Source organism: Castor canadensis, chromosome 16 (assembly GCF_047511655.1).
Source record: "Castor canadensis chromosome 16, mCasCan1.hap1v2, whole genome shotgun sequence".
Classification (NCBI taxonomy): domain Eukaryota; kingdom Metazoa; phylum Chordata; class Mammalia; order Rodentia; family Castoridae; genus Castor; species Castor canadensis.
This window is the reverse complement of record NC_133401.1, coordinates 28,965,154-29,109,332: the sequence shown is the minus strand read 5'-3', so window position 1 is coordinate 29,109,332 and position 144,179 is coordinate 28,965,154. Positions and strand designations below refer to the sequence as shown.

Here is a 144,179-nt window from a genome sequence, read left to right as displayed (position 1 = left end):
TGGAACATGTGACATTTCACCTGTTAGGACCCAGTTTCCTTAGCTATGTGATATAAATAATAAAATAATGACTTCATTGTGTTATTGTATGGGCAGAGGTGGAATAGTATCTGCAGAGATGGACAAACTTTCTAAATAGGTTCTAAGCTGACATCTAATGCAAAGTAAATGAGTATTAAGATGTTTCACCATGAACCTTGTCAGGTACAAACTGAAAATATGTTGTGAACTCCTTTATGAAGAGCATGTAAAGCTACCCCTACTTGATTTCTTCATATCTGACAGTGTAGACTTCATGCCCAAATTGTACAAGGGGGCACTGTGGGTCACATATATTACTAAAGGGAAAATTTCATAAAGAATATGTAACAATTGTAAGTAAATCTGTACCAAAAGTTGATGCATCCAACTTCCTAAAATAAATGCTACTGGGCATAAAGGAACAGATAATAGCAGGTAGAATAATAATGTCTGACTTCAGTATCATGCTTTTCATTACATTGATCATAAAAAGAAACAAATCAAATTGGAAATTTCAGATTTAGAGTTCTCCATTGATCAAAAGAATTTAACAGACACCCACAAGATAGTCAATTAGGCAGCTGCAGATTACCCATTCTTCCCAGCAGCCTCCTCCAAAGCAGATCATATGTTAGACCCTAAAGCAATATTTAACAAAAACAAAATTAAAATAAATTCTGATTCTTATCAGCCTATAATGGAATGAACTTAAAAACCAATAACAAGAGAACCTATGCAAATATATTGAATTCTTCCTTTGAGGAGACTGAGAATCTTCTGGCCCCCAGACTGGTAGTTTGAATGGAATAATAGACAGAAGCACTTACTTTTGGAAACCCACGTGTGATCCAGATGGCACCTCTAAGAGGACAGTGAGGAAGGGAAAAGTCAGAGCCGTGAAGGATCAGGGAGGTTAGCAGTATTAGATTCCCTTGGAAAGAGTGTGGCATCTTGGAGCAGATGGCAGGGAACTGTGAGACTGTATACATACAGAGACTGAGCATTGATTCCCTAAAGCTGTCTCCATCTTCTGTGCCAAGGCCAAGTGCCTATCTCAGGAGTTAAACGCAGGCTTCCTGCAGGGTGGTCTGTCCTGCCTTGGGCTTCAGAGATGAGGAGGACCCAGCTCGCTGAGAGTCAGTCCCTTCTGCAGACCCAGGCCTGCTTGAGACCTCCAGGAGCTGCAGCTCTGGGCACCAACCCTCTGGCCTCCCGCAGAGGCATCCCTGGCAGACCTCTGTGTACACAGTGGGATGCAAGGTGTAAAACCTTGCAGTCTTAAAGAAATCACATAAGCAGGGATTTAGAAATGAAGAGGTGTCAGCTAACACGTGACGCCATGGGTGAAAGGTAAGGGTGCCATTTTCCTGTGTCCCACCACAGGTAGGTTCAAGGTGATGCTGGTCTAAAGTACATCTAGTATCTGCCATTGAACTGTTTGAACTACCTTTCCCAGAATGCATGGTCTTCAACTGAAAGAGGCTGAACCGATGAGCTATCAGAACAGCCATTTCTGGGTTAGCATCATCTGACTGGGGTGGGACTTCCGGCCTCATTCTTGCAGTGCTCATTGTGTCTTGAACTGGACTCTGTGCTGCTATGGTTACTGGAAAACCATGCAATCAGGATCAAGGACATGCAGTGTGAGGGCAAAGCTGTGGCAGGGTTGGGTTGTCCCCAGCACTCAGTGGCTTCTTGGAGGAACATCTGTTGTGATGACCTTGCCCAGGTGCTAATCAACAAGCAGCAACTTGGATCAGGTAAGTGCCTCGTTTTTCTGCGAAACCTCCCTCAGCCCATCTGAGTGGTAGAACCTGATTTGCAGCTTCTGATTGAGCCACAATATTCTTTGTGTCCAGGTGTCTGGGGGACATAAGTACATCTTTCTGCACTCAGTGCTTGACTACTGACCTAAGCACCCTCTCCCCCCCACCCACCCAGGTATTGGGACATTGAACTGTGGGCTTCATGCTGCAAGGCAGGCTTTCTTGAGATAGGTCTCCAGCCCATGGAGTCCTGATTTCTTAAGCTGCTAATGAAGTTGGGGGAGGTTCCTCCACCCCTAATGCCACTCCCAACTGATGGTTGCACTGATCACTGTGTTGTTCTGCACTGGAACATGGACAGACAGATATCATCTAAACTCAGAGCCCTGCATCCAAACTCAGTGTTATCTCATACTCATGAGAAGGAGATAACTGGGTGTTAAGCTCCTACCCCTGGGTGTAGGTGATGGGCACCATAAGCAAGATGGGCATGCAGGGCTGTGGAAGCATGGGGACAGGACAATCTGGTAGGGTTGTGGTTATGGTGCCATTGGTGATGCAAATGTGTTGATGCTGATGTCTGGGTGTAACTGAGCAGTGTGATGCTGAGCCAAGACCTTTGGTTTTTCGCTGTACCTCAGTCTCACCAATTTTGTGGTGAACATTGGTATAACTTGGGCCTTTTAGTAAGGCAGTTAGGCATGTTTATGTCAAGTTGTCATTAGAAATGGTGAATTGGACTAACAGAGGAGGGCCACTCAAGCTAGTCTCAGCCTGAGAATTACTGGAGAAAGTCTGTTACTAGGGAGGGGACATGGGTAGCACTATAGATGAATTAGGGCCAAGGATGTTTGAGATCCATATGTGGTTCTTGAAGGCTAAGGTTGAAGCAAAGACAGAGTCAGACTATGGCAGGAAGTCAGGGAAGGAGAAGAGAGATTAATGAGTGCTACAGTAAAACAAAGAAAAACCAGAGCTGGGGAATGTTTCCTGAAGACCAGAGAAAGGTAACCTCACCTCAGAGGTTAAAGCAGCCAATGAAATAACATGTGATTATGTTTGGGACAAGATTTTACCCCCATCCCATTTCTGTAACCTGTTCTAAATGGTATATAAGGAAAACCCCCTTTGTTCTCAGCGCTCAGCCTTTGGACTCAAGTGTGCTGAATTGCTGCTGGCTTGCTTGATAAACTTGCTTCCCTTTGCAACTTTGGTGCCCTCTCTGTCTGAGCCCTCCTGCAACATTTCTGGGGATCATCCATGATTTGGAGGGTTATGTTTTCACATCCTTCTCACTGGCTCAGTATCCCAGGCCCGCTGGAATGGCCACCCCTGCCAGGCACCACCAAACCCTGTTGATCCAAGGGAGGGAGCCTCTCTCCTGGCAAGCTGAGGAGGTGAGTTCTGGTTGCACAAAGGAACTTGGAAAGGCTTGGGAAGCAATGTGGGAGCCCTGTTCATCAGGTTGGTAAGAACCCAGATTCAAATTCAGGCCTGCCTCAGGAGGCAGAAGGGGAGTCTGATCAACTCCCGAAGACACCCTAGTAACTGCCTTTGTGGGGTAAAACCGTGTCTTTGAGGTTCAGGAAGCGGGGTGGAAGTACTGTGCTGTGTGAGGGTGTGTGAAAGTGCTAGCTTGAGTTGTAGCCTGTTTACAAAGCGACTGGAGTCCCTGATCCATGGGTCCATGGCAAATTCATATGGTCTAGGGTGAGCCCTCACAGGGCCTCCATCAGGGCCTTATATGGACTCACTACAGCCAAGAGATGCCTAAATCCCCACAAAGGGAGTGGCCTGAGATGGATGAAGCAAGTAGTGTTATTTGTTTTCCCCTGTGTGTCAGAGAGGAGGACCCCTTACCTCCTCTCCACAGTCCTCATTCCTTCTGTTTTTGTCTTTGTCTTGAAGTTTGGCAAATGGGAGGAATGGGAGGAGGTCAGAGTTAGAACACCCTCCTAGAACTTTAAGAGGGGATTTAATGGAGATTACAGGGTTAAGCTGATGTTCTGCAAAATAGACTGGCCTGCTTTTGGTGTAGGATGGCCCTTATAGGGGTCATTAGATAAGATCATAGTAGTAGAATTTTTAAAGAGGTTGTTGGGGAATTGATTGCTGGCAGGATACAGTCCTCAGGTGGCCCACGTGGCTAAAGCCCCACCTAGTGAAAGCATGTAGGGTTATGGTAGTCAGGGCAGCAGCAGCTTCCAAGTACAGGGAAAAATGTAAAAATCCAGAGAAACCCATATTAGTGGGGTCCCCCAAGGAGTCCCCATCCTCTTATGTGCCACTGTGCAGATTAGAGAATTTCTAGGAGCTTCATGTTTCTGCTGGATCTGGATCCCCAATTACTCTCTCTTGGCAAAACCCACTTATGAAGCCACAAAAGTGGGAGAACAGAAGCTGATGATCTGGGGAGAGAAACAAAAAAAGGCCTTTAAAGAAATTAAGAGAGCACTCACAAATGCCCCTGCTCTGGGCTTGCCAGATATGATAAAGCCCTTCTTCTTATATGTACATAAAAGACTAGGGACAGATGTAGGAGTTTTAACCCAACTGCTAGATTCCTGGCACAGCCCGGTGACCTATTTATCAAGGCACCTTGATACAGTTTCCCAAAGCTGCCTGCCCTGCCTGTGCACCCAGGCTGCCACTTCTCTCTTGGTGACTGAAGCAAACAAACTTACTTTGGGACAAGAATTCACAATTCAAGTTTCCACTCTGCTTTGACTCTCATGGAATATAAAGAAAATTATTGATTGACAAACTCCTGAATGGTCAAGTATTAAAGCATGTTATGTAAAAACCTGTGTGTACAGTTAGAAGTTGTTAAGATGAGGTTTTCTCTAGCCAGCCAGACTTGACCAACCAGCACTGGGAAGCTCATTAACCATACCCAGTTTAATGACCCCAACAAACCTGTGTCTGAAATAGCTAAAAACATCAGGCCTTAGGGCAACTGTGGAGGGGCTAACGTGAAAAAGGACCTATAGGTTAAATGACAAGTATATATGCTCAAAAGGTGACAGTGGCACATCAGGTTGTGCATACTATGAACAACTCTACTACCCTTATTGGGGTTGTGAAAGGTGGACAACTTGGCAAAAAGGGGAGGTCCCTTCCTCACGTAAAATTTTCAACCTTAAAGAAACAGGCTAAAAATTTTTTAAAAAGAAAGTTTGACATTTTAATATACAAAAAAGAAACAGTCCCAGGTACTTTGCTGCATTTTCAACTCATCATGATCACTCACGAGAGCTTCTCATAGCATGCCTTTTACTCCTTTTATGAGGAGATACAAAATGAGTCTCCCATTTTAGTTACAACCAAAAACCTGTTCCTCTCACTAGGTGATTGATTCCATACACAAACTCTAAATGTAACTTCATGTTATGTTTGTGAGGAAATGAATATGGGAGTCCACTGGCCATGGGAGGTGAAAGAACTAAACTCACAAGAGCCCTTTAATGAAACCACTCTCCCTAGCCTCAGGAGAGCGTTTGGCTCTTAGAAACCTCTATTATTGGGAATTACTATAGCTCCCATCCAAAAGGCCAATTCTCCACCCCAGTAGGGGACTTGATCTACTTGGGACAAAAGTTTTAAATGACTCTACTCAGGAGACTGAATGGTGGAGGGTGGAAGCCCAGTCACACAGAGCCCCAACCTCATATGCTGGCTAACTTCCCTACAATGGCCTGGAATAATCTCAGTCTGAGTAGCTACTGTTTACAGATCAAGATGAGAAAAAAGGTAATTAAAAAGATTACTGAAAAGATGTAAAAAAGCTTCTCCATGTCCCTGTGCATATCTGGAAGGGATGGAGCCCCAATGATCTATTAGGGGGCTAGTTCTCAACCATAGGTGGGTTCCAGAACTTAATAGAGACAACATTCCTTATCTTAAGAGCATGCCTGATATTACCCTGCCTAATCCACCTACTGCAGTCTTTCAAGAACATGAAAGCCACTATAAAAAAGAAAGACAGCTACTCATGTAATGGTGCTAGGAAAATATAAACCCCTAGATCAAGTTGATGCTCTTTGACCCAGAAGTGGGTCGGTCTGAGCATCAAAGAGGGGAATATGGGAGGAAGTCAGGGAGGGGGAATGGAGATTAATGAGTGCTACAGTAAAACAAAGGAAAACCAGAGTTGGGGAATGTCACCTGGAGACCAGAGAAGGGTCACCTCACCCAGAGGTTAAAGTAGCCAATGAAATAGCATGTGATTATGTACGGGATAAGCTGTACTGCCCCTCCATTTCTGTAATCTGCTCAAAATGGCACACACAGAAAGCCCCCTTTGTTCTCAGGGCTCAGCCTTTGCACTTGGGTCTGCTGAATCGCTGCCAACTTGTTTAATAAACTTGCTTCCCGAAGCTTTGGTGCCCTCTCTGTCTGAGCTCTCCTGCAACTAGACAAAGAGACTTCTAGGGCACTATGAGCAGCTGCTTGTGGCAGTGAGGATTGGCAGTGGACTGGGATAATTTTGGATCATATTTCCATTTTGTATGTACTGTGGTATCGTGGTGCTGCATAATTACATGTTGGAATGATGGAGAGGAGGGGATGAATAAGTGAGGCAGTGAACTTGTATCCTCGGAGAGAAGGTGATTGCAGATTAAACATCCCAGCAGGGGCAGCTGTGTCTTTCCACAGCATGTCGGTCGGCTAACTCTCCTCTGATGTATAATCACTAGATTGCAGTCCCTTATGAGCAGGCTTGAAGTGTTCTAACTCTCCACACAGCTTTCATGGCAGCATTCTCTGCTGGTGGAGCCTCAGGGGGAGGGTGGTGCTGCCTGCATGAAAAAAAGAAAACATTGAAATAATTTCACGATTCTTACCTGGTTATAGTGTATGAAATTAAAGCCAATAGCAAGAGAAACTATATGCTTACAGAATGAACACATAATTGTAGAAATGATAATTGAAGAAATGAGGAAATTAAAAACTGGCAGAATGAAATGAAAAGAAAACATGAAATTGAACAAAACCAAAATTAAAGAACAATCAATATGAGTTTCAACCTGGAAAAAAAGCAGTAGAAACACAAGAATCATTAAACACCTCTCAATCATAACCCTAAATGGAAATGGATTTAACTCACCAGTCAAAAGACACAAGTTGTCAGATTGGATTAAAAAGCAAGATCCAACAATCTGTTATCTGTAAGAACCATACCTCACAACCAAAGACAAACTAAGAGTAAATGGTTGAGAACATTTACCAGTTCTGCATTTCCACTAGCAGAATATTGATCTGTTAACTCCACATTGATCCATAACTATGACATAGTAGTAATTCATGAGCAAGCCTCAAGTTTTTAACTCACCCCAAGGCCTACATGATGGCCTTGCCTGCTGGTGGAGGAGCCTCAGTGGGAAGGTGGAGCTGCGTTTCTGAATCCGTACCTGTAAACCTTTGGAAGCCCTGAAACTGAGCCAAAGGTGACAATCTCAGGAGTAGCCTGGATGGCAAGACCTCCACCTGGCCTGATTCATGTCCAACTCTGCTCCAGAAAGGACAGTGCACACCAGAGGTATGGTACCCAGCATGATGTTGTCCCTTTGTGATTGTACCAATTAGCTTCCTGAAAAGGGTCTTTCTCATGATTGTATGGCTTGTTCTAGGTTGGCCTTCTGATGTCCCAGTACTTTAAGAAATTTTAGCAGATTTGGGGTCAGATTGATAAGCAGATTTTTTGGAACTATGTCTACCAAGATGTGGCATGAGGGTAAGTTCCCACAGGGGAGGATATCTGCACCACACAGCAGTAGTAGAGTGTCCTGGTCCTCCTGTAGTGTCTCCTTAGAGCTGCCATGCTGAGGGACTTGGCAGTCCCCAATGCCACAATCAGCCTTACAACCTAGTCTAAAAGCCTTCCTTCCTGACTCTCTTCTTGCTTCATCCTCAGGCTCCAAGAGCCACCAATGGATCTGAAAACATCCTTGGTCCTATACCACCCATTGTGCCATTCGTGTCCGCTCTCTAGTTACAGACTTTGTCCCACCAATAATTCTCATTCTGTGTCTAGCCTGAGTGGTCTTCCTCTTCAGACTCATTCACAGTATGAAGGATATGCTGGTCCCTCCCTCACCCTGATCTTACACACTGTCTCGGGATTATGTCATATTCCTCTGCTACTATTTCAGCATTTGGGTCTAGGAACCATGAAAAACCCTCAGTCCAAGGTTCTAGTTCCAGTCACACTGTGTAAGGCACAGTGGCTTGAATTGCTTGCAATTAATAGAATGAGGGGTAAAAGGTTATCCCAGGCACAGATGTCAGAATGTAAATGCAGGGAGGTGAGGCTGAACTATTTCTGGGGACCACAAGATATTTTTCTCATTGGAACTGAGAATGTGGGTGTGGCAGATGGGCCTGGAATGATTGTAGACAGTGAAGATTTTATTGTGGAGATGATGGGAGAAAGGTAAGGTTGTCACAGAGGAGGAAGGGGATCTGTCCCAGGTCTTAGCAGGTCAACAGACTGTGGGGTATGAATGTGGTTACAGGAAGTTTAAGTCAGAGTCTGCTGCAAAGGTCCAGGTAATGTTTGATGGTGAATTGAGTAGTGTGGTTGGTGAAGATTTGGGAAATGTGTATGAATCCTGGATCTCTTGATGAATTAGGCTTTTCTGGTGTCAGAGGACAAAGATTTTAATGGATTTATTTTAGGTTCTAGTGTCCAAAAACACTTCATTCTCTCAAATAGATTAAGTGTACCACCTGACTGGCTAAAGTTACTGGTTTTATATACAGACAGAAGCTAAAGAAAACAGAGCCAGATGTTGGTTGGTCACACCTGTAATCTTAGCTCCTCAAGAAGGAGATATATGGAAGATTGCCTTTCGAATCCAGCCCAGATAAATAGTTCAAGAGACATTATCTCAAAAAATACCCTATCAAAAAAGGGATGGTGGAATGGCTCAAGTGATAGAGCACTTGCCTAGCAAGCATGAGGCCCTGAGTTCAAACACCAGTACCTTGAAGAAAAGAGCTGAGACAAAAATGCAGGTTGGCTATTCCTAAATTGCTTTCCTTGTAAGATGAATAGAGAGAACAGTGCCTGATTAGTTAACATAAGGTTATTTCAGGTTACTTTTTTTTCCTTGGTGTTACTGGGGTCCTCTATCATTTGAACCACAAGTCTAGCTTAGGTTATTTCTTTATGTAAGGATTTAGTTCATTATCATGTCACCAGAAAATGGTGTTTTGGGAAATTGGACTAACACCTGATTTTCTAATTTTGAGGGTGAAGAAACAGGTGGACATCAGGGGTGACTCTAAGTTTTCTGGGTTTTAGCAGTTGAGAAGAGAAAGTCGGTTGTAAGAACAGTTTTAGTGTAGCTATGTAGCCATTGGATTTTCACCATCCTAATAGTATGAATCAATAATATAATTTTTAAAAAGAGTGTGAATGTTTCAAAGAAACATTTAAAAAAACATGAACAGGGCAGATGTCTGTGCAGGTGTAGAACTCTGGAGAAAATTCCTGATGGAGACATGCAAAGATAGTAGCTTGTGTCTGCCTTGGGGTCTATCTGTGCTGTGTGGATTGCAATAAGAAGAGGATTCCTAATCATACAATGATTGTGCTCTTAACAGCCTTGAAAGGTTATGTAGGTCTGGATTTCAAGTGCAGCACTGTGATGGGGGCTGGTGCCCATCACAAAAGCAGCTATATGCATGAAGAGGCCATGGGTATGTCCTAATAGTCAAGATGCTCTTAAAGGTTACCAGTACTTTCAAAGGAAGAGATCCATGAGCTGGAATCAGAGGCCTACAATAACTGCTTGGAGTTGGCACTTCAACCACAGATAGTCCCTTTATTCACTCAGCTTTTGGCTTGGTAGAATTATCTTATAACCTTTGAGATGTCTGAGAAGTTACAGATTACATAATTATATGGGTACAAATTGTCACCTAGGGTAGCCACTGGCCTATGGTGGAAGGCAAGTGGCACAGGGTTTAGAATGGAGGATAGCAGGTGAGGATGTTATGACTGGTGAGACACATCAAGTACACCATTAGTGATGAGGGCCATGGGAGTCTGAGAATCAAATACAGTTCTCAGTGGCAAAGCTTGATGCAAGGAGCACAGGCATTGTAGCCTTCAGAGTAGTGTGTGGTTGTCTCTGACAGTGGGCACAAGTGTGTGTCCTATTTGTGACACCCACACTGTGGATACTATATGCCTACGTGAATAGGGAGGGCAGAGAAGTACCTCTGTTTATGGTGTTAGAGGGAGGAAATTGCTGGGGGAATGTGTTTGAGAGAGCTGTGGTCCAAAACGTGATGTGTACCTGGAGGGACCATGTGGGATGCTGGTACTATGAACTTGCTCTTAGTTTCACAAAGCTGAAAGGTGAGTCCTCATTAGGTTATCACTGAGCAGTAATATCTGGAGATACTTTTGCAGTTGACCGATTTGAGTGGATACTGCCTGATGTGCCAGTTTCAGAAGTTAGATTGTATCTCCCTCCTCAACTATATTAGTGCTGTTGGAGGACACATTGATCAAAATGCATGGAGGAGAGTGTGCCTCAGGAGCACTGCCATCTGGTGTCATCTCTGAGATGGTGAGGGTGGTACATGGGCTAACAGAGGATGGATGTAGGGAATGGGTTGGGCCACTTCCAGGAGAGAAGCTGATCATAGATGTTCTGTTCTAACCATGGCAGAGGTGTATGACCTTCGAGATGTAGTCATTTCCGTCTCCCAGGAAGAATGGGAATTTCTTAGTACAGCTCAGAGGTGCCTTTACCTCCATGTGATGCTGGAGAAGTTGCACTTACAACCTCCATAGATCAAGTAATTACATTCATCCTCACTCTGGTCTTTGCTCCACCTTCTTTTCCCCAGAAGCAACTCTGCCTCTTCACTATTGGTGGTTGAGCTCTGCTAACTCACCCACTTTTTTCTGTGTGTGTTGTGGTTGCTACAGCTGAGCTCTGTGCTCTTTCCTGAGTAGACCTAACAGCTGGTACTATAATGAGTTCAACTTATAGATTTGGGAGGAACATCTGCGGCAGTCATCTTAATCAGGTCACCTGCCTCACGCTTGTGTGACTGCTTAGTTCTATATGACTACTTCTGCCTCCTTTTCCTAACATTTCATACAGCTGTCTAAGGATCACCAGGGATTGTCATCCTCAATGTCCACTTGGCCCATGAGCTATTCTGTAGACCTCCTTTTTGTCTTCTTTGTAATATTGTTGATCTTTCCTCTGGTCCCTTGTGTACTGAGTATCCCCTGACCTCTGCTCACCTGTCCATCTCTCTGTATTAGTTGGTTTGTGTTCCTGTCTTAAACTGTGCAAATGGGGTGCTAGAAATGTCCTGGTTGCTACACCAGACAAACATGGAAAGATGATCTCAGAAATGCTGAGTCCAGTTGAGCAGCTGGTGGAGGTCATGACCCCTGGTCTGGTTTCCTTTCAGATGAAGAAATTGGCTATGTCTTTAGTGTCCTAGCTGCAATCCACTGCTCCCTCTGGAACATTCTGAAACATTGACCCACATCTAATAATATTTGAGTTGTGAATATATACTTAAATATTGCCCAAAAGCAGCTTGAGTTGTTTTCCTGGACCTGGACTCAGGCAGTCTTTTTATTTTATTTTGTAACATATTATAAAGTTGTACCATGGATACATTATGAGACTTAGTTAGATTTACCTGCTCCATTGTTCTCCTTTTTCTTAGAGCAGCTTTCAGTAAGTCTCATTGTTCCATTTTCATGCATGATCAGTCTTTTTTAAAAAAATTATTATTATATTGCTGTACTGGGGGCATTTTGTGATATTTACAAAACTGCTTTCTCTGGCAATCTGTTATACAGCATCTTTTTCTCACCAGCTTGCAAGTTCTTTTTTCTTATTTTTTTAGTAGTGGGGCTTGAACTCAGGACCTACATCTTATCCCACTCTGCCATCCCTTTTCTGTGATGGATTTTTTCAAGATAGGGTCTTTTAAACTATTTGCCTGGGCAGGCTTTGAACTGTGATCCTCCTGATCTCTTCCTCCTGATTAGCTAGGATTATAGTCATGAGCCACAGGTACCCATCACCTGGCAAGTTTGTACTGAGTAAGATAGTGTGGTGAATTTGGGAGATTTCATGGATAATAGTAGTACGAAGTTTGCAGTGCTTGAAGGCTGTTCATCACTTTTCCATGTCCTCCAGCTCATCCTTGTGTCCTGTGTATTTTTATGTTTGCAAGATTTTCCTCTATAGCCCAGTTCTATGAAGTAACCCCCCTTCTGTAAATTGAGCCCTGTTTTGACATCATGGCAACATTCTTATGGTGCGGGGGGTGTCTAGATCAGCAATACAGTGTGTGCCTAACATGTGCAAGTGTTAGGTTGATCAGAAGCACCTAGAAAATAAAAATAATATGAACCTTTTAGTATTTAAGGAAGTACATGCCCTCATGGTATACTAGAGAGTACACGCTAGATCAAGGTCTTGAGTGTAAGCAAGGTGGCAGGTCATTTAGGCAAAGAGTTGACATTGCTGTACACCAGAATGTCCACTCTGGAAAATGGCCTTATGGGAACGAAAAAAGTGGGAAAGCCTTTGTACCCAAACTAAGTATTCATCCCCAGATACTTCACAGTGAGGAAAAGCCTATGATTCTGATTGGTATGACAAGTATTTAGTCAAAGATCTTTTCCTTTGTACACACAAAAGTGTTCGCACATGCAAATGGCCTTATGAATGCAGCAACTGTGGGAAATATTTCACACCACATGCATCACGTTCATCACTAAAAGTATCACACCACACACAACCCCGATAATGGTAGCAAATAAGGTCCAACCTTATTTAGCAGGAGAAAGTCCCTGCTTGTGAACAGCTTTGGACCTGAAGGGAATGTGGTTTTTGTTCAGCATATCCATACTAGAGAGTGTTAGGGATCCATGTCTCTGAACTACCTCACATTGCTCTGGTTTGTGCATCAGTAAAGGCCTTTTTTTGCTTCCCTTCTTAATCTTCTTTGTTCTTTATACTGTGTTGGGTCACATTATATAGAATTACCCTGTTATGTGCATGAGGTGATGGACATTTTTTGGCACCCTCACTCATATATGCCTCAGTGGGCATGGTACAATGATAATTTCAGTTACAGTTTTTGCCTAATGTGGATGGCTGCCAAGGACCTCACTTGAAAGTACATGATACTTTCTGGTACTAAATGCAAATTTTCATAAGGGAGGTATAACAATTGTAAATATATAATGCACCAAAAGTTGATATACTCAATTTTCTAAAATAAAAACTATTGCACATAAAATAACAGATAGTAACAGATAAAATAATGACTAACATCAATACCACATTCACATGCAAAGATCAATCAAACAAACAAATCTAAAAGGAAACTTCAGATTTAGACTGCTGCATAGATCAACTGGACTTAACAGACATCTACAAGATATTCCACTTGACGGCTGCAGATTACCCATTCTTCCCAGCAGCCTCCTCCGAAACAGAGCACATTTTGTACCATAAAGCAAGATTTAACAAATACAAAGTATAGAAATAATTTTTTGATTCTTAAGAGTATAATGGAATGAAATTAAAAACCAATAGCAAGAGAAATATATAACATAGATTGGACAATGCATATTTGATTGATCAGTGTATAATTGAAGAATCCAGGGATAATAAAAAATTGCCACAATCAAATGAAATGAAAACACTACATACCAATACTTTTGGATATAGCAAACAATTCTAAAAAAGAAATTTAAAGCCATTAATCCCAACAGTAAAAATTCAGCAAGGTCTCAAGTAACCTAATGATGCAGCTTAAGGTCTTTGAAAAAGAAGAATAAAAGAAATGGCAAATAAGTAAATGGAAAAAATACGAAAGATCAGGACAGAAATTAAAGAAAGTGAGTCTAAAGGAACCACAAAAAGGAAAACAGATAATTGTTTATAAAGACAAAACAAGATTGAAATGCCTAGCCAAAGTAACCTTCTTCCAAAAAAGAGGAGACCAAAATTAATAAAATTTAATGTGAAATGGGTTATTATATCAGATACTAATGAAATACAGAGAATTATTACAGATATATTGAAAACATATTCCAATAAATCAGAGAATCAGGAAAGCATGTTTTCTTTCACACGTGGAAGATAGATCCAAACATAAACATATACAAAAAAATAAGCATGATCATATAAAAACTCAGATGTAGAACATAATTGTAACAGTGGAACTACTCTATGGAACTTGGCAAAAGAGGAAAAGGAAAAAAGGATGACAGAACATCAGTAATATTATGAGACATAAGAAGGGAAGGTAGAGGATGTAAGGATATGTATTGAAAACCTGTTGAAAAATGGGTGGTGGGAGGTAAAGAGGTAAAGCAGAGTATCCAAAAGGATTAAACAGAACAAAGTAAAGCATACCCACACTAGGCATACATCAAGATACTCCTTTGAACGTCAACTTAAACATTCATAATGAAAACCAGGATGTGTGTGTGTGTGTGTGTGTGTGTGTGTGTGTGTGTGTGTGTGTGTGTGGTGGGGGGAAGGTTACTAGTGTTAGGGGAGAGGGTGAAGGAAGGAGATTAAGGTGATGATATATGGTTGATGGACTTCATATACATATAAAAACAGAAATAAAAAAACATGTTGCAATTGCTTTAAGTGGGCTGGGGAGGGAAATGAGGGAGAGAGATGATGGGGGCAACGTAAATAATGTACTATATGAGCCTAATTGGAATTGTCACTATGAATCCCCACCTGTATAGTGAATATAACCTAGTGAAAATTTTATAATAAAAAGAAAGCAAATAGATAAATTTCTAGATACACTACCAGCCAAAATTGAACAAAGAGGATATAAACAACCTAAATATATCTGTAATTTCTAATGAGATGAGGCAGTAATAGTCTCCTCATGAACAAGAGCCTAAGACTAGGCAGATTCCCTGCTGATTTCTACCAGGCTTTTAAAGAACAAGAATGCTCCCTAAACTATTCCATAAAAAAGGAAGGAATGCTGCCAAGCTAATCATAAGAAGCCAGGATTTCCCTGATATGAAAACTGCATAAGGACTAAAGAAACAAGGACAAAAAACTATAGACCAATTTGTTTGATGCTTACAGATGCAAATATCCTTAAGAAATACTTGGAAACCAAATACAACAATACATTAAAAACATGATATGATACATCACAGAATGTAAACTAGTACAACCACTATGAAAATCATGGGGTTTCCTCAAAATACTAAAAATAGACTTACCTTAAGACTCCACCACCCACTCAGGGCACATATCCAAGGTGAATCAATATACAAGGCAGACACCTGAATGCCCATGTTTATTGCAGCACTCTTCAGAATAGCTAAACTGTTAAAACAGCCAATGTGCCCTCCAACTGATGATGGATAAAGAAAATATATACCTAAAAGGGTGACCTGGTAATAATGAGCATGATTGTAAATGGGGGACTGTGCAAGGGAGTAAGCAGGAGGAAGGTAGGAGAAAGGAAAGGAAATGGAGGTCTGAAGAGGATTGAAGTACACTACACATATACATATGAAGACATAATGAAAAACACCATAAACTTTGAAAAATGGGGGAAGAGGGATTGGGAAATATAATGATGGGGGTGACTTGTTCAAAGTACACTATATGCTGATATGGAACTATCACAGTTATATTACGCTAATACAAAATAAAAAATTTAACAAAGTAGAAATACAGTATCTTTGAAAGTTGAAAGAATCCATTTGTTACAGGAGCTTCATTAAATGAAATAGAAAGAGAAAAAGAAAACATTGTACCATTAAACAAGTTGGATTGAATCAAGGTATGCAAGCATGAGTCAATATATATAAACCAACAAATGTTATGTTGCATATGAATAAAATCAAGGATAAAAAAATCACATGATCATCTCATTATATGCAGAAAAATCTTTTGATAAATTGAACAACTCATCATAATAAAAGCCCTGACAGAACTAATTAAAAAGCACTGTAACTCAACATAATCTCACAAACCTAAATCCAACATTAACTGGAAAAACTGAAATCATGTTCTCTAAAGTGAGAATAAGACTAGGGTGTCCAGTCTGTCTTACTAAATATAGTGCTTGAATTCTTAGCCAGAGCAGTAAAGCATGACAAGAAATGAAAGAAATACAAACAAGAAAGGATACACTCAACTTGTCCCTATGTGTACATGATATGATTCTATATTTAAAAGACACTGAAGTATCCACTTGAAAACTTATGTGTGATATACACGTATGCAAAGTAGTAGGATACAAATCGACATTCAAAAATCTGAAGCTTTCTATAATGGCAGTAACAAACATGAAGAAAGAAGTGAAGAAAAGATTTCCATTCACAAGAGCTTCAAACAAATTCATCAGTGCTTTGCAAGTGCCTGTTTGGCAAGCACAAAGCCCTGAGTTCAAACCGCAGTCCTACCCCCTAAGAAAAATTTCCTTGAAATAGCTAACAAAGGATGTAAAATTCTTCTATAATGAAAACTATAATGCACTAAAATAAAGAAATTGTAGAAGATGAGAAGACTTCAATATTCCTGGATTGACAGTATTAATATAAGAAATGGTTTTATTAGCAAAAGTGATCTACAGATTACTCATAGAAATATTTAAAATAAACCAACACAAGACACACCCTGATATCCAAAGCTATCCTGAGCAAAAAGAACAATGCTGGAGGCGGTTTCAGAATACCTCATTTCAAATTCTTCTATAGGGCATAGTAACATCAAAACCCAAGGGAGGGGTGAGGATAGGTAAGACACCTAAAAAACTAGCTAGCATTTGTTGCCCTTAATGCAGAGAAACTAAAGCAGATACCTTAAAGCAACTGAGGCCAATAGGAAAAGGGGACCAGGTACTAGAGAAAAGGTTAGATCAAAAAGAATTAACCTAGAAGGTAACACCCACGCACAGGAAATCAATGTGAGTCAATGCCCTGTATAGCTATCTTTATCTCAACCAGCAAAACCCCTTGTTCCTTCCTATTATTGCTTATACTCTCTCTACAACAAAATTAGAAATAAGGGCAAAATAGTTTCTGCTGGGTATTGAGGGGGGGAGCGGGAGGGGGTGGAGTGGGTGGTAAGGGAGGGGGTGGGGGCAGGGGGGAGAAATAAACCAAGCCTTGTATGCACATATGAATAATAAAAGAAAAATGAAAAAAAAAAAAAAGAAGTTCACATGAGAAGGGGCTCAGGAACCAGTGTAAAGATCAGTTAGAGATGAATCAACTTGGGTTGTAACACATTTCTGCATGGAAGCAATGCTAGGAATCTCTTTGTATAGCTATCCTTAACTCAACTAGCAAAAATGCTGTGTCTTCCTTATTATGCTTATATCTTCTCTTCAACAAAATTAGAGATAAAGGCAGAACAGGTTCTGCCTGGAAGTGAGGAGGGGAGGAGGGAAAAGGTGTGGGAGGTGGGTAGGGGGAGAAATAACCCAAACAATGTATGCACGTGTGAATAAATGAATAATAAAAAAAATTTTTAAAGAATAAATATAAAAAAAAAAAAAACCCAGTATGGTACTGGCACAAAAACAGACACACAGACTAATGGAGTAGAACACAGGGCCCAGAAAAAACCCAGGCTGACACAGGCACGTTATAACTAACAATTTGTACAAAAACACAATAACAGATGGTGTTGAGAAAACTGGCTTTCCTCATGGAGATGACTGAAACCAGATCACTGACTCTCACTATGCTCAATAAATCAATAAAAATAATATCTAAAACCTTAATATAAGCCCTAAAACTTTAAAACTACTAGTGGAAAGTCCAAGGAGTTTCCTGACTACATGAGAAAGGAACACCCTTTTCAGTAGGAATCCAGTACCTCAGGAAATAAAGCGAGTATTGATATGTGGGATTAGATAAAATTAAAAGGCTTCTACACAACAAAGAAAAAAATTCTTCAGTGAAGTGACGGCCTATAGAATGAGAGAAAACCCAAAACTACACTGAGATTGCATTCACCCTAGACACAGTGGCTATCATCAAGGAAACAAACAACAAATGCTGCTGAGGATGTGTGGGGAAAGATACATTTATACCCCTATTGGAAAGAATGTAAAGTACTCCAGTCACTGTGGAAACCATTATGAAGGTTCTTCATAAAACTTGAAATGAATCTGTCATATGATCCAGTATTTCACTTCCCAGTGTGTACCAGAAGGAATCAAAGTCAGTATACAAGAGATGCCTGCACATGGATGTTTATCTCCGTCATATATACAATAGCCCAGTTGCGGAATATATATATATATAATATATATAATATATGTGGATGCACTCATATACGCATATAGTGTATGCAAACAATAGACTATTTTCTCAGCTGGGAAGAACAAAATTATGTCATTTGTAGGAAAATGGATGGAACTGGATATAATGTTAAGTGAAATATGCAAGACCCAGCAAGATTAATACCACATGCTTTCCGTAATATGTGGAAGCTACTTTTAAAAAGAAAAGACTTGGAAGAGAGAGGGGACCATTTGGGAGGAGTGAGGAGACTGGAAAGAGTAAGGAAGGGGAAAGAAAAGGTAATGGGTGGGTAAATATGACCAGAGAACATTACATATATGAAGATGTCAAAATGGAAACCATCATTTTATTAGTTAACATGTGAGAATTGAAAGGTGGTTAACATCATGAATATTCCTGTGGGTGAATGTGAACTCAAAAAATAAGTTATACACCATGACAGGCAGGATTAATCTTCAGGAATTCAGTCTTGGTTTGACATCAAAAAACCAGTCCATACAATAAACATATCAGTAGAATGAGACACAGAAACCACACGATCACCTCAATAGTTTCATAAGATGCTTTTCAAAAAATTCCATACTCTGTCATTATGAAACAACTTGACACACTAAGTAAATCCAATAAAAGTCATCTATTAGAAACCATGGCTAACATCATACTTACTGGACAAATACTGGATGCTTTCCCACTGTGATCAGGAACAGGATAGATATGATTGCCGTGTCTACTTGTTTTTTTTTAAAGTTTATTAGGAGAGGAACAGGGGGGAGAAAAGTGAGATAAAAGCATTTCCTGTTCCCCAAGCAGGAAATGGGAGCAAAGACTCTGCTCTCTCTACTTGTATTCAACATTTTAATGTCAGTTCTAACCAGGACAATTGGACAAGAAAAGGAAAAAAATGAAATCTTTCATATTGGAAGGAGATAGTAGAATAGTACCTGAAGGATAACATGATGTGACATATACAAAGTCTAAAGGAATCCAATGAATGTAAAATTAATGAGTTCAGCATAAGTCCAGTATGAAAGATCAGTGCTATATCTGTACCATGGTGAATAATCAAAAATTATATTGTTGATATGATTCCACTAAAAGTATACCTCTATTTACAATAAAACAAAAATAAAATGCACAGTGATAAATTTAACAGAGTAGTGGAAATTTTGATTATAAAAATTTTAAATAGTGTTGGGAGAATTAAAGTTCTAAGTAAATGGGACCATTGTAAGTTCTGGATGGAAGACGAAATATTGTTCAGATTGCAATACTTCCTAATTTAATGTCCACGCTCCAGACAAACTCCATGAGAATCCCACCTCAATTCCTCATGAAACTGCAAAGAGAAATGGATTCTAAGATACACATGGGAATGCATGAGAATCAGAATACCACAAGAATTCTTTAAAAAACAATTTGAAGGACTCAAAATGTCAGTTCAAAACTTGCTATAGTTAACTTTTTAATCAATTTTGAGTTTATTTTTGTGTTGTGTGAAGTTGGGTGTAATTCTATTCTTGTGCATGTGAATAACATTCCTACAACAACCTGACCAGAGCATCCTCTCCTCAGTGTCTGCCTATCAACAGACTGTAAATGCAGGGATTTATTTCTCAGCTTGTTATTCGCTTCCATTGCTCTCTGTATCTGTTTTTATATTATTCCCACCATGTACTGATTAGCATTACTTTGTAGTTTATTTAGAAATAAGAAAGGCCCACTGAACAGCCAGTGGTTACCCCTTTTGTTACTAGTAATAGATACATCCAGAATGTTACCAGGTCCATATGTGTCCACTATGACACTAGGCATACCAGTCTTGTAAGGTCTTCAGGAAGCCCTCAGGTACTGCAGGGCCCATCAGTCTCATCTGTACATCCACTCCACCACTTGTTTTCCTCTGCCTGGAAAGGACATGGTTCATGTTCTATTCTCCTGTATTTGAGTTTTCTTTGCCATCCTAGAAAAAGCACACAGAACCTCCAGAACAGCAGACTACCTGCAAGAGACTACCTGGTTCCACATAGTTGAACAAGAGTGACAGCACCAATCAGGCCTGAGTCACATACTTTGGTGCAGTCACACCATGGCTAGTAGCCACCATGCCAGCCAGGTGACTTTTCCTGGTGCCATTCATATCCTGCACAACCCCTCTCCTGCTGATCCAGGACTGGTCTGTGCGAACAACAGAACAAGGTGGAAATGAGGAGAGTGTGCTTTCATGGTCAAGTCTGCCTCTGTGACTCTATCTCTGTGTTGCTGTCTGTTCTTTTTGTATATTTGTTTCTGTGAATGTCTCTTCTCTGTCTCTCTTCTGTATACATGAGTGTCTTTATCTGCCCCTGCGTTTGTGTATCTCTGTGTACGTCTCCCTGTCTATTTATGTGTGTTTCTCTCTACATCTGTGTTCCCCTAACTCTCTGTTATCTCTGTCTCTTGTTCTTTTTGTCTTTTTTCTGTGTCTCCACCTGTGTGTCTCTGTCCCTTTGTATCTGTATCTCCTCCTCTATCTCTGTGTCTTTCTTTCTCTCTGTGTGCACATGACTTTGTTTATCTCTCTCTTTTTCTCCCTTTATGTCTGCATGCCTTTCTCTGTGTTATGGAGTGTGTGTGTGTGTGTGTGTGTGTGTGTGTGTGTGTGTGTGTCTGTCTGTCTGTCTTTCTTTCAGTCTCCCTGTCTTATGTGTCTCTGTGTACATGTATCTTTCTGCTTCCCTTCCTCTCTGTGTGTGTCTCATCACTTTTGCTGCACTGTCATAAGCAGCAATGTGCAGAGCACCTCAGGCCTCTGCCTGCAGTCTCTTGAGTGACTTGGCAACTGATTCCAGGCCACCATCACACCCTGCAGGCAACTTAAGTGAGGCTTGGTGAGAGACCTGGGGCTGGAACTATTAGTTTAAACAGCACTTGCAGTTCTGACCAAGAAATCTGGTGTTTGCTGATTTAGTTACTCACACTGAGGTGATTTACTACATAGCATGAAATAACAAATAATCAGGTATGGTGATGCCTTCACCCAGAGTCCAAGCTGGCTGAGTCTGTATGTGTGTGGGTCCCTTGAGTGAATTTCCCCACAGTCCTGAAATTGCCTGGAGGAAGAGCCCATCCCCATGTCCCAGACAGGGAAACTGAAGCACAAAGGTAGGCCAGCTTATTCACAATCATAAAGCTGATGAGTGGCAATAGTAAGCTCAGTTTTTGAGGCCAATAGGAAAAGGGGAACAGGTACAAGAGAAAAGGTTAGAGCAAAAAGAATTAACCTAGAAGGTAACACCCACGCACAGGAAATCAATGTGAGTCAATGCCCTGTATAGCTATCCTTATCTCAACCAGCAAAAACCCTTGTTCCTTCCTATTATTGCTTATACTCTCTCTACAACAAAATTAGAAATAAGGGCAAAATAGTTTCTGCTGGGTATTGAGGGGGGGAGAGGGAGGGGGCGGAGTGGGTGGTAAGGGAGGGGGTGGGGGCAGGGGGGAGAAATGAACCAAGCCTTGTATGCACATATGAATAATAAAAGAAAAATGAAAATAAATAAATTAATTAATTAATTAAATAAAATATTATTTTTACCAAAAAAAAAAAGTAAGTTCAGTTTTTCAAGAAAAGAAAGGAAGGAAGAAGGTGGGTGTGGCATGGTGGTACATGCCTATAATCCCAGTGCTCAGAGGCTGAGGCAAGAGAATCCTGAGTTTGAGGCCAGCAAGACTGTCTCAAAACAAAAGAAAAAACATAAAAATCCAACAATCCATAAACAAGAAAACAAAAAAACATGAAGAGATAGGAAAACAGAGAAGATATCAGATAGGAAATGTGGATCATTTTCCCTGAAGTTAAAAGCTTGAGCTTGAATCCAGATGACTCTAAACCCCCAGGAATGTGAGCTGACACCAGCCACCCCTGCTGTAGCACGTGGGGTTGGTAATGCTCTCCACAGGGAGCTTTTCTTGGGCAATGTGTGTCCACAGGATACCTGTGGAGATTTACAGAATGGACTCTTCTGTCTAACTTTGGTTTGGGAAGTCTCTGCCCGAGGTCAGCATGCCCACAACTCCAATGTCATTCTGACTCAAGTCCAGGTGTCTCAGCCTCTTGTTGCCATGGAGCATGGAAGCCAGCACCTGGCAGTCAGTGGACATGAACAGGCACCGTTCAAACCTTGTGGCAGAAACAGATGGCACAAAATCACTTCATTTCACATCCATAGTCTCATTCTGCACATGATACACAGCCCTATTCACACTCCAGGAAGGTGAGGGTGTAGTTCCGTGGTAGAAACTGCCTCCCATGTGCAAGGCACTGCTAAACTCTACAAAGTCACCTGGCATCAGTTTCAAATACGTTTTTCACTCAACTGGATTGAGTAAAAGAAAGTGTCTGACAAACAAAGGCTTATAAAACATGACACACTTTCAAATATGGAATTTTTTTCATATTTCCCTTAGACTGAGAAATAAATCAACCAAGAGTAAATTTGTGGTGTAAAAGAATTATTAGTGGCACTGAATACAGACTTCAGTTAGGGGACTTGGACACACCATCCTGGTCTTGGAAGAGAAGCAGGGTAACTTATGCCAGAATCTGTGGGTCACATTTAGACTTCCCCAATGCCTCACAGAGTGGCATCACCCCTTCATCCCGCAGGTTGTTAAGACTAAGGTTGAGATTTCTCAGGGTTTCATTGTTCTAGAAAGCAGAGGTCATTTCATGACATCAATCTGACATCAGAACACATTTTCCCAGCCTGCAAAGAAACACCCATTAAAACAGCCTTGGATTTTCACCTCTTTATGGGATGAAAATGGCTTTATCAAGGTATAATTAGTATACTCTATAATTCCACCATTTAAAGATTATACTCTATTAATAAAAGTTGTGCAATCAATAACAAATCACTTTTACAATATTATTATCACCTGAAAGGAAAACACAATTCTTTGAGAAGTCATTCTCCATTCCCACCTACCCCACCCAGGTCTTATGAAACCACTAATGTGCATTCTCTTTCTGTGGACTTGCTGATTCTGTGCACATCCTGTAAAGGGAATTGTATACGAGGTGGCCTTTTGTGCTTCACTGCTTTCATTTAGCACAATATATTCCAGATTCATATATGTGTCACTGCAGTCCTTTTATGGTTAAATAATCTTCCACTATATGTAGAGGGAATTTACAAATGAATTCAGGACAGAAACACTAACATTGACCCTAGAACTAGACAACATCATCTTAAGTTAACCAGGTTAGAAAGACAAAGGTTGCAGGTTTTCTCTCATATGTGGAAGATACAATATAAATAAATATATATGATATATATGTATATAAATAAATATATATGTATGATAGATATATACATATGTATCACATAGTCATATAACTATATACATAGCATGTTTCCAAAAGTGGAACTGTTAGAGGAAACAGTGGCGCAAAAAAATAAAACAATGATAGAGAGTGAATAATAATGAAACACATCACAGTTGTGTAGGAACAAGACACAGTGAAATGCACTGAAAACTTAATACAGGGTAGGGGGAAAGGTTGAAGAAGAGTTGTGGAGGGGGTTATACTGATCTAAGTGCAGTATATTTGGAGGTAAAATGCCCACTGAAAAGTAAACACAACTAAACAATGAAGGACAGGAATGTACAACAGGTCATGTTTAGGGGAGGGAGATGGTAAACAAAAAAGGTTAAAGAGGATGGGTATGGACGATGAACTTCCTTTACAAGCATGAACATGGAAGGCACCTTAAGAAGGGGAATGGGATGGGAGGGAGAATAATGGAGGGGATGAACCAAATCAGGGCATAATATACATGTATTGATAGAAATGTCATCGTGAAAGACCCAGTATAACCATCATATACTAAAAAATATTTAAAAAATAAAGATTGGAAAAAATACATGTCTTGTGTTGTAAAAATAATAAGTCAGAAGGACAGACTAACTGATAAAATTATATGTGAGGCTCTTTCTGGGCAACATAGAACTCAGACCCGAGTTTCCATCTCACTCCAACCTCCTTGGTTGAAGGACCTTGTGAAACTCACCCGACCTCTGCAAGCTTTATTTTTAGGATTATGAGGGGGTATATGGCATTTCCTCATCAGGATGGATATGGGAATTCATCTACACAGTCCTGTGAAACATCTAGCCCATGCTTGTCACATAGTGGCACCACATACCTTGGAGAGGATGGAATCATTACAGTAACAGAGAAAATAGCTACTGGTCAGGAGCCAGCAAGGCATGGTCAACTATTTCTTCTCTTGTCCTTTGCCTCATTCTTCTTCCTCTCCTTCTCTCCCTCCCTCTCTTCTTTTCCTTTTCTCTGATTTTACTATAACTCTATTCTTTAATGTCTCCTGGCTTCCCTAAACTCACCAATGACAACATGTCTCCATAGTGTCCAACCTGCCTCCCTGACATGTCATGTGCTTTTTCTCTCTCCTCTTCTCCTTTCTGCTCTCTCCCCATTCTTATTTCCCCATGCAGAACAGATTAGCTATCTCAGAAAATTTTTTGGTGGTACTGGAGTTGGAACTCAGGGCCTCCTGTTTGGTAGGTACGCACTCTACCACATGAATCGCTCCTGTCTAATGATTTTGTCATCCTATCTTTTCAGACAATACCCATGTAGTATGCTTTTGTGTCCCCCTCCCCACTCCCTCTGGTCCCCTTCCTGTTCCAAATAGTCCACCTTCTACTTTCATGTCTTTTTACAAACATTATACATTTCACATATGAGAGAAATCATGCAATACTTGTCTTGTTCAGCTGAACATCAGGATTTCCAGTTCAGAGTCTGGCTTGTTCAGCTGAACATCAGGATTTCCAGCTCCATCCATTTACCTGCAAATGATAATCTCATTCATCTTTTTATGTTTATACTACTTGTGATATTATATATACCTAATGTCAAATTTTCTTTATCCATCAGTTGATAGATATCTAGGCTGATTCTATAGCTTTACTATTGTGAATAGGGCTGAAGTAATAGTGTGCAGGTGTCTCTCTTGTATGTTGACTTAAATATCTTTGAATATGTGCTCAGAAGTGCTGTAGCAGGACTATTTTCAGTGTTTTGAGGAAGCTCCACACTAATTTCCACAGTGACTGCAATAATTTACATTCCTTGGTGTTCTATTTCAAGGAAGAGCCCAGTACGTCCCATGATGAATTATTAGGTTTATGGAGCTTAAGCACCATAGATATTGGATGTATGAGGCAATGCCCAAGAACTGATTCCAGGGCTCCATTGTCCAGCTTAAATCCAGACTCTGCTTCCTCTTAGCTATGTGACTTTGTGCCCCAGTTTCTTCATCCATGAAATTGGGAGATCTAATGGTTGCGAGTTTTAAGAGCATCATCAGGCAAAGTACTGAAGGTGGCCTGAATGCAGAGGGTGAACAAGCATAAATGTTTGCTGATGCAGGTTTATTATGCAAAACAATGTTGCACTGAAGTTCTTGTCCATCTTTCTGGGTATCTCTGCATGGCTTTACCTAGGGTAGAGCTTTTTATTATTATTATTCATTTATTCACATGTGCATACATTGTTTGGGTCATTCTTCCTCCCAACCTCCCTGCCCCCACCCTCTTTCCACCACCACCCCTCATTTTCAGGGAGAACCTGTTCTGCCCTTATCTCTAATTTTGTTGAAGAGAAGACATAAGTATAATAAGAAAGACAAAGCATTTTTGCTAGTTGAGTTAAGGGTAGCCATATAGAGGGATTCCTAACATTGCTTCCATGTACAAATGTGTTACAACCCAAGTTGGTTCATCTCTAACTGATCCTTACACCAGTTCCTGATCCCCTTCTCATGTTGATCTCTGTCGTTTTAAGGTTTCTGTATTAGTTCCTCTGGAGTGGAGACATCAAACACTTTCATGTTTTGGGTTTTCTACTTATCCCCATACCTCCTGTATATGCTCTCCCCTTGTCATATGATCCAAGTCCAACAACATTGCTGTGTTTGCCCTAGATCTAAAGTCTGCATATGAGGGAGAACATATGATTTTTGGTCTTCTGAGCCTGGCTAATCTCGCTCAGAATGATGTTCTCTAGTTCCATCCATTTACTTGCAAATGATAACATTTCATTCTTCTTCATGGCTGAGTAAAATTCCATTGTGTATAAATACCACATTTTCTTAATCCATTTGTCAGTAGTAGGGCATCTTGGTTGTTTCCATAACTTGGCTATTGTCAATAGTGCTGCAATAAACATGGGCGTGCAGGTGCCTCTGGAGTAGCCTGTGCTGCATTCCTTTGGGTATATCCCCAGGAGTGTTATTGCTGGATCATATGGCAGATCTATGTTTAGATTTTTAAGTAGCCTCCAAATTTTTTTCCAGATTGGTTGCACTGGCTTGCATTCCCACCAGCATGTATGAGGGTTCCTTTTTCCCCACATCCTTACCAACATCTGTTGTTGGTGGTGTTTTTGAGGATGTCTATTCTAACAGGGGTGAGGTGGAATTTTACTGTGGTTTGGATTTGCATTTCCTTTATGGCTAGAGATGTGAGAATTTTTTTGTGTATTTTTTGGCCATTTGAATTTCTTCTTTTGACAAAGTTCTATTTAGTTCATTTGCCCATTTCTTTATTGGTTCATTGATTTTGGGAGAGCTTAGTTTCTTAAATTCCCTGTATATTCTGGTTATCAGTCCTTTGTCTGATGTATAGCTAGCAAATATTTTCTCCCACTGTGTGGGTGGTCTCTTAGAGAGCATTTCTTTTATTGTGAAGAAGCTTTTTAATTTTATGGAGTCCCATTTGTTCATTCTTTCTCTTAGTTGCTGCACTGCTGGGGTTCTATTGAGGAAGTCCTTGCCTATACCTATTAGTTCCAGAGTGTTTCCTGCTCCTTCCTGTACTAACTTTAGAGTTTTGGGTCTGATATTAAGGTCTTTAATCCATTTTGAGTTGATACTAATACAGGGAGATAAACATGGATCTAGTTTCAGTTTCTTGCAGGCTGATAACCACTTTTCCCAACAACATTTGTTAAAGAGGCTATCTTTTCTCCATTGTATATTTTTGGCATCTTTGTCAAAAATAAGTTAAGTATAGTTGTTTGGATTCATATCCAGGTCCTCTATTCTGTTCTGCTGGTCTTCATGTCTGTTTTTGTGCCAGTACCATGCTGTTTTTATTGCTATTGCTTTGTAATATTTTTTGAAGTCGGGTATTGTGATACCTCTAGCATTGCTCTTTTTGCTGAGTATTGCCTTGGCTATTTGTGGTCTCTTGTGTTTCCAAATGAACTTTAGGGTAGATTTTTTAATTTCTGTGATGAAAATCATTGGGATTTTGATGGGAATTGCATTAAACATGTAGATTGCTTTTGGTAGTATAGACATTTTTACTAGGTTGATTATACCAATCCATGAGCACAGGAGATCTTTCCATCTTCTGTAGTCTTCCTCGATCTTTCTTCAGGTGTTTGTAGTTCTCTGTGTAGAGGTCATTCACATCCTTTATAAAGTTTACTCCTAGGTATTTGATTTTTTTGAGGCTATTGTAAGTAGAATTGTTTCCATATATTCCTTCTCAGTTTGTTCATTGTTGGTGTATAGAAATGATTTTTGTAAGTTGATTTTGTATCCTGCCACCTTGCTATAGCTGTTTATGGTGTCTAGGAGTTTTTGGGTAGAGTTTTTTGGGTCTTTAAGATATAGGATCATATCGTCTGCAAGTAGGGATATTTTGACAGTTTCTTTATTTGTATTTCTTTTATTTCTTCTTCTTGCCTAATTGCTCTGGTTAGAAATTCCAGTACAATTTTGAATAGGAGTGGGGATAGTGGTCGAAAGTATCTAGAAATCTATCCATTTCTTCAAGATTTCCAAATTTATTAGAATATGGGTTCTCAAAGCAGTCGCTGATGATTTCCTGGATTTCTGTGGTGTTTGTTGTTATCTCCCCTTTTGTATATCTGATTTTACTGATTTGGGTTTTTTCTCTCCTCATTTTAGTCAGGTTTGCCAGGACTCTGTCAACCTTATTTATTTTTTCAAAGAATCAGATTTTTGTTTCATTGATTCTTTGTATTTTTTTCTGTTTCTATTTCAGTGATTTCAGCCTTTGTTTTTATTATATCTCTCCTTCTGCTTGTTTTGGGATTTGCTTGTTCTTGTTTTTCTAGGAGTTTGAGATGTAACATTAGGTCATTAATTTCAGATCTTTCTGACCTTTTAATATATGCACTCATGGCTATAAACTTTCTTCTTAAGACTGCCTTTGCTGTGTCCCATAAGTTCTGATAGGTTGTGTCTTCATTTTCATTAACTTCCAGGAGCCTTTTAATTTCCTCATTTATTTCATCAATGACCCATTGATCATTGAGCAACGTGTTGTTCAGCTTCCAATTGTTTACATGTTTTTTACTGATGTTTTTGTTGTTTATTTCTAGTTTTAATGCATTGTGATGAGATTAAATGCATGTGATTTTTTTCTATTTTCTTATATTTGCTGAGGCTTGCTTTGTGCCCTAAGATATGATCAATTTTGGAGAAAGTTCCATGAGCTGCTGAGAAGAATGTATATCATGCAGAAGTTGGAAGAAATATTCTGTAGACATCAACTAGGTCCATGTCATCTATGGTGTGATTTAGTTCTAGAATTTCTTTATTGACTTTTTGTTTGGATGACCTATCTACTGGTGATGGGGTGTATTAAAGTCTCCCACTACCACTGTGTTGGAGTCTATATATGTTTTTAGATTCTTCAGAGTATGTTTGATGAAATTGGGTGCATTGATGTTGGGTGCATATAGGTTGATAATTGTTATTTCCTTTTGGTGTATTTCCCCTTTTATTAGTATGGAGTGTCCTTCTTTTTCTTGTTTGATCAATGTAAGTTTGAAGTCTACTTTGTCTGAGATAAGTATTGCTACCCCTGCCTGTTTTGGGGGACCGTTGGCTTGGTAATCTTCTTCCAGCCTTTCACCCTTAGCCAGTGCTAGTTTCTGTTGATGAGATAGGTCTCCTGTAGGCAGCAGATTGTTGGATCTTCCTTTTTAATCCAGCTTGCCAAACAGTGTCTTTTGATGGGACAGTTAAGTCCATTAACATTCACTGTTAGTATTGATAGGTATGTGGTGATTCCTGTCATTTAGTTGTCTTTGTTGTTTAAGCGTTTGATTGTGTGCAGCTGAATGAGTGTTACTCTCTACTTTCTGGCCTTTTCTTCTCCTGTGGTTTGGTATTGCTTGTCCTTTCCTGGTTTTGTTTGCTTTCACTTTCTGTGTGCAGAATTCCTTCAAGAATCTTTTGTAGTGGTGGCTTGGTGGTCATATATTATTTTAGTTTCTGCTTATCATGGAAGACTTTTATTGCTCCATCTATTTTGAATGATAGTTTTTCTGGGTAGAGTATCCTAGGGTTGAAGTTATTTTCATTCAGTGCCTGCAAGACCTCACTCCATGCCTTTCTTGCTTTTAAGGTTTCCATTGAGAAATCTGCTGTGATTTTGATGGGTTTACCTTTGCATATTATTTGTTTTTTCTCTCTTACAGCCTTCAATAGTCTTTCTCTATTCTCTGTGCTTGTTTTAATGATAATATGTCATGGGGGTTGTTCTATTTTGGTCAAGTCTGTTTGGTGTCCTGGAGGCTTCCTGTACCTGAATGGTCATAGTTTTCTTTACATTTGGGAAATTTTCTGTTATTAATTTGTTGAATATATTACAAATTCCTTTTGCTTGCACCTCTTCTCCTTCTTCAATGCCTATGACTCTCAGATTTGGTCTTTTGATGGAGTTGATGAGTTCCTGCATATTCCTTTCACAGGTCTTGAGTTGTCTGGCTAATAGTTCTTCAGTTTTTTCTTTAATTACCATTTCATCTTTGAGTTCTGATATTCTTTCTTCTGCTTATTCTAGTCTGCTGGCATGGCCAATGTTGCCCTGAAGTTCTTGTCCATCCTTCTGGGTATCTCTGCATGGATTTACCCAGGGTAGAATTTTTAAAAAGTGAATCGTGGGGGTCAAGGCATACATACATTTTCCCATCATAACTGCTTACCAAATCCCAACTGCATCCTGTGTCATTCCCTCTTCTCTTCCAACAAATCTCATGCTTCCCAACCCAGCTCCCTTGCACCCTCTGGGATGAAGCTCACCACCTGTAGGGATTTATCAGGGTGCTGTAATGAGGCAAAGTGTGGTGATGTGGGAGATGTGTTGACTGTTAGAGGAGGAGAAAGTTTCTTGATCCTCACAGCTGCAAGGTCTTGGCTAAGTCACTTAACCTCTAACTTCTACTTCAAAGGAATGTAGTTGAAAATGGTTCTCAGCACTAACTGGCCTCCTGGCCTCTTCAGGACAGCGTCCACCTAGACAGTAATGGGTGCTAAGATTTTGTGGCACCTACTTATTCAGGCATGATTCTAAAAGCTTTCCATGCATGACAGCATTTAACCTTCCATCATTATGAATTTTCTTTGGGTGGACACATTGATGTGTACTGGGGTCAGCTGGCAGAAATCCAATGATCCATGATACAAACCACTTGCTTGGCACTCACAGAATCAAGAAGTAGGAAGATACAAATTGAGTTGGCTTCTGGCTGCTAAGTGTGTGGAGTCACTCACACAGCACCTCAGACCCACTCTTCACATGCAGGAATAGTCTCTTAAGACTTCCCCTGAGGATCTGTACATTTTATTCCTAAACAGATGAATGGATAAAAGAAAATGTGCTACACACACAACAGAATACTATTCACTCTTAAAGAATAAAATCCTCTCATTTGTACCAACATAGGTGAACCTGGAAAGTGTTATGTCAAGTGAGATAATCTGGGCACAGAAAGATAAACATATGTCCTCATTCATATTGGAAGCCCAAGCTTATTGATTTTTTAAGTCAATTTTGTATCATGCTGGGGATTGAACCCAGGGTCTTATACATTCTAGGTAAGTGCTCTACCACTGACATGCATCACCAGCCCCCAATCTCATAGAAGTAAAGAGTAAAATAGTGGTCATTAGAGGCCAAAGGAGTAGATGTGAGGAAGGGATGGAAGGGGTGTTGGTATTATGTACAGAAAGACAGTTTGTAGGAGGAGTAAGTGTATTGTTCTATAGCAAAGAGGGTGTTGTGATTAAGAACATTGAATTGTTTCTGAGTTCAGTGGTTCATCCTATAATCCTAGCTATTCAGGAGGTGAAGACAGTAGGGAAATTATTGGAGGCCAGCAGAGGCAAAAATCTAGCAAGATCCTATCTCAAAGACAAGGCTGACATGGTTGCAGCTTTGGAAATGGCAGAGATAGGAGGATCACACATCTGTGATGTGGTTTGAGAACCTATTTTCAGCTGGGTTGGTGCTTCCTATTCAGGTGAGACATAGACGTTTAAGTTCTCATTGGTAGAAGAGACTCTTGCCACAGTAGTTCATAACCTGCTTTGAAGATACAACTGAACTTCTCACTTTACCCACCGCCTTCACTGTCTCGATGCTGGCACCTACAACATTCCTCCTTCTTCACAGTCATCTGTGTTTCTCTTGGACTCAAGTTCTCTGGTTCAAGGTGGGTAGGATGCCTGGAACAGAAAAGAAGGGGCTGTCAAATCAAATTGGAAAAAACTCACATGAGAGGGAGAGTGATATGGAGGCAAGGAGCCCTTTTAGGATAGTGGTGACCACGTAGGCCAAGAGTCTCATTGTCTCACCACTTCAGAGAGCAGAAAAGTACTTCCATCACGTGACAGTAACTTTAGGGAATGAGGAAATGGTGATGCTTTATGATGCTCTGAGGAAGGTATCCAACAACATATCATAGCTATGAACTCTAATCAGTGCTAAGTGAGAAATATTCAAACTAATGAACTCTTATTGAAAACACTTGGGACCAGGAGTATTTCAGATTTTGGAATATTTGCATATACATAAGATATTTTGAGGATGTGTCTCAATTCTAAACATGACATTCATTTACATTTTCTACATAGCTTTATACAACGGAGCCTGAAGGTAGCTTTGTACAATATTTTTATTTAAACATACACATTTTAATGTGTGTCTGTGTTTTGACTACAACTCAACACATGAAGTCATATGTAGAATTTTGCACTTGTGACTTCAAGTCAGTGCTCAAAAACATTTCAGATTTTGGATTTTCAGTTAGGATACTCAAAATGTATAAATGCACATACTAATACACATATGCATATGTAAAACACACTTTTATATCTAAATATGTGTATGTATGTGTATATGCATATATACACACATAGACATGGTTGTTGATCTTTGATATTCACAAATAGCTATGTTCTATAAAACCACTGTGAGCACTGAACTAGTCAATACTCAAGCATTGCTACCAAGCAAATTTAGGATAAAGTTCCAGTTACACTCTAATTATAATATTTTCATGAACTGATTAAGACATACCTTATTTTATACATTTTTACTTACAGAAAATGACCAGGGGTGTGGCTCACGTGTTACAGCACCTGCGTAGTAGACTGAGGCCACAAATTCAAACATCACTATTGCCAAGAAAATGTCAATCATAAATATATTTAATATAGCAATTATATATATGTTGTTTAAAGATATTGCATTAAATCCATTTTATTTAATATATATTATAATTACCTATTGCTGGGTCATTAACACTGGACTCAAACTGTGTCTGTGTCCCTATTTGTCTCTCTGGCTCTGGTCCCTGTTCTCATCATATTCTAAACAATACTAACATTTTGTGTTCCTCAACACTTTAAGATTTTTCTCCATCTGAACTATGACATCTCCCTAATTGCTGATTTTTTTTTGCATTCCCTCTCCCTCCTTCTCATGGGAGTAGCTATTCCTTCATTCTTTAGGTCCCAGCCTTAGTTCACTTCCCGCAAGAGAACTAATCAGTTCCTGGGCTACCTTTTCTGAAGCAAGTCGCTCTTCTCAACCAGTTATTCAGTGGCCATGCAATTTGTGAGTGTCTATTATATGTGGGGTGCTGAGCCAGGTGCTGGGCTGACAGTGGCTGAGGAGACAGAAAAGTCACCTGCTCTCCTGCTGTGTACATTTAAAAGTGGTACAGTTTACATCTTCTCTGTTCTTACTGATAAGAAAATTGTCCACTTGTAACATCTGCTATTGGGAGAGCTGGGTTAACACCTTACAATGTGCTGGTGGCTTTTCCATTTTTCCTTTGAGAAGTTAAGTTTAGCTTTGTATATGTAAAGTATGTATTATGGATAGAAAGGTATAGGAGAGCAAGATCCTCCATGGGATTGGTCCCTTTGTCATTGAAAAATGGCCCTTTTTAGTCTTTAATCATCTTGTCTTAAACATTACCCTGCTATATCACTACAGCAGTGTTTTCATTTAGTCAATGTTGGGCATCCTGCATTTAGGCAATGCAGAATGGTGGTTCCATTATCTCATATCACCTGGCGATGACATAGCCATCTAAATTTACACACATACACCATATAATATTCACACAGTGATGAAATCACCTAATGACCACTTCTCAGAATGCATCCCTGTTGTTTAGTGACATGTAGCTATATATATTTTCCAACCATTATACCTCATACTTCTCTGTCTTTATTTCAAGCTTGTCTCTTATCAATGGTATCTGGTTAAGGTTTTTAAAAATATGCAATATGACAGATTCTGCCTTTTGGGGTCAGATCCATAATCTCACTCCCTTACTTTATTTTTTATTCAGGTCATCAGTAAGTCATATGGTGGCCAGTATCCAGCTCTTTAACACCCAAGCACATCTCCATCTGGTGGACCAGACCATCACTCACTGTTTAGCTCTCTTTGTACCAGGAAACACATTTCCTTCTGGTCCATCTTGGTGAAGATGTCACAAGTCACATCCCAAGCTAGTCTTCTAGGGAATTGCTCTATCAAGGGATGGACCACTTCTGCCCAACTGCCTCTCTCCAGCTGGTCCCAAGTGATGTGGACAGAGCCAGGTCTGAGCTTCATGTTTATTAACAGCTGCTTGAGCATTTGTAGCTCCTTCTTGCTTAGGTGAGACATGCACACCATGACCCCATTGTCACAAGAAGAGGTTGGAGAGTAAGTTGGTTGTCCAGAGCAGGAGAAAAAAAGAAGGCTTGGAGGAGCAGGGACCAGGGAGGTGAGGGAGGGATTCTGGATTCACATCAGTCATCTTTATACAAGGCTGATAACACCTCAGTGTCAGTTGTAAAGACACGTTGCAAGAGCAGAGGATACCTGTGGAGACATAGAATAAGAAAATGAAACTACCATCACTAAAAAAGATAGATTCATTTAATCCATTGTGGATAATCTCTTTACCTCCATCCTTAAACAGTCTCTGTTGCATGGAAAAACCAAGGACAAACAGAAAGTTTGGGGTTGGTGTTTACACCAAATCCACTTTGTGGTTTTTATTCTCTGTGCTGTTTTGGGAACAGACACCCAATATAACAAAGCCTTTTAAGTTTAGCAAAAAGAAGTAAGAAGTAGTGTTAAGTAAAATGATTAAGCTAAACTCTAGAAAATATCTGGTTAATAGTAAACCCCATTTTGACTTGATGTGATCTCAAATTTCACATAGTTCTTCCTCTGAAGAAAGGGGTATAATATATATTGGGTATATTGTTGCTCCCCCAACACCCTACTTCTTATTCAACAACTTTTACACTTGTAACTCCTTGACACGCAAACTTTGGATAAACTTGTTTTGATTTTTTTTAATTAGTACATATTAATTGTACAAAAGGGGTTTGCTGTGATATTTCCATGAATGTATACAGTGTAGTTTGATCAAATTCATCCCCTTCTTGCTCTTTTCCCCCTCCACCCTTTTAGCCCATTTTTAACATGTTTCATTATTCTGTCTTCATGCATTCATGCATGCATGCATATACAGTACTTCAATCACAATCCCCCCTCCCCCAGTGCCCTTTCCTTTCACCTTCAAATGCTTAATTCACTCAGTTCTCCTTGACTCCAGAGCTGGGCTTTGTCCCCTCACAAAAGTGCTAGTGCTCCTCCCATCCAGTGAGTGCCACTGCATAGAGGAATGTAGCCCATCCACAGTGACATTTCTACCTCTACTGATGGCATGAGCATTGCTTACTGCTTCTGACTGCACTGAGCAGCAGTTTTGGGAAATCTGCAGGGCAAATCCTTAGAGCAAGGGAAGACATTGCTTTTCAACCATCTTGCTTTCCTTTTATTCACTGCTGATGGGAACATTGACAGGAAGAACTCAGTTTTTTTAAGGAAGGTATTGCTGTAATGTTTTCTATTTTACATTCCATTAGCAAAGCACTTAAGTGTTCCATTTCTCAACATCCTTGCCAACATTTATTTTTAAAAATACTGGCCAACTTAACAGTTAAACATATTTTAATGTAAGAAGCTATAACATCTCTCTTTCAGTGGTAGAATCCTTTTTGTTTGTTTTTGTTTTCTTGAAATCCTAGGGATGGAGCCCTGAGCCCATGCATACTAGGCAAGCATTCTCTCAAGTCACACCTGCAGCCATTTTTGTTTTTTCAGACAGGGTCTTATTAACTTTCCCTGGGTTGGTTTTAGGTTCTCCATCCTCCTGTCTTGGCCTCCAAGTAGCTGAAATTACAGATGAGTTCATCTTACCTTAATTTTAGCTTCTTCCTAAGCTATGCCTATTTCTTCTTCCTGTCTACAGGTATTTTGGGTTTTCTGACCACATCTGCCAATGGGTAACCTAAACCTCTGAACATCTGAACAACTCTTTCAAGGCTTAGGATTTTTCTCGCTCCACTAGACTCTTGGCTCCCAAACTCTGAGATGGGAGGAAATTCGGAATTAAGGACTCTATATTAGAGACAGAGAAGCTGACTTTCAGAGGTTCACAAGGATTTTTATCAATGAGAGCTGCAAATTTTCCACAGTTGAATCTCTATTCTTTGTTTTGCACTTTCAGTATTGGCCAACCTGGCTTAGTAAAATTCAGTGTCTGTCATTGTAACAGTAAGAAAAAGGGATAATGATGGAAATAACTGGGGAAGAGGGAGGAAAAAGATAGAACATTCACCCCTGAAGAGTTCGGCTTCCAGTACCTTCTTATCAGTACACAGCTCTCAAAGCAGGAAAAAAAAAAAAAAGACAACGGTTGTTCCACCCCCAAACTCTTACAGGCTGCTGGATCCCAGGCAATTGACACCTTTTCTTCCTATTGGCTGGAAGCCAGTCAATTGACACACTCCTTTCCTATTGGTTGGGACTGCTTTGTTATCATTCCTTGGAATTACACAGGAATGAAACCATTTAACATTTTGGGCCCACAGTTGATGGCCTACAATGTGTGTGATCTCACAGGTGTTTCCAATTTGTGAAGGACCACCTCCCCAACTCAAGTTCCACAACAAGCAGCAGAATATTACCTATTTGTAGATCTTCCCAAACTTATAGAATGGTAATGCTGTGCTAGAGGTTGTGAATGCCAAATGGAGGGCTCCCTCTGGGAAATTTTCAATAGGACTTACTCTATGGATCTTGTTCACACTCCCACCTTCCCTTTTTGGAGTATAACTGTATTGCTCAGAAGGTGGGTCAGAAACGCTAGGGCAACAGGGTGAGTCAATGAGAGATCCAGACACAGAGCTTATAGGAATAGGACAGCTTTCTAGGGAAGAGTGCAAGGGGCAAGGAAGTTTGGAAGGACAAACAAAATCACAATTATGGCACACCTGCAATCCCAGCTACTTGGGAGGTGGAATTAGGACGATCATGGTCCGACTAAAAAACAAGACCTTTTGTCTTTTTAATTTTTTTACATAGACCCTATCTAAAAACAAACTGAACCAAAAGGACTGGGGTTATAGTTCAAGTTGTAGAACCACCTCAGTAGCAAGCATGCAGCCCTAGTAAGGACAGAAGAAATTTACAAATAGCTGAAAGGGGAAGAAAAACCCCACACACAAGATTATCAACTTTATCAAGTAACAGCCATTTTTATATAGGATTTTTCATATTCATACAGGTCCTTATTATGTATCTTCAGTCATCAGCAGAGTGAAAAAGTTAAAGTCTTTGTAAGGTTTACAGGAAGTAGTCAGTGCTTTATTATTAGGGAGTCTACTTAAGGGATATTTTCCCTCCTGAAAGTGACATAATATATGCCAGAAGAGTCAGGTTTCCCTTCCACATCAGTGGTTCTCAAAGTGTGGTCCTTGGAACAGCAGGATAAGCCCCACCTGGAAACTATTGAAACTTGAGGATTCTCTGCTTCACCTCAAAGCTATTGACTCTGAGATCCTGTTGCTGTCTAGCAATCTGTTTTAGGGAGTCTTTATTATCATGGCTCTATAATTCTCATTCTGTACTCATTGACACATAATGAGTGAGTGTATGAAGAACTAATGGGCCAGTGGTGATAATGAACTTGACATTTCTTTTTGGTTTACTATTAGTGAATATATATTAATGTAAAATATATTTTATATTATTTTAATATGTTATGAAAAATAATGGGCTTCATTATTTTAGTACATTTATATTTGCATTTTAGTACATGTATATTTGATCATATTACCCTCTCTTGTACTCCCTTTCCACTTCCACCTGTCCCCTTCTGCTTTCCAAATAGTTCCCCTTTCATTTTCATGTCTTTTAAATCTAGATTCCACATGTGTGAGAAAACATGGTATTTGTCTTTTCGAGGCTGGCTTATCTCACTCAACATGATGATCTCCAGTTCCATCCATTTTCCTGCAATTTCATTCTTCTTTATGGCTGAATAACACCCCATTGTGTATAAATACCACATTTTCTTTATCTATTCATCTGTTGATGAACAACCTGGCTGATTCCACAGCTTGACTATTGTGAATAATGCTGCAATAAACACGGGTGTGCAGGTGTCTGTATTGTATTCTGACTTACATTCCTTTGGATCTATGCCCAAGAGTAATATTGCCAGATCGTATCATAGTTCTAGTTTTAGTTTACGAGGAACCTCTATACTGATTTCTATAGCGGTTACACTTAAGTTATAACTGCATATTCATTTTACTTAGCATTTCATAGTTTATAAAACACTCATGCTGAGTGTCATGGTTCTCCATAGAGCCCTTCAAGATATAGGGTATAGTATTTATTGGTTTACAAACAAAGATACTGAAGGAAAAGATTTGTAACAGATTACAAAAAGAACAAGTAAAATAATTGGCCTTCACATTTCACTCTTGTATTTTAAGATCTGACACATTTTACTCCAAAAAGATCTTCCAATCAATTGAATGCCTTGAGACTTCTAGCCACCCATGTTCTCTCACAGTTAAGCAGAAGTGAAACCCAGAGTTCTTGAAGTAAAGATGTCATTCTCTTCCTTCTTGTGCATCTCCATTATTCTCTGTGGATGAGGGAAGGGGTAGGGTGAGAATGGGGAGAAGTACATGAACTACTTTAGGCAATCCTGTCCAGGCCCCACGCAGGTACTCAAGCCCGAGATCCAGGAGGATAACTTCACGAACATGATCAAAGTCAAGGTGGTAGAATTATTCAACTCCAAATTTACTCACCTTTCCTCCCTTCCCTCCTTTTACCCACCATGCCTCTTCTCCCGCTTTGCCTTACTTTCTACCTTGCAATCGTAAAAGCCTGGATTGGTGAGGTCAGATCTAGTACATGGCTGAAGCGAGTCTGGGTCGAACAGAGTTCTACATGAAACACATAGAGGAGTTCCAGGAATAACAGAGGAGCTGGGCTTGAGAAGAGACTCTCCGGGTTGAATCCAGCAAGAGACACATCTCTTCAGCCTGACACCACTTACTTTATACTCTTTAAGTCAACATTCTTATTACAAAAAGATTTTCTCAAGGCCTCCCAGCTGGCTAGGGTTATAGGCATGTGCCACTAGCACGCAGCCATGTCTGGCTTTTATTAGTAGATGGGGTCTCATGAACTTTTTACCCAGGCTGATCTTGAAACACAAGCATGCAGATCTCTGCCTCCAAAGGAGCTAGGATTGCTGTCATAAGCTGCTGTGCCCAGCTAAAAATATACTTCTACAATGCTTTCAAATAGGCAAGAGAAGAGAAAGACCCCATTTATCTCCCAAGTAGAACTAACAGCAAGAAAGGTGACTAAGTGGGAGACACCTTTCTAGTGCTGTCAATATGACCAGTGCCTTTCCATGTCAACAAGGACAGACTACCACAGTGCAGTGTCTTCCACCCACACTGTCACTCTAATAATTTTCCATGAAACAAATCTGGGTTTAAGATTTCTCAAAGCCTTGTAAGATATAATATCTTATTGGATGATAAAAATGTCATCGTGAAACAGGGTAAACATTTCATCATGAAGATCTTTCTGTGGCTTGTCAAAGACCACAGAGCAAATTAAAAACCACATCCACTTTATAAAACACATTTGAACAGGGTGCTAGAAAAATCACAGCTTGCTGGAGTGGCAGTGATTTCTAATTCCGCATGTAGATGGGCAAAAACAAGGGCCCAGTACCAGTTCTGAGCAGGTTTCTCAAATCCAAGTGAGTTCAAGTTGCTTGCAGTTGGGTTCCATCCTTGTTTCCTGTTTCTGCCTATTGGCTGCCTATGATTGTCAAGGATGAATTTTTCTCTTCCTCAGAAAGAACCTGTGTTTATTCAACCAATTCAGCTTTGCTCAGCCAGGAAAAATACCCCAAAGTCTCTAATTAATTCACAGTTTTCTGCATCTCATCCTTTTCCATGATTTCTTCCCAGGACAAGACTAGGAAATCCTGCTGTTGTGCCCAAGGGGACAGACATTCCTATGATGGGCAGTGGTATGCAGGTAAACATTTAACACCTGGTTCCTCTCACACACACACACACACAAACAAATACACCCTGATTTTTTTTGCTTTGCTCATTTCAGTAGTATAAATATTGCAACCCAACTTTTGTGATTTGAAGGTGATATCAATTTGATGTCACTGTCCAGATTAGTGATAGAAAGTGCTGATACCACCTACATTAGGTGATACCTAATGTGACACTACAAATTAGGGTTTGGGACAAGAAATCAGAGGATTGGGAGAACCCTGAAGTTTTTTTTTAATTTATTAATTTTTTTGAAACAGGATCTAACTATATACCCCAGGCTGAAAACTTGTCATCCTATTGCCTCAACCTTCCAAGTGCTGGGATTACAGGACACCCCTCACCTGGCTGTATTATTTATATTATACACTATTATTAATATTGTTGTTGTAATGCTGGAGATAGTGATAGGTAGCAGTTAGACATGAGCGATGGGGCTATCAAAGACGCCTACAACAGAGAATCCTTCAGGGTCTCCAGTCCTTGAGGGTAGACTATTAGGTATGAGGTAGACATAAGTGGTGAAGCAGGGAAACATAAGGGAGTGTTTGGTACATGCCTAGCAACATCAATCTTGAGAGTAAAACAATCATATACATAAATGTTATGGTACAACCTACTGTTCACTTATGGAAAAGGAGGTAAAGGCTGTCAAAACCTATTGCCCAGACTCCAGCTCAGCACAGGTGGAGTGAACAAGAGTGGCCTTTAGGTCATTGACATGTCATTTACATCTTCTTGTATTAGCAGAATCACCAGCCTTCCTGTGAGTTTTCCTTAAATGGTCATGGGTGATTGTGATCATATATGTAGAGTGATTATTGAGACATTGTAATTCTTACACAACTTTCATGTCAATCACTCTCCGTGAGCTGGCTCTGTAGAGCTATATTAAACAAACATGTCTTTTTTCAAAAACAGAACAGGAGGGTAAAGCAGGTCATGTCTGAGGTTGGCACCAGTGGCAGGGGGAGGATATGGAGAAGGGGTATGGGAGGGTAACATGGTAGAGAGATATATCATGTACCTTGGGTATGAAAATGGAAAAATGAAATGTGTTGAAACTATTCCAGGAGTGGGGGGGATAGGGGTTAAAGGAGTATGATGGAGGTGTTGAATTCAACTATGATATATTACAAGAATGTGTATGAATGTCACAATGTACCTCTAGTACAATAATAAAAAATAAAAATTTTAAAGAAAGAAAGTGAGACTTCACTGCAGCAGCTGCACACTTAGGGTCTCAGTTGATCCCTTTTTATCCCTGAAGACTCCCCACCAAGGAGAACAGATGTTGCCTCACCTGAGCAGGCTCAGGGAACAATCTGGGTGTCTCAGGGCCTCACACAGCACAACAACCCCACTGTAGTCCAAGGCGTTCTGATTCAGTTTTAGCCCCCACAGGGTCTTACCGTGGGTGAGAATCAAAGAGAGGTCCTCACATAGGCACTGGTCAACTTACAGGCTTCCAACTTGCAACACAGAGACCCTTGTAAGGAGTGAGGACACTGCAGAAATGGGTTAAACATTTACCCAATGCTCACCCCACAGCTTCCAGGGGAATTGATCTTATGGCCCAGGGTTCATGATATCAGATTTTCCCTCTGTGATGACATGGCCACAACTGCTGTTCTCCTCTGGATCTATGCCCATGGCAAAGGGACTTTGCAGCTATCCCACCAATAGAGTCTGTGGCCCCAGCCCTTGAACCTGTGCTGATCTTGTACATGGCTATGGACAATGGAACACAATGGGAGGAACATTATGTGTGTTCCTGAGATGTAGGAACATCTTAGATGCCATGTATAGTTCTTCATGCCTTGAACCCCTGAGATATGGCTGTGGGCTGAGTTGTGTCCCTTCAAGATTCATATGTTGAAGTCCTAACTCCCAATACCTCAGAATATGACAACATTCAGAGACAGGGTCTTTATAGAGATAATGAAGTCAAAATGAGGACATTAGGGTGGGCTCTAATCTGGTGTAACTAGTGTCCTCTGGAGAAGAGGAAATTTAAAGCCAGGTATGGTGGTGCATACATGTAATCCCAGCACTCAAGATGTTGAGGGAGGAGGATCAAGACTTTGAGGCCAGACCTACATAATGAGACCCTACCTGATAAAGGAGGAGGAGGAGGGGGGAGGGGAAGGGGATGGAGGAAGAAAAATAATTTAAGCACATTCACAAAAGGAACACAATATGAGGACACAGGGAGGAGACAGTCAAGGAGAAAGGCTTGGAAAGATTCTTCTTCATCCCCACCAGAAGGAACACACCTCACTCATACCTTGACCTCACAATTCCAGCCTCTAGAATCTTGAGGTGATAAAGTTCTGTTGTGTGAACTTTGTCACCATAGCCTGAGCTGCTGTGCCAGGAATGAGATGTGGTCTGGTCTCACATGTCCTCCCCAGCAGATATACAGAAGCTTCCAAGCCTGACAAGGAGGCCAACCCAGACCATCCAACCCCTCAGATGACCAAGTTGTATATGCCTGCACAGCTGAGACTGGCCAGGCCTGGGGGACCAGTAACCAGCCAGCAAGCAGTATGTGTTCATTATAGCCAGGCTTAATGTCCAGGAGTGGCATAGTGTGCCACTCCAGGTAACTGCTGTGTCACCCCTTTGGAGTTTTATTTTGTCTCCCTCTCCCTACCCTTAACCCCCGTCTGGCTCCCACTTTTCAGAAAGGTGCCCTACCACTTGAGCCACTCCCCCAAGCTTTTTGCTTTAGCTGTTTTTTGAATATGGTCTGGAATTTAATCCTGGCCTGTCTTGAACCTTGTCAATCCCAATCTCAGCATCCTGAGGAGCTCACATTACAGGTGTGAGCCACTGCATCTGCAAAATTTACTTGTCCTGTAGCATACATGCTAAATGTAAACCATGCCATAAAACCATCTCTTGGCCCCATGTCATAATTCCTCTCTCTGTGTCTCTTAGTCCTTTTGTCTACACTCCTTTGAGTGACCACTGACCACAAACTAAACTTTGTGACATGCAGGTACAGAGGATGACTCTTAAAATATAAATTTCATATGACTTTAGCTTGTCATGAAACATTATTTTTCTTTAGATTTTTTTCAATTAATTAAACACATATGGGAGAGAACAAGGGTAATCATTACCAATCACATCAGTCCCTTTAATTATGCACCAATTGTCCTACAGTGTGCTATGCAAATGAAGGATTGTGTTTCTACTAATCATAGGTCTTTTACTAGGTGGAAATGTCTTGACTGATGGAAGTGGATGATGTAACAGTTGGTGTTCTGTTGACCTGAAGTTCAACATCTCAACATATTTGGCCAACATCTCAATTTATTTCAAGGACAAAGAACTTTCAAATGGGTGTTTATAAAAAGACTTATCAGCAAAAGTACTTTAACAATATTTAATAGTGTTCTAGCAATTCTTAACTTCTGCTTCACTCTTTCAGGGATAGGTGGGCCCCTACCATCTGTTTCAGGAGGACTTACTGATGGATAACCCTGTTTCAGGACAATAACCCAGTTTTCACAGATTGGTCAACAGCATATCAACAGAACCTAATGAAAAGTTGAGGTCTTAGTGAAAGCAGAGTTTTGGTCCTAAGCCCCAAACTCTTATATGGCATAAGACTCCATATGCCATGTTCAGTAACCACCCCCCACCCAAATGCCAAATATAGGTGCATGGTGAAGGCAGAGGAAAATTTATTACAAGTCTTGGGACATGCTGTGGGAAGAGGCAGAGTAAGTACTCAGCTCATCTTCAGCCATTTAAGGTACAGATATGAGTTACAACTTTAAGTATACAAAAAAAGGGGTTATGGGGCAAATGTATGCATAGTTAAACAGTCCCAGTCACAATTATGTTCGTTGACCATTATCTCAGTCCAAAGGTTCCCAGAGGGGTTCTAGAGAAGATGCTATCCCATCATCACCTGAGGGGAGCAATCTGCTCTTCATGAGATGATTATACGTCCTCCAAGGTGCAGCCAGTTAATTGTACTATAAGTAATTGTCCTTGCTTGGAGCCGTGCTCTGTTCTGCAAGTCTCTGCTGTTCCTTATGGGAAGTTTCCCTTGTCATGAAAATATTATCAGTTCTGTCCTTTCTGAAAATGACTACAAAGAGAATGGCTTAGAGCAAGATAGATACAAAATGGAGGCAGGAATGCCAAGCTTCTCCTGTTTTTAGTTAATTTGTGGGCTTATGTAAGAGGTCAGTGCTTATAGAAGAAGCAAATTTGAGCACCTCTTACATTTAACCCATAGAACAGTGCTGTTTCTTAAGCTTGCAGGCCCTCTTACCTAAAGGGTATACTTTCCCTTTGCTTTCCACTAATAAGCCTTCTCCTGTTTACATTTCCTGTCAGTCCATAAATTCATTCCCTGTGGAGACCAAGTCTTTGAATGCAGTAACAGACAGATATGCTAGAAGTGTGAGGAGCCATGTGCGATCCATGATAGCAACTATGAGAGGACAGTAAGAAAGGGGAAACTCACACCATGAACAATGGGTATGGGGAACAGTGTTACATTACCTTGGAAGGATTGTGGGATCTTGGAGCACAGGGCAGGGAACTGTGGACTCAGAATTGAGTCCCTATGTTTGTTTCCAACTTTGCCCTAGAGCCCTAAGCTCAGATTAGGAAGTAAAAACCAGCTTCCAGCTTGGTGCTTTGTCCAGCCCTGGGCTTCAGAAGCTCAGTCCCAGGCCTGACTCAGGGCTCAATCCCTTCCACAGACCCAGGCCTGATTGGGGCGTCCAGGATGTACTGCCCTGGGAGCTACAGGAGGTACTGCCCTGGGAGCTACAGGAGGTACTGCCTCCTGCAGAGGCCTCCCTTGCAACCCTTCTGCCAGACCCAGCAGGCTGCAGAGATAGATAAGGTTGGAGTTCTCCTAGAGACTAAATAAGGAGGGATTTAGAAAAGAACAGGTATCTGCCAAGGCTGACATGAAGCCCTGGGAGAAAGCTGAAGATGGAATTTCCAGTGTCCCACCCGGACCCTCTTGTCTTTGTTCCAGGGGATTGCAGGTCCACTTGTCACCCTTTGTTTCCCATGGAGCTGTTGGAACTACGTTACCCAGAAAGCACGGCAGAGAACAAAGACGCTTAGCCAATGAACATTCAGGACGGTACCTCTTCCGTGTTTGCAGCTTCGTTTGGGGTGGGACTTCCGGTCTCTTGTGACGCCATTGTGTACAATATGGGCTCTGTGCGTCTTTTCTCACTGGAGGAAAGTGGAGTCAGGATCAAGATTACGCAAGTGGAAAAGCAAGGACGTGGCGGGATGGCTTGTTCCTAGTGCACCGCGGCTTCTCCGAAGGACGTTTGTGGTGACGGCCTTTCCCTGTTACTCCCGTAGCCTCTGAACAGCATGGCGGCCTCTGCAGGGAAGAACGTGAATCAGGTAAATACCGTGTGTTTCCACCAAACTGCCCTCAGACCACCCGAGTGATAGGTCACGGTTTTGGGCTCCTGATTGAGCCTCTACACTCCAGTTTTTGTGTCCATGTCACATGGTGATTTGGTGCGAGCGTCTCTGCATTCAAATGGTCTACCACTTAACCTACACCCAATTTTTAATTTTTTTTTTTTTTTTTTTGAGGATCTTGGGTTTGAACTCAGGGCATCTCGCTTTCAAGGCAGGGGCGCTACTATTTGACCCAGTCCTCCAGGCCGCGGTGTCCAGATTTATTAATCTGCTAAATGAGTTTGGGGAGGCTCCTCCTCCCCTAATGCCGCTCCCAATGATGGCAGCACTGATCCCGGTGTTGTTCTTCACTAGATGGACAGACAGACATCATTTAAACTCAGAGCCTGGAATCCAAACTCGGCAGAGTCGCATAATACTCAGAAAGGGAGGTGAATTGAGGGTCAAGCTAGGACCCCCAGGTGTGGTGATGGGCACCGTAAACATGGTGTGCAGATGTGAACACTGAGCGTATGGGGACAGGACGGTCTGGTATGGTGTCCTCATGGTGCCTTGGATTGTGCACCTGTGTGGATGTGCTGATGTTTGGGTGTAAAAGAGCAAAGTGATGCTGTAGCCAAGATCTTTGCTTTTTTGCTGCACTTCAGACTCACCAATTTTGTGATGAGCCTTGGTATCTAGGGTCTTTCAAGAGGTGTATGTAGTTCCTTAGGGCACCATGGTCATAAACTACTGTGAATGGGCCTGAAGAAGAAGACCATACAGGCTAGTCGCAGAATGAGAATAACTGGAGGGAGAAAGTCTGTAACTAGAGAGAGTATGAGAATGGCACAATGGGTGGTATAGGGCCAAGGATGTCTTCATATCCATTGGTGGCTCTTGGAGGCTGAGGATGAAGCAAGAAGAGAGTCAGGAAGGAAGGCATGTAGACTAGGTTGTGAGGCTGATTGTGGCATTGGGGATTGGCAATGCACTGGGATCATTTTAGATCATATTCCTATTTTCTTTGTAGTCTGGATACCTGCTGTTGAATTATATATAGGAACATCAGAGATGTCCCTTGGAAGTGGGAGTGGGTGGGAGTACCTATGGATGTTGGGCATTGTGAGGGATGATTAGGAGGACTTAAGAAATGTGGAGGAGTCCTGTGGAATAATGTCCTTAGGGTCCTGGAATTGAGTATATGAATAAAGGGTGACATAACATCTTGCAGGTGAGTCTGGATTCCCCAGGAGTGCCTTTGTGAGACTCCTCTGAGTTTGGATACCGGGCTGTTAATTTAGCTGATGTCTCTCTATCTCCTTGCTGGTGTGGAACAACACAGAGATCAATGCTACCATTAGCTGAGAGCAAGCATCTGTGGTCTCAGTTTTAACTGGAATCTGTTATCCCCTGTGAGATAGAGAGTTTGGCATGAGGGAGAGCAGGGGATGGATGAATGAGGCAGTGAACTTGGAGTCCTGAGAGAGAACGTGAACGTAGATTAAACTTCCCAGTAGAGGCAACACTGCCTTTTCACAGCCAGAATGTTGGTCTGGTAACTTCCCCCTATTCCATAACTGTGAGATAGCACTTACTCATGGGCAGACCTACACTCTCTACACAGTCTTCTTAATAACCTTGTCTGCTGGTAGAGGAGCCTCAATTTGAGGATGGAGCTGCTGGTATGATTCTGTTTCTCTCAAAGCCCTGTTGAAGCTTTGAAATGTAGCCAAATGAACACTCTCAGGACCAGTGTAGAGGGCAGGATATCCACCTGGCCTTGGGTCATCCCTCCTGTTCCTAATTTACCCTCTGAAGTGCCCCCATGTCAAACCAGCTCTTCAGTAAACACCACATTAAAATCTGTACATAGTGTTCATTTGCCTTCAGTGTAGGAGGCATGCAGACTGTCTGAATGAATCTATGCATGGTGTGTCCTTTTGAATCAGTATCATTTACCAATAGCTGAAATCATGATAGCTGCACAACACAACAGTTATAGAGAGTCCTGATCCACCTGTAGTGTCTGATGCCACCTGCCATGCTGAGGGACCTAGCTTGGGATTTGGTCTCATAGTCAGGGATCCATAATATCACTGCACCCTAGAATAGGGCCTGGTGAGGTACCTGCCACTGTGACTAAATTTTAGGTCCTTTGTTGATAATGGTGAAGACCCTGTGCATGAGGAAATCAATTTAAATCCAAGTGTTTTTAGTGCTGGTGAGTGTTCCTGGCAGCAGGACCACTGTGTGTAAGTCCTGTTGAGGGAGTTGGGAGCATGTTGGTGAGTAGAGGCATTTTACCTTTATTCTAAGTGTGCCAGTAGCCATGGTATATTGTGAACAGAAGAGGTACCTTGTCTCCTTTAGGCTTTTCAAAGTTTTCCAAAAGCTGCTCCCAGTTAAAAGAAGGCAGATGATGACACTGAAGTACAGGGAAACTCATTCCTGTGCTGTTTCTCAGAGCATTTCAGGGTCAGCATTTAGGACTGAGGTTCAGCTAATTCCATGATCTAGGCCTCCTGACTCCAGTGTGGACTGCGCCTATGGAGATCATTTTGGTTATTCCCCTGTCAACTTGTGCCCCTAAACATGTGATTGAAATTGAGTGGAGAATGTTCTATTCCCTCATTCACTCTGTCTCTGGGTTATGTCTGGGACTCCTGCCACTGTTTCATCCCTTGAGCCTAGGGATTCTCAAAAACCCTGAGTCTAGAGTAGCAATTCCATGCACTGTGTAAGGCACAGTGGCTGGCATGCTTGGAACTAGTGGAATAGGGGAGGAAGGTTATCCCAGGTACAGATGTCAGAATGTACAAATGCAGTAAGGAGGATGAACTGTTTCCAGGATATTGTTCACATGGGAGCCGCACACATGAGTGTGGCACAATGGCTTTATAGAAAATAAGATTTTCTTGTGGAGATGATGGGAGCAATGGGCAGTGGGCACAGAGGAGGAAGTGGATGTGACTCATGTCTTAGCAGGTTCCCTGTGAGTAAAACATGGAGAACAGATTGTGAAGTTTGAATGAGGTAATAGGAAGATTAGCAAGGAGGCTGCTGCCAAGATCCAGGTGATGTTTGATTGTGGTTTGCGCAGTATGGTTGGTGAAGAATTTGGAAATGTATGTGAATCCAGCATCTCTATATTAATTAGAACTTTTTGGTGTCATCACGCAAAGTTAAAAGAATTTCATTTAAACATCTCAAATGGATTTATTTTAGGTTCTAGTGTCCAACAACAATTCATTCCATAAAAAAGAGTAAGTGTATCATTGATCTGGGTTGATGAAGTTGGTTTCATATACAGAGAATGACTAAAGAAAGCAGAGATGAAACAAGAAAAAAGCAGATTGTAAATCCCAAAGTTGCTTTCCTTGAAAGATGAAAAGATAGACAGAAAAGGACAATAGCTGATTTGTTAACATCAGGGTATTTCAGGTTATTTTTGCATTAGCTTTGTTTATTTATTTATTTATTTTTGGTGGAATTGGGATTTGAACTGCCTCTATCACTTTAGCCACACCTCCATCTCAGGTTGCTTCTTCATGTAGAAATTAAATTCATTATCCTGTTCAGAAACTGGCCTTTTTGGGAAATTATATGAACAGTAGATTTGCTGATTTTGTGGGTAAAGGAAGGGTGAGTGTTACTGTGAATCTAAGATTTCTGAATGTTTAGCAAATGAGAAAACAATGTCTGTTGTAGGAACAAGTTTAGTAGGTATTTGGATTTTCACCATCTAAAGAGTGTTAATGTTTGAAGGAAGCATCACTGAAATCTGAAGAGAACAGATGTCCATAGAGGTGTGAAACACTGGAGAAAATTCCTGATGGAGACATGGGAATGGTGGTGACCAGTGTCTGTCTTGTGGTATATCTGTGACTCTGTCAATTGCAGTATGAATGGTGAATCCTAATCATGAGATGATTGTGTTCTGACAATCTTGAAAGATTAAGCTGATCTGGGTCTGAAGTACACCACCTGGATGGGGTGGAGCCGATCACAAAACAGGTGTGGGAGAGAAGAGGTCATGGGAACACCTTAGCAGTCAGTATGGTTGGCAGAATATCAGAACTTTCAAAGGATGAGGATTTGGGGATGGAATCAGAGGTCTAGAATAATTGCTGTGAGTTGACACTTCAATCACAGATAGTCCTTTTATTCACTCAGGTATAGGTTAGGTAAGGATGTTGTGACTGGTGAGAGATATCAAGTATAGCATTATTAGTGAGGGCCACCAGGAATGTGAGGGTTAACTTCTTGTAGCAAAGGTGCATAGTCATCGTAGCCTTCAGAGTAGTGTTGGGTTACCTCTGACAGTGGGCAAAACTGTGTTCTACACAGTTTAGTGTAGTACTGTTGACTACTACACTATGGATACTGTATGCCTAAATGAATAGGGAGGGTACAGAAGTACCATAATTATGAAGCCAGAGGGTAGAAATAGTTGGAGAGCATGTGTGTGCAACACCTATGGTCCAAAAAGTGACCACAGGAGGGAAATGCTGATCCTGTGGACTTCCTGTGACATGAAGCTGAAAGGTGAGCCCACATAGGTTATCACTGAGCAGTAATATCTGGAGGACACTTGTGCAGTTGACTTATTTGAATGAATATTGCCCTGTATGCCAATTCCAGGAATTAGATTGTGTCTCCCTCCTCAACTGCATTAGTGGTGTTAAAGGAAAGAGTGATCAAATATGCATACGGGAGAGACTGCCTCAGGAGCACTGGCATGTGGTATCCTCTCTGAGATAGTGATGGTGACACATGGGGTAAACATCCAATAGATGTTGGGGAATGGGTTGGTTCAACATGGAATCACTTTTAGGAGAGAAGCTGATCATGGATGTTCTGTTCTAAACATGACAAGACTGTGTGACCTTAGAAAATGTAATCATTTCCTTCTCCCAGGAGTAGTGGAAGTTTTGTAGTGCAGCTCAATTTGCACTTATAACTTCCATAGGTAAAGCCGTAACACTCACCCATACTCTGGTTTTGCTCGTATGCTTTTCCCCATAAGCAGCTTTGTCTCTTCAGTGCTAGTTGTTGGGGTGTGTTAATGTACACATTTTATTAGTGGGTGTGCTGTAGTTGCTACAGCTGAGCCCTGTGCACTTCCCTGAGCTGCCTAGTAGCTGGTGCTATAATGAGTGCAAGCAGAGATTGAGGGGAAAGATGTGTGGCAGTTAGCTTAATAGGTCTTGCTTCAGTCACCTGCACCTGAACATTGTAACTGGTTAGGTATATAGGCCTAGTTGTGCCCCCTTCTTCCTGACTTTTCATACAGCTGTTTGTTTAAGGATCACCAGGCATTGCCATGATTAATCTTCATGGGCCATGGGCTAATCTGCCAGACTTCCTTCCAGTCTTCTTTGTAATACTGTTTTTGTTCCTTCTTGTTTCTTATATGTGGAGTTGCCTGGGTCCACTCCTTAGGGAGATGGTTTGTATACCTGTCCTGAACTGTGCAAGTGGGGTACTGGAAAAATCTTGATTGCTTTCTCAGGTAGACATGGAAAGAAGATCTCAGAAATTTTCAGTCCATTTGAGGGACTTGATCCGTGATCCAGGCCTCCTGGCCCCAGGGTTGACTGACTCTCTGGAGGCCTGTTTCTTCATCTGCCTGTCATTCAAAACAGACTTCCTTGTCTACAAGAGAGCTTGAGACACTCGTGATTGGCACTGAATGGAGAATGTTCTGGTCTCTCACTACCCTTGATCTCCCACAGTATCTCTGGATTATTTCTGGCACTTCTCTGCCACTCTTTCAGCCCTTGAGCCTAGGAACTCTGAAAAACCCAGTGTCCAGGGTTGTAACTCCAGGCACACTGCATAAGGCACAGTAGCTGGCATTGCTTGCAACTAGTGGAATGTGGGGTAAAGGTCATCCCAGGCATAGGTGTCAGAATGCAAATGCAGGGAGGTAAGGCTGAACTGTTTCTGGGGACCACAGGGTATTTTCTTCATGGGAACTGTGAATGTGAGTGTAGCACATGGGCCTGGAATGGCTTGTAGAAAGTTAAGATTTTCTTGTGAAGATGGTGGGAACAATGGGAGGTTGGGACAGTAAAGGAAAGGGATCTGACCCCACTCAGTTCTTAAAGGTTCCCTGTGAGTAAAGCAAAGAAAACAGACTGTGGTGTGTGAGTGAGTTAATAGGAAAATTAGGTTCTTCCAAATGTCCAGGTAATGTTTGCTGGTGTGTGGAGCAGTGTAGGTGCTGAATAATTGGAAAATGTGGGTGGATCCTGGATCTCCTGATTAACTAGGTATTTTCTGGTGTCAAGGAAGAAACTTAGAACAATTTCATTTAAAGATCTTAAATTGATTTAATTTACCTTCTGGTTTCCAGCAACACTTCATTCGGTTAAATAGAATAGGTGTACCATTGGAATGGATTGAAGAAATTGTTTTCATATTCAGAGAATGAGTAAAGAAAGCAAAACAAAAAGAAGCAGATTGGCTATCCAAAAACTTCTTTCCTAGTAAGATGAAGAGGGAAACAGAAACACAAAAGGACTGTGGATAATTTGTTATCTCTAGGTATGGTGATACTGGTGCCCCTGGCACTTGAAGCACATCTCCATCTTTGGTTACTTCTTAATTTAGGGATTTACTTCAATATCCTTTCCAAAAACAGTGGCCGTTTTGGAAAATTGTGCTAGCCCCAGATTTTCTGATTTTAAGGGTAAAGAAAGAAAGTGAATGTTAAGGGTGATGTAAGATTTCTGGATTTTTTAGCAGTTGAGAAGAAAAAATTTGTTGTAGGAACAATTTTAGTGGATATACCAACAAATTGAATTTTTACCATGTTAAGAGTATGAATCTTTCAGGAAGCATTAATAGAAACATGAAGAGGACAGGTGTGCATACAAATGTACTCTGGAGAAAATTCTTGATGAAGACATGCAAAAGCTGTTGGCCAGGGTCTGCCTTGGGGTGCATCTGTGCCTTTGTTGATTGCAGTACAGAAGGGTAATCGTAACCATGGGATGATTGTGCTCTTTCCAACCTTGAAAGATGAGGCTGATCTGGGTTTCAAATATAATACCTGGTGTGGATGGTGTCCATCACAAAAACAAGCATTTGAGAGATGGTCTGATAGGTTACCATTGTTTCCAAAGGATGAAGGCCTTGAGATGGAATCAGAAGGCTAGAATAACTGCTGCAAGTTGACACTTCAACCACAGATGGTTCTGCTATTCACTCAGCTACAGTCTTGATAAAATTTTCTTATAACCCTTGAGGTGTCTGAGAACTTTCAGGTTGCTTAAATTTGAGAGGCCAAGTCACTACCTGGAAGAGCCACTTGCCTCTGTGGAAGGCGAGTGGAACAAGGTTTGGAATGAAGGATAGTTGGTGAGTTGTGACTGGTGAGAGACATCAAGTAAACCATTAATGGTATGGACCATGGGAGTCAGGGAATCGATGACAGTTCTTAATGGCATAATTAGGAGCACAGGCATCAGCCTTCAGAGTACTGCATGGGTTGCTTCTGACAGTGGGCACAACTGTGTCCAATTTTCACCAACCACTCTGGATAGGGTGCACTGAGGAGTATAAGGAGGGCAGAGAAGTACCTACATTGTTGGACTAGAAGGTGAAAATAGGTGAGGATTGTGTGTGTGAGAGCTATGGACTAAAACGTGATGTGCACCTGGAGGGAGCATAGGAAATGCTGGTTCTGTGGACTTGCTGTTGATGACATGAAGATGAAAGGTGAGCCCACATATGGTTGTCTCTGAACAATTGCATTTGTTCAATTGACTGGCATGAGTGAATACAGCTCGGTATGCCCATTCCAGGAGTTAGATTATGTCTGCCCACTCACGTCCAACCAGTGATGTTGGAGGAAAAGTGATCAATATGCATAGAGGAAAGACTCCATCTCAGGAGCTTGGCTCCTAATTGCCTCTCTGGGGTGGTGAGGGTGAAACATAGGGTACCAGAGGAGGGATGTAGGGGAATGGATTATATCAACATGGAATCACTCCTAGGAGAGTAGCTCCTCATAGGTTCTTTATTCTAACCATGGCAGGGCTGTGCAATCTTTGAAGATGTGGCCATTTCCTTCTCCCAGGAGGAATGGGAGTTCCTTAATGCAGCTCAGAGGCGCCTGTACCTTCATGTGATGCTGGAGAACTTTGCACTTGTAACCTCCGTAGGTAAGTCCATCGCACTCACCCAAACTCTCATCTTTTCTCATCTTTTTCCCAGAAGCAAATGTTTCTTCAATGCTAGGTGTTGTGCTGTGTTAACTTACTTACTTTTTTTGTGGGTGTGTTGTGGTTGCTACAGCTGAGCCTGGTGCATTTCCCTGAGCTTCCTAACAGCTGCTGTTATAATGAACACAAGTACCGATTTGGCAGAAGGGTGTTTGACAGTACTTAATAGGTCTTGCCTTGCTCACTTCCTCCATGACTGGATACCTGCTTAGGCCCCTATGCCTTATTATGCCTCTTTTCTTGACATTTCATTACAGCTGTCTGCATGATCATCACCAGGTGTTGCTCAACACTTGGCCATTGTATTGTTCAGTCAGACCTCCTTCCAGTCGTCTTTGTAATATTGGTGTTTTCCTCCATTTCTATAGTATTTAGTTACCCAGGGCCACTGCCGAAAGGTTATGTCCTATATCTGTAGGTGGTTGGTTTGTGTACCTCTCCTAAACTGTGAGAGTGGGGTGTTGGAAAAATCCTGGTAACTACATCAGATAGACATAAAAAGATGATCTCAGATATGTTCGGTCCAATTAATGGATACCTGATGGAGGTCATGACATCTGGATTGTTTTTATTTGGTGAGGCAATTCTCTTTTGTCTTTAGTGTTTTATATGTAATGCACTCTGCCCTCTGGAGTGTTTTCTGAGAGAGACCCACACCTAACTTGCTTTTAGATGAGAACATATCCTTCAGTATTGCCCATGTGTAGTTCAAGCTTTTTGGACAATGTGCCTCAGGCTTTTTTCTAAATTTAGATCTTTTTTAAAAAAATTAACATACTATAGTTATACTACAGTGAATTGTGACTTTTACAAAAGTGATTACAGTATATCTTAGATTCACTACCATCCCCATCTTTCTCCTTTTTCAATTCTCCTTGTATTTGTAGAGCCATTTCAACAATTCTTATTGTTTCACTTTAATATAATATGACATAGTATATGGAGCTGCTGGAGTGGCTCAAGGTGTAGGCCCTGAATTCAAGCCCCTGTACCTGAAAGAGACAAAAAAAAAAAAAAAAAAAAAAAAAAAAAAAAAGGACCCTGCAGTGATTTGGGACATTTTCATTGTAATTCATGGAGTGGCATTACCTGAAGGCATTTTGCCACTTATCCCTATCCTCCATGTCACCTCCTGCCCCATGCTGTTTGCAAGATTCCACTGTGTTTAGAAGCGAGTTGTGTGAAGCAAACCCCTGGGCAAATTGAGCCCTGTTCTATTTTCTAAAAACATTCCTATAGTGCAGGATGTGTACATCAGTGATACAATGCATTTTATGCTACACACTAGCCCTGGGCTTCTCTCAGCAAGTCCATAATTAATAAAAAGCTTACAACCCTTGTAATATTATGGCTTGGCCCTGCTCCCACCAGTGTCTGCATGCATTTCATTGTGCTTTCTCTGCTTTTAGGTTGTGTACATAGAGTAGATGATAAGGAGGCATTGATGCCCACTGTTTGTCTGGAAGAGGTGTCACACTTGAGGACTCCAAAGGCAGTTCCATCCACCCAGAAGATTCACCTCTGTGACATCTGTACCTTTGTCTTGAAAGACATTTTACACATGGCTGCTCCACTTGTGCAGAAGCTGTACATGACTAGAGAATGTGCAAGCCTAGTCCAGAAGCATCACACTGCAGAAAATCTCTTGAAGTGGGACATGGACAGGACTTCATTTGAGAAGAGCTGTGAATTATTTGTGTCCAGGAAATTGTTCAATTGTAACGACCTTTGGAAGAATTTCCCAGCTCTTTTTGACCTTCCGAAGACCCATGTCATTTGTAATGGTGAGAGGACAAATGATGCTGAATTAGAGGAGACCTTTAACAATGGAAAAAGTTGTTCCAGTTTGGTTAACAGCAACAAGGCTTTCAGCCATAAAAATGTGGCTTTTTATAACCTGACACTCCACAATGCAAAAAAGCTTTATGAGAATAGGAAGCATGAGAAAAACTTACATGATGTCTACTCACTTGGTCAGCACCAGAGAGTTCACACTGGAGAAAGGCCTTATGAGTGTAGAGAATGTAGGAAATCCTTTAAGGAAAGAAAGGCCCTTATTGTACACCATAGAGTTCACACTGGAGAAAGACCTTATGAGTGTAGAGATTGTGCAAAATCCTTTAAGCAAAGAAATTCCCTTATTGTACACCAGAGAGTCCACACTGGAGAAAGGCCTTATGAGTGTACAGACTGTGGAAAATTTTTTACGCAACTGCATGTACTTAAAGAACACAGGAAAGTTCACACTGGAGAAAGACCTTTTGAGTGTAGAGAATGTAGGAAATCCTTTAAGACAAGAATTGCCTTTATTGTACACCAGAGAGACCACACTGGAGAAAGGCCTTATGAGTGTAGAGATTGTGGGAAATCCTTTAAGGAAAGCAAGGCTCTTGTTGCACACAAGAGAGTTCATACAGGAGAAAGGCCTTACGAATGTAGAGAATGTGGGAAATCTTTTAAGTACATAAGTGATATAAATAAACACCGGAAAATCCACACTGGAGAAAGGCCTTATGAGTGTAGAGATTGTGGGAATTCCTTTAAGGAAAGACATAACCTTGTTGTACACAAAAGAGTCCACACTGGAAAAAGGGCTCATGAGTGTAGAGTATGTGGGAAATCCTTTAAGCGAGGACGTGACCTTACTGAACACCAGAGAGTCCACAGTGGAGAACGGCCTTATGAATGTGCAGAATGTGGGAAATCCTTTAAGGGGAGATCTGTTCTTACAAGACATCAGAGAGTTCACTCTGCAGAAAGGCCTTATGTGTGTACAGAATGTGGAAAATCTTTTAAGTACATAAGTGGTATAACTGTACACCGTAAAGTCCACACTGGAGAAAGGCCTTATGCGTGCAGAGAATGTGAGAAATCCTTCAAGCAAGGACGTGAACTTACTGAACACCAGAGAGTCCACAATGGAGAACGGCCTTATAAATGTAGAGAATGTGGAAAATCCTTTAAGGGAAGATCTGGTCTTAGAAACCATCAAACAGTTCACTCTGGAGAAAGGCCTTATAAATGTGGAGAATGTGGAAAATCCTTTCTGGACATAGGTACCCTTTTGGTACACCTGAGAGTGCACACAGATGCAGGTTTATTGAGTGTGGACAATGAGGGAAATTCTTTAAACAAGGACCCTTAATTTATGCTAGAAAGTCCACAGTGGACAAAGGCCTAGTGAGTGAAGAATGTGTGAATGTGTTTGAGCACACAATCAGTCTTTCTTATCACAAGAAATCTTTCAGTGAGGAAAACCCTGTTATGATTCTGAGTTGTGCACATGTATTTTGAAAAGCAACTTGAGTTGTTTTTCCCAACCCAGACTCAAGCAGTCTTCCACACAGTTCACTTATCACCAGCTGGCAAGATTTTACTGAATATAGTTTTGTGGTGATTTTGGCAGATTTAATGTCTGTACCACGAAATGGCTCATTGTGTTTCTGATCACCAGAAGATTTACAATGAAGAAAGATCTTTTGAGTGTAAAGAATGTGGGAAGTCCTTTAAACATAGAGTACCTAATTGTACACCAGCGAGGCCACAATGTAGAAAGGCCTTATGAATGTAGAGAATGTGAGCAATCCTTTAATCTAAGGTAGGCCCTTGCTGTCCACGAGAAAGGCCACACTGCAGTAAGGCTTTCGGAGTTTGTACATTGGGTGAGCATTATAAGAATTGTTCTTCAGGTTCTGGACTCTGCAAGGCCTTGACCAGAAGGAAGTAATTTCTGTACTATTTTAGAAATGCCATTTACTTCTACCACCATGAACTTCAGGGGAAAGAAACAAAACATAACAAAAAACTACCATGACATGCTAAGGTATGGAAGATACGTGTATTTCTTCTGTTGCAAATCCTTTGGGCAACTTTATTTGCTTTGTTGTGTGATCTTGCCATGTTATGATATTTCTATGACCAAATGTACTCAGTTCTGGTTAACTACAGGCTTGCAAGGAAGGCTTAGTTTCTTGGATGATTTTGGTCTTATATGATACTTGTAGTTGATACTTCTACCATCAAGTCTCTAATTGGTAACTCTGCCTGAGATTGCTAGGGTTTGTGCAGTAATAAAGGCTTTATTTTTTGCATCTACCTTTAATATTGCTTTGTCTGTTAACTGAAATAGGTCACATTACATAGAATTCATCTCTGTGTATGTGAGGTGATGAACAGTTGTTTGGAACCCTCAATTCTTTGTACCTCAGTAGGCAGTGTGTAATGGCTAATGGTAGTTTCTGAGAGAGGTTTTGGATAATGTGGATGATGGTCAAAGACTACCCATAAAAGAAAAGGATACTTTTCTGCTCCTAACTTGTGACCTGGAAGCTTCCATATTTTATGAGGTCATCTGAAGAGTGGTCACTTTTTAGGCCAGCACTTACTGCGTCTGAATAGTATGAATTTATGCATTATGTTTTACATCAGATGTCACATAATCCCAAGGAATCTGAAAAAGATCATTTCTCAAGATTATGGAAAGATCTGTGTTGTCTAAGGTCCATTATTCCACCAATTAATAAGAGGGTAACACTGCACACCAAGCCATGTGCACATGGGCCTTTACCACCTTTAGGTAAAGGTAACTAACCTTTACCACCAAGCATGAGGATGCAAATAGTGTACTCAACATGGGATTACTGAACATTGCAAATACTCGGTACAGTGCTAGCATCAAATGCTCCCTGACAGTGTGACATAGGAATTAAACACCTGTGTCAGGAAGCAACCTGGGTCAGGTATATTCATAGTTTTCCCACCAAACTGCCCTCAACCCATCTGAGTGGTAGAACTGGATTTGCGCCTCCTGATTGAGCTTGTATACTCATTCTTTGTGTCCAGGTGTCTGGGGATCATAAGTACATCTTTCTGCACTCAATGCTTGACTACTGACCTAAGCACCCTCTCCCACCCGCACCCCACCTTTTTTTGTTTGTTTGATGTACTGGGGCATTGAACTGTGGGCTTGGTGCTGCACTTAGCCAGGCCTTCAGCCCATGCAGCCTGATTTCTTAAGCTACTAAGAGGAAGGTGGTGGTTCCTCCACCCCTAATGCCATTGCCAACTGATGGTTGCGTTGATCACTGTGTTGTTCTGCAGCAGAAGATGGACAGACAGACATCATCTAAACTCAGCACCAGGAATCCAAACTCAGTGTTATCTCATGCTTATAAAAGGGAGGTGAACTGGATGTTAAGTCCCAACCCCTGGGTGTAGGTGATGGGCACCATAAGCAAGGTGTGCAGATGTGGCCATAGAATCGTGTGGGGATAGGATGATCTGGTAGAGTTGTGGTCATGGTGCACATGGATAACATATATGATGTGGATGTTGATGACTGGGTGTAACCTAGCAGTGTGATGATGAGCCAAGACTTTTGGTTTTTTGCTGCACCTCAGACTCACCAATTTGTGGTGAAACTTGGTGTAACTTAGACCTTTTAGTAAGGCAAATAGTCATGTTTATGGCAAGTTGTCATTAGAAATGTTGAATTGGACTAATGGAGGAGGACCACTCAGGGTTGTCTCAGCATTAGAATTACTGGAGAAAATCTATTACTAGTGAGGGGACACTAGTGAGGGACATGAGTAGCACTATAGGTGAATTAGGGACAAGGATGTTTGAGATCCATATGTGGTTCTTGGAAGCAAAGGTTGATGCAAAGACAAAGTCAGAGGGTGGCAGAAAGGCAGGAAGGGGCAAAAGGAAATTAATGACTGCTACAGTAAAACAAAGGAAAACTGGAGTCAGGAAGTGTTACCTGGAGACAAGAGAATGATCACCTCTATCCAGAGGTTAAAGCAACCAATAAAATAACATGTGGTTTTTGTATGGGACAAGCTGTTAACCCCCCACACCTAATTTTGGTAAACTGCTATAAATGGTATATAAGTAAAGCCTTTTTCTCGGGGCTCAGCCTTTGGATTCGAGTCCGCTGAGTCACTGCTAGCTTGCTTAGTAAACTTGCTTCCCAAAAGCTTTGGTGCCCTCCCTGTCTCTGTCTGAGCCCTCCTGCAACAGGACAAAGAGACTGCTAAGGTACTATGAGCAGCTGTTTGTAGCAGTGAGGACTGGAAGTGGACTGTGATCATTTTACATCATATTTCCATTTTCTATGTACTTTGGGATTTTGGTGCTGAATAATTACATGTTGGAATGAGGGAGAACAGAGGACAGACAAGTGAGGCGGTGAATTTATGCCCTCAGGAGAAGGTGGTTGCAGATTGGACCACCAGCTCTGCCTTTCCTCAGCCATAGTTTCGGTCCCCTAACTCTCCACTGATGTATAATCATAGATAGCAGTTCCTTTAGAGCAGGACTGAAGTGTTCTAACTCTCTACACAGCCTTCATGACATTCTCTGCTGGTGGAGCCTTGGGGAGGCTACATAAAAAAATAAAACAAATTGAGATAATTTCATGATTCTTACCAGAGTATACTGGCATGGAATTAAAAACCAATAGCAAGAGAAACTATACACTTACAGAATGAACACATGCTTTTGAATGACTTGTGGGTAATTGAAGCAATCAGGAAATTTAAAAACTGGCAGAATGAAACGAAAAGAAAACCTGAAGTTGAACAAAACCAAAATTAAAGAATAATCAGTATGAGTTTCAATCTGGAAAAAAAAAACAGTACAACACAGGAATCAGTAAATCTCAATCATAACCCTAAATGTAGGTAGACTTAATTCTCCAGTCAAAAGACACAGGTTGTCAGATTGGATTAAAAAGCAAGATCCAATGATCTGTTGTCTGTAAGAACAGCACCTCAAAACCAAAGACAAACCAAGAGTAAATGATTGAGTGCCTTTCCCTTATCAGAATATTGGTCTGTTAACTCCACATAGACCCACAACTATGACATAGCAGTAACTCATGAGCAGACCTCAAGATTTTAACTCAATGCAAAGCCTTCATGACAGCCTTGCCTGCTGGTGCAGGAACCTCTGTGGGAAGGTCGGGCTGCCTGTGGGAATCCATACCTGCAGGCCTTGGGGAAACCCTGAAACTGAGCCAAAGGTGACACCCTCAGAAGCAGCCTGGATGGCAGGACCTCCACCTGGCCTGGAGTCTTCTCTCTTGTTCCTAAAGAAACCTATGAAGTGTCCCAGTGTCACTCCAGCTCTTCAGTTGATAGTGCATGAAGAGCATTACATAGTGTTTATTTTGCTTTCTAGATAGGAGGCATGCTCTGAATGAATCTATGTATGGTGTGTTCTTTGAATCAGTAACCTTTAGGTGCTTCTAAAATGATATCTTCCACTTCCTGGAGAATCCAGTGTTGCTTATCATGAATGATATATCACAGCTCAGTGCAGTGTTCTAGTTCCAGTCACACTGTGCAAGGCACAATGGTTCGAATTGCTTGCTTTAGTAGAATGAGGGGTGAAAGGTTATTCCAGGCACAGATGTCAGAATGTAAATACAGGGAAGTGAGGCTGAACTGTTTCCAGCCTCAGGATATTTCTCTCATGGAAGCTGAGAATGTGGGTGTTGCAGATGGGCCTAGAATGACTGTAGAAAGTTAAGATTTTATTGTAGAGATGATGGAAGAAAGGTAAGATTGTCACAGAGGAGAAAGGGGATCTGTCCCTGGTCTTAGCAGGTCATCAGACTATGAGGTGTGAATGAGGTTATAGGAAGTTTAAGTCAGAGTCTGCTGCAAAGGTCCAGGTGATGGACCTGTTTGATGGTGAATTGAGTAGTGTGGTTGGTGAAGAGTTGGGAAATGTGTATGGATCCTGGATCTCTTGATGAATTGGGCTTTTCTGGTGTCAGGACAAAGATTTTAATGGATTTATTTTAGGTTCTAGTGTCCAGAAACGCTTCATTCTCTCAAATAGATTATGTATACCTTTGGACTGGGTAAACATATTGGTTTTATATATAGACAATAGCTAAAGAAAGCAGAGCCAGATGGTGGTCTGTCACATCTGTAAACTTAGCTCTTCAAGAGGGAGATATATGGAGGATTGCCTTTTGAATCCAGCCCCAGAAATAGGTCAAGAGACCTTATCTCAAAAACTACCCCATCAAAAATGTGCTAGAGCACCTGCCTAGCAAGCATGAGGACCTGAATTGAAACACCAGTACGGTGAAGAAAAGAAGAAAGAACTGAGTCAAAATGCAGATTGGTCATTCCAAAGTTGCTTTCCTTGCAAGATGAACAGGGAGACAAAATAGGACAGTGCCTGATTAGTTAATATCAGGTTAATTCAGGTAACTTTTTTCTATTTTTTACTTTTACTTTTTTGGTAGTACTGGGATCTTCTATCATTTGAACCACAACTCGAGGTCAGGTTACTTCTTTATGAAAGGAGTAAGTTCATTATCATGACACCAGAAATTGGTGTTTTTGGGAAATTGGACTAATACCAGTTTTCTAATTTTGAGGGTAAAGAAACAGGTGGATGTCAAGGGTGAATCTAAGTTTTCTGGATTTTAGCAGTTGAGAAAAGAAAGTCAGTTGTAGGAACAGTTTTAGGGTAGATATGTAGCCATTGGGTTTTCATCATCCTAGGAATATGAATCAATAATATGATGTAAAGAAAGACTGTGAATGTTTCAAAGAAACATTGATAGAAACATAAACAGGCCAGGTAACCATGCAGGTGTGGAACTCTGGAGAAAATTCCTGATGGAGGCATGCAAAGGTAGTGGCTAGTGTCTGCCTTGGGGTTTAACTGTGCTTTGTGGATTGCAATAAGAAGGGGAATCCTAATCATACAATGATGTGCTCTTGCCAGCCTTGAAATGTTATGTTGATCTGGTTTCAAATATAGCACCAGTTGGGAGAATGGACCCCATCAGAAAAGCAGGTATATGCGTGAAGAGACCATGGGTATGTCCTAATAGTCAGGATGCTCTTACAGGTTACCAGTGCTTTCAAAGGAAGAGATCCATGAGCTGGAATCAGAGGCCTACAATAACTGCTGAGAGTAGGCACTTGAACCACTGATATTTTATTCACTCAGCTTTTTGCTTGGTAGAATTTTGTTACAACCTTGAGCTGTCTGAGAAGTTACAGGTTATATAACTACCTGGGTACAAATTGTTACCCAGGGTAGCCATTGGCCTATGGTGGAAGGCGACTGGCACAGGGTTTAGAATGTAGGATACCAAGTGAGGATGTTGTGACTGGTGAGACACACCAAGTAAACCATTACTGATGAGTGCCAAAGAGGCTGGGAATCAAATACAGTTCTTAGTGGCAAAGGTTGTTGGAAGGAGCACAGGCATCGTGGTCTTCAGAGTAGTTTATGGATTGCCTCTCACAATGGGCAGAAGTGTGTCATATTTCTAATACCCAGCGTGTGGATAATGTATGCCTACATGAATAGGGATGGCAGAGAAGTACCTCTATTCATGGTGCTAGAGGGTGGAAATTGCTTGGGGAGTGTGTTTGAGAGAGCTCTGGTCTAAAACGTGATGTGTACCTGGAGGGAGCCTGTTGGAATCTGGTCCTGTGGACTTGCTATTGATTTCACAAAGCTGAAAGGTTATTACCGAGCAGTAATATATGGAGGACACTTGTACAATTGACTGACATTAGTGAATAGTGTCCTAAGTGCCAGTTTCTGGAGTTAGGTTGTGTCTCCCTCCTCAACTACATTAGTGCTGTTGGAGGAACCAGTGCTGAAATATGCACAGAGGTGACACTGTATCTCAGCAGCACTGGCATCTGGTATCCTTTCTGAAGTGGTGAGGGTGACACGTGGGGCAAACAAAGGATGAATTTGGTTGAATGGATTGGTTCAATGTGAATCACTTCCAGGAGAGAAGCTGATCATAGATGTTCTGTTCTCACCGTGGCAGAGCTCCATGACCTTTGAGATGTGATCATTTCCTTCTCCCAGAAGGAATGGGAGTTCCTTATAGTACAGCTCAGAGGTGACTGTACATCCATGTGAGGCTGCAGAACATTGCACTTAAACCTCCATAGCTAAAGTAATCACATTCATCTGTACTCTGCTCTGTGCTCACCTTCTTTTCCCCAGAAGCAGCACTGCCTCCTCACTACTGGTGGTTGAGCTCTGCTAACTTATCCACTTTTTTCTGTTTGTGTCTTGTGGTTGCTACTGCTGAGCTCTGTGCACTTTCTTGAGTAGCCCTAACAACTGGTTCTATAATGAGTTCAACTTACAGATTTGGGAGGATCATCTGTGCCAGTCTTCTTAATCAAGTCTCTTTTGGTCACCTGCCTCCCACTTGGGTGACTGCTCAGTTCTACATAACTACTTCTGCCCCCTTTTCCTGACTTCATACACCTGTCTAAGGATCACCAGGAATTGTCAACCTCAATGTCCACTTGGCCTATGAGCTATTCTGCTAGACCCCCTTCCAGTCTTTGTAATAGTGTTTATCTTTCCTCTGGTCCCTTGTGTGCTGAGTATCCCCGGGCCACTGCTCACCTGCCCGTCTCTCTGTAGTTAGTTGGTTTGTGTTCCTGTCCTAAACTGTGCAAATGATGGGTGCTGGTAAAGTCCTGGTTGCTACATCAGACAAAGATGGAAACATGATCTCAGAAATGCCTAATCCAATTGAGGGGCACCTCATAGAGGTCATGACATCTGGGCTGTTTTCCTATCAGATGAGGAAACTGGCTTATGTCTTTAGTGTCCCATCTGCAATCCACTGTACCCTTTGGAACATTCTCAAACATTGACCCACACCTAATAATATTTGAGTTGTGAACATATACTTAAATATTGCCCAAATGCAGTTTGAGTTGTTTTATTGGATTTGTACTGTCTTTTTTTTAATTTTTATTTTATTTGGTAACATAATAACAATTTGTACCAGGGATTCATTGTGAGAATTCTAAAAGTTCCTACAGTATATCTTATTTACAATCATCTGCTCCATCATTCTCCTTTTTACCCCCTTTCTTTTCCTTAGAGAAAAGAGAGACTTACTGAAGTAAGTCTCGTTGTTCCATTTTCATGCATGATCAACCTGTTCTTTTAAATTTATTACGGTATTGCTGTACTGGGGGCATTTGTGACATTTACAAAACTGCTTACTCTGGCAGTCTTATACAGCATCCTTTTCTCATCACCTTGAACTTCTTTTTTTCTTATTATTATGTCAGTATTAAGATTGAACTGGGCCTACATCTTATGCCACTCCACCAACCTTTTTTATGATGGTTTTTTTCAACATAGGGTCTTGTGAACTATTTGCCTGGGATAACTTTGGGCAACTGCCTTCCTCCTCAGTAGCTAGCATGATAGGCATGAGCTATAGGTGCCTGGCAGCTGGTAAGTTTTTACTAAATAATATGGTGTGGTGAATTTGGGAGATTTCATGGATAATACTAGTACGAAGTGGCAGTGCTTGCATGGTGTTCATTGCTTCTGCCTGTCCTCCAGCTCATCTTCATGTTCTGTGTCTTTTTATGTTTGCAAGAATCTACTGTATAGGCCCAGTTCTATGAAGCAATCCCTTCTGCAAATTGAACCCTGTTTCCTCATCATGACAACATTCTTATGGAGTAGGGGGTGTTTAGACCAAGGACACAGTGTGTGCCTACCATGTGCAAGTGTTGCATTGAAGGCTGTTCATCACTTCTCCATGTCCTCCAGCTCATCCTTGTGTCCTATGTATTTTTATGTTTGCAAGATTTTCCTGTACAGGCCCAGTTCTCTGAAGCAACCCCTTCTGTAAATTGAGCCCTGTTTTGACATCATGACAACATTCTTATGGTGCGGGGGGTGTCTAGATCAGCGATACAGTGTATGCCTAATGTGCAAGTGTTAGGTTGATCAAAAGCATCTAGAAAATAAACATAATATGAACCTTTTAATATTTAAGGAAGTACATGCCCTCATGGTATACTAGAGAGTACACACTAGGTCAAGGTCTTGAGTGTAAGCAAGGTGGCAGGTCAATTAGGCAAAGAGTTGACATTGCTGTACACCAGAATGTCCACTCTGGAAAATGGCCTTATGAGAACGAAAAAAGTGGGAAAGCCTTTGTACCCAAACTAAGTATTCATCCCCAAATACTTCACAGTGAGGATAAGCCTATGATTCTGATTGGTATGACAAGTGATTTAGCCAAAGATCTTTTCCTTTGTACATACAAAAGTGTTCGCACATGCAAATGGCCTTATGAATGCAGCAACTGTGGGAAATATTTCACACCACATGCATCACCTTCATCACTAAAAGTATCACACCACACACAACCCCGATAATGGTAGCAAATAGGAGAAACTGTCAGCCCAAGGTCCAACCTTATTTAGCAGGAGAAAGTCCCTGCTTGTGAACAGCTTTGGACTTGAAGGGAATGTGGTTTTTGTTCAGCATATCCATACTAGAGAGTGTTAGGGATCCATGTCTCTGAACTACCTCACATTGCTCTGGTTTGTGTACTAATAAAGGTATTTTTTGCATCCCTCTTTAATCTTCTTTTTTTTACACTGTGTTGGTTTTTTTGCACTCTTGCCCATTTGTGCCTCAGTGAGCATGGAGAATAATTTTAGTTACAGTTTTTTCTAATGTGGATGGTTCTCAAGGACCTCATTTGAAAAGTACACGAAACTTTCTGGTACTAAATGCAAATTTTCATAAGGTAGGTTACAATTGTAAATATATAATGTACCAAAAGTTGATATACTCAATTTTCTATAATAAAAACTGTTGGACATAAAGTAACAGATATTAGCAGATAAAATAATAATGGCTAACATCAATACCACAATCCCACACCAAGATCAATCATACAAACAAATCTAAAAGAAAACTTCAGTTCAGCCTGCTCCATAGATCAACTGGACTTAACAGACATCTACAAGATATTCCATTTGAAAGCTACAGATCACCTATTCTTCCCAGCAGCCTCCTCCAAAAAAGCACATTTTGTACCAAAAAACAAGATTTAATAAATACAAAATATAGAAATAATTTCTTGATTTTTACTAGAGTATAATGGAATGAAATTTAAAACCAATATCAAGAGAAATATACAAACATAGTTTGGACAATATGCACTTGAATGATCAGTGTATAATCGAAGAATCCTGGGATTCAATTGAAATGAAAACACTACATACCAATACCTTTGGATATAGCATACATTTCTAAAAGGGAAATTTAAAGCCATTAATCCCAATGGTAAAAATTAATTGAAGTCTCAAATAGCCTAATCATGCAGCTCAGGGTCTTTGAAAAAGAAGAATAAAAGAAATGCCAAATAAGTAAATGGAAAAAATAATAGAGATCAGGACAGGAATTAAAGAAAGTGAGTCTAAAAGAACCACAAAAAGGAACAACAAAGAGTTAATTGTTTATAAAGAGAAAACAACAATGAAATGCCTAAGCCAAAGTAACCTACTCCCAAAAAGAGAACAAAATTAATAAAATTTGATGTGAAATGGAGATAATATAGCAGATACAAACGAAATGCACAGAATTATTGTAGATATTTGGAAACATATTCCAATAAATTGGAGAATCAAGAAAGCATGTTTTCTTTCACAGGTGGATATAGACCAAACATAAACAAATATGCAAAGCATGCATGCTTATGTACAAACTCAGAATATGATTGTAACAGTGGAACTACCTATGGAACTCAGCGAAGAGCAAAAGGAAAAGAGAATGACAGAACATCAGTAATATTGCATAACATAAATAGTTAAGGTAGGGGTTGTAAGGATGTGTATTGAAAACCTGTTGAAAAAAGGGTGGTGGGAGGTAAAGGTGTAAGGGAGAGTATTCAAAGGGATTGAACAGACCAAAGTAATGCACACCCATGATAGGCATACATCAAGATACCCCTTTGAACGTCAAATATTCATAATGAAAACCAGGTCTGTAAAATAGGCACAGTTTGTGTGTGTGTGGGGGGGTTGGTAAATAGTGTTAGGGGAGAGGGTGAAGGAAGGAGATTAAGGTGATGATACATGGTTGATGGACTTCATATATGTATATGAAGCAGAACTAAAAAACCTCTTGTAATTGCTTTAAGTGGGGTGGGGAGGGAACTGAGGGGGAGAGACAATGGGAGCAATGTAAATAATGTACAAAGTGACATAAATGTACATAGTGACAATTGGAATTGTCACTATGATCCCCGCCCATATAATGAATATATCCTAGTGAAATATTTATAATAAAAAAGAAAGCAAATGGATACATTTGTATATACACTACCAGCCAAAATTGAACAAAGAGGATATAAACAACCTAAACATATGTGTAATTGCTAATGAGATGATGCAGTAATTGTCTCCTCATGATTAAGAGCCCAAGACAAGGCAGATTCCTGATTTGTACCAGGCTATTAAAGAAAAAATTCTCCCTAGATTATTTCATTAAAAAGGGAGGAATACTACCAAACTAATCATAAGAAGCCAGGATTTCCCTGATATCAAAGTGCATAAGGACTAAAGAAACAAACAAACAAAAACTATAGACCAACTTGTTTGATGCTTACAGATGCAAATATCCTTCAGAAATACTTGGAAACTGAATACAACAATACATTAAAAACATGATAAATCACAGAATGTAAACTAGTACAACCACTATGAAAATCATTATGGAGTTTCCTCAAAATAGTAAAAATAGACTTACCTTAAGATTCTACCACCCACTCAGGGCACATATCCAAGGTGAATCAATATACAAGACAGACACCTGCATGGCCATGTTTATTGCAGCACTCTTCACAGTAGCTAAACCATGGAAACAGCCAAGGTACCCTCCAACTGATGAATTGATAAAGGAAATATACCTTAAAGGGTGACCTGATAATAATGGAGCATGATTGTAATTGGGGGATTGTCTAAGGGAGTCAGCAGGAGGAGGGTAGGGGAAAGGAAAGAAAATGGAGGTCTGAAGAGGATTGAAGTAAACTGTATGTATACATATGAAGACATAATGAAACCTACACTAAACTTTGAAAAATGGGGGAAGAGGGATTGGGAAATATAATGCAGGGGGTGAGTTTCTTCAAAGTACATTATATGCTTCTATGGAATTATCACAATTACATTATGCTAATTCAAAATAAAAAATTTAACAAAGTAGAAATACAGTATCTTTGAAAGTTGAAAGAATCCATTTGTTACAGGAGCTTAATTAAATGAAATAGAGAAAAAGAAAATACTGCACCATAAACAAGTTGGATTGCATCAAGGTATGCAAGCATGAATCAATATATACAACCAACAAATGTTATGTTACATATGAATAAAATCAAGGACAAAAATCACATGATCATCTCAATATATGCAGAAAAAGCTTTTGATAAAATTGAACATCTCATAATAGCCCTGACAAAACTAATTAAAAGGCACTATAACTCAACATAATGAAGGTAATATACCACAAACCTAAATCCAACATTAACTGGAAAAACTGAAATCATGTCCTCTTAAAGTGAGAATGAGACTAGGGTGTCCAGTCTGTTACTCAATATAGTGCTTGAATTCTTAGAGCAGCAAAGCATGACAAAGAAATGAAAGAAATACAAACAAGAAAGGATGCACTCAACTTGTCCCTATGTGTACATGATATGATTCTATATTTAAAAGACACTGAAGTCTCCACTTGAAAACGTACGTGTGATATACACTTATGCAAAGTAGTAGGATACAAATCAACATTCAAAAATCTGAAGCATTTCTATAATGGCAGTAACAAACATGAAGAAAGAAGTGAAGAAAAGATTCCCATTCACAAGAGCTTCAAAATTCATGGGTGCTTTGCAAGGGCCTGCTTGGCAGGTGCAAAGCCCTGAATTCGAACACCAGGCCCACCCTCTAAGAAAAATTTCCATGGAATAGCTAATCAAGGAGGTAAAATTCCTCTGTAATGAAAACTATAATGCACTGAAGAAAGAAACTGTAGAAGATTAGAAGACTTCAATGTTCCTGGATTGAAAGAATTAATACAAAAAATGGCTTTATTAGTGAAAGTGATCTACAGATTATTCATAGAAATATTTAAAATAAACCAACACAAGACTCCCTGATATCCAAAGCCATCCTCACCAAAAAGAACAATACTGGAGGTTTCAGAATACCTCATTTCAAATTCTTCTATAGGGAATAGTAACAACAAAACCCAGCATGCTACTGGCACAAAAGCAGACACGCAGACTAATGGAGTAGAACACAGGGCCAAGGAAAAAACCCATGCTGACACAGGCATGTGATTATTGACAATTTGTACAAAAACACAATAACAGATGGTGTTGAGGACACTGGCTTTCCTCATGGAGAAGACTGAAACCAGATCACTGTCTCACTGTGCTCAATAATCAGTAAAAATAATATCTAAAACCTTAATATAAGCCCTGAAACTTTGAAACTACTAGTGGAAAATCCAGGGAGTCTCTTGACTATATGAGAAAGGAATGCCCTTTTCAGTAGGAATCTAATACCTCAGGAAATAAAGTGAGTATTGGTAAATGTTAGATTAACTTTAAAAGCTTCTGCACAACAAAGAAAAAATTTCTCCAATCAAGTGACAGACTTCAGAATGAGAGAAATCCCAAAACTACACTGAGATTGCGTTCACCCCAGACACAGTGGCTATCATCAAGGAAACAAACAACAAATGCTGCTGAGGATGTGTGGGGAAAGCTACATTTATACCCCTATTGGAAAGAATGTAAAGTACTCCAATCACTGTGGAAACCATCATGAAGGTTCTTCATAAAATTTCAAATGAATCTGCCATATGATCCAGCATTCCACTTCCCAGTATGTACCAGAAGGAATCAAAGTCAGCATACAGTAGAGGTACCTGCACATGGATGTTTATCTCAGTCATATACACAATAGCCCAGTTGTGGAATCATATATATACATATATATATGATTATATATGATTGCATATTACATAATATATATAATATATGTAGATATACTCATATGCATATTACATAATATGTATAATATATGTAGATGCACTCATATATGCATATATATATATATATATGCAAACAAAAGACTGTATTCTCAGCTGGGAAGAAGAAAAATTTTGTTATTTGTAGGAAAATGGATGGAACTGGATATAATGTTAAGTGAAATATGCCAGACCCAGCAAGATTAATACCATATGCTTTCTGTAATATGTGGAAGCTACTTTTAAAAAGAAAAGACTTGGAAGAGAGAGGGGGCCATTTGGGAGGAGGGAGGAGACTGGAAAGAGTTAGCACGGGAAAAGAGAAGGTAATGGGTGGGTGAATATGATCATAGAAATTACATATATGAAAATGTCAAAATGGAAGCCATCATTTTATTAGTTAACATGTGAGAATTGAAAAGTGCTTTAAGTTGTAGATATTCCTGTGGGTGAATGTGAACTCAAAAAATATGTTATACACCATGACAGGCAATATTAATCTTCAGGAATGCAGTCTTGGTTTGACATAAAAAAACCAGTCCATACAATATACCTTATTGAGAATAAAACACCGAAACCACATGATCACCTCAATAGATTCATAAATTGCTTTTGAAACAATTCCACACTCTGTCATGCTGAAACAACTTGACTCACTAAGTAAATCCTATAAAAGTCATCTATTACAAACCATGGCTAATATCATACTTACTGGACAAATACTGGATGCTTTCCCACTGCGACCAGGAACAGGATAGACATGATTGCTGTCTCTACTTGTATTCAACATTTTAATGTTGGCTCTAACCAGGACAATTGGACAAGAAAAGGAAAAAAATGAAAGCTTTCATATTGGAAGGAGATAGTAGAATAGTACTTGAAGGATAACATGATGTGACGTATACAAAGTCTAAAGGAATCCAATGGATGTAAAATTAATAATGAGTTCAGCATAAGTCCAGTATGAAAGATCAGTTCTATTTCTATGCCATAATGAATAATCAAAAATTACATTGTTGATATAAATCCACTAAAAGTACACTTCTATTTACAATAGAATAAAAATAAAATGCACAGTGATACATTTATCAGAGTAGTGACATTTAGGCCAACAAGACCCTGTCTCAAAACAAAAGAAAAAACATAAAATTCCAGCAATCCATAAACAAGAAAACAAAAAAACACGAAGAGATAAGATAGGAAAAGAGAATATTTTAGACAGGAAATCTGGGTCATTTTCTTTGGAGCTAAAAGCTTGAGCTTGAATCCAGATGGCTTTAAACCCCCAGGAATGTGAGCTGACACCAGCCACCCCTGCTGTAGCACGTGAGGTTGGTAATGCTCTCCACAGGGAGCTTTTCTTGGGCAATGTGTGTCCACAGGATACCTGTGGAGATTTACAGAATGGACTCTTCTATCTAACTTTGGTTTGGGAAGTCTCTGCCCAAGGTCAGCATGCCCACAACTCCAATGTCATTCTGACTCAAGTCCAGGTATCTCAGCCTCCGGTTGCCATGGCGCATGGAAGCCAGCACCTGGCAGTCAGGGGATGTGAACAGGCACCATTCGAATCTTGTGGCAAAAACAGATGGCGCAAAGTCACTTCATTTCATGTCCATAGTCTCATCCTGCACATGATACACAGCCCTATTCACACTCCAGGAAGGTAAGGGTGTAGTTCCGTGGTAGAAACTGCCTCCCATGTGCAAGGCACTGCTAAACTCTACAAAGTCACCTGGAATCAGTTTAAAATATGTTTTTCACTCAACTGGATTGAGTAAAAGAAAGTGTCTGACAAACAAAGGCTTATAAAACATGACACACTTTCAAGTACGGAAATTTTTTTCGTATTTCCCCTAGACTAAGAAATAAATCAACCAAGAGTAAATTGTGGTGTAAAAGAATTATTAGTGGCACTGAATACAGACTTCAGTTAGGGGACTTGGACACACCATCCTGGTCTTGGAAGAGAAGCAGGGTAACTCACTCCAGAATCTGAAGGTCATATCCAGGCTGCACCAATACCTCACAGAGTGGGATCACCTCTTTATCCTGCAGGTTGTTAAAACTAAGGTAGAGACTTCTTGGGGTTTTACTGTTTTTGAGAGCAAATATCATTTCTTAACAGCAATCTGACATCAGAACACATTTTTCCAGCCTGCAAAGAAACACACATTAAAACAGCCTTGGGGTGGAGAGATCTCCCATGCTCATGGATTGGTAGAATCAACATAGTAAAAATGTCTATACACCCAAAAGTAATCTACATGTTTAATGCAATTCCCATCAAAATTCCAAAGACATTCATTAAAGACATTGAAAAACCTACTGTTAAATTTATATGGAAACACAAGAGGCCACGAATAGCCAAGGCAATACTCAGTCAAAAGAACAATGCTGGAGGTATCACGATACCTGACTTCAAACTATATTACAAAGTAATAACAATAAAAACAGCATGGTACTGGCACAAAAACAGACATGAAGACCAGTGGAACAGAATAGAGGACCCAGATATGAAGCCACACAACTAAAATCAACTTCTCTTTGACAAAGGCACTAAAAATATACGATGGAGAAATAGCAGCTCTTCAACAAAAACTGCTGGAAAAACTGGCTAGCAGTCTGCAAAAAACTGAAACTAGATCCATGTATATCACCCTACACTAATATTAACTCAAAATGCATTAAGGATCTTAATATCAGACCCCAAATTCTAAAGTTGCTACAGGAAAGAGTAGGAAATACTCTGGAGTTAGTAGGTATAGGTAAGAACTTTCTCAACAGAACCCCAGCAGCAACTAAGAGATAGCATAGATAAATGGGACCTCATAAAACTTAAAAGCTTCTGTTCATCAAAAGAAATGGTCTCTAAATTGAAGAGAACACCCACAGAGTGGGAGAAAATATTTGCCAGCTACACATCAGACACAGGACTGATAACCAGAATATACAGGGAACTCAAAAAACTAAATTCTCCTAAAACTAATGAACCAATAAAGAAATGGGCAAGTGAACTAAACAGAGCTTTCTCAAAAGAAGAAATTCAAATGGCCAAAAAAACACATGAAAATATGTTCACCATCTCTAGCAATAAAGGAAATGCAAATTAAAACCACACTAAGATTCCACCTCACCCCTGTTAGAATAGCCATCATTAGCAACACCACTAACAATAGGTGTTGGCGAGGATGCAGGGAAAAAGGAACCCTCTTACACTGTTGGTGGGAATGTAAACTAGTACAACCACTCTGGAAAAAATTTGGAGGCTACTTAAAAAGCTAGACATTGATCTACCATTTGATCCAGCAATACCACTCTTGGGGATATACCCAAAAGACTGTGACACAGGTTACTCCAGAGGCACCTGCACACCCATGTTTATTGCAGCACTATTCACAATAGCCAAGTTATGGAAGCAGCCAAGATGCCCCACTACTGATGAATGGATCCAGAAAATGTAGTATCTATACACAATGAAATTTTATGCAGCCACGAAGAAGAACAAAATGTTATCATTCGCTGGTAAATGGATGGAATTGGAGAACATCATTCTGAGTGAGGTTAGCCTGGCCCAAAAGACCAAAAGTCATATGTTCTCCCTCATATGTGGACATTAGATCAAGGGCAAACACAACAATGAGATTGGACTTTGAGCACATGATAAAAGCGAGAGCACACAAGGGAGGGGTGAGGATAGGTAAGACACCTAAAAAACTAGCTAGCATTTGTTGCTCTTAATGCAGAGAAACTAAAGCAGATACCTTAAAAGCAACTGAGGCCAATAGGAAAAGGGGACCAGGAACTAGAGAAAAGGTTAGATCAAAAAGAATTAACCTAGAAGGTAACACACACACACAGGAAATTAATGTGAGTCAACTCCTTGTAGAGCTGTCCTTATCTCAACTAGCAAAAACCCTTGTTCTTTCCTATTATTGCTTATACTCTCTCTTCAACAAAATTAGAGATAAGGGCAAAATAGTTTCTGCCAGGTAACGAGGGGGTGGGAGGGAGAGGGAGGGGGCGGAGTGGGTGGTAAGGGAGGGGGTGGGGACAGGGGGGAGAAATGACCCCAGCATTGTATGCACATATGAATAATAAAACAATAATAAAAAAACAGCCTTGGGTTTTACCTCTTTATGGGATAAAATGACTTTATCAAGATATAATTAATATACTCTATAATCCCACCATTTAAAGATTATACTCTATTAATAAAAGTTGTGCAATCAATAGCAAATCACTTTTACAATATATTTATCAACTGAAAGGAAAACACCAATCCTTTGAGAAGTCATTCTCCATTCACACCTACCCCACCCAGGTCTTATGAAACCACTAATGTGCTTTCTCTTTCTATGGACTTGCTGATTCTGTGCACATCCTGTAAAGGGAATTGTATACGAGGTGGCATTTTGTTCTTCACTGCTTTCATTTAGCACAATATATTCCAGATTCATATATGTGTCACTGCAGTCTTTTTTATGGTTAAATAATATTGCACTATATGTAGAGGGAAGTTACAATGAATTCAGGACAGAAACACTAAGATTGAATACTAGACAACATCATCTTAAGTTAGCCAGGTTTAGAAAGACAAAGATCGCACGTTTTCTGTCACATGTGGATGATACAATATAAATAAGTATCTATAAATATATCATACATATACTTATGTATGATAGATATATACATATATATCACATATTCATATAACTATATACTTCGCATGTTTCCAAAAGTGGGACTGTAATAGGAAACAGAGGTGGAAAAGAATAAAATGATAAAGAGTGAATAATAATGGACAAGACACAGTGAAATGCATGAAAACTTAATACAGAGTAGGAGAAAAGGTTGAAGAAGAGTAGTGGCGGGGTTGACTGATCTAATGCAATGTATTTACAGGTAAAATACAGAGAAAGTACCCACTGAAAAGCACTCACTCACCTAAACAATGAAGGACAGGAATGTACAACAGGTCATGTTTAGGGGACAGAGAGGGTAAACAAAGAAGGTTAAGGAGGATGGGTATGGCTGATGCACATCCTAAACAAGTATGATTGTGGAAGTCACTTTAAGTCACCTTAAGAAGGGGAATGACATGGGAGGGAGAATAACTGAGGGAACGAACCAAACCAGGGCATAATATACATTTATTGATGGAAATGTCACAGTGAAACCTCCCTTTTAACTACCATATACTAATAAAAATGTTTAAAAAGTAAAGATTAGAAAAAATACATGTCCTGTAATAGAAAAGCAATAAGTCACAAGGAGAGACTAATTGATAAAATTATATGTGAGGCCCTTTCTGGGCAACACAGAACTCAGACCCAAGTTTCCATCTCAGTCCAACCTCCTTGGTTGGAGGACCTTGTGAAACTCACCCGACCTCTGCAAGGTTTATTGTCAGGCATATGAGAGAGTATATGGTGTTTCCTCATCAGAATGGGTATGGGAATTTGTCTACACAGCCCAGTGAAACATCTAGCCCATGCTTGTCACATAGTGGCACCACATACCTTGGAGAGGATGGAATCATTACAGTAACAGAGAAAATAGCTACTAGTCAGGAGCCAACAAGGCAGAGTCCTCTATTTATTCTCTTGTCCTTCGTCCTTCACCTCATTCTCCTTCCTCTCTCCATCTCTCTCCCACTCTCTCTTCCTTTCTTTTCTCTGATTTTACCATAACTCTATTCTTTAATGTCTCCTGGCTTCCCTAAATTCCCCAATGACCACATGTCTCCATAGCATTCAGCCTGCCTCCCTGACATGTATGTGCTCTTTCTCTCTCCTCTTCTCCTTTCTGCTCTCTCCCCATTCTTATTTCCCCATGCAGAAGAGATTAGCTATCTCAGAAAAATTTTTGGTGGTACTGGAATTGGAACTCAGAGCCTCGTGCTTGGTAGGCATGCACTCTACCACATGAATCACTCCTGTCTAATGATTTTGTCATCCTATCTTTTCAGACAATACCCATGTAGTATGTTTTTGTGTCCCCCTCCCCTATCCCTCTGGATCCCTTCCTGTTCCAAACAGTCTGCCTTCTACTTTCATGTCTTTTTACAAACATTATACATTCCATATATGAGAAAAAGCATGCCATACTTGTCTTTCTGAGCCTGGCTTGTTCAGCTGAACATCATGATTTCCAGTTCCATCCATTTACCTGCAAATGACAATCTCATTCATCTTTATAGGTCAATACTACTCCGTGATATTATATATACCTAATATCAAATTTTCTTTATTCATCAGTTCATGGGCATCTAGGCTGATTCTGTAGCTTTACTATTGTGAATAGGGCTGAAGTAATGGTGTGCAGGTGTGTCTCTTTTATGTTGACTTAAATTTCTTCGAATATATGCTCAGGAGTGGTGTAGTAGGGTCATAACATAGGTCTATTGTCAGTGTTTTGAGGAAGCTCCATCCACACTGATTTCCACAGTGACTACAATAATTTACATTCCTTGGTGTTTCTATTTCAAGGAAGAGACCAGTCTTTCATATGATGAATTATTAGGTTTATGGAATTAAACACCCTAGAGATCAGATGTATGGGGCAATGCACAAGAACTGATTCCAGGGCTCCATTGTCCAGCTTAAATCCAGAGTCTGCTTCCTGTTACCTACTTGACCTTGTGCCCCAGTTTATTCATCCAAGAAATGAGGAGGTCTAATGGTTATGAGTTTTAAGAGCATCATCAGGCAAAGTACTACAGGTGGCCTGGATGCAGAGGTTGAACGAGAATAAATGTTTGCTGATACAGGTTTATTACTGTGTCAATGAACTTCTTGAATGATGCCCTGAACTTCTTGTCCATACTTCTTGTATCTCTGCATGGATTTACCTAGGATAGAATTTTAAACAAGTGAATCCTTGGGGTCAAGGCACACATGTATTTTCCCAACTGCATCCTGTGACATTCTCTCCTCTCTTCCAACAAATCTCATGCTTCCCAACCCAGCTCCAATGCACCCTCTGGGGTGAAGCTAACCACCTGCAGGGATTTCTCAGGGTGCTGTAATGAGGCAAGGTGCAGTGATGTGGGAGGCGAACTTTTGATTGTTAGAGGTGGAGAAAGTTTCTTGATGCTCACAGCTGCAAGGTTTTGGCCAAGTCAATTAACCTCTAGCTCCTACAGTCTGGGATTGTGGAGATGGTGTTATCACCTCCCTTGTCATGCAGGTGTGTCCCCCCGGATTGACCCCACCAGGCACCAACGGACAGCTTGATCTGAAGTGGGGATTCATCCTCCCAGCGAGTTGGGGTGAGGGCCTTGGATGCACAACGGAACCCAGTGAGGCACAGGAACCAGCAAGTGGAGGGGAGCACTGCTCATCAGACTTGTGAGAACACAGGTTCAAATTCACGCCTGCCCCAGGAAGCAGAAGGGGAGACTGACCACCTCCCAATGGTACACCCCAGTAGCTGCCTTCTTTTTTGGGTGAAACCGTGCCTCTCAGGTTCAGGGAGCAGGATGGAAGTACTGTGCTGTGTGAGAATATGTGAAAATGCGAGCTGAGTCTCAGTCCAGCAGTGAAGTGAGTGAGGAGTTCCCTCCCACTCTGTGTCTGTCTGGCAGTCTGGTAACAGGAGGAGATTCGTGAAAATCAGAGTAAAAACACTCCCTTGGAGTATATGATTAATAACTTTAAAAAGGGATTTAATGGAAACTACGAAGTTAACTCCTAACAAGGTTGACGTCCTTTGTAAAGTAGATTGGCCTGCTTTTGGTGTAGGATGGCCCCTGGAAGGGTCACTAGATAAAAGTGTGATTATTGAAGTTTAAAGAGTAATTGTAAAACAAATAAACAAATAAAAACCCCTAACACCCAGGAGAATGGGAAAAGTCAAGAGGCTAAAACTGGTCTTCAAAAACCAGACTCTGTTGTTTATTTAAATTCAGGTAGCAATTTATTGGGCAGACTGAAGGAGGAATGAGGCTCAGCACTAACTGGACTCTTACAAAAATTAGCATATAAAGGATGGACTTGCACTGATACATAAGATCTGATCTGACTTAAAAGGAATGTTGCAAAAGGATTGAGAATGTAGAGAGGGGAAGTGAAGGAATGGAAACAAAATTGGGATGAGGTCTTCATGGATAATGTAAGGAGAGAGAAAGAGAGACAGAGAAAAAGGAAAAAGGAGAGAGGGGGAGAAAGAGAAAAAGTAAAATGTCATGAAATGTTTAGAGACAAAAAAAGGATGAAAGGTTTAATACACTCCTTCTATTGAGTTTTATGTGTTGAAAATAAAAAACAATTTAATATTATTAAAATATGCCAGAAATACTGAACTTCCTAGCACCTTTACTTCTAGGGAGCATAAATGGAGAGAACCTACCTAAATAAGTGAGGGAAAAAAAGGAGTAACTTTGACTGTTGCTGGTAAAAAAACAAACAAAACAAAACTGTTTCAAAAAGTTGATGCAGTAAGATTGGTCTGTTATTGAGACAGTCATGAGATGATTATTCTTCCCTTGCTAAAGGCTGGTCAGATTATGCTTCCATCTAGTGGTGTGCTCACAGTGTGTCTGTATGTGTAAGCATCTTCAAAATGGTTCTTAAAATGCTGCTAGAAGGTTAATATGATACTCAAGGTGACAAACAATAGGGTATTTATTTTAAAGATCTCAATTATAAACTGAGTAGGCCTTTTACACATAAATATGTAAACATCTTGAGAACAGTTCTTATTATAGAGTCAATGTAAAAATTATTACTCTGTTCTGCTGCTACTTTTTAAGAAAACAGGTTATCAAACTTATTTCAATCAGGTATCACTTAGATGCAGGCATTCAGGGGTTAACATTCCAGCTCAGACATGAGGAGGAAAAAAAAGAAGAAGAAAAGGGGGGCCACAGCCTGCAGTAGGACTCTTGGAATTTGGGTAATTAAAGAAATGACCTTCACATGTTTCATTCTGCCATAAATACAAAATAAAATTAAATTCTCTCTTATAATATATGGGTCAATTAACAAATGGGCTTTCTATAAATTGCTTTTATACAAAAATAATTTCAGTGTTGCTTTCTTTCTTGTGTTTTCATACAAATATAAGGGTCTAAATTAAAGTATTTTATGATTCATTTTCAACAAGTAACAAAAATAAATAAAAGGTATTAAGGATATGTTTTTTTAAAAAATAAAAGGTTAAAAAAAACTTTTAGATAAAAGAAAAGATAAAGACATGCTCACCCTAAGGGTACATATTAAGTTGTCACAAAGATATAAATGCTTTTGTAAATGATTAAGTGAACTAAAATCTAAGAGTTCCATTAAAGGTTTTGTAAGGTCAAAATTTAATGTACTGATGTTAAATTAAAACTTAATTCTCTAAGCTCATAACAACAAGGCTATCTTTAAAATATTGTATTGTTCTTAATAACATTTACAAAAAAGGTCTTAAAATTTTTTTCATGATAACTATCAGAAATTTTTTGTGCTGCAAGTTAATCCACAATTTTGTCAAGACAACAAGAGTTTACTAAAACAAAAACAAAAAAAAAATAACAAGAGACAGATGAGGACAGGGAATACTGCTTCACTGATATATGGGTTAAGACAAATTTACTTATGTAAATTTCACCCTCCAGATAAAATAAAATAAAAGAAAAACTCAAAAAGGAACACTACACTGAAAGTCAAGACCTCAGTTTTTATTGTACTCAACACAGCACAGGTGTTAATACTACTCCTTCCACATATGGAGGGAATTTTTGCCCTGGGATGCCCAAATTGGGCTTGTTATTTTGGGGGCTCCATTGACTACAGGTTGGTGGGATCCTGTTGTATGTCATGAGCCATATGTTAATGTCAACAATCTGGGATGTGATCCCTTATCAACATCTGAGCCATGATTCTTGGCCACTATGTTTCCCAACTTCACATTTAGTTCCCATAAATATTTACCTGTATTCTCTGGTGATTTTTGTCAGGGTTTTAACTACTAAGGTAACTGAGTTATGTTCATTTAGGAGTTGGTTTATGTTGGAGTTAACAATAAGAACAGCCATGTTAAGACCAGACCCCCTCCCCCATGCAGATGGCTTACCTTTATCTCCCTGGATAGATGCCAAGGACAGTTGGGCAGACAGTGACCTAACTACAACTTATCTTTCTTGGTTGCCCAGCAGCAATATCCCTTAGTGACCTTCCTGGTATTTTTCCACTAGCCCCCTATATCTATCCCAAGCCTCTATATGGCAATGGGTGCTACCTCTCTTGCTGGAGTCTCCATCCACAGGGCTCCTGCCTAAACAATAAACCCTGTACTGGTGTTTGAGCCATCTCTCTGCCTTTTCCATGCCTCTTATTTTCTAACAGTTTATATAAAACTTTTAGATGACCTCATGGTTAAACAACTGTTGTCTTGGATGATTCTAATACAGTTGGTACCTATATGTGTCTGTGACTGGGCTATTTGGGTTTACTAAATCTGTTCTTTCCTCCTACAACTGATAAAAATCTAAGGTTTTACTTCAAGAACAACTAAACTAATATGTATATATAACCCCTATAGGGTTGTGATGCTGCTGCTGATTCCTTTATATTAAAATATTTATGTTTTTCAAATATATCAAACCTTCTAAAATATAAAATTTAGATAAACACAGTAACAGAAAGTGGTACTGATATACTGTCCTGTTAGTTGCTAAAATTGTCCATCAAAATTTTAACCATGACTCTTAAGTTTTTGTCATTACAATTTTGATCCTTCTGGGGCATTTACAATGAAATCCATAAAAATGACTCTAATAACTACTTACTTTACTTTTTAGACATCTGCTTTTGTTAGATTTTATTTTGTATTGTCCTTGTATAGAAGCGCACTTCCTAAGAGCTACTCCTTCTAAGCCTCTTTGTTGCTTAAATTTGGCCAAAAGTGTCTATTTGGCACTGAATCCCACCTGATCTGTTTGATATTTCCCCCCTGAGGTGAGACCAAGACCAATCAAACAAACAAAATCCAGAAAAGAGTAAATCCTGACAATGAAAAAAATGACTAATCAAGAAAAGACTAATCAGTCTACAGCTCTACCACCCTGAACGCGCCAATCTCGAATGATCTTGGAAGCTAAGCAGGGTCAGGCCTGGCTAGTGCTTGGATGGAAGACAGATCTTTAGAAGAAACTGCTCAGAGCAAGCATTTTGGAGACAAAGGTAGTGTGCTACCAAATTTCAAATGCAGTCACTGGTGCTAGATCTCTCAAAAATAACCAAGGCCGAGAGGATTAAAGAAGTGGTTCTAACCATGTGTGACTACCTGGCACTGAAGCCCTTCCACACACAAACTCATATTTTTAGACAGGGTCTTCTACTTAAATAGAGACAAAATAACTATTTTTACTGGTTCTAAATATGTCCTTTGATACTCGAAAATGGTTGTTTTAACTTTTTTTCAAACAACGCGTTTTCTTGAACATATCTACTGATAATATATTGTTGCCATGGTAATTCTACACAATTTAAAAAAAGAAACATTGTCTAGAAAAAAAATGTCCACCCATTAAAACCCCATTGGAGATTCCCTTTTGTTGTTATCTTGCCTACTACTACCACTGCAGTTAAAGTAGCAGTGATTGCTCCTTGGATCCACCACAGTTGAGTCAAGACAGCTTCTCTCCAGTGGGAGTGCATCCCTTATTCAGCTTCACCATGCAGGATCACCCTCTGGAACCCGAGCACCCTCCCTCAGCAGGACTCTGATTCCCAGGAAACAACAGGGGACCAAGAGCAATGGGACAACAGCCGTACTCTTGTCACCCACTGAAAGCTGACTATTTATGTACGGCAGAAGCTTGAGGAGTCCACTCTCCAAAAGGACAAATGGGGTATTTTTTTCACATCAGTTATTTCACTGTAGTGTATTGTCACCCCTTGTCTGTATCTGTAGCTGTAGTTCTTTGCCATAGGCTAGGTAGAAACTTCCCCTGCTGATCTCATGGTGAAAGGTTTTTATTTGCTCTCTTCTATCTCTTTTGAGCAGGATGCATAATTACTATTTATTACTACTGATCTGGTTTAACAGAGGGCTAGATATGCAGCGCTCCTTCACAAGGGGAAAGCTGCCCAAACTGCACCCATGGCACGTGTAACCCTGTAAATTTCTCTGTACTTAAGCCATCTGATTAAACATGGGAAAAGTACTTAGTATAAAAATAGATAAAAAGGGTCTTGACCGTGAGAGTCTGATACACCTCAAATTAGTAACTGTTACCCATGATAGTTCCTCATACCAAGTTTTTCATTCCTTTTATAAGAGATGAAAAGTAAATTTTCCATCTCTGCCAAAGCTAAAAACTTGTTCCTCTCACTGGCTGAGTCTATAGCCCTGACACTTCATGCTATGTTTGTTGGGGGACCAACATGGGAGACCATTTGGCTTAGGAAAAAGATGACAAATGGCCTCCTGAGTAAATCATCCAGTACTATGGTCCTGCCACCTGGGCAAAAGACAGTCCTAGGGCTATTGCACCCCAATATACATGCTCAATCGCATCATCAGCCTACAAGCTGTTGGTAAAATTAACAACAAGAGCCCTCAATTTTATGACAAAGCAAAGCACCAAGATGCATAATGCCAGCTATCAAAAAAGCTAGGCTTTAGACTATTTGCTTGCTTCTGAGGGAGAAAAAGGTTTATAAAAAAAATTTAACCTAAACAACTGATACTTACAAATTAATGATTAAAATAAGTATAAAAGGGATCACAGACAAAACAAGAAACTTTCCCATGTCCCTGTCCAGACTTGGAGAGAATGGGATCCCAGGGGCCTGTTGAAAGGATGGTTTTCTGCCTTAGGTGGATTCAAAACCCTGATGGAGCAATGGGCCTAATTCTAAAAACCTGCTTAATATTGCCCTATGTGGTTCCCCTGGTGTGTGGTTTATCAAAACTATTATGAACGCCATTGTAAAAGAAAAATGGCCACACATGTAATAATGCTATAAAAATACAAATCCCTAAATAAAGATGATGATCTTTGACCCTAAGTGTGTCCGAGCATCAAAGGGGGGAATAATGTAGCAGGGAGGAGGATCAGAAGAAAACATACTACTCCTGAGTCCTGAAAAAAGTAGCAGGTTGTAGGGATAGCATAGCAGAGAGATAAAACCTGAGAAATATGAACATGAGGAAGGTCATGTAGCACTAGGATGAAGTAGCCAACAAAATTAAATATAACCATATATGGATTAGACCTTGCTTTTTGCTTCTATAACCTGCTTGCAAGGTTATATAAGGTGAGACCCCTTTGTTCTCAGGGCTGAGCCTTTGGACATGAGACAGCTGAGTCTGTGCTGGCACAATAAAACATTGCTTCCTGCTAATTGCCTCAAGAGTCCTATATCTCAACTAGCAAACTCCCACATTTCTTGGGGGCTCATTGTACGGATTGTGGAGATAGTGCGTTATCTTCTAGAGACTGAATAAGGAGCGATTTAGAAAAGAACAGGTGTCAACCAAGACCAAGATGAAGCCATGGGAGAAATCTGAAGATGCCATTTCCCAATGCCCCACCAGGGCCCTCTAGTCTTTGGTCCAGGGGATTGCAGGTCAACTTGTCCCCTGTGTTCCCCCATGGAGCTGCTGGAACTAAGTTAACCTGAATGTGCCACCGAGAACAGAAAGATGCTTAGCCAATGAACATTCAGGACGGAACCTCTTCCTGGTTTGGGCTTGCGCTTGGGGTGGGACTTCCGGTCTCCTCCTGTGGCGCTGTTGTGTCTCATCTGGGTTCTGTGCAGCTTTTCTGACTGGAGGAACGTGGAATCAGGATCAGGATTATGCAAGTGGAAATGCAAGGACGTGGCGGGATTCGGTTGTCCACAGTGCACCGCGGCTTCTCCTACGGACATTTGTAGTGATGGCCTTGACGTGTTACTTCCATAGCCTCTGAACAGCATGGCGACCTCTGCGGGGAAGAACGTGCGCCAGGTAAATACCGTATGTTTCCGCCAAACTGACCTCAGGCCACCCGAGTGATAGGTCACGGTTTGGGGCTCCTCATTGAGTCTCTACACTCCAGTCTTTTTGTCCTGGTCACATGGTGATATGGTTCGGGCGTCTCTGCACTCAAATGCTCTACCACTTTTACGTATACCCAATTTTTTTTTTTTTTTCTGAAGTTCTTCGGGTTCGAACTCAGGCCTCGCTTTCAAGGCAGGGACGCTACTGTTTGAGCCAGGCCTCGAGCCCGCTGCGTCCAGATTTCTTAAGCTGGTGAATGAGTTTGGGGAGGCTCCTCCACCAAACTCCCAGTGATGGCAGCGTTGATCCCCGTGTTGTTCTTAAGCACGAGGTGGACAGACAGACATCATCTAAACTCAGAGACTGGAATCCGAACTCGGCAGAGTCGCATAGTGGTCAGGAAAGGGAGGTGAATTGAAGTTCAAAATAGGACTCCCGGGTGTGGTGATGGGCACCGTAAACATGGTGTGCAGATGTGAACACTGCAGCCTGTGGGACAGGACAGTCCGGTAGGGTGTCTTCATGGTGCCACGGGTGATTCACGTGTGGATGCTGATGTCTGGGTGTAACTGAGCAACGCGATGCTGAAGCCAAGATCTTTGCTTTTTTGCTGCACTTCAGACTCACCAGTTTTGTGGTGAGCCTTGGTGTATCTGGGGTCTTTTAAGAGGTGTATTAGTTGCTTAGGGCACAGTGGTCATAAGCTACTGTGAATGAGTCTGAAGAGGAAGACCACTCAGGCTAGACAAAGAATGAGAATTATTGGCGGGACAAAATCTGTAACTAGAGAGCGGACACGAATGGCACAATGGGTGGTATAGGGCCAAGGATGTTTTCAGATCCATTGGTGGCTCTTGGAGCCTGAGGATGAAGCAAGAAGAGAGTCAGGGAGGAAGGCTTTTAGACTAGGTTGTGAGGCTGATTGTGGCGTTGGGGACTGGCAGTGCACTGGGATCATTTAGATCATATTTCTATTTTCTTTGTAGTCTGGATACCTGCTGTTGAATTACATATAGGTACAACAGTGATGTCCCTAGGAGGTGGGAGTGGGTAGGAGTGCCTGTGGATGTGGGGCATTGTGAAGTAATAACGAGGGCTTAAGAAATGTGGAGGAGTCCTGTGGAATAGTGTCCTTAGGGTCCTGGAATTGAGTATATGAATAAAGGGTGCCATAACATATTGCAGGTGAGTCTGGATTCCCCAGGAGTGCCTTTGTGAGACTCCTCTGAGTTTGGATACCAGGCTGTTAATTTAGATGATGTCTGTTCATCTCCTTGATAGTGTAGAACAACACAGCGATCAGTGCTACCATTAGCTGACAGCAAGCATCTGTGGCAGTGGAGTCTGTTATGCCCTGTGGGGTAGAGAGTTTGACATGAGGGAGAGCAGGGGATGGATGAGTGGGGCAGTGAACTTGGAGTCCTGGGAGAGAAGGTGAACATAGATTAAACTTCCTAATAGAGGCAACACTACCTTTCCACAGCCAGAGTGTTGGTCTGGTAACATCCCCCCGATCCATAACTATGAGATAGCTGTTACTTCTAAATAGACTTGAACTCTCTACCCAGTCTTCTTGATAACCTTGTCTGCTAGTGGAGGAGCCTGAATTTGAGGGTGGAGCTGCCCTTTATGATTCTGTTACTGTAAGCCTGTTAAAGACTTGAAACTGTAGCCATACAGATATCCTCAGGACCAGTCTAGAGGGCAGTATCTCCACCTAGCCTTGGGTTGTCTCTCCTGTTCCTAATTTATCCTCTGAAGTGCCCCAGTGCCAAACCAGCTCTTCAGTCAACAGTACATGAAAATCTGTACATAGTGTTCATTTGCCTTCCAGATAGGAGACATGCAGACTGTCTCAGTGAGTCTATGCATGATGTGTCCTTTTGAATCAGTAGCATTTACAAACAGCTGAAATCATGATATCTGCACAACACAACAGTTATAGAGAGTCCTGCTCCACCTGTAGTGTCTGATGCCAGCTACCATGCTGAGGGACCTAGCTTGGGATTTGGTCTCATAGTCAGGGACCCATAATATCACTGCACCTGAGGATAGGACCTTGTGAGGTAACTGCCACTGTCACTAAATTTTATGTCCTTTGTTGCTAATGGTAGAGACCCAAAATATGAGGAAATCAATTTAAACCCAAGTGTTTTTAGTGCTGGTATGTGTTCCTGGCAGCAGGACCACTGTGTGTAAATCCTGTTGAGGGAGTTGGGAGCATGTTGGTGAGTAGAGGCATTTTACCTTTATTCTAAGTGTGCCAGTAGCCATGGTACATTGTGAACAGAAGAGGTACCTTGTCTCCTTTAGGCTTTTCAAAGTTTTCCAAAAGCTGCTCCCAGTTAAAAGAAGGCAGATGGTGACACTGAAGTATAGGGAAACTCTCCTGTGCTGTGTCTCAGAGCATTTCAGGGTCAGCATTTAGGACTGAGGTTCAGCTAATTCCATGATCTAGGCCTCCTGGCTGCAGTGTGGACTGAGCCTGTGGAGGTCCTTTTGGTTTTCCCCTGTCAACTTGTGCCCCTAAACATGTGATTGGCACTGAGTGGAGGATGTTCTAGTGCCTCACTCACCCTGACCTCACACACTGTCTCTGGGTTATGTCTGGGACTCCTGCCACTGTTTCAGCCCTTGAGCCTAGGGATTCTGAAACAACCTGAGTGTAAAGGTGCAATTCCTTGGAACTAGTGGAATAGGGTGAAAAGTTATCCCAGGCACAGATGTCAGAATGTACAAATGCAGTGAGGAGGATGAACTGTTTCCAGGACTGTAGGATGTTGTTCACATAGGAGCTGTACACATGGGTGTGGCACAATGGCTCTATAGAAAACTAAGATTTTCTTGAGGAGATGATGGGAGCAATGGGCAGTTGGCACAGAGGAGGAAGTGGATGTGACCCATGTCTTAGCAGGTTCCCTGTGAGTAAAACATGGAGAACAGATTGTGAGGTGTGAATGAGGTAATAGGAAGATTAGGGAGGAGGCTGCTACCAAGATCCAGGTAATGTTTGATTATGGTTTGAGCACTATGGTTGGGGAAGAATTGGGAAATGTGTGAATCTAGGATCTCTATATTAATTAGGGGGCAAAGTTTAAAAAATTTCATTTAAATATCTTAATGGATTTATTTTAAGTTCTATCGTCCAACAACAATTCACTCTGTAAAAGAGAGTAAGTGTACCATTGGTCTGGGTTAATGAAGTTGGTTTTATATACAGAGAATGACTAAAGAGATCAAAGACAGAACAAGAAAAAAGCAGATTGTAAATCCCAATGTTGCTTTCCTTGAAGATGAAAAAGGTAGGCAGAAAAGGACAATAGCTGATTTGTTAATATCAGAGTATTTCAGGTTACTTTTCATTTTCTTTGTTTATTTGTTTGTTTGTTTTCTCTTGGTTGTGCTGGGGTTTGAACTGCATTTATTACTTGAACCACACCTCCATCTCAGGTTGCTTCTTTTTCTTTTTTTCCTGTATTCATTTATTCAGATGTGCATACAATGTTTGGGCCATTCTCAGGTTGCTTCTCCATGTTGAGATTAAGTTCATTTTCCTGTCTGGAGAAACTGGCCTTTTTAGGAAATTGTACTAACCTACATTTGCTGATTTTGAGGATAAAGGAAGGGTGAATGTTAAGGGTGAATCTAAGATTTTGAATTTTTACCAATTGAGAAAACAATGTCTGTTGTAGGAACAATTTTAGTGGAGATATCAAGATATTTGGATTTTCACCATCTAAAGAGTGTTAATGTTTGAAGGAAGCATCACTAGAAACCTGAAGAGGGCAGATGTCTATAGAGGTGTGAAACTCTTGAGAAAATTCCTGATGGAGACATGGGAACGGTGGTGACCAGTGTCTGTCTTGTGGTATATCTGTAACTTGGTCGATTGCAGTATGAATGGGGAATCTAATCATGAGATGATTGTGTCATGAAAGATTAGGCTGAACTGGGTCTGAAATATACCACCTAGGTGGGGTGGAGCCCATCTAAAAACAGGTGTGGGAGAGAAGAGGTCATGAGAACATCCTAGCTGTCAATATGGTCTTGTAGGCTATCAGAACATTCAAACGATTAGGATTGAGGCCTAGAATAATTGCTGTGAGTTGGCACGTCAATCACAGATAGTCCTTTTATTCACTCAGGTATAGGCGTGGTGAGGATGTTGTGACTGGTGAGAGATATCAAGTGCAGCATTAGTAGTGAGGGCCACCAGGAATGTAAGGATCAAGTTCTTAGTGGCAAAGGTGCATGATCATTGTAACTTTCAGAGTAGTGTGTTGCCTCTAACAGTGGGCACAACTGTGTCCTATTTGTGACAACCACAGTATGGACACTTTATGCCTAGATGAACAGGGAGGGCGAGAGGTACCTACATTATGGAGCCAGAGGGTAGAAATAGCTGGGGAGCGTGTGTGTGACACCTGAGGTCCAAAAAGTGATGTGCACCTAGAGGGAGCATATGAAATGCTGATCCTGTGGACTTGCTGTAGGTGACATGAAGCTGAAAGGTGAGCCCACATTAGGGCTCACTACTCATTACTAAGTAGTAATGTCTGGAGGACACTTGTGCAATTGACTCATGTGAATGGATATTGCCCTGTATGCCAATTCCATAGTTAGATTGTGTCACCCTCATCAACTGCATTAGTGGTGTTGGAGGAAAGAGTGATCAAATATGCATAGAGGAGAGACTGCCTCAGGAGCACTGGCATGTAGTATCTTCTCTGAGGTAGTGATGGTGACACATGGGGTAAACATCTGATGGATATTGGGGAATGGGTTGGTTCAACATGGAATCACTTTTAGGAGAGAAGCTGATCATGGACATTCTGTTCTAACCATGGCAGGCCTGTGTAACCTTAGAAAATGTGATCATTTTCTTTTCCCAGGAGTAGTAGTTTTGTAGTGCAGCTCAATTTGCGCTTATAACTTCCATAGGTAAAGCGTGACATTCACCCATACTCTGGTTTTGCTCATATGCTTTTCCCCATAAGCAACTTGCCTCTTCAGTGCTAGTTGTTGGGGTGGTTAATGTACACATTTTATTAGTGGGTATGCTGTAGTTGCTACAGCTGAGCCCTGTGCACTTCCCTGAGGTGCCTAATCGATGGTGCTATAATGAGAACAAGCACAGATTCAGGAGAAAGATGTGTGGCATCTTAACTTAATAGGTCTTGCTTCAGTCACCTGCACCCAGTGTGGCTGGTTAGGTGTATAGGCCTAGTTGTGCCCCCTTCTTCCTGACTTTTCATACAGCTGTTTGTTTAAGGATCACCAGGCATTGCCATGATTAATCTACATGGGCCATGGGCTAATCTACCAGACTTCCTTCCAGTCTTCTTTGTAATACTGTTTTTTCTTACCTCTTGTTTCTTTTATGTAGAGTTCCCAGGGGCCACTCCATAGGGAGATGGTTTATATACCTGTCCTGAACTGTGCAAATGAGATGCTGGAAAAATCCTGATTGCTTTCTCAGGTTGACATGGAAAGATGACCTCAGAAATTTTCAGTCCAGTTGAGGGGCATGGTCTAAGGTCCAGACCTCCTGGCCCCAGGGTTGACTGACTCTGTTGAGGCCTTTTTGTTCATCTGCCTGTCATTCAACACAGAGTTTCTTGTCTGCAAAAGAGCTTGAGCCTCTCAATATGTGACTGGCACTGAGTGGAGGATGTTCTAGTCCCTCACTACCCCTGATCTCCTACACTATCTCTAGATTATGTTTGGAACTTCTCTGCCACTCTTTCAGCCCTTGAGCCTAGGAACTCTGAAAAATCTTACATCCAATGTTGTAATTCCAGGCACACTGTATAAGGTACAGTAGCCTGCATTGCTTACAATGAGTGGAATGTTGAGTAAAGGTCATCCCAGGCATAGGTGTCAGAATGCAAATGCAGGGAGGTGTGTCTGAACTGTTTCTGGGGACTACAAGGTGTGTTTTTCATGGGAATTGTAAATGTGAGTATAGCACGTGGGCCTGGAATGGCTCTGTACAAGTTAAGATTTTCTTGTGAAGATGTGGGAACAATGGGAGGTTGGGACAGAGAAGGAAAGAGATCTGACTCCACCGACTTCTTAAAGGTTTCCTGTGACTAAGGCAAAGAAAACAGACTGTGGTGTGTGAGTGAGGTAATAGGAAAATTAGTGTCCTCCAAATGTCCATCCAGGTAATGTTTGCTGGTGTGTGGAGCAGTGTAGGTGCTGAATAATTGGAAAATGTAGGTGGATTCTGGATCTCTTGATTAACTGGTGTCAAGGAACAAACTTAGAATGATTTCATTAAACTTCTCATTTCCAGCAACACTTCATTCCATAAAATAAAATAGGTGTACCATTGGACTGGATTGAAGAAATTTTCTTTATATACAGAGAATGATTAAAGAAGGCAAAAACAGCAAAAAGCAGATTGGCTATCCCAAGCTGCTTTCCAAGTAAGAAGAATGGGGAAACCGAAACAAAAAAGGACTGTGGGTGATTTGTTATCTCAGGGTATTTCAAGTTGCTTTCTCTTCTTCATGTTTTTTTTTCCCTCTTTGGTAATACTGGTGCCTCTAGTATTTGAAGCACATCTCCATCTCAGGTTTTTTCTTTATGTAGGGATTAACTTCAAAATCGTTTCCAAAGATACTGGCATTTTAGGAAAATTGTGCTAACCCCAGATTTTCTGATTTTAAGGGTAAAGAAAAAAAGTGAATGTTAAGGGTGATGGTAAGATTTCTGGATTTGTTAGGAGTTGAGAAGAGAAAGTCTGTTGTAGGAACAATTTTAGTGAAGATATCAACAAATTGAAGTTAACCATGTTGAAAGTATGAATCTTTCAGAAAGCATTAATAGAAACACGAAGAGAGCAGGTGTACATGCACACGTACTCTGGAGAAAATTCCTGATGAAGACATGCAAAAGCTGGTAGCCATGGTATGCCTTGGAGTGCACCTATGCCTTTGTTGATTGCAGTACAGAAGGGTAATTGTAACCACAGGATGATTGTGCTCTTACCAACCTTGAAAGATGAGGCTGATCTGGGTTTCAAGTATAACACCTGGGTGGAGATGGTGTCCATCACAAAAACAGCCATTTGAGAGATGGTCTGACAGGTTACCAATGCTTCTAAAGGATGAAGGCCTTGAGATGGAATCAGAGGCCTAGAATAACTGCTGCAGGTTGACACTTTAACCACAGATGGTTCTTTTATTCACTCAGCTACAGTTTTGGTAAAATTTTCTTATAACCCTTGAGGTGTCTGAGAAGTTTCAGATTGCCTAAATTTGGGGTACCAAGTCATTACCTAGGAGAACCACTTGCCTCTGTGGAAGGCGAGTGGGACAAGGTTTGGAATGAAGGATAGCAGGTGAGGATGTTGTGACTGGTGAGAGACGTCAAGTAAACCATTAGTGGTATGGACCATGGGAGTCAGGGAATCAATGACAGTTCTTAACGGCAAAAGTAGGAGCACAGTCATCATAGCCTTCAGAGTACTCCATAGGTAGCTTCAGAGAGTGTGTGCAACTGTGTCCAGTTTGCACCCACCACTCTGGATAGGGTGCACTGAGGTGTATAAGGAGGGCAGAGAAGTACCCATATTGTTGGACTAGAGGGTAGAAATAGGTGAGGATTATGTGTGTGAGAGTTATGGACTAAATTGTGATATGCACTTGGAGGGAGCATGGGAAATGCTGGTCCTGTGGACTTACTGTTGATGACATGAAGATGAAAGGTGAGCCCATATATGGTTAACAATACCATGTGGAGGACATTTGTGCAATTGACTGACATGAGTGGATACAGCTCAGTATGCCCATTCCAGGAGTTAGATTGTGTCTGCCTGCTCACGTCCAACCGGTGATGTTGGAGGAAACAGTGATCAAATATGCATAGAGGAGAGACTCCATCTCAGGAGGTTGGCACCTGATAGCCTCTCTGAGGTGGTGAGGGTGACACATGGGGTGCCAGAGGAGGGATGTAGAGCAATGGGTTATGTCAACCTGGATCATTCCTAGGAGAGAAGCTCATCATAGGTCCTTTGTCCTAACCATGGCAGGCCTGTGGGACCTTTGAGGATGTCAGCATCTCCTTCTACCAGGAGGAATGGGTGTTCCTTAATGCAGCTCAGAGGCGCTTGTACCTCCATGTGATGCTGGAGAACTTTGCACTTGTAACCTCTGTAGGTAAGTCCGTCACACTCATCCAAACTCTGGTCTTTGCTCATCTTCTTTTTCCCAGAAGCAGATGTCTCTTCAATGCTAGGTGTTGGGCTGTGTTAACTTACCCACTTTTTTTCTGTGGGTGTGTTGTGGTTGCTACAGCTGAGCTGTGTGCATTTCCCTGAGCTCCCTAACAGCTGCTATTGTAATGAGTACAAGTACCAATTTGGCGGGAGAGTGTTTAACAGTCCTTAATAAGTCTTGTCTCGCTCACTTACTCCATGACTGGATACCTGCTTAGGTCCATATTTCTTATTATGCCTCTTTTTCCTGACATTTCATTACAGCTGTCTGCATGATTATCACCAGGCGTTGCTGGTCACTTGACCATTGTATTGTTCTGTCAGACCTCTTTTTAGTTGTCTTTGTTACATTGGTGTTTTCCTCCCTTCTCTTGAGTACTGAGTTACCCAGGGCCACTGCTGATATGTTACATACCCTATTATCTGTAGGTAGTTGTTTTGCATACCTCTCCTAAACTGTGTGAGTTGGGTGCTGGAAAAATCCTGGTAGCTACATTGGATAGACACAGAAAGATGGTCTGAGAAATGTTCGGTCCTGATAGAGGTCATAACATCTGGGCTGTTTCTATTTAATAATGAAAGTCTCTTAGGTCTTTAGTGTTCTTCATGCAATGCACTCTGCCCTCTACACTGTCTCCAAGAGAGGCCTACACCTATTATGTTTTGAGATGAGAACATACCCTTCAATATTGCCCATTTGTAGTTCGAGCTTTTTGGACAGTGTGCCTCAGGCTGTCTTTTCTAAATTTAGGTCTTTTTAAAAATTAACATAGTTATACTGGCGTGAGTTGTGACATTTACTAAAGTGGTTTAGTATATCTTAGTTAAATTCACCACTATCCCCATCTTTCTCTTTCAATTCTCCCCCTTTTTGCGGAGCCATTTCAACAGTTCTCACTGTTTTACTTTAAAAAGTTTTTATTATCCAGTTGTTGTACTGGGGGCATACTGTGATATCTGCAAAAGTGCATATTCAGACAGTCTTTTATATACCATGCACTTGTCACCACCTGATGGGATTTTTATTGAATAAGATTGTGTGGAAAGCTGAGCAATGGTTGCTCATGCCTGTGATCATAGCTATTCAGGAGGCAGATATCAGGAGGAACAGAATTCATAACTACCCCAGGCAAATAGTTCACAAGACCCTGTCTTGGAAAAAATGAACAAAAAAAAGGGCTGCTGGAGTGCTGAAGGTGTAGGCCCTGAATTCAAGCTCCAGTACCGAAAAAAGAAAAAGAAAAAACAAACAACAACAGAAGAAGAAAATCAAGATTGTGCTGTGATTTGGGGCATTTTCCTTGTACTTCATGGAGTGGCATTACCTGAACGTGTTTTACCACTCATCCCTGTCCTCCATGTCACCTCCTTTCCATGCTATTTGCAAGCCAGTTGTGTGAAGCAAACTCTTGGGCAAATTGAGTCCTGCTTCCATTTTCTGAAAACATTCCTATAGTGTAGGATGTGTACATCAGTGATACAGTGCATTTTTTGCCACTCACAAGCCCTGGGCTTCTCTCAGTAAGTCCATAATAAATAAAAAGCTTACAACCCTTGTAATATTATGGCTTGGCCCTGCTCCCACCAGTGTCTACATGCATTTCATTGTGCTTTCTCTGCTTTTAGGTTGTGTACATAGAGTAGATGATAAGGAGGCATCGATGCCCACTGTTTGTCTGGAAGAGGTGTCACACTTGAGGACTCCAATGGCATGTCCATCCACTGAGAAGTTTCACCCCTGTGACATCTGTACCTTTGTCTTGAAAGACATTTTACACATGGCTGCTCCACTTGTGCAGAAGCTGTACATGACTAGAGAATGTGCAATCCTAGTCCAGAAGCATCACACTGCAGAGAATCCTTTGAAGTGGGACATGGACAGGAAATCATTTCAGAAGAGCTGTGAATTATTTGTGTCCAGGAAATTGTTTAATTGTAATGAGATTTGGAGGTATTTCCCAGCTGTTTTTGACCTTTTGAAACCCCACGTCATTTGTAATGATGAGAAGCCAAATGAAGCTGAATTAGAGGAGACCTTTAACAATGGAAAAAGTTGTTCCAGATTGGTTAACAGCAACAAGGCTTCCAGCCATAAAAATGTGGTTTTTTATAACCTGGCACTCCACAATGCAAAAAAGCTTTATGAGAATAGGAAGCATGAGAAAAACTTACATGATGTCGACTCACTTGGTCAGCACCAGAGAGTTCACACTGGAGAAAGGCCTTATGAGTGTAGAGAATGTAGGAAATCCTTTAAGGAAAGAAGGGCCCTTATTGTACACCATAGAGTTCACACTGGAGAAAGGCCTTATGAGTGTAGAGATTGTGCAAAATCTTTTACGCAAAGAATTTCCCTTATTGTACATCAGAGAGTCCACACTGGAGAAAGGCCTTATGAGTGTACAGACTGTGGAAAATTTTTTACGCAACTGCATGTACTTAAAGAACACAGGAAAGTTCACACTGGAGAAAGTCCTTTTGAGTGTAGAGAATGTAGGAAATCCTTTAAGACAAGAATTGCCTTTATTGTACACCAGAGAGACCACACTGGAGAAAGGCCTTATGAGTGTAGAGATTGTGGGAAATCCTTTAAGGAAAGCAAGGCTCTTGTTGCACACAAGAGAGTTCACACAGGAGAAAGGCCTTACGAGTGTAGAGAATGTGGGAAATCTTTTAAGTACATAAGTGATATAAATAAACACCGGAAAATCCACACTGGAGAAAGGCCTTATGAGTGTAGAGATTGTGGGATTTCTTTTAAGGAAAGACATGACCTTGTCATACACAAGACAGTGCACACTGGAAAAAGGGCTCATGAGTGTAGAGTATGTGGGAAATCCTTTAAGCGAGGACGTGACCTTACTGAACACCAGAGAGTCCACAGTGGAGAAAGGCCTTATGAATGTAGAGAATGTGGGAAATCCTTTAAGGGAAGATCTGCTCTTAGAAGTCATCAGAGAGTTCACTCTGCAGAAAGGCCTTATGTGTGTACAGAATGTGGAAAATCTTTTAAACATGTAAGTGTTGTAACTGTACACCGTAAAGTCCACACTGGAGAAAGGCCTTATGCGTGCAGAGAATGTGAGAAATCTTTTAAGCGAAGAAGTGAACTTACTGCACACCAGAGAGTCCACAGTGGAGAAAGGCCTTATAAATGTAGAGAATGTGGAAAATCCTTTAAGGGAAGATCTGCTCTTTCAAGTCATCAGAGAGTTCACTCTGGACAAGGCCTTGTAAATGTGGAGAATGTGGAGAATCCTTTCTGAACATAGGTACCCTTTTGGTACACCTGAGAGTGCACACAGACACAGGTTTATTGAGTGTGCACACAGACACAGGTTTATTGAGTGTGGACAATGAGGAAAATTCCTGAAACAGGGTCCCTTAATTTATACTAGAAAGTCCACAGCGGACAAAGGCCTAGTGAGTGAAGGATATGGGAATGTGTTTGAGCACACAATCAGTCTTATTCATCACCAGAAATCTCTCAGTGAGGAAAACCCTGTTATGATTTTGAGTTGTGCATATGTATTTTGAAAAGTAACTTGAATTGTTTTTCCCCAACCCAGAGTCAAGCAGTCTTCTACACAGTTCACTTGTCACACGCTGGCAATATTTTACTGAATAGGGTTTTGTGGGGATTTTGGCAGATTTTTATGGCTTCTCATGGATGATAGTACCATGAAATTGCTCATTGTGTTAATGATCACCTGAAGATCCACACTGAAGAAACACCTTATGAGTGTAAAGAATGTGTGAAATCCTTTAAATATAGAAATTCCCTTATTATATACCAGAAAGTCTACACTGGAGAAAAGCCTTATGATTGTAGACAATGTGGGCAATACTGTCTGGTGGCCCTTACTGTACACCAGAGAGGCCACACTGCAGTAAGGCCTTAGGAGTTTGTACATTTGATTAGCATTATAAGAGTTGTTCTTCAGGTTCTGGACTCTACAAGGCTTTGACCAGAAGGAAATCATTTCTGCACTATTTTAGAGATGCCATTTACTTCTACCACCATGAACTTCAGGGGAAAAAACAAAACATAACAAAAAACTACCATGACATGCTAAGGCAAGGAAGATATGTGTGCTTCTGTTGCAAATTCTGTGGGCAACTTTATTTGGTTTGCTGTGTGATCTTGCCATGTAACAATACCTGTATGACCAAATGTACTCAGTTCTGATTAACTAGAGGTTTGCAAGGAAGGCTTAGCTTCTTGGACGATTTTGGTGTCTTATGATACTTGTAGTTGGTATTTTTACCATCAAGTCTCTAATTGGTAACTGTCTGCCTGAGATTGCTAGGGTTTGTGCAGTAATAAAGGCATTATTTTTTTGCATCTGCGTTTAGTCTTGCTTGTTCTGTTATCTGAAATAGGTCACATTACATAGAATTCATATCTGTGTATGTGAGATGATGGAGAGTTGTTTGGAACCCTCAGTTCTTTGTACCTCAGTAGGTAGTGTATAATGGCTGATGATAGTTTCTGAGAGAGGTTTGGTTAATGTGGATGACTGCCAAAGACCACCCAGAAAATAAAAGAACACTTTCTACTCCTATTGTGTGACCTGGAAGCTTGCATATTTTATGAGATCATAGTTCATCTGAGGAGTGGTCACTTTTTAGGTCAGCATTTATTGTGTCTGAATAGTATGAATTTATGCGTTATGTCTTACATCAGATGTCACATAATCCCAAGCAATCTGAAAAAGATTATTTCTCAAGATTACAGAAACATCTGTATAGTCTATGGTCCATAATTCCACCAAGTAATGATAGTACAACTCTACAGACCAAGCCATGTGCACATGGGCCTTTGAAGGACATTATGGAACTAACCTATACCACCAAGCATGAGGATGCAAATAGTGTACTCAACATGGGATTGCTGAACATGCAGTCATGATCAAGGATACACAGTGTGAGGGTAAAGTCCTAGCAGGGGTAGGTTGTCTCCAGCACTCAGCAGCTTCTCATAGGGACATCTGTTATGACGTCTTTTTTTTAAGCCTCACCATGGTTGCTGACACCTTGTTGGCCTCCTCCTAGAGCAATCTGGATCAGGTAAATTCAGCATTTTTCCACCAGACTGCCCTCAACCCATCTGAGTGGTTGAACCAATTTTTAGCTCCTGATTGAGCCACTACACTCATTCCTTCTGTCCAGAGTTTGGGGAACATGAGTACATCTATGTACGCTCAATGCTTGACTACTGACCTAAGCTTCCTCTTCTCCCCCCACCACACACACCTTTTTTTATTTTTTGAGGTACTGGGGCATTGAACTGGGGCTTGATGCTGCATGGCAGGCTTTCTTATCACTTGAATCAGGCCTCCAGTTCATGGAGTCCTGATTTCTTAAGCGACTAAGCTGAGGTTGTAGGGGGTCCTCCATCCCTAATGTTGTTCCCAACTGATAGTTGCACTAATCTATATGTTGTTTTGCAGCAGAAGATGGACAGTCAGACATCATCTAAACTCAGAGCCAGGAATCCAAATATAGTGTTATCTCATGCTCATGAAAGGGAGGTGAACTGGGAGTTAATCTCCAACCCATGGGTGTAGGTGATGGGCACCATGGCCTATGTGGCTATGGAATCGTGTGGGGACAGGACTATCTGGTAGGGTTGTGATCATGGTGCCCATGGGTGACATACATGATGTGGATGTTGATGTCTGGGTGTAACCAAGCAGTGTGATGCTGAGCCTTGACCTTTGGTTTTTCGTGTACTTAAGACTCACCCATTTTGTGGGCAAAATAGGCATGTTTTAGTACAGCAAACAGGCAGGTTTATGGCAAGTTGTCATTAGAAATGGTGAATTGGACTAAAAGAGAGAAACACTTGGGCTAATGTGAGCATGAGAATTACTGGAGAAAGTTTGTTACTAGTATGGGGTCATAAGTAGTACTATAGGTGATTGGGGCCAATGATGTTTGAGGTCCATATGTGGTTCTTGGAGGCTAAGATTGAAGCAAAGACAGAGTTGGACTGTGGCAGGAAGGCAGGGAGGGGGAAGAGAGATTAATGACTGCTACAGTAAAACAAAGAAAAACTGGAGTTGGGCAATGTTACCTGGAGACCAGAGAATGGTCACTCCCTCCAGAGTTTAAAGCAACCAATGGAATAACGTGATTATGTATGACACAAGCTATTACTTTCCCCTCCCATTTCTGTAACCTGCTCTAAATGGTATATAAGGAAACTCCCCTTTGTTCTTGGGGTTCAGCCTTTGGACTCCAGACCTCTGATCGCTGCCAGCTTGCTTAATAAACTTGCTTCCCGAAAACTTTGGTGCCCTCTCTGTCTCTGTCTGAGCCCTCCTGCACAAGAGAAAGAGACTGCTAAGGCACTATGAGCAGCTTTTTCTGGCAGTGAGGACTGGAAGTGGATGGTGATCGTTTTACATCGTATTTCCATTTTCTATGTATTCTGGAATTCTGGTGCTGAATAATTACATGTTGGAATGAGGGAGAGCAGGGGATGGATGAGTTAGGCAGTGAGGCAGCTCTGCCTTTCCACGGGCACAGTGTCAGTAGGCTAACTCTCCACTGATGTATAATCACTAGATAGCAGTTCCTTTTGAGCAGGCCTGAAGAGTTCTAACTCTCCATACAGCCTTCATGACAGGATTCTCTGCTGGTGGAGCCACAGGGAGGCTATATAAAAAATGAAAACATTGAAATAATGTCATGATTCTTACCAGGGTATACTTGTATGAAATTAAAAAACCAATAGCAAGAGAAAGGGTACACTTACAGAATGAACATGTGCTTTTGAATGACCAGTGGGTAATTGAAGCAATCAGGAAATGAAAAAACTGACAGAATGAAATGAAAAGAAAGCCTGAAGTTGAACAAAACCAAAATTAAAGAATAATCAATATGAGATTCAATCTGGAAAAAAAAACAGTAGAAACACATAAATCAGTAAACACCTCTCAATCGTAATCCTAAATGGAAATGGACTTAACTCTCCAGCCAAAAGACACAGGTTGTCAGATTGGATTAAAAGTCAAGGTCCAACAATCTGTTGGACCTCAAAACCAAAGACAAACTAAAAGTAAATGGTTGAGAACATTCACCAGCTCTGCCTTTAACTACCAGAATGTTGGTGTGTTCACTCCACATAGACCCATAACTATGACACAGTAGTAACTAATGAGCAAGCCTCAGGTTTTTTAACTTACTCCAATGCCTTCATGACAGCTTTGCCTGCTGGTGGAGGATCCTTTCTTGGAAGGTCGGGCTGCCTTTGAGAATCCATACCTGTAGGCCTATGGAAGCCCTGAAACTGAGCCAAGGTGACACCCTCAGGAGCAACCTGGATGGCAGGACCTCCACCTGGCCTGGATTCTTCTCTCCTGTTTCTAAAGAAACTACAAATTGTCCCAATGTCACTCCAGCTCTTCAGTCGTTAGTGCATGAAGATCATTACATAGTGTTTATTTGCCTTCTAGATTGGAGACATGCACATTTCTCTGAATGAATCTATGCATAGTGTGTCCTTTGAATCAGTAGCCTTTAGGAGCATCTGAAATATCTTCCACTTCCTAGAGCATCCAGTGCTGCTTAGCATGAATGATACATCTCTAAATTTTTGGGTGCCCATTTGTAGAGAACTTCCCAGAAATTTGCTTCTGGTCCCTTTAAGAAAAGAAAGGCTCACCCTTACTGTATAGGGTTCCACTTTCATTTCTAGTGCCCTTGATTCATGTCCAGTGCTGCTCCAGAAAGGACAGTGCACACGAGAGGTATGGTACCCAGCATGCTGTTGTCCCCATTGTGATTGTACCAATTAGCTTCCTGAAAAGGGTCTTTCTCATGATTGGATGGCTTGTTCTAGGTTGGCCTGATGTCCCAGTACTTTCACAAATTTTAGCAGATTTGGGGTCAGATTGATAAGCAGAGTTTTTGGAGCTGTGTCTACCAAGATGTGGCATGAGGGTAAGGTCCCACAGGAGAGGATATCTGCATCACACAGCAGTAGTAGAGTGTCCTGGTCCTCCTGTAGTGTCTCCTTAGAGCTGCAGTGCTTGGTATTGGATCACACAGTCAGGAACCCACAATAGCAATGCACCTGAGTATAGGGATGGTTGACATACCTTGCATTGTCACCACATTTTAGGTCCTTCATTTCCAATTGGTGAGGTCCTCCTGTGTGAGGACATCAGTTTAAACCCATATTTTCTCAGGTGCCAGAGGCTGTTCCAGGTAGAAGGACCACTCTGTGTAAGGGCACACACAGTGTGACTGTTGAGGGAGTTGGAAACATGCTGGTCATTTACGGCATTTTACCTTAATTCTCAGTGCATCGGGAGCCATGGTATATTGTGAACAAAAGTACCAGGTCTACATTAGGCTTTTCAAAGTTTCCCAAAAGCTGTCGCAGTTACAAGGCAGAGGATGACACTGAAGTATAGGGAAGTTGATTCCTGTGTGTAGTGTCTCAGAGCACTCCAGAGTCAGCACTGAGGTCTGAGGCTCAGCTAATTCCATGATCCTGGCCTCCTGGCTCCATGGTGGAATGAGCCTGTGGAGGCCCTTTCAGTCATCTAACTGTCACATAACATTGACTTGCTTTTCAACACAAGAGCTTTGTGTCCCTAAACACTTGGCTGGCACTGACTGAGTTGAGGATGTTCTGGTCCCCAACTCACCCTGCTCTTACACACTGTCTCTGGATTATGTCATACTCCTCTGCCATTATTTCAGCATTTGGGCCTAGGGACTATAGAAAACCCTCAGTCCAAAGTTCTAGTTCCAGTCACACTGTGTAAGGCACTTTGGCTTGAATTGTTTGCAATTAGTAGAATGAGGGGTGAAAGATTATTCCAGGCACAGATGTCAGAATGTAAATCCTGGGGACCACAGGATATTTTTCTCATAGCAGCTGAGAATGTGGGTGTGGCAGATGGGTCTAGAATGACTGTAGAAAGTCAAGATTTTATTGTGGAGATTATAGGGGAATGAGAGGTTGTCACAGAGGAGGAAGGGGATCTGTCTCAATTCTTAGCAGTCAACAGACTGTGTAGTGTAGATGTGGTTATAGGAAGTTTTATTTCAGAGTCTGCTGCATAGGTCCAGGTAATATTTGATGGTGAATTTAGTAGTGTGGTCAGGAAGAATTAGAAAATGTGCGTGGATCCTGGATCTCTTAATGAATTAGGCTTCTAGTATCAGAGGACAAAGATTTTAATGGATTTTTTAGGTACTAGTGTCCAGAAACACTTCATTCTGTCAAACAGATTAAGTGTACCATTGGAATGGATAATGATATTGATTTTATATACAGACAATAGCTAAAGAAAGAAAATGCAGGACACCTGTGATCTTAGCTCCTCAAAGGGAGATATATGGAGGATTGCCTTTTGAATCCAGCCCATAGAAGTAGTTTAAGAGACCTTATCTCAAAAAATGCCCCATCAAAAAAAGCTGGTGGAGTGGCTCAAGTAATAGAGCACCTGCCTAGCAAGCATGAGGCTCTGAGTTGAAACACCAGCACCATGAAGCAAAGAAGAAAAGAGCTGAGACAAAAATGCAGATTGGCCATTCCAAAGTTGCAAGATAAACAGGGAGACAAAACAAGACAGTGCCTATTTATTTAATATCAGGTTACTTCAGATAAATTTTTCTGTTTTTTACTTTTACTTTTTGGTAGTACTGAGGTCTTCTATCTTTTGAACCACAAGTCCAGGTCAGGTTACTTTTTTATGAAAGAATTAAGTTCATTATCATGTCACCAGAAATTGGTGTTTTTGGGAAATTGGACTAATCCCAGATTTTCTAATTTTAAGGGTAAAGAAACAGGTGGATGTCAAGGGTGAATCTATGTTTTCTGGATTTTAGCAGTTGTGAAGAGAAAGTCAGTTGTAGGAGCAGTTTTAGTGGAAATATATAGCCATTGGATTTTCACCATCCTAATAGTGTGAATCAATAACATGATTTAAAGAAAGACTGTGAATGTTTCAAGGAACCATTAAAAGAAACATGAACAGGGCAGGTAACTGTGCAGGTGTGGAACTCTGGAGAAAATTCGTGAGGGAAGCATGCAAAGGTAGTGGCTAGTGTTTGCCTTGAGGTTTTTCTATGCTGTGTGGATTGCAATAACAAGGGGAATCCTAATTGTACAATGATTGTGCTCTTGCCAGCCTGTTGATCTGGGTTTTAGTTAAGGACTGAATTTGGGGGGTGGACTCCATCACAAAAGCAGGTATGTGAGTGGGTATGTTCTAATAGTCAAGATGCTCTTGCAGGTTACCAGTGCTTTCAAAGGATGAGGTCCATGAGCTGGATCAGAGATCTATAATAACTGCTGGGAGTTGGCACTTCAACTTCAGATAGTCCTTTTATTCACTCAGCTTTTTGCTTGGTAGAATTTTCTTATAACCCTTGAGATGTCTAAGAAGTTACAGGTTATATAACTGTAGGGGTGCAACTTGTCACCTGGGGTAGCCATTTTCCGATGGTGGAAGGCGACGGGCACAGGGTTCAGAATGATGAATAGCAGTTGATGATGTTGTGACTGGTGAGACACATCAAGTACACCATTATTGATAAGGGCCATAGGAGTCTGGAAATCAAATACAGTTCTTAGTGGCAAAGGTTGGTGCAAGGAGCACAGGCATTGTAGCTTTCAGAGTAGTGTGCCTCTCACAGTGGGCACAAGTGTGTCCTATTTGTGACACCCACACTGTGGATACTGTATGCCTATGTGAATAGGGAGGGCAGAGAAGTACCTCTATTTATGGTGCTAGAGGATGGAAATTGCTGGGGGAGTGTGTTTGAGAGAGCTCTGGTCCAAAAAGTGAGGTGCACCTGGAGGGAGCATGTAGGATGCTGGTCCTATGGACTTGCTGTTGGTTTCACAAAGCTGAAAGGTGAGTGCACATTAGGTTATCACTGAGCAGTAATATCTGGAGAACAGTTGTGCAGTTGACTGACATGAGTGGATATTGCTCTATGTGCCAGTTTCAGGAGTTAGATTGTGTCTCCCTCCTCAGATATATTAGTGTTGTTGGAGGAAAGAGTGATGAAATATGCATAGAGGAAAGACTGTGCCTCAGGCGCACTGGCATCTGGTATCCTCTCTGAAGTGGTGAGAGTGATATGTGGGGCAAACAGATGATGAATATTGTTGAATAGGTTGGGTTAATGTGAATCACCTCCAGGAGAGCTGATCATAAATGTTCTGTTCTCACCATGGCAGAGCTCTGTGACCTTTGAGATGTGATCATTTCCTTTTCCCAGGAGGAATGGGAGTTCCTTAGTACAGCTCAGAGGTGCCTGTACATCCATGTGATGCTATAGAACATTGCACTTAAACCTCCATAGATAAAGTAATCACATTCATCTGTACTCTGCTCTGTGCTCACCTTCTTTTCCCCAGAAGCAGCTCTACCTCCTCACTACTGGTAGTTGAGCTCTACTAACTTACTCACTCTTTCCCATGTGTGTTGTGGTTACTACAGCTGAGCTCTGTGCACTTTCCTGAGTAGCCTTAACAGCTGATGCTATAATGAATTCAACATATAGATTGGGAGGAATATATGTGGAGGTCATCTTAACCAGGTCTCTTTTGGTCACCTGCTTCCCATATGTGTCATATATGACTACTTCTGCCCCTTTTTCCTGACATTTCATACACCTGTCTTAAGGATCACCAGGAATTGTCATCCTCAATGTCCACTTGGCCCATGAGCTATTCTTCCAGACCCCCTTCCAGTATCCATTGTAATACTTTTTTCTTTCCTCTGGTCCCTTGTGTGCTGGGTATCCCTGTGCCACTCCTCTCCTGCCGGTCTGTAGCTAGTTGGTTTGTGTTCCTGTCCTAAACTGTGCAAATGGTGTGCTGCTAAAGTCCTGGTTGCTACATCAGACAAACATGGAAAGATGGTCTCAGAAATCCTTAGTCCAATTGAGGGGCACCTCGTAGAGGTCATGACTTCTGGGCTGTTTTCCTATCAGATGAGGAAACTGGCTTATGTCTTTAGTGTCCTATCTGCAATCCATTGCACCCGCTGGAACATTCTCAAACATTGACTCACACCTAATAATATTTGAGTTATTAACATATACTTAAATATTGCCCAAATGCAGATTGAGTTGTTTTATTGGATTTGTACTCAGACAGTCTTTTTTAAATTTAATTTTATTTGGTAATATATTACAAAGTTGTACCAGGGATTCATTGTGAGAATTCTAAAAGTGCCTACAGTATATCTCAGTTACATTCCCCTGCTCCATCGTTTTCCTTTTTACCCCTCCCTTTTTCTTAGAGCAGCATTCCATTTTCCTGAATGATCAGTCTTTTTTTTAATAAAAAATTTATTATGATATTGCTGTTCTGGGGGCATTTTGTGACATTTTCAAAACTACTTACCTTGGCAGTCTGTTATACAACATCCTTTTCTCACCAGCTTACAAATTCTTTTTTTATTATCATTTTTAGTATGGGGATTGAACTCAGGGCCTACGTCTTATGCCACTCCACCAGCCCTTTTTCATGATAGGGTCTTGTGCACTATTTTCCCCGGGCTGGCTTTCGGCAGCTGCGACCATCCTGATCTTTTCCTCCTGAGTACTAGGATTATAGGTGTAGCCACAGTGTGCTGTGGCATGACCTGCATGGGTGTACTTCTGAACCTGACTAGGAGTGATGAGGAATGAGAAATAAAGACACACACACACACACACAGACACATATAAACATAAAACAGAAAGCTGGGTACCAGAGTGCTACATGTTCCTGGTGGGATATGTGAGAGCCTACCTGGGGCAGAGTGTTTATTTTCTAGGTCAGTACAAAGAAAAGACTCATGTAAAAATCAAGCTTCAAAAATTCTTAGGCCTGAGGTAAAAGGAATTAGGTCTGGTGGGCTAATTTTCCTAAGGCTATAGAATCTTAATTACAACACATCTGTTCTGGAAATCGTCAAGGCACGCAGGACACCTTATCTAAGGAATTGATCAATCTGACATCAGGGAGTCTCCAAATAGTTCTGGTACTTTATCTGGTTTTGCATCAGGGGGCTGGTATGCAGACACAGCAGGATGTTTTCTTCAAGGAGTTACAGGAACTAAGGTCAAGACACCAGGTGCTGGGAAAACTATGGTAGGAGAGGCTCTGCAAGCTCCATTATTTCCCAGTCCAGGGTTCATGCCTGGTCCCCAATAGCCCGGCAGCTGGCAAGTTTTTACTAAATAATATGATGTGGTGAATTTGGGAGATTTTGTGTGTAATAGTAGTATGAAGTGGCAGTGCTTCAAGGCTGTTCATCGCTTCTGCCTGTCCTCCAGCTCATCCTCATGTCCTGTGTGTTTTTATGTTTGCAAGAATCTACTGTATAGGCACAGTTCTATGAAGCTATCCCTTCTAAAAATTGAACCGTTTCCTCATCATGACAACATTCTTATAGTGTGAGGGTTGTCTAGATCAGCAACACAATGTGTGCCTACCATGTGCAAGTGTTGCGTTGATTGTTAGCACCTGGCAAGTGAAAATAATTAGGACCTTTTAGGAAAAGTACTATGGACCTTTTAGTATTTAAGGAAGTACATGCCTTTATGGTATACTAGAGAGTACACACTAGACCGAGGTCTTATGAGTGTAAGCAATGTGGCAGATCATTTAGGCAAAGAGTTGACATTGCTGTACACCAGAATGTCCACTCTGGAGAATGGCCTTGTGAGAACGAAAAAAGTGGGAAAGCCTTTGTGCCCAAATTAAGTATTCATCACCAGATATTTCACAGTGAGGAAAACCCCATGATTCTGATTGGTATGACATGTGACTTAGCCAAAGAGCTTTCCTTTGTACACACAAAAGTGTTCACATATGAGAATGGCCTTATGAATGCAGCAACTGTGGGAAATATTTCACACCAAAGGTATCGCCATCATCACTAAAAGTACCACACCACACACAACCCCGATAATGGTAGCAAATAGGAGAAACATTCAGCCCAAGGTCCGACCTTATTTAGCAGGAGAAAGTCCATTCTTGTAAACAGCTTTGGACCTAAAGGGAATGTGGTTTTTGTTCAGCATATCCATACTAGAGAGTCTTACAGATCCATGTGTTTGAACTGCCTTACATCGCTCTGGTTTGTGTACTAGTAAAGGCATTTTTTGCATCCCTCTTTAATCTTGTTTATTATTTATACTGTATTGGCTCACATTATATAAAATTAGCCTATTATGTACATGAGGTGATGGACAGTTTTTAGCACCCTCACCCATTTGTGCCACAGTGGGCATAGTACAATGGTAATTTCAGAAACAGTTTTTGCCTAATGTAGATGGCTGCCAAGGACCTCATTTGAAAGTACATGGTACTTTCTGGCACTAAATGGAAATTTTCATAAGGGAGGTATAACAGTTTTAAGTATATAATGTACCAAAAGTTGATATACTCAATTTTCTAAAATAAACACTATTGGACATAAAATAACAGATAGTAGCAAATAAAATAATAATGGCTAACATCAATACCACAATCCCATGCAAAGATCAATCATACAAACAAATCTAAAAGGAAACTTCAATTTAGATCAACTAGACTTACTAGACATTTACAAGATATTCCATTTTACAGCTACAGATTACCTATTCTTCCCAGCAGCCTCCTCCAAAACAGAGCACATTTTGTACCATAAAGCAAGATTTAACAAATACAAAGTATAGACATAATTTTTTGATTCTTAACAGAGTGTAATGGGATAAAATTAAAACCAATAGGAAGAGAAATATACAAATATAGATTCAACAATACGCATTTGAATGATCAGTGTATAATTGAAGAATCCAGGGATAATAAAAAATTGTCACAATCAATTGAAATGAAAATACTACATACCAATACTTTTAGAATATAGCAAACAATTCTAAAAGCAAAATTTAAAGCCATTATCCCAACAGTAAAAATTCAGCAAGGTTATCAAATAGCCTAATGATGCAGCTCAGGGTCTTTGAAAAAGAAGAATAAAAGAAATGCCAAATAAGTAAATGGAAAAAATAATAAAGATCAGGACAGAAATTAAAGAAGAATAGTCTAAAAGTACCACAAAAAGGAACAAAGAATTGTTTATAAAGGTAAAACCAGATTGAAATGCCTAAGCCAAAGTAACCTTCTTCCCACAAATAGAGACCAAAATTAATAAAATTTCATGTGAAATGGAGATATTATAGCAGATACCAATGAAATACAGAGAATTATTGCAGATATTATGAAAACATATTTCAATAAATTGGAGAATCAAGAAAGCATGTTTTCTTTCACACATGGAAGATAGATCCAAACATAAACGTATACACAAAAACAAGCATGATCATATACAAACTCAGATGTAGAACATGATTGTAAGAGTGGACCTAATCTATGGAACTTGGTGAAACAGCAAAAGGAAAAGTGAATGACAGAGCGTCAGTAATATCATATAACATAAGAAGTGAAAGTAGAGGATGTAAGGATGTATATTGAAAACCTGTTGAAAAATGGGTGATGGGAGATAAAGGGGTAAGGGAGAGTATTCCAAGGGATTGAACAGACCAACGTAAAGCACACCCATACTAGGCATACCTCAAGATTCCCCTTTGAACATCAAATATTCATAATGAAAACCAGTTCTGTAAAATAGGTAGAGTGTGTGTATGGAGGGTAAATAGTGTTAGGGGAGAGGGTGAAGGAAGGAGATTAAGGTGAAGGAAGGAGATTAAGGTGACAGTATGGTCGATGGACTTCATATACCTTTATGAAACAGAACTAAAAAAACCTCTTGCAATTGCTTTAAGTGGGCTGGGGAGGGAACTAAGGTAGAGAGACAATGGAGGCAATGTAAATAATGTACAATATAAGTCTAATTGGAATTGTGTCTATGAATCCCCACCCATATATTCAATATATCCTAGTGAAAAATTTATAATAAAGAGAAAGAAAATGGATAAATTTCTAGATACACTACCAGCCAAAATTGAATAAAGAGGATATAAACAACCTAAACAGATCTGTAGTTGCTAATGAGATGAGGAAGTAATAGTCTCCTCATGAACAAGAGCCCAAGACTAGGCAGATTCCCTGCTGATTTCTACCAGGCAATTAACGAACAAGAATGCTCCCTAAACTATTCCATAAAAATGGGAGGAATGCTACCAAGCTAATCATAAGAAGCCAGGATTTCCCTGATATCAAAACTGCATAAGGAAAAAACAAACAAATAAACAAAAACTACAGACCACTTTGATGCTTATAGATGCAAATATCCTTAAGAAATACTTGGAAACCTAATTCAACAATACATTAAAGACATGCTACATCACAGAATGTAAACTAGTACAACCACTATGAAAATCATTATGGAGGTTCCTCAAAATACTAAAAATAGACTTAAGACTCCACCACCCACTCAGGGCACATACCCAAGGTGAATAAATATACAAGGCAGACACCTGCATGGCCATGTTTATTGCAGCACTCTTCACAATAGTTAAACTGTGGAAACAGCCAAGGTGTCCTCCAACAGATGAATGCATAAAGAAAATATTACCTAAAATGGGTGACCAGATAATAATGGAGCATGACTGAAAATGGGATAATGATGGAAATAACTGGGAAGGAAAAAGTCAGAACATTCACCTCTTAAAGGAGTTAGGCTTATAGCTCCTTGTCAGTACACAGCTCTCAAAGCAGAAAAAAAAAAGAGATAATATTTTTTCCACCCCCAAACTCTTACAGGCTGCTGGATCCTAGGCAGTTGATACCCTTTCTTCCTAATAGGTGGAAGCCCAGTCAATTGGCATATGCTTTTTCTATTGGTTCGGACTGGCTTGTTATCATTCCTTGGAATTAGACAGGATTGAAACCATTTAACATTTTGGGCTCACAATTGATGGCCTACAAGGTGGGTGATCTTACAGGTGTTTCCAATTTGTGAAGAAACACCTCCCCAATCTCAAGTTTCAGAACAAGCAGCAGAAAATTACCTATTTGTAGATCTTCCCAAACTTATAGAATACTAATGCTGTCCTAGAGGTTGTTTGTGCCAAATGGAGGGCTCCCTCTGGGAAATTTTCAGTGCAACTTGCTGTATGGATCTTGTTCACTCTCCCATCTTCCCTGTTTGGAGTATAAAAGTTTTGATCAGAAGGCAGATCAAACCCCTAGGGAAACAGGCTGGGTCAATGGAAGATCCAAACACAGAGCTTGTAGGAAAAGGAAAGCCTTCTAGGGAACAGTGCAAAGTGCAAGTAAGTTTTGAAGGACAAAAAAAAAAAAAATCACAATGATAGCACACACCCGCAATCCAGGCCACTGAGGAGGTATAGGTAGGAGGATGGTGGTCTGAGAAAAAAATTTTTTTTTTACCTTGTGTTTTTCCATTATTTAAACACATATGGATGGTGAGTGGGAACAAGGGTAATCATTACCAATCACATAGTCCCTTTAATTTTGCACCAGTTCTCCTACAGTGTGCTTTGCAAATAAAGGATTGTGTTTCTACCAATCACAGGTCTTTTACTAGGAGGAAATGTCTTGACTAATGGAAGTGGCTGATGTAGCTGTTAGTGTTCTGTTGACCTGAAGTTTGTTCAACATCTCAACATATTTGGCCAACATCTCAACTTATTTCAAGGACAAAGAGCTTTCCACTGGGTATTTATAAAAAGACTTAACAGCAAAAGTACTTTAACAATATTTAATAGTGTTCTAGCAATTCTTAACTACTGCTTCACTCTTTCAGATATAGGTGGGCACCTACCATCTGTTTCAGGAGGACTTACCAATGGATAACCCTGTTTCAGGACAGTAACACAGTTTTCTCAGATTGGTCTACTGCATATCAACACAATCTAATGAAAACTTGGGGTCTTAGTGAAAGCAGAGTTTTGATCCTGAGACCCAAACTCCTGAGATTCCATATGCCTGGTTCAGCCACCCCCCAAATGCCAAATATAGGGGCATGGTGAAGGCAGAGGAAGATTTATTACAAGGCTTGGGACATGCTGTGGGAGAGGTAGAGTAAGTATTCAGCTCATGTTCAGCAATCTACAGATACAGACATGAGTTATACCTTCAAGTATACAAAAAACTGGGGTTAGGGGACACACCTATGCATAGTTAAATAGTCCCAGTCATAATTATGTACTGGATGACTATTTTCTCAGTCCAAGGGTACCCAGAAGGGTTCTGGAGAAGATGCTATCCCATCATGACCTGAGAGGAGCAATCTGCTTTTCATGAAATGATTATACCTGGGTGCAGCCAGGTATTTGTATTATAAGTAATTGTCGTCGTTTGGAAGGGTGGTCTGTCCTGCAAGTGTCTGCTGTTCCTTATGGGAAGTTTCAGTCCCTTGTCATAAAGATGTTATCAGTTCTGTCCTTCCTGAAAGTGACTACAAAGAGAATGGCTTAGAGCAAAGACAGATACAAAGTGGAGGCAGGAATGCCAAGCTTCTCCTGTTTTTATTTAATTTGCGGGCTTATGTAAGAAGTCAGTGCTTATAGAAAAAGCAGTTTGAGCACCTCTTACATTTAACCCACAGAATAGTGCTGTTTCTTGAGCTTGCAGGCCCTCTCATCTGAAGGGTGTATTTTCCCTTTGCTTTCCACTAATAAGCCTTCTCCTATTTAAATTTCCTGTCAGTGCATGAATTCATTCCCTGTGGAGACCAAGTCTTTGAATGCAGTAACAGACAGATGCGGTTGAAGTGTGAGGAGCTATGTGCTATCCAAGATGGCAACTATGAGAGGACAGCGAGAAAGGGGAAACTCACACCATGAACAATGGGTATGGGGAGCAGTGTTACATTACCTTGGGAGGACCATGGGATCTTGGAGCACAGGGCAGGGAACTGTGGACTCAGAGTTGAGTCCCTGTGTTTGTCTCCAGCTTTACCCTAGAGCCCTAAGCTCAGATCGGGAAGTAAAAACCAACTTCCAGCTTGGTGCTTTGTCCAGCCTTGGTCTTCAAGAGGCTCAGCCCCAGGGCTGACTCAGGGCTCAATCCCTTCCACAGACCCAGGCCTGATTGGGACCTAAAGGAAGTACTGCCCTGGGAGCTAATTGGCCTGCCTCCTGTAGAGGCCTGCCTTGCAACCCTTCTGCCATGACCCAGCAGGCTGCAGGGATAGATAAGGTTGAAGTTCTCCTAAGGAGTAAGTTAAGGAGGGATTTAGAAAAAGAACAGGTATCTGCCAAGGCTGACATGAAGCCCTGGGAGAAAGCTGAAGATGGCATTGCCAGTGTCCCACCAGGGCTCTCTTGTCTTTTGTTCCAGGGGATTGCAGGACCACTTGTCTCCTGTGCACCCAAATCGAGCGCTTGGAACTACGTTACCCAGAATGCTCTGTAACGAATAGGAAGATGTTTAGCCAATGAACAGTCAGTAATGAAACGCTTCCAGGTTTTCGGGTTCGCATTGGGATGGGACTTCCGGCCTCATCCTGTGACGCAATTGTGTGATCTGTGCTTAGTGAGGCTTTTCTGACTGGGGAACGTGAAATCAGGATCAAGATTACGCAAGTGGAAAAGCAAGGACGTGGCGACATTGGGTTGTCCACAGTGCACCGCACTTTTTCCGAGGGACATTTGAGGTGACGGCCTTTTCCTGATACTTATAGCCTCTGAGCAGCATGGCGGCCTCTGCGGGGAAGGATCTGCCTCAGGTAAATGCCGCGTGTTTCCGCCAAACAGCCTTCAGACCACCCGAGTGATAGGGCATGGTTTGGGGCTCCTCATTGAGCCACTATACTCTAGTCTTTGTGTCCAAGTCACAAGAGGTGGTGCGGTCGTCTCTGCACTCAAATGCTCTACTACTTACCTATACCCAATTTTTTTCTTTTTTCTTTTTTCTTTTTTTTTTTTTTGAGGTCCTCAGGGCTTCTCCCATTCAAGGCAGGGACGCTACTATTTGAGACAGGCTTCCAGCCTGCGGCTCCAGATTTCTTAAGCTGCTAAATGAGGTAGAGTAGGCTCCACCACCCCTAATGCCCGCTCCTAATGATGGCAGCACTGATCCCCATGTTATTCTTCAGCACGGGACGGACGGACAGACATCATCTAAACTCAGAGACTGGAATCCGAACTCGGCAGAGTCGCATATTGCTCAGGAAAGGGAGGTGAATTGAGGGTCAAGCTAGGACCCCCAGGTGTGCGGGGTGGGCACCGTAAACATGGTGTGCAGATGTGAACCCTGTAGCTATAGGGACAGGACAGTCTGATAGGGTGTCCTCATGGTGCCATGGGTGATGCATGTGTGGATGCTGATGTCTGGGTGTTACTGAAGAACCTGATGCTGAAGTCAAGATCTTTGCTCTTTTGCTGCACTTCAGACTCACCAATTACGTGGTGAGCCTTGGTGTATCTGGGGTCTTTCAAGAGGTGTATTAGTTGCTTAGGGCACAGTGGTCATAAGCTACTGTGAATGAGTCTGAAGAGGAAGACCACTCAGGCTAGACAAAGAATAAGAATTATTGGCGGGACAAAATCTGTAACTAGAGAGCGGACACGAATGGCACAATGGGTGGTATAGGGCCAAGGATGTTTTCAGATCCATTGGTGGCTCTTGGAGCCTGAGGATGAAGCAAGAAGAGAGTCAGGGAGGAAGGCTTTTAGACTAGGTTGTGAGGCTGATTGTGGCATTGGGGACTGGCAGTGCACTGGGATCATTTAGATCATATTTCTGTTTTCTTTGTAGTCTGGATACCTGCTGTTGAATTACATATAGGTACAACAGTGATGTCCCTAGGAGGTGGGAGTGGGTAGGAGTGCCTGTGGATGTGGGGCATTGTGAAGTAATAACGAGGGCTTAAGAAATGTGGAGGAGTCCTGTGGAATAGTGTCCTTAGGGTCCTGGAATTGAGTATATGAATAAAGGGTGCCATAACATATTGCAGGTGAGTCTGGATTTTCCAGGAGTGCCTTTGTGAGACTCCTCTGAGTTTGGATACCAGGCTGTTAATTTAGATGATGTCTGTTCATCTCCTTGATGGTGTAGAACAACACAGAGATCAGTGCTATCATTACCTGTGAGTAAGCATCGGGGGGCACTGGAGTCTGTTATCCCTGTGGGGTAGAGAGTTTGACATGAGGGAGAGCAGGGGATGGATGAGTGGAGTAGTAACTTGGAGTCCTGGGAACGAAGGTGAACATAGACTAAACTTCCTAATAGAGGCAACACTGCCTTTCCACAGCCAGAGTGTTGGTCTGATAACATCCCCCGATCCATAACTATGAGATAGCTGTTACTCCTAAATAGACTTGAACTCTCTGTCCAGTCTTCTTGATAACCTTGTCAGCTAGTGGAGGAGCCTGAATTTGAGTGTGGAGCTGCCCTTTATGAATCTGTCACTGTAAGCCTGTTAAATCCTTGAAACTATAGCCAAACAGATACCCTCAGGACCATTCTAGGGGGCAGGATCTCCACCTGTTCTTGGGTCATCCTTCCTGTTCCTAATTTATTCTCTGAAGTGCCACCATGTCGAACCAGCTCTTCAGTCAACAGTACATGAAAATCTGTACATAGTATTCATTTCCCTTCCAGATAGGAGACATGCATGCAGACTGTCTCAGTGAGTCTATGCATGATGTGTCCTTTTGAATCAGTAGCATTTACAAACAGCTGAAATCATGATATCTGCACAACACAACAGCTATAGAGAGTACTGCTCCACCTGTAGTGTCTGATGCCAACTACCATGCTGAGGGACCTAGCTTGGGATTTGGTCTCATAGTCAGGGACCCATAATATCACTGCACCTGAGGATAGGACCTTGTGAGGTAACTGCCACTGTCACTAAATTTTATGTCCTTTGTTGCTAATGGTAGAGACCCAAAATATGAGGAAATCAATTTAAACCCAAGTGTTTTTAGTGCTGGTATGTGTTCCTGGCAGCAGGACCACTGTGTGTAAATCCTGTTGAGGGAGTTGGGAGCATGTTGGTGAGTAGAGGCATTTTACCTTTATTCTAAGTGTGCCAGTAGCCATGGTACATTGTGAACAGAAGAGGTACCTTGTCTCCTTTAGGCTTTTCAAAGTTTTCCAAAAGCTGCTCCCAGTTAAAAGAAGGCAGATGATGACACTGAAGTAAGGGAAACTCTCCTGTGCTGTGTCTTAGAGCATTGCAGGGTGAACATTTAGGACTGAGGCTCAGCTAATTCCATGATCTAGGCCTCCTGTCTCCAGTGTGGACTGAACCAGTGGATGTCCTTTTGGTTTTCTCCTGTCAACTTGTGCCCCTAAACATGTGATTGGCACTGAGTGGAGGATGTTCTAGTGCCTCACTCACCCTGACCTCACACACTGTCTCTGGGTTATGTCTGGGACTCCTGCCACTGTTTCAGCCCTTGAGCCTAGGGATTCTGAAACAACCTGAGTGTAAAGGTGCAATTCCTTGGAACTAGTGGAATAGGGTGAAAGGTTATCCCAGGCACAGATGTCAGAATGTACAAATGCAGTGAGGAGGATGAACTGTGTCCAGGAGTGTAGGATATTTTTCACATGGGAGCTATATACATGGGTGTGGCACAGTGGCTGTATAGAAAACTAAGATTTTCTTGAGGAGATGATGGGAGCAATGGGCAGTTGGCACAGAGGAGGAAGTGGATGTGACCCATGTCTTAGCAGGTTCCCTGTGAGTAAAACATGGAGAACAGATTGTGAGGTGTGAATGAGGTAATAGGAAGATTAGGGAGGAGGCTGCTGCCAAGATCTAGGTGATGTTTAATTGTGGTTTGAGCACTATGGTTGGGGAAGAATTGGGCAATGTGCATGAATCCAGGATGTCAATATTAATTAGGACTTTTTGGTGTTGGGAGCAATATTAAAACAATTTCATTTAAACATCTTAAATGGACTTGTTTTAGTTCTAGCATCCAACAACAATTCATTCCGTAAAAGAGAGTAAGTGTACCATTGATCTGGGTTGATGAAGTTGGTTTTATATACAGAGAATGACTAAAGAAAGCAGAGACAGAACAAGAATAAAGCAGATGTCCATCCCAAAGTTGCTTTCCTTGAAAGATGAAAAGGTAGACAGAAGAGGATAATAGTTGATTTGTTAACATTATGGTATTTCAGGTTACTTTTGCATTTCTTTGGTTTTTTTTCTTTGTTTATTTTACTTTTGCTGTTACTGGGGTTTGAATTGGCTCTATCACTTGAACCACACCTCTATCTCAGGTTGCTTTCATTAATTATCCTGTCCCCAGAAACTGGCCTTTTTGGAAAATTGTACTAACTCTAGATTTGCTGATTTTGAGAGTAAAGGAAGGGTGAATGTTAAGGGTGAATAAGATTTCTGAATTTTTAGCAATTGAGAAAACAGTGTCTCTTATAGGAACAATTTTGGTGGAGATGTCAAGATGTTTGTATTTTCACCATCTAAAGAGTTTTAAAGTTTGAAGGAAGCATTACTAGAAACCTGAAGAGGGCAGATATCCATAGAGGTGTGAAACTCTGGAGAAAATTCCAAATGGAGACATGGGGAAGGTGGTGACCAGTATCTGCCTTGGGGTATATCTGTGACTCTGCCAATTGCAGTATGAATGGGGAATCCTATTCATGAGATGATCATGTTCTTACCAGTCTTGAAAGAGTAGGCTGATCTGGGTCCAAAGTACACCACGTGGGTGGGATGTAGCCCATCGAAAAACCGGGTGTGGAAGAGAAGAGGTCACGCGAACATCCTAGCAGTCAATATGGTCTCGCAGACTATCAGAACTTTCAGAGGATGAGGATTGTGGGATGAAATTAGAGGCCTAGAATAGTTGCTGTGTGTTGGCACTTCAACCAGAGGTAGTCCTTTTATTCACTCTTGTATAGGCTTGGTGAGGATGTGGTGACTGGTGAGAGCCATCAAGTACACCATTAGTTGTGAGGGGCATCACAAATGTGAGGGTCAAGTACTTAGTGGCAAAGGTGCACAGTCATCGTAGCTTTCAGAGTAGTGTGTGGGTTGCCTCTGACAGTGGGCACAGCTGTGTCCTGTTTGTGACAAACACAGTATGGACACTGTATGCCTAGGGGAATAGGGCGGGCAGAGTAGTACCTATATTACGGGGCTAGAGGGCAGAAATTGCTGGGAAGCATGTTTGTGACACCAGTGGTCGAAAAAGTGATGTGTACCTGGAGGGAGCATATGAAATGCTAATGCTGTGGACATGAAGCTGAAAGGTGAACCCATATTAGGTTACCACTGAACAGTAGTGTCTGGAGGACACTTGTGCAGTTGACTCATGTGAATGGATATTGCCCTGTATGCCAATTCCAGGAGTTAGATTGTGTCTCCCTCCTCAACAGTATTAGTGGTGTTGGAGGAAAGAGTAATCAAATATGCATACAGGGGAGATTGCCTCAGTAGCACTGGCCTCTGTTATCCTTTATGAGGTAGTGATGGTGACACAGGGGTAAACAGCGGATGGATGTAGGGGAATGGGTTGGATCAACATGGAATCACTTTTCAGAGAGAACCTGATCATTAGTATTCTGTTCTAACTATGGCAGGCCTGTACGACCTTACAAAATGTGATCATTTCCTTCTCTCAGGAGTAGTGGAAGTTTTGTAATGCAGCTCAATTTGCACTTATAACCTCCATAGGTAAAGTCATGACATTAACCCATATTCTGGTTTTGCTTGTGTGCTTTTCCCCATAAGCAGCTTGACCTCTTCAGTGCTAGTTGTTGGGGTGGTTAATGTATACATTTTATTAGTGGGTGTGTTGTAGTTGCTACAGCTGAACCCTGTGTACTTCCCTGAGTTGCCTAATAGCTGGTGCTATAATGAGAACAAGCACAGATTCAGGAAAAAGATGTGTGGCAGTTAACTTAATAGGTCTTGCTTCAGTCACCTGCACCCAGACAGTGTGACTGTTTAGATGTATTGGCCTAGTTGTGCCCCCTTCCTGACTTTTCATACAGCTCTTTGTTTGAGGATCACCAGGCATTGCCATGATTAATCTACATGGGCTGTGGGTAATCTGCCAGACTTCCTTCCAGTCTTCTTTGTAATACTGTTTTTCTTCCCTCTTGTTTCTTATCTGTAGAGTTGCCTGGGATCACTCCCTAGTGAGATGGTTTGTATACCTGTCCTGAACTGTGCATGTGGGGTACTGGAAAAATCCTGATTGCTTTCTCAGGCAGATGATCTCAGAAATTTCCAGTGCAATTGAGGAGCATGATCCATGATCCAGACCTCCTGACCCCAGGGTTGACTGACTCTGTTGAGGCCTTTTTGTTCATCTGCCTGTCATTCAACACAGAGTTCCCTGTCTAAAAAAGAGCTTGTGCTGCTAAATATGTAACTGGAACTGTTTGGAGGATGTTCTTCTCCCTCACTACCCCTGATTTCCCATTGTGTCTCTGGATTATGTTTGGCACTTCTCTGCCACTCTTTCAGCCCTTGAGCCTAGGAACTCTGAAAAACCCAGTGTCCAGGGTTGTAATTCCAGGCACACTGCATAAGGCACAGTAACTGGCATTGCTTGCAACTAGTGGAATGTGGGGTAAAGGTCATCCCAGGCATAGGTGTCAGAATGCAAATGCAGGGAGGTGAGGCTGAACTGTTTCTGGGGACCACAGGGTATTTTCTTCATGGGAACTGTGAATGTGAGTGTAGCACATGGGCCTGGAATGGCTCTGTACAAAGTTAAGATTTTCTTGTGAAGATTGTGGGAACAATGGGAGATTGGCACAGAGAAGGAAAGGGATCTGACTCCACCGACTTCTTAAAGGTTCCCTGTGAGTAAAGCAAAGAAAACAGACTGTGGTGTGTGAGTGAGGTAATAGGAAAATAAGGGTCCTCCAAAGGTCCAGGTAATGTTTGCTGGTGTGTGGAGCAGTGTGGGTACTGAATAATTAATTGGAAAATGTGGGTGGATCCTAGATCTCTTAATTAATTAGGCATTTCTGGTGTCAAGGAAGAAACTTAGAACAATTTCATTTAAAGACCTTAAATCGATTTAATTTACCTTCTAGTTTCCAGCAATACTTCATTCCATAATATTGAAGTTATTTTTATATACAGAGAATGACTAAAGAGAGCAAAAACAGCAAAAAACAGATTGGGTATCCCAAAGCTTCTTTCCAAGTAATTTGAAGAGTGAAACAGAAACAAAAAAGGACTGTGGGTGATTTGTTATCTCATGGTATTTCTAGTTGCTTTTTCTTCCTGTTGTTTTTTTTCTCCTCTTTGGTGATACTGGTGCCTTTGGCACTTGAAGTACATCTCCATCTTAGGTTACTTCTTAATGTAGGGATTTGCTTCAATATCCTCTCCAAAAGCAGTGGCCTTTTTGGAAAATTGTGCTAACCCCAGAGTTTCTGATTTTAAGGGTAAAGAAGAAAGTAAATGTTAAGGGTGATGTAAGATTTCTGGATTTTTTTAGCAGTTGAGAAGAGAAAGTCTGTTGTAGGAACAATTTTAGTGGAGATACCAAGAAATTGGATTTTTACCATGTTAAGAGTATGAATCTTTCAGGAAGCATTAATAGAAACATGAAGAGGACAGGTGTGCATATACATGTTACAGTATGGAGAAAATTCTTGATGGAGACATGCAAAAGCTGGTAGCCAGGGTCTGCCTTGGGGTGCATCTATGCCTTTGTTGATTGCAGTACAGAAGGGTAATTGTAACCATGGGATGATTGTGCTCTTTCCAACCTTGAAAGATGAGGCTGATCTGGGTTTCAAGTACAACACCTGGGTGGGGATGGTGTCCATCACAAAAACAGATATTTGACAGGGGTTAGAGAGATGGTCTGAGAGGTTACCAATGCTTCCAAAGGATGAAGGCCTTGAGATGGAATCAGAGGCCTAGAAAAACTGCTGCAAGTTGACACTTCAACCACAAATGGTTCTTTTATTCACTCAGCTATAGGCTTGGCAAATTTTTCTTATAACCGTGGAGGTGTCTGAGAAGTTTCAGATTGCCAAAATTTGGGGTGCCAGGTTATTACCTAGGTGAGCCACTTGCTTATGTGGAACGTTGGGAATGAAGGATAGCAGGTGAGGATGCTGTGACTGGTGAGAGACATCAAGTAAACCATTAGTGGTATGGACCATGGAAGTCTGGGAATTGATGACAGTTCTCAATGGCCACAGTGGGAGCACAGGCATCAGCCTTCAGAGTACTGCATGGGTTGCTTCTGACAGTGGGCACAGCTGTGTCCAATTTTCACCAACCACTCTGGATAGGGTACACTGAGGCATATACAGAGGGCAGAGAAGTACCCATATTATTGGACTAGAGGGTGGAAATAGGTGAGGATTGTGTGTGCAAGAGCTATGGACTAAAATGTGATATGCACCTGGAGGGAGCATGGGAAATGGTGGTCCTGTGGACTTGCTGTTGATGACATGGGATGAAAGGTGAGCCCACATATGGTTGTCTCTGAACAATACCATGTGGAGGACATTTGTGCAATTGACTGACATGAGTGGATATAGCTCAGTATGCCCATTCCAGGAGTTAGATTATGTCTGCCTGCTCACGTCCAGCCGGTGATGTTAGAGGAAACAGTGATCAATATGCATAGAGGAGAGACTCCATCTCAGGAGGTTGGCACCTGATAGCCTCTCTGAGGTGGTTAGGGTGAAACATGGGGTACCAGAGGAGGGATGTAAGGGAATGGGTCATATCAACATGGAATCATCCTAGGAGAGAAGCTCATCATAGATGCTTGTTCTAACCATGGCAGGGCCGTGCAGTCTTTGAAGATGTGGCCATTTCCTTCTCCCAGGAGGAATGGGAGTTCCTTAATGCAGTTCAGAGGCACCTGTACCTCCATGTGATGCTGGAGAACTTCGCACTTGTAACCTCTGTAGGTAAGTCCATCACACTCACCCAGATTCTAGTCTTTGCTAATTTTCTTTTTCCCAGAAGCAGAAGTGTCTTTAATGCTACTTGCTGGGCTGTGTTAACTACCCACTTTTTTGTGGGTGTGTTGTAGTTGCTACAGCTGAGCCGTGTGCATTTTCCTGAGCTCCCTAACAGCTGCTGTTATAATGAGTATGAGTACCGATTTGGCAGGAGTGTGTTTGGCAGTCCTTAATAGGTCTTGCCTCGATCACCTCCACCATGACTGGATGCCTGCTTAGGCCTTATTATGCCTCTTTTTCCTGACATTTCATTACAGCTGTCTGCATGATCATCACCAGGCATTGATGATCACTTGGCCAACTTACTGTTTTGTCAGACCACCTTCCAGTTGTCTTTGTTATATTGGTGTTTTCCTCCCTTGTCTTGAGTACTGATTTACCCAGGCCGCTGCTGATAGATTACATGCACTTTATCTGTAGGTAGTTGGTTTGTGTACCTCACCTAAACTGTGCGAGTTGGGTGCTGGAAAAATCCTGGTAGCTACATTGGGATAAACACGGAAAGAGGATCTCAGAAATGTTTGGTCCAATTAAGGGATAACTGATGGAGGTCATGACATCTGGGCTGTTTGCATTTGATGAGGAAGTTGTCTGATATCTTTAGGGTTCTACATGCAATGTACTGCATCCTCTGTACGGCTCTCCAAGAGAAACCTGCAGCTAATAGAGTTTGTGGTGAGAACATAGCCTTCACTATTGCCCATATGTAGTTCAATCTTTTTGGCCAATAAGCCTCAGGCTGTCTTTTTTTCTAAATTTAGGTCTTTTTTTAAATTAACATATCATATTTATACTGGGGTGAATTATGACATTTACAAAAGTGATTACAGTATACCTTAGTTAGATTCACCGCCACCCCCATCTTTCTCCTTTTTTCAATTCTCCCTCTTTGTAGAACCATTTCAACAGTTCTCATTGTTTCACTTTCATATAATATCACATAGTTAATTTGAAAAATTTTTATTACCCAATTGTTGTACTTCAGCACATTGTGATATTTACAAAAGTGCTTATTCAGACAGTCTTTTATACAGCATGCACTTGTCACCAGCTGATGGGATTTTATTGAATAAGATTGTGTGGATAACTGAGCAATATGGCTCAAGTCTGTGATCCTAGCTACTCAGGAGGCAGAGATCAGGAGGAACAGGTTTCATAGCCAGCCATGCAAATAGGTCATGAGACCCTGTCTTGAAAAAACCAAACACAAAAAAGGACTTGTGTAGTGGTTCAAGGTGTAGGTCCTGAACTCAAGCCCCAGTTCCAAAAAAAAAAAAGTTTGTGCAGTGATTTGGGGCATTTTCATTGTAATTCATGGAATGGCATTACCTGAAGGCATTTTGCCACTTGTCCCTGTTCTCCATGTCACCTCCTTTCCTGTGCTGTTTGCAAGATTCCACAGTATTTAGAAGCCAGTTGTGTGAAGCAAACCCTTGGACAAAATGAGCCCTGCTTCCATTTTCTAAAAACATTCCTATAGTGTAGCTTGTGTACATAGTGATAGGCTAGCCCTGGGCTTCTCTCAGCAAGTCCATAATTAATAAAAAGCTTACAACCCTTGTAATATTATGGGTTGGCCCTACTCCCACCAGTGTCTGCATGCATTTCATTGTGCTTTCTCTGCTTTTAGGTTGTGCACATAGAGTAGATGATAAGGAGGCATGGATGCACACTGTTTTTCTGGAAGAAGTGTCACACTTGAGGACTCCAAATGCAGGTCCCTCCACCCAGAAGATTCACCCCTGTGACATCTGTGCCTTTGTCTTGAAAGACATTTTGCACCTGGCTGCTCCACTTGTGCAGAAGCTATACATGATTAGAGAATGTGCATGCCTAGCCCAGAAGCATCACACTGCAGAGAATCCCTTGAAGTGGGACATGGACAGGACTTCATTTGAGAAGAGCTGTGAATTATTTGTGTCCGGGAAATGGTTCAATTTTAAAGACCTTTGGAAAGATTTCCCAGCTCTTTTTGGCCTTCCAAAACCCCACGTCATTTGTAATGGTGAGAGGACAAATGATGCTGAATTAGAGGAGACCTTTAACAATGGAAAAAGTTATTCCAGGTTGGTTAACAGAAGCAAGGCTTCCAGCCATAAAAATGTGGCTTATGATAACCTGAGAATCCACAGTGGAAAAAAGCTTTATGAGAATAGGAAGCCTGAGAAAAACTTCCATGATGTCAACTCACTTGGTCAGCACCAGAGAGTTCACATTGAAGACAGGCCTTATGAGTGTAGAGAATGTAGAAAACCCATGAAAGAAAGAAAGGCCCTTATTATACACCCAAGAGATCATACTGGAGAAAGGCCTTATGAGTGTAGAGATTGTGGGAAATCGTTTAAGGAAAGACATGCTATTGTTATACACAAGAGAGTCCACAGTGGAGAAAGGCCTTATGAGTGTAGAGTATGTAGGAAATCTTTTAAGTACATAAGTGATACAACTAAACACCCGAAAATCCACACTGGAGAAAGGACTTATGAGTGTAAAGTATGTGAGAAATCCTTTAAGCGAGGACGTGACCTTACTGAACACCAGAGAGTCCACAGTGGAGAAAGGCCTTATGAATGTAGAGAATGTGGAAAATCCTTTAAGGGAAGATCTGTTCTTACAAGACATCAGAGAGTTCACTCTGCAGAAAGGCCTTATGTGTGTACAGAATGTGGAAAATCATTTAAGCACATAAGTGTTATAACTGTACACCAGAAAGTTCACACTGGAGAAAGGCCTTATGAGTGCAGAGAATGTAAGAAATCCTTTAAACGATTAAGTGAACTTACTGAGCACCAAAGAGTCCACAGTGGAGAAAGGCCTTATAAATGTAGAGAATGTGGAAAATCCTTTAAGGGAAGATCTGCTCTTACAAGTCATCAGAAAGCTCACTCTGGAGAAAGGCCTTGTAAGTGTAGAGAATGTGGAAAATCCTTCCTGGAAATAGGTACCCTTTTGGTACACCTGAGAGTACACACAGGCACAGGTTTATTGACTGTGGACAATGAGGAAAATTCTTCAAACAAGGTCACTTAATTTACACTAGAAAGTCCAAGTGGACAAAGGGCTAATGAAGAATATGGGAACGTGTTTGAGCACACATTTAGTCTTACTCATCAGAATAATCTCTCAGTGAGGAAAACTCTACTATGATTTTGAGTTGTGCACATGTATTTTGAAAAGGAGCTTGAATTGTTTTTCCCAACTCAGACTCGAGCAATCTTCTGCACAGTTCACTTGTCACCAACTGGCAAGATTTTACTGAATATGGTTTTGTGGTGATTTTGGCAGATTTTATGGCTGCTCATGGATAATAGTACCATGAAATGGCTCGTTGTGTTACTGATCACCAGAAGATTCACAATGAAGAAAGACCTTTTGAGTATAAAGAATGTGGGCAATACTTTCATCGAAGATATGCCCTTACTGTATACCAGAGAGGCCATACTGCAGAAAGGCCTTAGAAGTTTGTGTATTTGGTGAGCATTATAAGAGTTGTTCTTCAGGTTCTGGACTCTGCAAGGCCTTGACCAGAAGGAAATCATTTCTGCACTATTTTAGAGATGCCATTTGCTTCTACCACCATGAACTTCAGGGGAAAAAACAAAACATAACAAAAAACTACCATGACATGCTAAGGCAAGGAAGATATGCGTGCTTCTGTTGCAAATTCTGTGGGCAACTTTATTTGGTTTGCTGTGTGATCTTGCCATGTAACAATACCTGTATGACCAAATGTACTCAGTTCTGATTAGCTAGAGGTTTGCAAGGAAGGCTTAGCTTCTTGGACGATTTTGGTGTCTTATGATACTTGTAGTTGGTATTTTTACCATCAAGTCTCTAATTGGTAACTGTCTGCCTGAGATTGCTAGGGTTTGTGCAGTAATAAAGGCATTATTTTTTTGCATCTGCGTTTAGTCTTGCTTGTTCTGTTATCTGAAATAGGTCACATTACATAGAATTCCATCTCTGTGTATGTGAGATGATGGAGAGTTGTTTGGAACCCTCAATTCTTTGTACCTCAGTAGGCAGTGTGTAATGGCTGATGATAGTTTCTGAGAGAGGTTTGGTTAATGTGGATGACTGCCAAAGACCACTCATAAAATAAAAGGACACTTTCTACTCCTGTTTTGTGACCTGGAAGCTTCCATATTTTATGAGGTTATAGTTCATCTGAGGAGTGGTCACTTTTTAGGTCAGCATTTATTGTGTCTGAATAATATGAATTTATGCGTTATGTTTTACATCAGATGTTACAAAATCCCAAGCAATCTGAAAAAGATTATTTCTCAAGATTACAGAAACATCTGTATGGTCTATGGTCCATAATTCCACCAAATAATGATAGTACAACTCTACAGACCAAGCCATGTGCACATGGGCCTTTGAAGGACATTATGGAACTAACCTATACCACCAAGCATGAGGATGCAAATAGTGTACTCAACATGGGATTGCTGAACATGCAGTCATGATCAAGGATACACAGTGCGAAGGTAAAGCCGTAGCAGGGGTAGGTTGTCCCCAGCACTCAGCAGCTTCTCATAGGGACATCTGTTATGACGTCTTTTTTTAGGCCTCACCACATTTGCTGATCACCATGTTGGCCTCCTCCTAGAGCAATCTGGATCAGGTAAATTCAGCATTTTTCCTCCAAACTGCACTCAGCCCATTGAGTGGTAGAACCCAATTTTTAGCTCCTGATTGAGCCACTATACTCATTCTTTGTGTCCAGCTGTCTGGGGGACATAAATACATCTTTGTGCACTCAATGCTCGACTACTGACCTAAACACCCTCCCCCACCATGCACACATCCCTTTTTTTTTTTTTTTTTTAAAGTACTGGGTCATTGAAATGTGGGGTTCATGCTGCAAGGCAGGCTTTCTTATCACTTGAGTCAGGCCTCAGTCCATGGAGTCCTGATTTCTTATAAGCTATTAAGATGAAGTTGTGGGTGGCTCCTCCATCCCTAATGCCACTCCCAACTGATAGTTGTTCTGATCACTGTGTTGCTCTGCAGCAGAAGATGGACAGACAGACATCATCTAAACTCAGCACCAGAAAACCAAACTCAGTGTTATCTCATGCTCATGAAAGGGAGGTGAACTGGGAGTTAATCTCCAACCCCTGGGTATAGGTGATGGACACCATAAACAACGTGTGCAGATGTGGCCATAGAATCGTGTGGGGACAGGACGATCTGATAGAGCTGTGGTTATGGTGCCCATGGGTGACATACATGATGTAGATGTTGATGTCTGTTGTAACCCAACAGTGTTATGCTGAGCCCAACCTTTGGTTTTTCACTGTACCCCAGACTCACCAGTTTTGTGGTGAAACTCTGTGTAACTTGGGCTTTAAGGCAAATAGGCATGTTTATGGCAAGTTGTCATTAGAAATGTTGAATTGGACTAATGGAGTAGGACCACTCAGGCTAGTCTCAGAATTAGAATTACTGGAGAAAGTCTATTACTAGTAAGGGGACATGAGTAGCACTATAGGTGAATTCGGGCCAAAGATGTTTGAGGTCCATATGTGGTTCTTGGAGGCTAATGTTGATCCAAAGACAGAGTCAGACAGTGGCAGTAAGGCAGGGAGGGGGAAGAGAGATTAATGACGGCTACAGTAAAAAAAGAAAAACCAGAGTTGGGAAATGTTACCTGGATACTAGAGAATGGTCACTCCCTCAAGAGGTTAAAGCAACCAATGAAATAACATGTGATTATGTATGGGACGCCCCACCCCCATTTCTGTAACCTGCTCTAAATGGTATATAAGGAAGTCCCATTTGTTCTTGGGGTGCAGCCTTTGGACTCAAGTCCTCTGAGTCACTGCCAGCTTGCTTAATAAACTTGCTTCCCGAAAACTTTGGTGCCCTCCCTGTCTCTGTCTGAGTCCTCCTGCAACAAGACAAAGGGACTGCTAAGCACTATTAACAGATTTTTCTGACAGTGAGGAGTGGAAGTGGATGGTGATCATTTTACATCATATTTCCATTTTCTATGTATTTTGGAATTCTGGTGCTGAATAATTACATGTTGGAATGAGGGAGAGCAGGGGATGGATGAGTAAGGCAGTGAGGCAACTCTGCCTTTCCACGGGCACAGTGTTGGTAGGCTAACTCTCCACTGATGTATAATCACTAGATAGCAGTTCCTTTTGAGCAGGCCTGAAGAGTTCTAACTCTCCACACAGCCTTCATGACAGGATTCTCTGCTGGTGGAGCCACAGGGAGGCTATATAAAAAATGAAAACATTGAAATAATGTCATGATTCTTACCAGGGTATACTTGTATGAAATTAAAAAACCAATAGCAAGAGAAAGGGTACACTTACAGAATGAACATGTGCTTTTGAATGACCGGTGGGTAATTGAAGCATCAGGAAATGAAAAAACTGACAGAATGAAATGAAAAGAAAATCTGATGTTGAACAAAACCAAATTAACAAATAATCAATATGAGATTCAATCTGGAAAAAAAGCAGTAGAAACACATAAATCAGTAAACACCTCTCAATCATAATCCTAAATGGAAATGGACTTAACTCTCCAGCCAAAAGACACAGGTTGTCAGATTGGATTAAAAAGCAAGATCCAAGAATCTGTTGTCTGTAAGAAACACACCTCAAAACCAAAGACAAACTAAAAGTAAATGGTTGAGAACATTCACTAGCTCTGCCTTTTCCACTACCAGAATGTTGATCTGTTAACTCCACATTGATCCATAACTATAGCATAGTATTAACTCATGAGAAGTCCTCAAGTTTTTTAACTTACCCCAAAGCCATCATGACAGCTTTGCCTGCTGGTGGAGGATCCTTTCTTGGAAGGTCGGGCTGCCTTTGAGAATCCATACCTGTAGGCCTATGGAAGCCCTGAAACTGAGCCAAGGTGACACCCTCAGGAGCAACCTGGATGGCAGGACCTCCACCTGGCCTGGATTCTTCTCTCCTGTTTCTAAAGAAACCTACAAATTGTCCCAGTGTCACTCCAGCTCTTCAGTCGTTAGTGCATGAAGATCATTACATAGTGTTTATTTGCCTTCTAGATAGGAGACATGCACATTTCTCTGAATGAATCTATGCATAGTGTGTCCTTTGAATCAGTAGCCTTTAGGAGCATCTGAAATATCTTCCACTTCCTAGAGCATCCAGTGCTGCTTAGCATGAATGATACATCTCTAAATTTTTGGGTGCCCATTTGTAGAGAACTTCCCAGAAATTTGCTTCTGGTCCCTTTAAGAAAAGAAAGGCTCACCCTTACTGTATAGGGTTCCACTTTCATTTCTAGTGCCCTTGATTCATGTCCAGTGCTGCTCCAGAAAGGACAGTGCACACGAGAGGTATGGTACCCAGCATGCTGTTGTCCCCATTGTGATTGTACCAATTAGCTTCCTGAAAAGGGTCTTTCTCATGATTGGATGGCTTGTTCTAGGTTGGCCTGATGTCCCAGTACTTTCACAAATTTTAGCAGATTTGGGGTCAGATTGATAAGCAGAGTTTTTGGAGCTGTGTCTACCAAGATGTGGCATGAGGGTAAGGTCCCACAGGAGAGGATATCTGCATCACACAGCAGTAGTAGAGTGTCCTGGTCCTCCTGTAGTGTCTCCTTAGAGCTGCAGTGCTTGGTATTGGATCACACAGTCAGGAACCCACAATAGCAATGCACCTGCGTATAGGGATGGTTGACATACCTTGCATTGTCACCACATTTTAGGTCCTTCATTTCCAATTGGTGAGGTCCTCCTGTGTGAGGACATCAGTTTAAACCCATATTTTCTCAGGTGCCAGAGGCTGTTCCAGGTAGAAGGACCACTCTGTGTAAGGGCACACACAGTGTGACTGTTGAGGGAGTTGGAAACATGCTGGTCATTTACGGCATTTTACCTTAATTCTCAGTGCATCGGGAGCCATGGTATATTGTGAACAAAAGTACCAGGTCTACATTAGGCTTTTCAAAGTTTCCCAAAAGCTGTCGCAGTTACAAGGCAGAGGATGACACTGAAGTATAGGGAAGTTGATTCCTGTGTGTAGTGTCTCAGAGCACTCCAGAGTCAGCACTGAGGTCTGAGGCTCAGCTAATTCCATGATCCTGGCCTCCTGGCTCCATGGTGGAATGAGCCTGTGGAGGCCCTTTCAGTCATCTAACTGTCACATAACATTGACTTGCTTTTCAACACAAGAGCTTTGTGTCCCTAAACACTTGGCTGGCACTGACTGAGTTGAGGATGTTCTGGTCCCCAACTCACCCTGCTCTTACACACTGTCTCTGGATTATGTCATACTCCTCTGCCACTATATCTGCATTTGAGCCTAGGGACGATGAAAAACCCTCAGTCCAGGGTTCTTGTTCCAGTCACACTGTGTAATGCATAGTGCTTCACATTGCTTGCAATTAGTAGAATGAGGGTGAAAGGTTTCCCCAGGCACAAATGTTAAAATGTAAATACAGGGAGGTGAGGCTGAACTGTTTCCAGGGACTACAGGATATTTTTCTAATGGGATTGGAGAATGTACGTGTGGCAGATGGGTTTAGAATGACTGTAGAAATTTAAGATTTTATTGTGGAGATGATGGGAGGAATGAAAGGTTGTCACAGAGGAGGAAGAGGATCTGTCCCAGGTCTTAGGAGGTCAACAGACTATGGGGTATGAATGTTTTTACAGGAGTCTAATGCAAAGGTCCAGATAATGTTTGATGGTGAATTGAGTAGTGTGGCTTATGAAGAATTGGGAAATGTGTGTGGATCCTGGATCTCTTGATGAATTAGGCTTTTCTGGTGTCCGATGAAAAAATTTTAATGGATTTACTTTAGGTTCTAGTGTCCAGAAACATGTCATTTTGTCAAATAGATTAAGTGTACCATCAGACTGGGTAAAGATATTAGTTTTCTATACAGACAATAGCTAAAGAAGCAGAGCCAGATGTTGGTTCGTCATACCTGTAATCTTAGCTCCTCAAGAGGGAGATATGTGGAGGATTGCCTTTTGAATCCAGTCCAGAGAAATAGTTAAAGAGACCATATCTCAAAAATACACTGTCAAAAAAGTGCGGTTGAGTGGCTCAAATAATCGAGCACCTACCTAGCAAGCATGAGGCCCTGAGTTCAAACACCAGTAACATGAAGAAAAGAGCTGAGACAAAATGCAGATTGGCTGTTCCAAAGTTGCTTTCCTTGTAAGATGAACAGGGAGACAAAATAGGACAGTGCCTATTAGTTAACATCAAGTTATTTCAGGTAACTTTTTCTTTTTTGGTGGTACCGGGGTCTTTTATTTAAACCACAACTCTGCTCAGGTAACTTCTTTATGTAAGGATTAAGTTCATTATCATGTCACCAGAAACTGGTATTTTTGAGAAATTGGACTAAAACCAGACTTTCTAATTTTGAGTGTAAAGAAACAGGTGGATGTCAAGGGTGGATCTAAGTTTTCTGGATTTTAGCAGTTGAGAAAGTCAGTTGTAGGAACAGTTTTAGTGGAGACATATAGCCATTGGTTTTCCCCATCCTAGGAGTATGAATCAATAATATGATATAAAGAAAGAGTGTGACTGTTTCCAAGAAACATTAATAGAAATATGAACAGGACAGGTGTCCATGCAGGTGTGGAACTGGAGAAAAGTCCTGATGGAGGCATGCAAAGGTAATGGCTAGTATGTGCCTTGAGGTGTTTCTATGCTGTGTGGATTGCAATAATAAGGGGAATCCTAGTTGTACAATGATTGTGCTCTTGCCAGCCTTGAAAGGTTATGTTGATCTGGCTTTCAAGTACAGCACCAAGAAGGGGTGGTAGAGCCCATCACAAAACAGGTATGTGAGTGAAGAGGCCATGGGTATGTTCTAATAGTCAAGATGCTCTTACAGGTTACCAGTGCTTTCAAAGGATGAGGTCCATGAGCTGGAATCAGAGTCCTACAATAACTGCTGGGAGTTGGCACTTCAACTACAGATAGTCCTTTTATTCACATTCACTCAGCTTTTGGCTTGGTAGAATTTTCTTATAACCCTTGAGATGTCTGAGAAGTTACAGGTTACATAACTCTAGGGGTACAAATTGTCACCTAGGGTAGCCACTGGCCTATTGTGGAAGGCAAGTGGCACAGGGTTTAGAATGGAGGATAGCAGGTGAGGACGTTATGACTGGTGAGACACATCAAGTACACCATTAGTGATGAGGGCCATGTGAGTCTGGGAATCAAATACAATTCTCAGTGGCAAAGCTTGAAGCAAGGAGCACAAGCATTGTAGCCTTCAGAGTAGTGTGTGGGTTGCCTCTCAAAGTGGGCACAAGTGTGTCCTATTTGTGGCACCCACACTGTGGATACTGTATGCCTATGTGAATAGGGAGGGCAGAAAAGTACCTCTATTTATGGTGTTAGAGGGAGGAAATTGCTGGGGGAGTGTGTTTGAGAGATCTATGGTCCAAAAAGTGATGTGCACCTGGAGGAAGCATGTGGAATGCTGGTCTTGTGGACTTGCTATTGGTTTCACGAAGCTGAAAGGTGAGCCCACGTTAGGTTATCACTGAGCAGTAATATCAGGAGGACACTTGTGCAATTGACTGACATGCATGCATACTGCTCTATGTGCCAGTTTCAGGAGCTAGATTATGTCTCCCTCCTCAACTATATTAGTGCTGTTGGAGGAAAGAATGATCAAATATGCATAGAGGAGAGACTGGGTCTCAGGAGCACTGGCATCTGGTATCCTCTCTGAAGTGGTGAGGGTGACATGTGGGGCAAACAGAGGATGGATGTGGTTGAATGGGGTGGGCAGATGTGAACCACTTCTAGGAGAGAAGCTGATCATAGATATTTTGTTCTAACCATGGCAGAGCTATGTGACCTTTGATATGTGGTCATTTCCTTCTCCCAAGAGGAATGGGAGTTCCTTAGTACAGCTCAGACATACCTGTATATCCATGTGATGCTGTAGAACTTTGCACTTACAACCTCCATAGATAAAGAAATCACATTCATCTGTACTTGGTCTGTGCTCACCTTCTTTTCCCCAGAAGCAGCTCTGCCTCCTCACTACTGTGATTGAGCTGTGCTAACTTACCCAGTTTTCCCCATGTGTGTTGTGGTTGCTACAGCTGAGCTCTGTGAACTTTCCTGAGTAGCCCAAACAGCTGGTGCTATAATGATTTCACTTATGGATTTGGAGGTACATATGAGGCAGTCATTTAAATCAGGTCTTCTTGGTCACCTGCTTCGTGCAGGTGACATCTGGGCTATTTTCCTATAAGATGAGGAAACTAGCTTATGTCTTTAGTGTCCTATTTGCAATCCACTGCACCCTCTGAACATTCTCAAACATTGACCCACACCGAATAATATTTGAGTTGTGAACATATACTTAAATATTGCCCAAATACAGTTTGAGTTGTTTTACTGGAACTGTACTCAGTCTTTTTATTTTATATTATTTTATTTGGTAACATATTATAAAGTTGTACCAGGAATTCATTGTGAGAATTCTTAAAGTGCCTACAGTATATCTTAGTTACAATCACCTGCTCTATCATTCTCCTTTTTATCCCCCTTTTTCTTAGAGAAGCTTCAGTAAGTCTTTGTTCCATTTTCATGCATGATCTATCTTTTTAAAATTTATTATGATATTGCTGTACTGGGGGCAATTTGTGAAATTTATAAAACTGCTTACTTTGGCAGTCTGTTATACAGCATCCTTTTCTCACCAGCTTGCAAGTTCTTTTATTATTATTTTTAGTATTGGGATTGTACTTAGGGCCTACATCTTATGCCACTCCTTTTTCATGATGGGTTTTTTCAAGATAGAGTCTTGTGAACTATTTGCCAGGGCTGGCTTTGGGCAGTCTCAATCCTCCAGATTTCTTCCTCCTGAGTAGTTAGCATTATAGGCATGAGCCACAGGTGCCCAGCAGCGCAGGTTTTTACTGAATAATATGGTGTGGTTAATTGGGAGATTTCATGGATAATAGTAGTATGAAGTGGCAGTGCTTGAAGGCTGTTCATCGCTTCTGCCTGTCCTCCAGCTCATCCTCGTGTCCTGTGTCTTTTTATGTTTGTAAGAATCTGCTGTGTAGGCCCAGTTCTATGAAGCAATCCCTTCTGCAAATTGAGCCCTGTTTTGACATCATGACAACATTCTTATTGTGTGGGGGGTGTCTAGATCAGTGACATGATGTGTGTTTACCATGTGCAAGTGTTGCATTGATCGGTAGCACCTGGCAAGTAAAAGTAATTAGGTAAAGTACTTTGACCTTTTAGTATTTAAGGAAGTACATGCCCTCATGGTATGCTAGAGAGTACACACTAGACCGAGGTCTTAAGAGTGTAAGCAATGTGGCAGATCATTTAGGCAAAGAGTTGACATTGCTGTACACCAGAATGTCCACTCTGGAGAATGGCTTTATGAGTGTGAAAAAAGTGGGAAAGCCTTTGTGCCCAAATTAAGTATTCATCACTAGATATTTCACAGTGAGGAAAAAGCCCATGATTCTGATTGGTATGACAAGTGATTTAGCCAAAGATCTTCTTTGTACACACGAAAGTGTTCACATATGAGAATGGCCTTATGAATGCAGCAACTGTGGGAAATATTTCACACCACATGCATCACCGTCATCACTAAAACACCCCACCACACTCAGCCCTGATAATGGTAGCAAGTAGGAGAAACTTTCAGCCCAAGGTCCGACCTTATTTAGCAGGAGAAAGTCTGTGCTTGTGAACAGTTTTGGACCTGAAGGGAATGTGGTATTGTTCAGCATATCCATACTAGAGAGTCTTAGGGATCCACCTGTCTGAACTGCCTTACATCACTCTGGTTTGTGCACTAATAAAGGCATTTTTTTGCATCCCTCTTTAATCTTGTTTGTTCTTTATACTATGTTGGGTCATGTTATATAGAATTAGCCTGTTATGCACATGAGGTGATGGACAGTTTTTTGGCACCCTGACCCATATATGCCACAGTGGGCATGGTATAATGGTAATTTCAGTTACAGTTTTTGCCTAATGTAGATGGCTGCCAAGGACCTCATTTGAAAGTACACAGTACTTTCTGGTACTAAATGCAAATTTTCATAAGGGAGGTGTAACAACTGTAAATATATAATGTACCAAATGTTGATTTACTCAATTATCTAAAATAAATTATTACTATCTGTTGCTATTTGACATAAAGTAACAGATAGTAGCAGATCAAATAATAATGGCTAACATCAATACCACAATCCCATGCAAAGATTATCATACAAACAAATCTAAAAGGAAGCTTCAATTTAGATTGCTCCATAGATCAACTGGACTTAACACAAATCTACAAGGTATTCCATTTGACAGCTGCAGATTACCATTCTTCCCAGCAGCTTCCTCCAAAACAGAGTACATTTTGTACCATAAAGCAAGATTAAAAAATACAAAGTTTAGAAATAATTTCTTGACTCTTACCAGAGTATAATGGAATGAAATTAAAAACCAATATCAAGAGAAATATACAAACATAGACTGGACAATATGCATTTGAATGATCAGTGTATAATTGAAGAATCCAGGGATAATAAAAAATTGCCACACTCAAATGACATGAAAACACTATATACCAATACCTCTGGGATATAGCAAACAATTCTAAAAGGGAAATTTAAAGCCTTTAATCCCAACACTGAAAATTCAGTGAGTTCTCAAATAGCCTAATGATGCAAGGTCTTTGAAAAAGAATAATAAAAGAAATGCCAAATAAGTAAATGGAAAAAGGAAAAAATAATAAAGATCAGGACAGAAATTAAAGAAAGTGAGTCTAAAAGAACCACAAAAGGGAACAACAAAGAGTTAATTGTTTATACAGACAAAACAAAATTGAAATGCCTAAGCCAAAGTAACCTCCTCCCCAAAAAGAGGAGATCAAAATTATTAAAATTTAATGTGAAATGGAGATATTATAGCATATACCAATGAACTAAAGAGAATCATTATGGGTATTTTAAAAACATATTCCAATAAATCAGAGAATCAAGAAAGCATGTTTTCTTTCACACGTGGAAGATAGATCCAAACATAAACATATACACAAAAACAAGCATGATCACGTACAAACTCAGATGTAGAACATGATTGTAACAGTGGAACTACTCTATGGAACTTGGTGAAACAGCAAAAGGAAAAGTGAATGACTGCATCAGTAATACCACATAACATAAGAAGTGAAGGTAAAGGATGTAAGAATGTGTACCTCTTGAAAAATGTGTGGTGGGAGGTAAAGGGGTAAGGGAGTGTATTCGAAGGGATGAACAGACCAAAGTAAAGCACACCCATAGTGGGCATACATCGAGATACCCCTTTAAACGTCAACTTAAATGTTCAAAATGAAAACCAGGACTATAAAATGGGCACAGTGTATGGCAGGAGTGGGGTATTAGTGTTAAGGAGGATGGTGAAGGAAGGAAATTAAGGTTACAGTATATAGTTGATGGACTTCATATACCTATATGAAACAGAACTAAAAAACCTCATGCAATTGCTTTAAGTGGGGTGGGGAGGAAGCCAAGAGGGAGAGATTATGGGGGCAATGTACATAATATACAGTATAAGCCTAATTGGAATTGTCACTATGAATCCCCACCTGTATAATGAATATATCCTAATAAAAATTATAACAAAAAGGAAGCAAATGGATAAATTTCTAGATACATTACCAGCCAAAATTGAACAAAGAAGATATAAAATAACCTAAACAGATCTGTGATTGCTAATGAGATGAAGCAGTAATAGTGTGCTCATGAACAAGAGCCCAAGACAAGGCAGATTCCCTCCTGATTTCTACCAGGCTATTAAAGAGCAAGAATGCTCCCTAAACTATTCCATAAAAAAAGGAGGAATGCTACCAAGCTAATCATAGGAAGCCAGGATTTCCCTGATACCAAAACTGCATAAGGACAAAACAAACAAAACTATAGACCAATTTGTTTGATGCTTATAGATGCAAATATCCTCAAGAAAATACTTGGAAACCTAATTCAATAATACATTAAAAACATGATACATCACAGAATGTAAACTAGTACAACCACTATGATAATCATTATGGAGGTTCCTAAGACTCTACCACCCACTCAGGACATATATGCAAAGGAGGGTGAGTCAATATACAAGACAGACACCTGCATGTCCATGTTTATTTCAGCACTCTTAACAATAGCTAAGCTGTGGAAACAGCCAAGTTGCCCTCCAATTGATGAATGGATAAAGAAAATATATACCTATTATTACCTGATAATAATAGAGCATGATTGTAAATGGGGGGCTGTCTGAGGGAGTCAGCAGGAGGAGGGTGGGGGACAAGACAGAAATGGAGTTTTGAAGAGGATTGAAGTACACTACATATATACATATAAAGAAATAATGAAACCCACCATAAACTTTGAAAAGTTTGAAGAAGAAGGGGGAAATTTAATGGATGGGTGAGCTTGTTCAAAGTGCACTATAAACATGTTTGCAATTATCACAATTATATTATGCTAACTCAAAATAAAAAATTTAACAAAGTAGAAATACACTCTTTGAAAGTTGAAAGAATCCATTTATTATCGGAGCTTAATTAAATGAAATAGTAAGAGAGAAAGAAAACACTGCAATAAATAAGTTGGGTTGAATCAAGGTATGCAAGCATGATTCAACATATACAAACCAACAAATGTTATGTTGCATATGAATAAAATCAAGGACAAAATCACATGATCATATATGCAGGAAAAGCTTTTGATAAAATTGAATATCCCATCATAATAAAAGCCCTGACAAAACTAATACAAAAGCACCTTAACTCAACCTAATGAAGGTTATATGCCACAAACCTAAATCCAACATTAATTGTGGAAAAGCTGAAATCATGCTCTCTAAAGTGAGAATGAGAGTAGGTCTCCACTCTGTCTTACTCGATATAGTACTTGAATTCTTAGCCATAGCAGTGAAGCATGACAAACAAGAAAGGATGTCTCTATGCATACATGATATGATCCTATATTTAAAAGACACTGAAGTCTCCACTTGAAAACTTATGTATGATATACATTTGTGCAAAGTAGTAGGATACAAATCAACATGCAAAAATCTGAAGCGATTCTATAATGGCAGTAAAAAAAGTGAAGAAAGAAATGAAAAAACATTCCTAGGAATTGTTCAAACAAATTCCTAGGTGCTTTGCAAGTGCCTGGTTTGCAAGCACAAAGTCCTGAGTTCAAACCCCAGTCCCACTCTCTAAGAAAAGTTTCCTTGGAATAGCTAACCAAGGAGGTAAAATTCCTCTGTAATGAAAACTATAATGCACTGAAGAAAGAAATTGTAGAAGATAAAATGACTCCTGGATTGACAGAATTAATTTAAGAAAATGGCTTTATTACCAAAAGTGATCTACAGATTATTCATAGAAATATTTAAATAAATCAACATAAAACACCCTGATATCCAAAGCCATTCTCAGCAAAAAGAACAATGCTAGAGGTATCAGAATACCTCATTTCAAGTTCTTCTATAGGGCATAGTAACAACAACAAAACCCAGAGTGGTACTGGCACAAAAACAGACACACAGACTAATGGAGCAGAACACAGGCCAGGAAAACACCCATGCTGATACAGGCATGTGATTATTGGCAATTTGTATAGCAACAGATGGTACTGAGAAAACTGGCTTGGCTTATGGAGATGAGTGAAACCAGGTCACTGTCTCTCACTATTCATAATAATCATCTCAAAATAACATCAAAGACCTTAATATAAGCCCTAAAACTTTGAAACTACTAGTGAAAAATCCATGGAGTCCCCTGACTATATGAGAAAGAAACTGGATTTCCTTTCTCAGTAGGAATCCAGTACCTCAGGAAATAAAGTATGTATTGATAAATGGGATTGGATTAAATTTAAAGCTTCTGCACAACAAAGAAAAATTTCCTTACTGTCTCTTCAGTAAAATCCAAAACTACACTGAGATTGCATTTATCCCAGACACAATGGCTATCATGAAGGAAACAAACAACAAATGCTTCTGAGGATTTGTGGAAAGAGTTACACATATACCCCTATTGGAAAGAATGTAAATTACTCTTGCCACTGTGGAAACCATCATGAAGGTTCCTTACGAAACTTGAAATGACTCTGCCATTGATCAAGCATTCCTCTCCCAGTGTGTACCAGAAGGAATCAAAGTCAGCATAAAATGAGATACCTGCACACAGATGTTTATCTCAGTCATATACACACTAGCCCAATTATGGAATCATATACAATATATGTGGATGCACTCGTACATGCATATACATATATGGTGTACAATGGACTATTTTCTCAGCTGGAAAGAAGAACAAAATTATGTCATTTGTAGGAAAATGGGTGGAACTGGATATAATATTAAGTGAAATAAGCCAGATCCAGCAAGATAAATACTACATGCTTTCTGTACTATGTGGAAGCTACTTGTACAAAGAAAAGAATTGGAAGATGGAGGGGACTATTTGGGAGGAGGGAGGAGACTGGAAAGAGTAAGGACAGGGAAAGAGAAGGTAATGGGTGGGTGAATAAGATCATAGGACATTACTTACATGAAAATGACCTAATGGAAGCCATCATTTTATTAATTAACCTGTGAGAATAAAAAATGGTTTAAATGGTGGATATTCCTGTGGGTGAATGTGAACTCAGTAAAAAAGTTATACAACGACAATAGGCAGGATTGATCTCAGGAATGCAGTCTTGGTTTGACATCTAAAACCAGTCCATACAATACACCTTATCAATAGAATGAAATACAGAAACCACAGGTTCACCTCAATAGATTCATAAGATGCTTTTGAAACAATTCCATACTCTGTCATGATGAAACAACTTGACACACTAAGTAAATCCTATAAAAGTCATCTATTAGAAACCATGGCTAACATCATACTTAATGGAAGAATTCTGGATGCTTTCCACTAAGATCAGGAACAAGGCAGACGTCATTGCTGTCCCTACTTGTATTCAACATTTTAACGCTGGTTCTGATCAGGACAATTGGACAAGAAAATGAAAAAAATAAAAGCTTTCAAATTGGAAGAAAGTAAAATTGTATTTGAAGGATAACATGATGTGACGTAGAAAAATCTAAAGAAATCCATTAAATGTAAAATTAATAATGAGTTCAGATAAGTCCAATAAGAAAGATCAGTTCTATTTCTGTACCAAGGTGAATAATCAAAAATTACATTGTTGATGTAATTCCACTAAACATATACTTCTATTTACAATAGAACAAAAATAAAATGCACAGTAATAAATTTATCATATAAGTGGAAATTTTGATTATAACAGTTTACAATGAGACCATTGTAAGTTCCTGGATGGAAGATGGAATATTGTTCAGATTGTAATACTTCCCAGATAAACTACATGAGGATTCCACCTCAATTCCTCATGAAACTGCCAAGAGAAATGGATTCTAAGACACACATGGAAATACACAAGAATCAGAATACCACAAGAATTCTTTTAAAAGACAAATTAGAAGGGCTCAAAATGGCAGTTCAAAACTTGGTATATTTAACTTTTTAATCAGTTTCGAGTTTATTTTTGTGTATCGTGTGAAGTTGGGTGTCATTTCATTCTTGTGCATGTGAATAACAGTCGTACAACACCTGACCAGAGCATCCTCTCCTCAGTGGCTGCTGACACCTGTGTTGCATATCAACAGACTGTAAATGCACAGATTTATTTCGGGGCTCCTTATTCTCCTCCATTGCTCTCTGTATCTGTTTTTATATTATTCCCACATTGTATTGATTAGCAATACATTGTAGTATATTCTAGAATCAGAAAGGCCCACAGAGCACGAAGAATGTACACATATGTAAGTAAATGTAAAACAATAAAATAAAAGGAGAAAAAAAAAGGCCTACAGAACAGCCAGTGGTTACCCATTCTGTCACTAGGAATGGATACATCCGGAGGATCACCAGGTCCACTATGGCGCTTGGCATACCAGTCCTGTAAGATCCTTGGGAAGCCCTCATGCACTGTAGGGCCCATCAGTCTTGTCTACACATCCACTCTGCCACTTGCTTTCCTCTGCCTAGAAAGGACATAGTTTATGTTTTATTCTCCTATATTTGACTTTTCTTTGCCATCCTAGAAAAGCATGCAGAACCTTCAGAACAGCAAGCTACCTGCAAAAGACCACCTGGTTCCACATAGTTGAACAAAAGTGACAGCACCAATCAGGACTGAGTCACATACTTTGGTGCAGCCACTCTCTAGCCATGACGGGCAGCCACCATGCTGGCCAGGTGACTTGTCCTGGTGTCATTCATATCGTGCATAGCCCCCTCTCCTGCTGAGTCAGGACTGGTCTGTGTGAACAACAGAACAAGGCAGAAATGATGGGGTGTGCTTTCAAGGTCAGTGACTGTCTGCCTCTGTGACTCTTATCTCTGTGTTGCTGTCTGCCCTATTTTGTGTCTTTCTCTCTGTGCATGTCTCTTCTTTGTCTCTCTTCTGTATACATGAATGTGTGTCTCTCTTTTCCCCTCTGTTTGTGTCTCTCTGTGTATCTTCCTGTCTCTATATGTGTGTTTCTCTCTCCATCTGTGTCTGCCTAGCTCTCTTTTATCTCTGTCTCTTTCTCTTTTTGTCTGCCTTTTTCTGTCTCCACCTGTGTGTCTGTCTGTCCCTTTGTACCTGTGTCTCCTCCTATATCTCTGTCTTTCTTTGTCTCTGCGTTAACATGACTGTGTTTATCTCTCTTTCTGTCTCCCTTCACTTCTCTGTGTTTTGTGGAGTGTGTGTGTGTGTGTGTGTGTGTGTGTGTATGTTTGTCTGTCTGTCTCTCTCTTTCTGTCTCCCTGTCCTTGTGTGTCTTTGTTTTACATGTCTCTGTGTACATGTGTCTTTCTGTTTCCCTATCTATCTGTGTGTGTGTGTGTGAGTCTCATCACTTTTGCTGCATTGTCACAAGCAGCACTGTACAGAGCACCTCAGGCCTCTGCCTGTGGCCTTATGAGTGACTTGACAGCTGATTCCAGGCCCCATCACACCCTGGCAGCAGCTTAAGTGAGACTTAGTGAGACACCTGGAGCTGGAACCATGAGGTTAAACAGCACTTGCAGTTCTGACCAAGAAATCTGGTGTTTGTTTATTAAATTACTCACACTGAGGTGATTTACTACTACTACTACTACTACTACTACTACTACTACTACTAGAAGCAAATAACAAATAATCAGGTATGGTGATGCCTTCACCCAGAGTCCAAGCTGACTGAGTCTGTGGGTGAGGGTGTGGAGCCTTGAGTGAATTTCCACACAATCCTGAAATTGCCTGGAGGAAGAGCCCATCCCCATGTCCCAGATAGGGAAACTGAAGCACAAAGGTAGACCAGTTTATTCACAGTCATAAGCTGACTTTATGAGTGGCAATAGTAAGCTCAGTTTTTCAAGGAAAGAAGAAGGTGGGTGTGGCATGGTGGTACATGCCTATAATCCCAGTGTTCAGAGACTGAGGCAAGAGAATCCTGATTTTGAGGCCAGCAAGACCCTGTCTCAAAACAAAAGAGAAAACAACAATCCAACAACCCATAAACAAGAAAAACAAAAAACATGAAGAGATAAGGTAGGAAAAGGGATAAGATATCAGACAGGAAATCTGGGTCATTTTCCCTGAAGTTAAAAGCTTGAGCTTGAATCCAGATGACTCTAAACCCCCAGGAACGTGAGCTGACACCAGCCACCCCTGCTGTAGCACGTGGGGTTGGTAATGCTCTCCACAGGGAGCTTTTCTTAGGTAGTGTGTGTGCACAGGATACCTGTGGAGATTTACAGAATGGACTCTTCTGTCTAACTTTGGTTTGGGAAGTCTCTGCCCGAGGTCAGCATGCCCACAACTCCAATGTCATTCTGACTCAAGTCCAGGTGTCTCAGCCTCTTGTTGCCATGGAGCATGGAAGCCAGCACCTGGCAGTCAGTGGACATGAACAGGCACCATTCAAATCTTGTGGCAGAAACAGATGGCACAAAGTCACTTCATTTCACATCCATAGTCTCATTCTGCACATGATTATAGTCTATTGATAAAAGTGCAATCACTAGCAAATCACTTTTACAATATTTTCATCACCTGAAAGGAAAACACCAATCCTTTGGGAGGTCATCCTCCATCACACCTACCCCACTGAGGTCTTGTGAAACCACTAAGTGCATTCTTTTTCTATGGCCTCCTGATTCTGTCCACATCTTGTAAACAGAATTGTATAGTAGGTGGCATTTTGTGCTTCACTTCTTTCGTTTCACGCAATACATTCCAGAATCATCTATGTGTCACTGCAGTCCTTTTTATGGTTAAATAATACTCCACTATATATAGAGGGAGTTTACAAATGAATTCAGGACAGAAACACTAAGATTGACCCTAGAACTAGACAACATCAAACATCATCTTAAGTTAGCCAGGTTTAGAAAGACAAAGATCCCATGTTTTCTCTCATATGTGGAAGATACAATATAAATAAGTGTATATATATATATATATATATATATATATGTATGTATACACACACATATACATCACATATTCATATAAATAGATACAGAGCATGTTTCCAAAAGTGGGACTATTAGAGGAACACATCACAGTAGTAGTTTAGGAACAAGACACAGTGAAATGCATTGAAAACTTAATAGAGGGTAGGGGGGAAAGTTGAAGAAGAGTAGTGGATGGGGTTAGACTGATCTAAGTGCAACATATTTACAGGTAAAATACAAAGACAAACTACCCACTAAAAAGCAAACACTCACCTAAACAATGAAGGACAGGAATGTACAACAGGTCATGTTTAGGGTAGGGAAAGGGTAAACAAAGAAGGTTAAATAGGATGGGTATGACTGATGGACTTCCTATACAAGTATGAACGTGGAACTTTCAAATGTATTGAAGTCATCTTAAGAAGCAGAATGGGATGAGAGGCAGAATAATGGAGGGGATGAACCAAACCAGGGTGTAATATACATGTATCTACAGAAATGTCACTGTGAAACCCCCTGTATAAAAATCATATACTAATAAAAATGTTTAAAAAATAAATATCAAAACAAATGAATAATCATGCATGTCCTATAATGGAAGAACAGTAAATCAGAATGACTAATTGATAAAATTATATGTGAGGCCCTTTCTGGGAACTCAGACCCAACTTTCCCTCTCAATCCAACCTCCTTGGTTGGAGGAACTTGTGTAACTCACCCGAACTCTGCACACTTTATTTTCAGGATTATGAAGAATATATGGTGTTTCCTCCTCAGGATGGATATGGAAATTCATCTGCACAACTGTGTGAAACATCTAGTCTGTGCTTTTGTCACATAGTAGCAGCACATACCTTGGAGAGGATGGAATCATTATAATAGCAGAGAAAATAGCTACTGGCCAGGAGCTAACAAGACCTGGTCACCGTTTCTTCTCTTCTCTGCCTCCTTCTCCTTCCTCTCCATCTCTCTTCCTCCCTCTCTTCCTTTCTTTTCTCTGATTTTACCATAACTATATTCTCTAATGTCTCCTGGCTTCCCTAAAATCCCCAATGACTACATGTCTCCATAGTGTCCAGCCTGCCTCCCTGACATGTTATGTGCTCGCTCTTTCTCTCTCTTCCTCTCCTTTCTGCTCTCTCCCCATTCTTATTTCCCCATGCAGAACAAATTAGCTATCTCAGGAATTTTTTTGTGGTACTGGACTTGGAACTCAGGGCCTCATGCTTGGTAAGCACACACTCTACCACATGAATCACTCCTGTCTAATGATTTTGTCATCCTATCTTTTCAGACAATACCCATGTAGTATTTTTTGTGTCCCCCTCCCCTATCCCTCTGGTTCCCTTCCTGTTCCAAACAGTCTGCCTTCTACTTTCATGTCTTTTAACAAACATTATACATTCCACATATGAGAGAAAGCATGCAATACTTGTCTTTCTGAGTCTGGCTTGTTCAGCTGAACATCATGATTTCCAGTTCCATCCATTTACCTGCAAATGACAATCTCATTCATCTTTATAGGTCAATACTACTCGTGATATTATATATACCTAATATCAAATTTTCTTTATCCATCAGTTCATGGGCATCTAGGCTGATTCTGTAGCTTTACTATTGTGAATAGGGCTGAAGTAATGGTGTGCAGGTGTGTCTCTTTTATGTTGACTTAAATTTCTTCGAATATATGCTCAGGAGTGGTGTAGTAGGGTCATAACATAGGTCTATTGTCAGTGTTTTGAGGAAGCTCCACACTGATTTCCACAGTGACTGCAATAATTTACATTCCTTGGTGTTCTATTTCAAGGAAGAGCACAGTCTTTCATATGATGAAAAACTAAATTTATGGAGCTTAAGCACCGTAGAGATTGGATGTATGGGACAATGCCCAAGAATTGATTCCAGGGCTCCATTGTCCAGCTTAAATCCAGACTCTGCTTCCTGTTAGCTATGTGACCTTGTGCCCCAGTTTCTTCATATGTGAAATGTAGAGGGCTGATGGTTGTGAGTTTTAAGAGCATCAACAGGCAAAGTACTGAAGGTGGCCTGGATGCAGAGAGTGAACAAGCATAAATGTTTGCTGACACAGGTTTATTATGGAAAACAATGTCACATTGAAGTTCTTGTCCATCCTTCTGGGTATCTCTACATGAATTTACCCAGGGTAGAAT

General features: G+C 40.9%; 1 protein-coding gene across 8 annotated transcripts; it reads left to right on the top strand.

The window, feature by feature from the left end:
• The first annotated feature begins 45,062 nt into the window (after nt 1-45,062).
• LOC109678995 (uncharacterized) lies at nt 45,063-124,384 on the top strand. Of its 8 annotated transcripts, XM_074058447.1 has the most exons (6): nt 110,118-110,259; nt 110,348-110,625; nt 111,253-111,396; nt 111,886-112,273; nt 120,303-120,429; nt 122,114-124,384. In XM_074058447.1, the coding sequence occupies exons 4-6, from the start codon at nt 112,241-112,243 to the stop codon at nt 123,511-123,513; spliced, it is 1,560 nt and encodes a 519-aa protein (XP_073914548.1). In that variant the 5' UTR covers nt 110,118-110,259; nt 110,348-110,625; nt 111,253-111,396; nt 111,886-112,240; the 3' UTR covers nt 123,514-124,384. The 8 variants fall into 8 exon arrangements, with proteins under 8 accessions (XP_020009935.1, XP_073914546.1, XP_073914545.1 ...); XM_074058448.1 differs by lacking the exons at nt 110,118-110,259; nt 110,348-110,625; nt 111,253-111,396 and adding an exon at nt 83,634-84,349; XM_074058449.1 differs by lacking the exons at nt 110,118-110,259; nt 110,348-110,625; nt 111,253-111,396 and adding an exon at nt 92,444-92,547.
• The last annotated feature ends 19,795 nt before the right edge of the window (nt 124,385-144,179 follow it).

Coding starts and splice junctions, on each gene's coding strand:
- LOC109678995 (XM_020154346.2), top strand. CDS start 45,267: ATGGCGGCCTCTGCAGGGAAGAACGTGAATCAG. Junction 45,300..53,349: donor CAGGGAAGAACGTGAATCAG/GTAAATACCGTG, acceptor TAACCATGGCAG/GGCTGTGCAATCTTTGAAGA. Junction 53,477..54,945: donor TGCACTTGTAACCTCCGTAG/GTAAGTCCATCG, acceptor CTCTGCTTTTAG/GTTGTGTACATAGAGTAGAT.